This window comes from Triturus cristatus, chromosome 1_1, assembly GCF_964204655.1.
Source record: "Triturus cristatus chromosome 1_1, aTriCri1.1, whole genome shotgun sequence".
NCBI classification, from domain to species: Eukaryota; Metazoa; Chordata; class Amphibia; order Caudata; family Salamandridae; genus Triturus; species Triturus cristatus.
The window spans coordinates 40,796,712-40,940,890 of record NC_140579.1 but is presented as its reverse complement, the minus strand read 5'-3'; the positions used below and the strand labels follow the sequence as shown (position 1 = coordinate 40,940,890).

Below are 144,179 nucleotides of genomic sequence, written 5' to 3'. Positions count from 1 at the left end.
TACCGAGACCTGGTGAACATGCTGTGTTTTCTTTGTGACCTCTGTAACTCTTGGCTTACGAACTGTGCTATCATTGTTGAGTGTTGTGTAAATTAGAGAAAAAGAGAGAGACCCCTTAAAGCTCTCAAGGGAGATGAGGTACTTATAACCAAAATAAAAGAAATTCCCTTGACCCAACAATTCCAATGTCCCTATACAATAGCTAACAATACAATGAAATATTGAATACTATATCCAATACATATATTACAAAATCATTTTATTGAAAGAAATGTGTCCGTATTATTCCAAAACGGTTAAAATCACATATAATATCACAATAATCCACAATAAAAAAGTATTTATTTAAAAAAAAAATTTTTTTTAAAACATACAGTGCATGTCAATCAGGAGGGAATTGATTAACAACAATTCACAATTATGACCAGCATAATAGAGACACACACATGTAAGACACAGCTTTTGTTCTTTACAGATGCACATCACATTGGACTCAAAAACACAGCTCGTAATACATTGATTTAATCAGTATTTGACCAGTCTATGTTATTCCTTAGATTGTGCCTTCAACAGCATCGACGTGTTTCGATGGTTTCAAATTAATCCTACCATCTTTGTCAAGACACAATGATTCTGTCTCTCTCTGTCAATCCGATTTCCTCTCTCCTAAATTTATGATGAATTCAATGCGTGCTCATGGCTCTGATTTATTACTTTAAAGCGAAATCTCTCTAACAGTTTGTGGGTTCGATGTCCTTTCTTTTATATATATAAGGTGCTCCGCCCCTCATGGATCTTGTTTCCGTTTTTGATGGTACTTCCCGTATTTGATTTCTGGGAGTTGTTTATGGATATCGCAGCACCGCAAGGCTTATATTCCTCTTCTTTAGCATGCAGCTATAGTTCAACTTTGAACCCGACACTCGTGTTTGAGGAAACACCGTTGAACTATAGCAGCATAACAAAAATCAAATCTAACCAGTTTAATCAGACTATGGCCCTTTGGTTTGTGAATGAAGGTGTAAATATTTCACAATGACTTTTTAAACAATAACAAATACAGCAGGCAGCAGCATACACAAATCAAACCAGTTTAGTCAACCAATGCCCCTTTGGTTTGTGCATGGAGGTGCAGATATTTTAAAGTCACTGTTAAAACAATAATAAGTACAGCAGGCAGCAGCATATAAAAATCCCTGTACTGTACCCTTCCCAGGCGCGCACACACATCTTGCGCAGAGTCACTGGTCCTGCGCAGCACTGCACATCTTCCTGAACTTGGCCACAGATGAATCGAGCACACAGCAGCTGAACTTTTAAAAAAGTGAGTGAGCCTGTAGGCCTCACTCCCGTGACAGGGTAAAAAGGACCTGTTCACTACTACTGATCACTACACAGTATGCTGCCCCCACCGCCCTTGTGCTGCTTAACATCTGGCGAAGGCTGTAGCCTTCCACCACTATAAGGATAGCACTTTGGGTGCCCCTCCTGGTCCAACAAGACAGCATACTGTGAGACAGACCTGTGTCATGGCGCACCCACATGATCTGTGCTCACCTGTGAGAAAAAAAACAGCATTAGAGATAGATAGATAGATAGATAGATAGATAGATAGATAGATAGATAGATAGATAGATAGATAGATAGATAGATAGATAGATAGATAGATAGATAGATAGATAGATAGTTCTTTAAGGGAGGAAAAGTTATTTGTATGCAATTATGAAGGCATTTCAAGCCAGGATCAAAATCATGATTGTAGGTTTCGAAAACCTCTCTCTGAAACCATAATAGTGTAGGCAAATAGCTTATTACTCTTCTCTTCAAGCCTGAAAGGGGGTATGGTACCATAAATTGAGATAACACTTCATCCCCTCTTACTTTATTGTCCATTTTGAGTTCCTGCTAAAAAAAAGAGCCACAGCAGAGAGCACTAATGTTTCTTTTCAAGATTAAAATATTTAGCAATCTCTTCTGAAAGCTAAAGTGGTATTTCTCACTATGGTTATAAAAGCAGAACATGCAGCAGTCATGGGTCGTCGGGTAGGCACTCAGGGTAAGCCAATTCAAGGTGTCCCCAAAACTGGTGCAGAGAAAATGAACAGGGTTAAAAGAAAGGAAACATTAAGCCCCCAATTACAGGTGGTCTGGATTGAGATGTCAGGATACTATCTAGCCAGAAAGAGCGATTCAATATGGTGTATCCAGACCTGAGTCCTGCTGTTCTGAGTACTGGTCTCTAGAATGTGAATTAACACGTGAACTGGGAATTACCAGGTCCAAAACAACATCTTGAGCCTTCCTTCTGTGGACAAATCTGCCTAGATTCACCACCAGCTATTAGGAGGTGATAAATGGGTGCAGGATCAGGTCAGCCTTTGTAGGGTGGGCGGGGCTTCAGGGCGTATTAGAGGCAATGGGTTCTGATGGCTTAGGAGGGCGCCAGAAATGGGTGTATTCTTGGGACTGAATGCCAGAAGTAAGCCAGGAGTTTTCCTGGTTTATTAATGAAATTTGGAAGTAAGCCCGGAGTACTGCAAGAATACGTCATACCTACTCTTAACAAAACCTTTTGTGAATCAGGCCATGTGTGAATTGAGCTCCATTGCCAATTCACAAAAAATTTGCTGGAAATGGGTCAGACTTACACATTAGGGGGCATATCAACAACAACCGGCGATAATTATCTCTAAGCGCACTTAGCGCTAGGATAATTATTGCCGGCTAGCGTGAATTTTTATCGCTGAGATAGCGTGCTATTAGCAACGCTTATCTCAATAGCGATAAAAATCCTCACGTTAACAGGCTAACGTGAGATTATCGCTGGAAACCCAGCGATAATCTCACGTTACCTTGTTGATAGGGACAGGCAAACTTAGCCATGATATCCTCCTTCCATAGGATATCATGGCTAAGTCAGAAAAATACCAGACGTAAAAAAGCAGCGTTAACCGCGGTTAGCGCTGCTTTTTTTGTCTCTAACAGGGTTAGCGATATTCTTGATAATAGGAGAAATGTCGCTTAGCGACATTTCTCCTATTATTTTACTCTGGTACGCCCCCTTTGCATCTCATTAGAGATGCAAGGGGAAGCGTAGAGTAAAAGGGTGCTAACATGCAAATTTGCATGTTAGCACCCTGTTGTTGATAGGGCGCTAGTTTTATCTCTCCTTTTTTGGCTTTTAAAGCCAAAAAAGCAGAGATAAAGCCCTTGTTGATATGCCCCATAGTACTCATATCTTACTCATGAATTGTAGACATAAGGTAGACAGTTCCTAACTTACTCCTGCCTTCCTCACAGAATTCAAACGTAAGCCAGGCGTACCACAAAATTAAGTCATAGCAAAAAGCTTTGGAGATTGTGGCCTGTATCTTTTCCTCTGCAATGTCATTACACATAGAAAATCTCTGCAAAAGGTAAACTCGCAGACACATTTTTCATCCTGGCTAGCTTTGTTGAAAGTGAAAAAATAAATTGCTATGCAGTAAAAACTATCACACTATGCAGAGACAAACTTTGTGGAATTGCAATGGGAAGCTTTGCAAGCTTCGCAAATGGAAAGAGTTGGACATTTTATCAATCTTTACAAGTTAAAAATAGCACCCTTCTGCACTCTAACCCTTAAACCTGTTGTGCATCAAATGTCATCTTTTGGCTAACACTATTGCCCTACTCATTCCTTTTTTGTATGTTGTGTAAAATCAAAATTAATGCACTCAGAAATGAGACAAATCAATGGCATGAGTGTCCCAAACGTACTTTCGATGCACATTAAGTAATTTAACTTAAATAAAGGGTCAGTACATACAAAAATAAAGTATAATGCAACTAAAAGCTCTTCCAGCAACCTGGTGCATAGCCTGTTGGAAACCCCTGTCTAGACGTAAGCGCTGGGACGCCTTCGGGTAGCTACGCGCTATATAAAAGTTAATAATAATAAAGCTACAACTGACCACAAAAAAACTAAACACTGCATGGTCAAGCATTACCTAAAGAGCGCACTCTCTCGATATTCAGAATTTGTATGCATCAAATCTTTAAGGCCTTTAGCACGCCTAATATAATTCAGCCGATTGGAAGACGTTTACATAATTTTCCAAGCAAAGGTTACCATTTCACGCTGTTCACAGTGTGGCCGAAATGACCCCGATAAATGGACGATTAACCAGACACTAAGGCAAACAACAGCGCGTAATAAACATCTGGAAATTTCCATAGCACTGTCCATCTTTGCCTTTGGTGACACCTAGATCAAGCCTGGATTTCCAGGCAACATTTCCCAAGGCAGTTGATAGGTCTTAAAGGAAAATCTTTGTGTGTAGGGTCAGTTAAAAGTTCAAATTGTTTTTTATTCAACATGTAAATAGGGGGTTGCTTTCAGTGTGCACAAGGTGCCACGCCGAGCTGCATGCAGGACTGACATGATGCTTGCATTATGAATGAAGCACTAACGAGCATAGCTCTATATTCCGGCATTTAAAAAAAATACATATTGTGTCAAATTGTGTAATACTACAAAAAGCGATCACTATATTATTATGCTGTGAAGAAATATATACATTAACTTCTTTAATTTGTGGTGTTTTTTGTCAGTGCATTTTTTTAAAATATGCAATTCTATTCCGTCACAATTTACAAAGTATAGGATTAGTACGTTTACTTGCAAGGCAGTAATATGTGCATTAGCACCAAATTTGAATTTCTGAGTATGTGGCCCCGGTGTAATGGAAACATTTTAATGACTAGAGAAAGGATTTTTACCTGAGGAAATGGAAGGAGACGTGACCTAACAGTTGCTTGCAGGCTGCTTCGATAGTGTCCACGGGAGCAGGCGCAGATGACTGGTGCTGACCAAGCAGTTTACTCTGCGCACATGACCCACCCTGCAGAGCAATGCGGGATTGCGTGCGGGCGGCGCACTAAATGTGAACATGCGGCACTGCAGCCGCGGGAGCCCAGCCTCTGACTCTGAGGCCGAGGGCCTGTTTTAATAATGGCCTGCTGCCCGTGCACAGAGCCAGCCTTTGCGGTGCATGGGAGGCAGGTCATTATCATTATTAAAATGCTCCTCTTGTTAGGGTTTACAGAACTCCTCAGGATCCGGGTGATGCAATACAGGTCCACCTCCTGATATGCCCGGACTCCAACCAAAGGTTACGGAGCCCAAAGGTGATCAGGCGAGGGAAAGAAGGGAGAAAAGGGAAGGGACAGCTGGGACAAGGATCTGAAAGACAAAATGACAATCAGTCAACCACACTTCTCATTGCAAAGTCTGCACTCTTTTAGGTCTCACTAGATAATAGAATTACCATTTGCTCCTGAGTTATTCATCCATTCCACTAGTCCCAAAGATTCCGCTCCCTGGTTAAAGAAATGAAGACCAACGTAAACAGGCACTCCCTGTGTGGACAAGAAGAACTATTCCCTTGTTGTTAGTAAGAAACAAATATAGGAGGAGTGACAGTCTTCCCTCAGACCATAACTCCACTCCGTGATTAAAACAGCCTCAAACGTAACCAAAATAACAAAGGGTGGCTTCCACGGTGAGTACACCGCCGCCTAAGACCTAAAACGGCGTAGCGCTCCTTCCCTCCTGTGAGTATCAACACGCTAAGGTACTAGAAAGAGTGCTCCACTTAAGCAGTCTGTCTATGTCTTTTCCACCACAATTCCCAGGAGCTCGTGCCTCTCAGCAAGCCCAGGCCTGCTGCTCATCCGAGCCTATACCCCTCCTAGAGTGCTTCACCCAACACGGGAATAAAAATAGGCACCTTTGTTCGTGCCGGGTTCGGGCTTGATATGCGAGCTCCGCCAAGCACTGGGTCCAAAAGGGCACTGTTGGTTGTGCCGGGTTCGGGTCACCGCTCCTCCGAGCAGTGCATTTGGTTTTGTGCTTCACCGAGCACGGGGTTAAACATAGGCACCTTGGTTAGTGCCGGTTCCAGGTCACCGCTCCTCCGAGCAGTGGTTGTTTCGTGCTCTGCCACGCAATGGGTTAAAGATACGGCACCTATGCGGGTGCCGGGTTCAGGTCACAGCTCCTCCGAGCCGTGCGAGGTTTCGTGCTCCGCCGAGCACGGGGTCAAAGATACGGCACCTATGCGGGTGCCGGGTTCAGGTCACAGCTCCTCCGAGCCGTGCGAGGTGTCATGCTCAGCCGAGCACGGAGGGGAAATCCTCACCTTCTTCGTCTGGTGCTCTTTCTCTGAGTAGTCGCTCTAAACTGCAAACCGCCTTGCACGGCGTCTGGATACTCCGATCTTCCGCCTCCGTTCGAATGGAAAGAATAACGCACACCTCCTGCCATGCGCGTCGTCGTTAAGTAGACGCCTACTTCCTGGTTCCATGGCTGCTGGGAACTGTAGTTCTAAGTGCTGGGTAGGCCCTTCGGGTCCAGATTCATTACACCTCTGCCTCGGTCAGACCAAAAACCTCACAAGTGGCTCCCTCCAGACAACCGTATCCACTATGGTATTATTGCGGAGGAGGAAACGCATAGCTGCCAAGGTTTGACATTGCTTATGTGTGACGTTTTCATAGTTTCAGTGTACTTATGAGTGACATTCAACAACCAATGTGTGACACTTACGAATGACACTTACTCCCTGTAAAATCGTGGGCCTTAGGGGGGGCCTAGGTGCATTAACAAACACACGGGACGCTCAGTATGGTTCTAGGGTGATCCTGGAGTGAATCCCCGCCCAGAGCCCTGGGCACTTTATTCGGTACATCACGTGGTCTCCGCAGGGGCGAGACCATTCAGCCTGTCCCCCGTGACGGGGGTCTCAGTTACTAGCACTCCCCTGCTTACAGCGATAGGTGTGGGCTGGCCCACGTCCTATCGCGACATTACATTCCTCCCCAACCCAATAACAACAAAACACAACTGAATAACTTTTCCCCAACAGTCACTTCTAGTCCTCCGTGACCAGCCCTCTCGGCAGTCTCTCATGGCCCGGGTCACTAGCTCCAACCCCATGTTCAATAAACTGAAACAGTCTTACTTGTTCTGCGGCTCCCGGTCACCCGTCCGGGCTGCGACTCGACCTCCAGTCGCCGACTAGCCACTGGTGACGTAGTCTCTGTACTTCTGGGATGGCTGAGGGCAGGGGCGGAGATGGTACCTGCTCTGGCTGTCCCTTGGCTCTCGGGTCGACGGCAGTGGCTCCTGCAGGCAGGGTGACAGGAGGCCGGGGCCTGGTGACTCTTGGCCTGTCGCGCTGGTTCCGGGGTCTGCTGGCAGGCTGCCGGGTGTAGCTCTCTGGACTGGCGCGCTGGAAGGCGTGGCCTGTTCCGTGGGGAGAACCTTCTTGAACAACGACACATTCCTGGTGACGATCTCCGAACCCTTCCGGGCAGTGACCATGGTACCTTTGACCGCCGTGACAGTCCATGAGTCCTTTTCAAAAGGTGTCCGGAACTTGCTTGAGGGGTGTCGGTCTTGAACCAGGACTTGGTCACCCACTGCGATGGTCGGTTCTAGGGCACCTCTTCTCTGAGATGCTGCAGCATTGGTCTGGGTTCGCCTCAGATCTGACGAGTTCGCTGTGTTTTCCTCCCGTTCCCACAGGGAGTGGTGGGGAATGGTGTCTGTCACAGTCCGACCGAAACATAGGCGGCTCGGTGATACCCCTGTAGTGCAGTGAGGGGTGAGCCGGTACTCTCGCAAGAACTGATAGATCGACTGCTCTACGCTACGTGATTCTGACACTGCAATTTGAATAGTCTTCTTGAGGGTCCGCATTATGCGTTCTACTTCGCCGTTGGCTTGCGGCCAGCGCGGGGTAATCTTGCGGTGCTTGGTCCCATGGGACACGAGATAGGCGGCGAACTCTGAGCTGGTGAATGGGGACCCATTGTCCGTCCGTAGCTCTCCGAACAGCCCGTGGGTGGCTATCATCTTCTCGAGCTTCGGGATGACTTCCACCGCTGATGTAGACTGGACAAACTCCACCTCCGGATACCTGGAGTAGTCGTCGACTACTACTAGCATGTAGCGTCCGTCTGGGAGGCTGCCAAAATCCGCACTTACTCTCTTCCACGGCCGCCGAGGTCCTTCTTCCGTAATCACCGGCGCCGGTCTGCTCGGAAGACTGGTGGCTAGGCACGCGGGACACCGTTGTACTAGTGTTTCTATCAGGTTGTCTAGACCAGGGAACCACACTTTGCTTCGAAGGCGACTTTTAGACTTGACGATCCCTTGGTGGGCTCCGTGGGCGAGAATCGCGGCCTGTTGGGTGAGGGCGGCTGGCAGGACTAGGCGTGGGCCTCGCAGGAGACAGCCTTCTTCCGACACCGACAGTTCATGTCGCACTTGGTAGAGTGCTTTTAGTGTGGTCTGGGCAGTTGTCGTCCGCAGGGGTGAAGGGCACTGAAGAGGCTGCCAGTCTCCTGACCGGACAGCTTGTATCGCCAGCTGTAGGCAGTCGTCGTCTCGTGTGGCTGCGACCACTTCCTGTAGCGACATTGGGAGTGGGCGGGAACGCTCGACCACCATTCTGACATAGTCTTCCGTTGCCGCGGCTTCTGCTGCTTCCGGCGGCGTGACTGGTCTGGCATGCCGTGAGAGGAAGTCTGCGGGGTTTTTCGAGCCCGGTCGGTACTCCACGGTCAGTTGGAATTCTTGCAACTGCAAAATCCATTTTTCGATCCTTGGAGGGGGCTGAGACGAGGACCCTTGAAAGAGTGGCACCAGCGGCTTGTGGACCGTGATGACCGTGAATGGGTGCCCATACAGGTAGATATGGAAATGGCGGCACCCCCACAGAATAGCGATCGCCTCCCGCTCTATTTGTGAGTATCTTTGTTCGGTGGGCGTCAGGGTCCTGCTGGCATACGCTACTGGCGCCCACTCTCCGCAGCTCTGCCGTTGTGACAACACCGCTCCTAGGCCCGTGGGGCTAGCATCGACGACCAACTGGGACTCCTGGCGCGGGTCGAAGTACACCAACGTGGTGTCTGCTGACAGAGCGGCTTTGGTTTGCTGGAATGACTGCTCTTGCGGCGGGCCCCAGGTCCACATAGCCGTCGACTTGGTGAGGTCTCTTAGTGGCCCCGTCAGGTCTGCTAGGTTTTGGATGAATCGGCCACAGTAGGTGACCATCCCCAGAAAACTCCATACACCGGTCACTGACGTTGGGGCAGGTGCTTCCTGGATGTCCTTGACCTTGGCGGGATCCGGTCCCATTCCCTTGTCAGAGAATCGGTATCCAAAGAAACTTATATCCTTCCGCAGGAACTCGCACTTTTCACGGTGTAGCGTTAGCCCGCGGGCTTGCAGGCGGGCGAACACAGCGTGGAGGCGGGTGATGTGCTCTTCTAGAGAGGGGGCGTGGACGAGAATATCGTCACTCACATTGAGCACCCCTTCCAGTCCTTGGAGTACCGTCTTGATGATGTTCTGGAACACCTCCGCCGCACTGGAGATTCCAAAGTTGAGGCGCTTATACCGCCACAGGCCAGCATGTGTGGAGAATGTTGTTATCGGGCGCGAATCAGGGTGGAGCGGGATTTGGTGGTACCCGGAGCGAAGGTCCATCTTGGAGAACCACCTGGAGCCGGCCAGTTCGCCTATGATGTCGTCCACCGTGGGCGTCAGGTGGCGCTCTCGTTTGATCGCCAGGTTCGGGATGCGCATATCGATGCATATGCGAACGGCGTCCGGCTGTTTTGGCTTCTTAGCGACCACGATGGGGGATACCCACGGCGTGGGTCCTGTTACCCGCTCGATGATCCCTGCCGCCTCCAACATGCGGAGCTCCGCCTCCACCTTCGGCCTGAGGTGGAACGCAATCCTTCTGTGCCTGAGGGCCACTGGGGTTATTGTCCTGTCAATGTGCAGTCGCACTGCTGGGCCTTGAAGGCATCCGATGCCATTGATAAGGGGTGCGAAATCAGCTACCAGTTGGTCGAGGCCTGGTGATTGGAGGGCGCACGCGAACTGAATGAGGCGCAGGTCTACTGCTGTGCGGCAGCCAAGCAGGAATCCGGACCCTTCCCTGGACACATACACTTTGGCTGTTAGGCAGGCTTCGCCATGGGACAGCTCCGGTTGAAATACTCCGCATATCCGGAGAGGGGTACGGGTCCCAAAAGCGTACACCTGGACATTGGTGTGGTGGAGGGCCGGCTGATCGGGCAGCTGTCTGTACGCGCTGAGCGCCATGAGATTGATCGTGGCTCCGGTGTCGATTAGCGCTGCCACTGGGTGTCCTTTCACTTTTACTGTGCACATGGGTGCGGATTGTGGATCGTCCGACAGGGCATGCAACATGTGCACCACGTGTACCGTTGCGGCTTCATCGTCATCCATGTCGCTGTTCGACGACTCCTCGACGGGTCCTGCTTCTAGAGTGCGTACTGGTCTTGCTGGGCCGTGCCCTCGCCGGGCTGGTTTCGAGCGGCACACCTTGGAGAAATGGTTGACCTTGCCGCAGGCACTGCACGTCTTCCCTTGCGCTGGACACGCTCCGTCATGTGGGAGTGGACCTCCGCACCACCCACAGAGGCGAGGTTTCGGACTCTGCCCGGACTCCTGAGCTGATGCTTTCCTGTGCTTTGGCCGTTGGCTGCGGGCGTTGGACTGTATGGCGCACACTGGCTCTTCCTTGACCGTCGTCGGGGCTTTCAGTTCCATGTGAGCGGCTCTCGCTTTTGAAAGCTCCTTCGAGCGTCCCAGGGTCAATATATCTCGCATCGGCATGTTGTGTTCTTCTAGCACACGCTCACGCAGCTTGGACGAGGCGCACCCTTGGATGAACTGCGCGCGCACTTCATCCTCTTCGTCGGGAAGGGTGCACGTGCTGGCTAATTCCCTCAGCCTGGCGTAGAACACGTCAACAGATTCTTCTGGGAGTTGCTTTGCTTGCCGAAGGAGGAAGCGTTCGTAATCCGGGTTCGCATAAGGCTCAAAGTGCGCCGTGATTGCATCCCGCAGCGTAGCGTAGGTCTTCTGGGGTCCAACTTCGTGGACCGTCTTCGCGATCTTGTGGATACCTTTACCGCCCAAATGAAGCAGCATGGACCGTTGGCGCCGTTCTTTGATCTCCGCGGCGTCGAAGAAGGTTTCCAGGCGCTCAATCCACTCTTTCCACCTCACCGACTGAGACGGCGGCGGGCCTGACACTTCAAAAGGCTCCACGGGCGGGACAGTGGTCATCGTGGCTCCGGAGCGCAGCAACTACCTTGCAGGATGGCGGCAGAGCAGAGCCAGCAGCGGCGAGTCCTTGCGGGAAGCGGGCGTGGTGGCGACTGGGGCCACCGCGGTGCACCGTGGCAGGGTAGGGGCACCCACGACAGTCACAGGGGGCTCTCCACGACGAGCGTGCGTGTGGGCACGGAAAGGCCGCAGCGGGCAGGTGCCGAAAGTCCACAGGCGAGGCTGGACCTCTAGCAGTCGTGCTGTGGCGCGTGAGCAGGGGCGCGAGGTGCGCAGACGCTGCACGTGGTGCAGGTGCCAGGTCCTAGGCAGGCGAGGCAGGCGAGGCAGGCAGAGAGGGCGGGTGCGGTACCGCAGGCGGCCACCAGGGGGCAGCAGAGGGCACGCGCACACTCACCGCGACTCCCGGGACACCACAGGACAACGAAGCTCAGTCCCGGTCCGGGCGGCAGCAGAGAAGGCCTGGCAGGTGAAGAGGGCGTAGCGAGGCCGCCACGCGACGCTCCGGCAGCAGGTGCGGAGCGGGGAGCACCCAGAACAGCAGGCGAGGTCCCGGGCGATGGCCGGCACTGCGATGGAGGCAGCGCACGGACAGAGGGTGCACGGCAGGTGAGAGTCACCACCGTCGTCGCCAATGTAAAATCGTGGGCCTTAGGGGGGGCCTAGGTGCATTAACAAACACACCGGACGCTCAGTATGGTTCTAGGGTGATCCTGGAGTGAATCCCCGCCCAGAGCCCTGGGCACTTTATTCGGTACATCACGTGGTCTCCGCAGGGGCGAGACCATTCAGCCTGTCCCCCGTGACGGGGGTCTCAGTTACTAGCACTCCCCTGCTTACAGCGATAGGTGTGGGCTGGCCCACGTCCTATCGCGACATTACACTCCCGAGTAAAATCAAGCAATGACATCCATGGAAACAGATAAATACCAAAAGTTACACCCATATGAGCAATGAGAAACCAAAAGAGGACCTTGAAACTTCTACAAAGCACCATTACTAGTGTAGGGTGTCAGAGCACTTTACATCATACCCACATTATAGAGAGACAATAATTCATACATTTGTAATCAGTGTAAAGGAAATGTTACATAAAATAGTGAGGTTTACAAGTTGTAGAATCACGTCATCCATACTAGTAGGCAGTATATTTTAAGAGTGTTGGTCTGGATTTAAAACGTACCACAGTGGTTGGTTTTACTAAAACAAAGTATTTTTACCCAAACTAAACCTTTTAGCAAAATTAGGATAATGAGAGTCTTGGGGGGTGGGAGGTATAATGTTCTAACCTTACCACGCAGTTTGAATACAACTCTTCATTGCAGTTCATACATAATTGTGTTCTATCACGATTGTAATTTATGAACTGTAAGTAACTAAATAATTTCTGTGACAAAAGCAGGAACCCACTGAGCTACTCACATAAAATGCACTTTAGTGATCTGCATGTACACGTTCTTTGCAGCAGGCACATTAACCCTCTGTGCTACATCAGGATGGGTGAAAACTGCCACGGACAGAATGCTGATGTTGCTCCAGCAGGAACATTATTCACAAGAGTTATCTTGGCATGATTTTAATCGTTGCCAGAAAACTCCTGGAGACACAAGGGATTCGGCAGAAGGTGTTTTTTAATTGTGAAAACATCGTCGTGGTTAAAAGGGCCAATCCCCTGACTCCTCCTCACTCACAGGTGGAACAGTCCAGTATTAAAACAAAAGTAAGCGAGTTCAGCACTGGCTGCAGCCAATACACAGCACACACGAGCCTCTGCACTGCAAGAAATAAAAGTGAAACCAAATTGAAGACGCTCCATCAGGAGAGGGAAGCCTGATGTGCTGAACATGCGGGGCCCTGCACCACAACAGCTGAAACAAACGCTACTCGATTATTAAAAGAAAAATGCATCCTACCTTACAACTCAAACATAGCTGCCAAGGTTTCAGATTGCTATGAGTGACATTTTCATAATTTCAGTGTAATTATGAGTGACATTTCAACGGCTATGAGTGACACTTTTTCGCAAGCAAATCAAGCAATGAAGACGAGGGAAACCTATAAATATCAGAAATGACACCTATTTGAGCGTAGCTGCTAATGTTTTAGATTGCTTATGTGTGACATTTTCATAGATTCAGTGGATTTATGAGAGACATTCAGCGACTAACTGAGTGACACTTAAAGTGACACTTTCTTGCAACCAAAATCATACAATGAAGTCCATGGAAACAGACAAATATCAGAAATCACACTAATTTGTGCAACAAGAAAGTCGAACTCTGCTTTTAAAGCTATTATTTAATTTCTAAATAATTAGCACCCTCTACCCCAATCTCAGCTCCAGGTGCGGCTGAACTACAAGTAAAAAAGGGATTTCTGTGACAAAAGCAGCAACCCACTGAGCTATCCGCATACAATACAGTTCTGTAATATGCTGGTAGACTTTCTTTATAGGAGGCATATAAACCCTCTGAACTACTTTATGGTGAGAGTGAAAACTGCCAGTAGAGAAAACTGTGACCTCTCTCCAGTGGGAACATTAATCACCCGACTAATCTGGGATTTAGCAAGTCTCATAGGGCTGGGAAAATAAAGCCTGCTGCTTCATACTGTCAAGAAAGGGTATTTTAACCATTTGCAAAAATAAATCAGCAAAACTGCTAGTTCAATTAGACCAAATTAGACGGGGGCCTTGCAATTTACAGGACAGACAGGCAACTTTAGTGTGCACATTTGCAAGGCGCTATGCTGTGCTGGAGCCCCTTCGCATTTCTCGTAAAATAAACATTTTAAATGTCAGCAGCAGTAAATTATTATATCAATATGTGACTTACTAAGTCTGTTAATAGAATGCTCCACGTAGAGGAGCTGCTGGCGTGGCATCATCGTTAGCCTGTCTCTTCTTCAGAGACAGATCGCGCCGTGCCGCACTGCCACAGCCTGTGCCACCTGCTCCCTTAGAGACTCATGCTGGCGTGATGAGTCCGGTGCTCAAGTTAGGCTCTGCCTGGGCAGGTTAAAGAGGAAGATTCCCTTTGGATAGGAGACAAATTCAACCATTCACAATTCTATCACTGATCATCCACACTTATAAATCAATTCAGTAAAAATATTCCTCTAGTTTATTTAATAAAAACTTTTCACAAATCCATCTTATACATCCATTACACAAAATTACTTAATACCATTAAAAACTATTTGAAAACAAAAAACAATTCAAAAAAACAATTCTTAAGGGAGAAGCTACAAAGACAGTACACTGTGTATTTCCTGTGTTATTTAGGCTAAATCTGTAGACAGCATAGAGCACGGGTCTAAATTTCCTGTCTATAGCTTGATGCTGACTCTTGCCCAATTTAACACCACTTGATCATTAGGCGTCGACGCGTTTCGGTGGCACATTCATTTAAAGCCGCATTAATTTGGTTCTCCTTATATGATTACACAGGGGAGGACACAGCAACAGCACAAGGCGAGGTCAGGAGGAAATGAGCAGGTGATCGGTTCTTAAACACCGGCTTTCTCCTTTAAATCTGCACCATGCAGCAGGGGGCGCAGCAGGACAGCAATGAATTCCTGGATGCCTTGGGACACGACTGGCGCCGTAGGCAGGAAATTGAACATCCTGCCACAGCCTGGGCCCACCGAACATGGCTCCTTTTTAGGTCTCGCATAGGGCAGCGCATGCGCTGCCTCTCCGAGGCATTAAGTAATTTGTAAATGTGTTGAATCTCCGCCTACTGCAGCTCTTTGTCAGTAATTGGTTCCTGAGCTTGTCTGTTTTAGTGTGTTGGTTTCTGACAGGCTAATGCCCTTTGTCGATCAGCCTTTACTTTTTTAAGAACGCCCACGCAGCACCGCCTAACTACAGTAAACATGCTTTATGTGGCATGAAGTGTTTCAGTTGGAACTCTTTTGTTTCTTTTCGTGGCTATTGCTGAAAGAGTTTAGCTGTGTTTAGTTTGAGGCATTGGAATGAAGTGAATTGGGTCAGTAGCGTGTTTTATTATTATAGCTGTGTTTACTTTGAATTGGGTCCATAGCGTGTTTTATTAGCTGTGTTTTCTTTGAGGCATTGGAATGGAGTGAATTGGTTCCGTACTTTTAGTGTACGATGGTCCGTTTCTGCTATTTATTTTGTTTTCATTTTTTTTTTCAGAACAATTACACTGTTATTTAGCGCGTTTTACTTATGTAACTAGAAGGGTTTAGCTGTGTTATTTTGCTGCATTGGAATGGAGTGATTTGGCTCGTAATTTTAGTGTACGATGTTCCTTTTTCTGCTTTTTTGCTTATGTTTATTTATTTTCCCGGGAGAGTTGCATTGCTATTTAGCGCGTTTTGATTTATTTTCCCGGGAGTTTGGCTGTCTTTACTTTGTGGCATTTGAATGGAAAAGACCTTTCGCATCACTCTGTGTCTTCATTTGCATCTCTTTGAGGCTGGGAACGAAGAGATTACAATCTATACTGCCCATTTTAATGTACTTCATTATCTTGGCCTGGTTTCGGTTCTCAGCTGTCACAAACAAGTTGACGCTTCACACCATACCAGACTTTCTGTCTTCCGATTTTTTTACCCTTTTCACACATTATTCCCAATTGAAGGGCACTGCGAAGTGGCTGTGTGCGCGTAGCGTGGATGCGGGTAGGAAACCCTTGAATAATAGTGTACATGGGCGCAATGCTTCAGGCTCTTTTATAATTGTCCCTTGTGCCTTTATGAATATATAGCAAATGGCACACCATGTACTGACTTCGTAAGGATAGCAGGATGATTTGATGTGTGAATGAAGTCCCGTAAATATACGATCATACTTGATATCAGCAGCGAGCGTGAAGCGTGTTGATGTGTAAAATGGTATACATTTGCCCAAAACAAACGTTTCTTATTTACAACTGTGCTCGTGTTATAAGGAACATCAGTTTAGCCTTTGGTGCTATTTTGTTGTTGTAACCACATGGGCTCACTGTTTTCGGGTGTTTTATACTTGCAAGCTCTAACTTTATTAATCCCTCTCGAATCTCATCCCATGTTCTAAGTGTGTAAAGACGGCAGGATGATTTCATGTTACAATTTCGTGCTGTAACTATACTATCGCAGCTGATGTTAGCAGTGAGCGTGAAAATTCATCATTTTGTAGACAAGCACGCCGTCGTGCATAAAACTAAACATTTGTATTTGAAACTATGCTTGTTTTATAGTGTATATGGGCTCAGTGCTGCAGGCATTTTTTTTAGTTGTAACTTCTGCCCTTATTAATTCACAATAAATGTCACATTATATTCCGAGTGTGTAAGGATAGCAGGATGAGCTGAGATAACAATTACGTGCTGACATTATACTATCACACCTGCTGTAATCTGCCAGTTTTGCGAGCATTGGAATGGAGTGATTTGGCTCGTAATTACTATCGCAGCTGATGTTAGCAGCGAGCGTGAAAATTCCTGATTTTGTAGACAAGCACGCCGTTGTGCTTAAAACTCAGCATTTGTATTTGAAAATATGCTCGTCTTATTGTGTATATGTGCTCACTGCTGCAGGCAGTTTTTTTAGTTGTAACTTGTGCCCTTATTAATTCTCAATAAATGTCACATTATATTCCAAGTGTGTAAGGATAGCAGGATGAGCTGAGATAACAATTACGTGCTGACATTATACTATCACACCTGATGTAATCTGCGAGTTTTGCGAGCATTGGAATGGAGTGATTTGGGTCGTAATTACTATCGCAGCTGATGTTAGCAGCGAGCGTGAAAATTCCTGATTTTGTAGACAAGCACGGCGTCGTGCTTAAAACTCAGCATTTGTATTTGCAAATATGCTCGTCTTATAGTGTATATGGGCTCAGTGCTGCAGGCAGTTTTTTTAGTTGTAACTTCTGCCCTTATTAATTCTCAATAAATGTCACATTATATTCCAAGTGTGTAAGGATAGCAGGATGAGCTGAGATAACAATTACGTGCTGACATTATACTATCACACCTGATGTAATCTGCGAGTTTTGCGTGCATTGGAATGGAGTGATTTGGGTCAGAATTACTATCGCAGCTGATGTTAGCAGCGAGCGTGAAAATTCCTGATTTTGTAGACAAGCACGGCGTCGTGCTTAAAACTCAGCATTTGTATTTGGGAATATGCTCGTCTTATAGTGTATATGGGCTCAGTGCTGCAGGCAGTTTTTTTAGTTGTAACTTCTGCCCGTATTAATTCTGAATAAATGTCACATTATATTCCAAGTGTGTAAGTATAGCAGGATGAGCTAAGATAACAATTACGTGCTGACATTATACTATCACACCTGATGTAATCTGCGAGTTTTGCGAGCATTGGAATGGAGTGATTTGGGTCGTATTTACTATCGCAGCTGATGTTAGCAGCGAGCGTGAAAATTCCTGATTTTGTAGAGAAGCACGCCGTCGTGCTTAAAACTCAGCATTTGTATTTGAAAATATGCTCGTCTTATAGTGTATATGGGCTCACTGCTGCAGGCAGTTTTTTTAGTTGTAACTTGTGCCCTTATTAATTCTCAATAAATGTCACATTATATTCCAAGTGTGTAAGGATAGCAGGATGAGCTGAGATAACAATTATGTGCTGACATTATACTATCACACCTGATGTAATCTGGGAGTTTTGCGAGCATTGGAATGGAGTGATTTGGGTCGTAATTACTATTGCAGCTGATGTTAGCAGCGAGCGTGAAAATTCCTGATTTTGTAGACAAGCACGGCGTCGTGCTTAAAACTCAGCATTTGTATTTGGGAATATGCTCGTCTTATAGTGTATATGGGCTCAGTGCTGCAGGCAGTTTTTTTAGTTGTAACTTCTGCCCGTATTAATTCTGAATAAATGTCACATTATATTCCAAGTGTGTAAGTATAGCAGGATGAGCTAAGATAACAAGTACGTGCTGACATTACACTATCACACCTGATGTAATCTTGGAGTTTTGAGAGCATTGGAATGGAGTGATTTGGGTCCGTAGTTTTAGTGTACGATGGTCCATTTCTGCTATTTATTTTGTTTTAATTTATTTTTCCGGAAGAGTTGTACTGCTATTTAGGTCGTTGTATTTATTTTACTAGAAGGGTTTAGCTGTCTTCATTTTGCGGCATTGGAATGGAGTGATTTGGCTCGTAATTACTATCGCAGCTGATGTTAGCAGCGAGCGTGAAAATTCCTGATTTTGTAGAGAAGCACGCCGTCGTGCTTAAAACTCAGCATTTGTATTTGAAAATATGCTCGTCTTATAGTGTATATGGGCTCACTGCTGCAGGCAGTTTTTTTAGTTGTAACTTGTGCCCTTATTAATTCTCAATAAATGTCACATTATATTCCAAGTGTGTAAGGATAGCAGGATGAGCTGAGATAACAATTACGTGCTGACATTATACTATCACACCTGATGTAATCTGGGAGTTTTGCGAGCATTGGAATGGAGTGATTTGGGTCGTATTTACTATTGCAGCTGATGTTAGCAGCGAGCGTGAAATTTCCTGATTTTGTAGACAAGCACGCCGTCGTGCTTAAAACTCAGCATTTGTATTTGAAAATATGCTTGTCTTATAGTGTATATGGGCTCAGTGCTGCAGGCAGTTTTTTTTAGTTGTAACTTCTGCCCTTATTAATTATCAATAAATGTCACATTATATTCCAAGTGTGTAAGGATGGCAGGATGAGCTGAGATAACAATTACGTGCTGACATTATACTATCACACCTGATGTAATCTGCGAGTTTTGCGAGCATTGGGATGGAGTGATTTGGGTCAGAATTACTATCGCAGCTGATGTTAGCGGCGAGCGTGAAAATTCCTGATTTTGTAGACAAGCACGGCGTCGTGCTTAAAACTCAGCATTTGTATTTGGGAATATGCTCGTCTTATAGTGTATATGGGCTCAGTGCTGCAGGCAGTTTTTTTAGTTCTAACTTCTGCCCGTATTAATTCTGAATAAATGTCACATTATACTCCAAGTGTGTAAGCATAGCAGGATGAGCTAAGATAACAAATACGTGCTGACATTACACTATCACACCTGATGTAATCTTGGAGTTTTGCGAGCATTGGAATGGAGTGATTTGGGTCCGTAGTTTTAGTGTACGATGGTCCATTTCTGCTATTTATTTTGTTTTAATTTATTTTTTCGGAAGAGTTGTACTGCTATTTAGGTCGTTCTATTTATTTTACTAGAAGGGTTTAGCTGTCTTCATTTTGCGGCATTGGAATGGAGTGATTTGGCTCGTAATTACTATCGCAGCTGATGTTAGCAGCGAGCGTGAAAATTCCTGATTTTGTAGAGAAGCACGCCGTCGTGCTTAAAACTCAGCATTTGTATTTGAAAATATGCTCGTCTTATAGTGTATATGGGCTCACTGCTGCAGGCAGCTTTTTTAGTTGTAACTTGTGCCCTTATTAATTCTCAATAAATGTCACATTATATTCCAAGTGTGTAAGGATAGCAGGATGAGCTGAGATAACAATTACGTGCTGACATTATACTATCACACCTGATGTAATCTGGGAGTTTTGCGAGCATTGGAATGGAGTGATTTGGGTCGTAATTACTATTGCAGCTGATGTTAGCAGCGAGCGTGAAATTTCCTGATTTTGTAGACAAGCACGCCGTCATGCTTAAAACTCAGCATTTGTATTTGAAAATATGCTCATCTTATAGTGTATATGTGCTCAGTGCTGCAGGCAGTGTTTTTAGTTGTAACTTCTGCCCTTATTAAATGTCACATTATATTCCAAGTGTGTAAGGATAGCAGGATGAGCTAAGATAACAAATACGTGCTGACATTACATTATCACACCTGATGTAATCTTGGAGTCTTGCGAGCATTGGAATGGAGTGATTTGGGTCCGTAGTTTTAGTGTACGATGGTCCATTTCTGCTATTTATTTTGTTTTAATTTATTTTTCCGGAAGAGTTGTACTGCTATTTAGGTCGTTGTATTTATTTTACTAGAAGGGTTTAGCTGTCTTTATTTTGCGGCATTGGATTGGAGTGATTTGGCTCGTAATTACTATCGCAGCTGATGTTAGCAGCGAGCGTGAAAATTCCTGATTTTGTAGACAAGCACGCCGTCGTACTTAAAACTCAGCATTTGTATTTGAAAATATGCTCGTCTTATAGTGTATATGGGCTCAGTGCTGCAGGCAGTTTTTTTAGTTGTAACTTCTGCCCTTATTAATTTGAAATAAATGACACATTATATTCCAAGTGTGTAAGGATAGCAGGATGAGCTGAGATAACAATTACGTGCTGACATTATACTATCACATCTGATGTAATCTGCGAGTTTTGCGAGCATTGGAATGGAGTGATTTGGGTAGTAATTACTATCGCAGCTGATGTTAGCAGCGAGCGTGAAAATTCCTGATTTTGTAGACAAGCACGCCGTCGTGCTTAAAACTCAGCATTTGTATTTGAAAATATGCTCGTCTTATAGTGTATATGGGCTCAATGCTGCAGGCAGTTTCTTTAGTTGTAACTTGTGCTCTTATTAATTTGAAATAAATGACACATTATATTCCAAGCGTGTAAGGATAGCAGGATGAGCTGAGATCACAATTACGTGCTGACATTACACTATCACACCTGCTGTAATCTGCGAGTCTTGCGAGCATTGGAATGGAGTCATTTGGGTCCGTAGTTTTAGTGTGCGATGGTCCGTTTCTGCTATTTATTTTGTTTTAATTTATTTTTCCGGAAGAGTTGTACTGCTATTCAGGTCGTTGTATTTATTTTACTGGAAGGGTTTAGCTGTCTTTATTTTGCGGCATTGGAATGGAGTGATTTGGGTCGTAATTTTAGTGTACGATGGTCCGTTTCTGCTTTTGGGCTTATTTTTATTTATTTTCCCGGGAGTTTGGCTGTTTTTACTTTGCGGCATTAGAATGGAAAAGACCTTTCGCATCACTCTGTGTCTTCATTTGCATGTCTTTGAAGCTGGGAACGAAGAGATTATAATCTATACTGCCCATCTCAATGTACTTAATTATCTTGGCCTGGTTTCGGTTCTCAGCTGTCACAAACAAGCTGACACTTCACACCATACCAGACTTTCTGTCTTCCGATTTTTTTACCCTTTTCACACATTATTCCCAATTGAAGGGGACTGCGAAGTGGCTGTGTGCGCGTAGCGTGGATGCGGGTAGGAAACCCTTGAATAATAGTGTACATGGGCGCACTGCTTCAGGCTCTTTTATAGTTGTCCCTTGTGCCTTTATGAATATATAGCAAATGGCACACCATGTACTGACTTCGTAAGGATAGCAGGATGATTTGATGTGTGAATGAAGTCCCGTAAATATACGATCATACTTGATATCAGCAGCGAGCGTGAAGCGTGTTGATGTGTAAAATGGTATACATTTGCCCAAAACAAACGTTTCTTATTTACAACTGTGCTTGTGTTATAAGGAACATCACTTTAGCCTTTGGTGCTGTTTTGTTGTTGTAACCACATGGGCTCACTGTTTTCGGGTGTTTTATACTTGCAAGCTCTAACTTTATCAATCCCTCTCGAATCTCATCCCATGTTCTAAGTATGTAAAGACGGCAGGATGATTTCATGTTACAATTTCGTGCTGTAACTATACTATCGCAGCTGATGTTAGCAGTGAGCGTGAAAATTCATCATTTTGTAGACAAGCACGCCGTCGTGCATAAAACTAAACATTTGTATTTGAAACTATGCTTGTCTTATAGTGTATATGGGCTCAGTGCTGCAGGCATTTTTTTTTAGTTGTAACTTCTGCCCTTATTAATTCTCAATAAATTTCACATTATATTCCAAGTGTGTAAGGATAGCAGGATGAGCTGAGATAACAATTACGTGCTGACATTATACTATCACACCTGATGTAATCTGCGAGTTTTGCGAGCATTGGAATGGAGTGATTTGGGTCGTAATTACCATCGCAGCTGATGTTAGCAGCGAGCGTGAAAATTCGTGATTTTGTAGACAAGCACGCCGTCGTGCTTAAAACTCAGCATTTGTATTTGAAAATATGCTCGTCTTATAGTGTATATGTGCTCAGTGCTGCAGGCAGTTTTTTTAGTTGTAACTTCTGCCCTTATTAATTCTCAATAAATGTCACATTATATTCCAAGTGTGTAAGGATAGCAGGATGAGCTGAGATAACAATTACGTGCTGACATTATACTATCACACCTGATGTAATCTGGGAGTTTTGCGAGCATTGGAATGGAGTGATTTGGGTCGTAATTACTATCGCAGCTGATGTTAGCAGCGAGCGTGAAAATTCCTGATTTTGTAAGCAAGCACGCCGTCGTGCTTAAAACTCAGCATTTGTATTTGAAAATATGCTCGTCTTATAGTGTATATGGGCTCAGTGCTGCAGGCAGTTTTTTTAGTTGTAACTTGTGCTCTTATTAATTTGAAATAAATGTCACATTATATTCCAAGTGTGTAAGGATAGCAGGATGAGCTGAGATCACAATTACGTGCTGACATTACACTATCACACCTGCTGTAATCTGCGAGTCTTGCGAGCATTGGAATGGAGTGATTTGGGTCCGTAGTTTTAGTGTGCGATGGTCCGTTTCTGCTATTTATTTTGTTTTAATTTATTTTTCCGGAAGAGTTGTACTGCTATTCAGGTCGTTGTATTTATTTTACTGGAAGGGTTTAGCTGTCTTTATTTTGCGGCATTGGAATGGAGTGATTTGGGTCGTAATTTTAGTGTACGATGGTCCGTTTCTGCTTTTGGGCTTATTTTTATTTATTTTCCCGGGAGTTTGGCTGTCTTCACTTTGCGGCATTGGAATGGAAAAGACCTTTCACATCACTCTGTGTCTTCATTTGCATGTCTTTGAAGCTGGGAACGAAGAGATTACAATCTATACTGCCCATCTCAATGTACTTAATTATCTTGGCCTGGTTTCTTTCGTTTTTTAGCTGCCACAAACAAGCTGACACTTCACACCATACCAGACTTTCTGTCTTCCGATTTTTTTACCCTTTTCACACATTATTCCCAATTGAAGGGCACTGCGAAGTGGCTGTGTGCGCGTAGCGTGGATGCGGGTAGGAAACCCTTGAATAATAGTGTACATGGGCGCAATGCTTCAGGCTCTTTTATAATTGTCCCTTGTGCCTTTATGAATATATAACAAATGGCACACCATGTACTGACTTCGTAAGGATAGCAGGATGATTTGATGTGTGAATGAAGTCCCGTAAATATACGATCATACTTGATATCAGCAGCGAGCGTGAAGCGTGTTGATGTGTAAAATGGTATACATTTGCCCAAAACAAACGTTTCTTATTTACAACTGTGCTTGTGTTATAAGGAACATCACTTTAGCCTTTGGTGCTGTTTTGTTGTTGTAACCACATGGGCTCACTGTTTTCGGGTGTTTTATACTTGCAAGCTCTAACTTTATTAATCCCTCTCGAATCTCATCCCATGTTCTAAGTATGTAAAGACGGCAGGATGATTTCATGTTACAATTTCGTGCTGTAACTATACTATCGCAGCTGATGTTAGCAGTGAGCGTGAAAATTCATCATTTTGTAGACAAGCACGCCGTCGTGCATAAAACTAAACATTTGTATTTGAAACTATGCTTGTCTTATAGTGTATATGGGCTCAGTGCTGCAGGCATTTTTTTTAGTTGTAACTTCTGCCCTTATTAATTCTCAATAAATGTCACATTATATTCCAAGTGTGTAAGGATAGCAGGATGAGCTGAGATAACAATTACGTGCTGACATTATACTATCACACCTGATGTAATCTGCGAGTTTTGCGAGCATTGGAATGGAGTGATTTGGGTCGTAATTACTATCGCAGCTGATGTTAGCAGCGAGCGTGAAAATTCATGATTTTGTAGGCAAGCACGCCGTCGTGCTTAAAACTCAGCATTTGTATTTGAAAATATGCTCGTCTTATAGTGTATATGGGCTCAGTGCTGCAGGCAGTTTTTTTAGTTGTAACTTCTGCCCTTATTAATTCTCAATAAATGTCACATTATATTCCAAGTGTGTATGGATAGCAGGATGAGCTGAGATAACAATTACGTGCTGACATTATACTATCACACCTGATGTAATCTGCGAGTTTTGCGAGCATTGGAATATAGTTATTTGGGTCCGTAGTTTTAGTGTACGATGGTCCATTTCTGCTATTTATTTTGTTTTAATTTATTTTTCGGGAAGAGTTGTACTGCTATTTAGGTCGTTGTATTTATTTTACTAGAAGGGTTTAGCTGTCTTTATTTTGCGGCATTGGAATGGAGTGATTTGGCTCGTAATTACTATCGCAGCTGATGTTAGCAGCGAGCGTGAAAATTTCTGATTTTGTAGACAAGCACGCCGTCGTGCTTAAAACTCAGCATTTGTATTTGAAAATATGTTTGTCTTATAGTGTATATGGGCTCAGTGCTGCAGGCAGTTTTTTTAGTTGTAACTTGTGCCCTTATTAATTCTCAATAAATGTCACATTATATTCCAAGTGTGTAAGGATAGCAGGATGAGCTGAGATAACAATTACGTGCTGACATTATACTATCACACCTGATGTAATCTGCGAGTTTTGCGAGCATTGGAATGGAGTGATTTGGGTCGTAATTACTATTGCAGCTAATGTTAGCAGCGAGCGTGAAAATTCCTGATTTTGTAGACAAGCACGCCGTCGTGCTTAAAACTCAGCATTTGTATTTGAAAATATGCTCGTCTTATAGTGTATATGGGCTCAGTGCTGCAGGCAGTTTTTTTAGTTGTAACTTCTGCCCTTATTAATTCTGAATAAATGTCATAATATATTCCAAGTGTGTAAGGATAGCAGGATGAGCTAAGATAACAAATACGTGCTAACATTACATTATCACACCTGATGTAATCTTGGAGTCTTGCGAGCATTGGAATGGAGTGATTTGGGTCCGTAGTTTTAGTGTACGATAGCTCTAAAATTTACAAATGCGAGACCTGTTGCATTGTAAATGCTTGTTAACTTCAACGCCGTGGGACCTGGGCAACATCTACATGAAGCAGTTTTGGCGCTAGTTTAAAGAGCTTTATTTGACATAACAAAGAAAGCCGCATATAAAATCAGTCTCCGACCGGATAATTAATACATTCGTTAAGAAGGTAGCCGGTGCCTCCTCAGTCAGAACTCGACCCGAAGGGTTTTGGCAGGCATTACGTGAGAAGAAGGAATATTGGAGACTCTTCCCAGGCGAACCCTGCCGTGACACTGACTGCTGCGAGTTAATATTTAATTACGGTATTTGGTCCCATAGTAAAGCCAGTCTGCATAGTGCTGAGGGTGCCCCCTAGACTTCGGGCCCCCCCACACCGAGGGGGCTGCGGGGGCCTGTGTTACGCTCCTGCACATGAATTACAATTTGATTTTTACTGAAACATTGCTGTCCGCTGCTTTCGTAGCCTGGTTGCATCCGCCTTTAGCGTTCTTACTCTGTGTAGCGTATGGCATTAATTTGCGTACTGGAGCAGTACATTTTATTTGTCGTTGTTTCCTTCAGGTACAGGCCACCAACATGTAGACTTTCTAAGTCACTTTCTTTAGCTTCAAGTGTTTTATACAGGCTGGCATTGTGCTAAGACTCCACCGGTGCCAGGGTTGATTCTGTACTTCAACTGCAGTACACATGGCATGCACTAGTAGTTGGCTAGACTGCGGCAATCTCTCTGGAACAGCGCTTTCAGCATGCGGGCCTCGTATCCCCTATCGCGTCACCGGTTATAGCATCCTGCCAGCCCAGGTTCTCACCAGTAACCACGCCACATGGAGAGTAATTTTACACGTCTTTAGTCTGCAGCGTGTAAGTCAGAACTCAACATTCTAAGCCTGCCTTCAACTCATCTCTTCAACGCTTACATCACAGACCTACGGTGTAAAGTGGGAATCAAGAGTTCCAGAATTCTTTTATTCACAAGACACTACAAAGGGGGAACTGCTCAAAGAAAGAAACTGAAAAAAAGATAAACACAGAGGCTTGCTGTGAATGGCGGGGCTTTAGGACGGCCAGTAATACTTTGAATGGTCCTGGATAACTGGCTGGCATCCTCAGACCAGGCCATGGCACATGGCAGAGGGTGGTGGGGGGGCTGAAGCCCTTGAAGCCCATGGTTGTTGTGCATCTGTGCCTGCATTTTACGCTTGTCATCACACAGTGTGCCAGGGCAAGGAGAGAGCACATTGTTCCATATCTTTGTAAATGTGGAGCATTTCTGCTCTCTCACTTTCACGCAACTGAGTGCAGCAACTTTGCTTGCTCCCCCGTGGTACATCAAAATTGAGTAAATATGAACCCGGGGTTCAGTAGAACTAACCATAGTACATCAATCTTGCAAACAGCATCGGAGTACAGCACAGACAGTCACTGTGCTAGCTTTTCACTCATACACAGAATACAGCAGTAGCACCCACAGTGCAAGCTTCTTATTCACACAGAGTACAGTACAAGCAACCACAGTGCAATCTTCTTGTATATACAATCTGAGTACAGCACATGCCATCAGAGTGCAAGCTTCTCCCTCACATAAAAGTTAAGCGCAGAAGCAGTTCTCACACACTGAGCAGGCACAGTGCAGAATCAAACCGGTACAGGCATAACAAGCTTCCTTCACACACATGATGGGTACAGCAGCAATGCAGACTTCCTTATACATGGAACAGTCACAATCAGGACACGGTCATACATGCCACATCTGGGAATACTCAAGAGGCAGATTTCAAAACACAAGGCATAAAAATCCAGCCCCTGGCTTGAATTTGAGAACGTGATAGCTTTTACAGGAGAAAAAAGACCCAAAATACGAACATGTCGACCCAGAACATCTTTACAATCATAATAGGTACACAAGGCACACGCAACGATGATTTAGGTTTCCCTCATACACAGAACAGGTTCATGCTTCCTCTCCACAGGTGCGCTATAGGCAAATGAGGTGCATCACAGACAATATAATAGCAGAGCAAACTTTTCTCCCACAGAAGAGGGAACATAGACACCAGCAGTACAAGTCTACCTCACACAAAAGAGGTGCAGCACAGACAACAGCAGTGCAAGCTTCCTTCACACAGAAGAGGTCCATCACAAGCAACAACAGTGGAGGCTTCCTTCACACAGGTGCAGCACAGACAACAGCAGTGCAAGCTTCACTCCCACAGAAGGGGGAACACAGATGCCAGCAGTACAAGTCTACCTCACACAAAAGAGGTGCAGCACAGACACCAGCAGTGCAAGCTTCCCTCATACAGAAGAGATGCATCACAGACAACAGCAGTGCAAGCTTCCCTCACACAGAGAAGAGGTGCATCACAGACAACAGCAGTGCAAGCTTCCCTCACACACAGAAGAGGTGCAGCACAGACACCAGCAGTCCAAGCTTCCCTCACACAGAAGAGGTGCAACACAGACACCAGCAGTGCAAGCCTCCCTCACACAAAAGAGGTGCATCACAGACAACATCAGTGTAAGCTTCCTTCATACAGAAGAGGTGCAGCACAGACAACAGCAGTGGCATCTTCCCTCACACACAAAGTGCTGTACAAACAACCATAGTGCAAGTGTCCCTCACACACAGAAGAGGTGCAGCACAGACACCAGCAGTGCAAGCTTCCTTCACGCAGAAGACATGCAGCACAAACAACAGCAGTGCAAGCATCCCTCACACACAGAAGTGGAGCACAAGAAACAGCAGTGCTGGTTTCCCTCACACACAGAAGAGGTGCACCACAAGCAACAGCAGTGCAAGCTTCCCTCACACTCACAAGAAGTGCAGCAAAAGCAGCAGCAGTGCAATCTTCCCTCACACGCAGAATAGGTAATCACAGGCAGTGGTTACAATATCCTCTTAAACATTAAAACTTCTGCTGTAAAGGCATCAACAAGTGAACATGTACAAAGTACAGGTGGAGTTGCCATCTGGACGGTGATTTACTGGCCTGACTAGTATTTGAATGCATGGCTGGAACAGATTAAAAAACATGAATCAAAAGCAGGTATTTTGCAGGCTTTGAAACCTAAAGGTAAAATTGCAAATGCAGGAAGAAATTGCCTAAAAAGTATTTTTCAATATGTACAATTCTTAAACAATGATTCTAATCAACATATTTTTTTTAAAAATACAATGGATTTTACAGAACATCGTTTTTAAGTGCCATCTCTTGAGACTTGCAGAAAATGAGAACAAAACCAAGTGGCAGTTCCGTCCTGCTCTGACTGTAACATGAACCCGGAAGTCCCAGCGCAGCCAGAGAGGGGCAGACGCACAGACACACCCACTTCACACAGAGAGAAATGAAACTTAAGTTTACTTCCTGCATCTCTGAATCATGGCGGCAGCAGCTCAGCTCGGGAACCTAAAGGAAGAGGCCACTTGTTCCATCTGTTTGGAATATTTTAAGGATCCTGTGTCCATCGAGTGTGGACACAACTTCTGCCGCTCCTGCATCACTCAGAGCTGGGAGGGAAGAGATGGAAACTTCCCCTGTCCACAGTGCAGGGAAATATCTTCTGGGAAAAGCCTCCGACCCAACAGACAACTGGGGAACATCGTGGAAATGTTAAAACAGCTTCATCGCCCCCCCGTGAAGCCCCCGGAGGAGAATCTGTGTGAGAAACATCACGAGAAACTGAGGCTGTTCTGTGCAGAGGATCAAAGTATGATATGTGTGGTGTGCTGGGAGTCCAAGGAGCATAAAACACACTCAGCAAGTCCTCTAGAGAAGGCTGCAGAGGAGTACAAGGTATGTCTAGGCATTCAGGGATCAGTTTCACACTATAATCCCCATTGAGGGGCCTGCAGATGACTATAAGGGGAAGGGGGGGGGGGGGTCAATTGAAGATCACGGGGCATGTCTGTGGACATTCAGGGATCACAAAGTCACTCTGTGAGCCCCATGAAGGAGGCAGCCAGAAAGCACGAGCTATGTGTGCACGTACTTAGAGGCCACAAGTCACTCTGTGTACCTCATAGAGTCGACTGCAGAAGTGCACAGGGTATGTGTGTGCTCAGGATTCACTAGTGAATACCCTCCTGGAGGCTTTCAGAAGTTACAATGTCTCTGGGTCTTCAGAGATCAAAGGCGCCCTGTGAGTCCCATAAAGATAGTTGTCCAAGAGCACAAGTTATGTGAGTGGGTGCTCAGAGCTCACTAATGAAGACATGCAATGAGTCATACAAAGGAATACAAGGTAAATAAGTTTGATTTTAGGGCTAATAGGATGTTCAAGCCTCAAAGAAGGGGCTGGAAAAGAGGACAAGGCTCGTCTGTGGGCATTCGGGGATCACAGAGGCACACCGAGCCCCAATGAAAAACCTACTAACAAGCACAAGGTGCGTGTGGGTGTTTAGGAACGACAAGTGAAGAGCACAAGGTATGTCTGTGAATATTCAGGGAACACAAAGTCACTTGGTGAGCCACACCAAGGGGCAGCCGGAGAGCACAAGCTGTGTGTGAGTGTTCAGAGGTCAAAAGTCACCCATTGTATAGGGTGACCAGATGGCTGTGTCACTAGAACGCCATTTTTCTATTCTTGGACTTTGCTTTTATATATATTTTTTATCTGGTGTGTTGAAGCAATAGGATTCAGTAAAATGAACCAAGACCACAACTCCCAGAATGCCCTAATATGTTAAATCAAAAGCTCAGAAATGGAAAGTTTGAGTGCCTGTGGCATGGCGTCATCTAGTCACCCTACCTGTGTGCGCCATTGAGGAGACTGCTGAAGAGAACAGGGTATGTCTGTGGATGTTCAGGGAATCAAAAGTCACCGGAGAGTCCATAGAGGAAGCTACTACGAGCTCTTGGTATGTCTGTGATTGTTTATAGGTCGTAATGTGCCAGTGGGCCCCAAAGACAAATCTGTGCAAGGGGTGTATGTGGCTGTTCAGGATTTACAAGTGAAGACACTCTGTAAATTACCCAGAGGAAGAACCTGCAGAGGAGCACAAGGTAGGTGTGTTGGTGTTCAGGTACCACAAGTTAAGTCACTTGTTAAGTCTTTAAGAGGATACAAAGTATGTTTTCGGGTGTTAAGAGATCACAATTCACCCTGTGGATCCAATAGAGAAGTGTGCCCAAGAGCACATGGTATATATGTGGGAGGTCAGGATTCACAAGTAAAGACATCCTCCGAGTCTCACAGGGAATACAAGTTATGTATGTCTGCCTTTAGGGATCATTGGTGGAGCACTATGAGCCTCATAGAAGAGGCTGCAGAAGAGCACAAGATATGTCTGTGGGTATTCAGGGATCAAAGTGGACTCTGTGGATCCCCTGGAGAAGACTGTCCAAAACCACAAGGTATATTTGCGGGTGCTTATAGATCGTAAGCAAAGGCACTCTGTGAAACCTATATAAGAAACAGGAAACGAGCACAGTGCGGCTGTCGGAGCGCTGAAGCCACAGGTGTGTACCTTGAGCCCCAGAGGCGGCTGCAGGGGATCAGAAGGGATGTTTGTGAGTGTTTTTGGGTCTCACGTGGTACTCAAAGGGTTCAGTGTGGCAGTGACAGTTGTTGGTGTCAGAAGGCTTGATGTAGCAATGTATAGTGTAGCACACAGGCACACAAGGGTATCAGACACAGCGGAAGATGTGCAGCAATGCAATGTGTAGCACACAGGCTCCCAAGGGTATCAGACACAGCGGAAGATGTGCAGCAATGCAATGTGTAGCACACAGGCTCCCAAGGGTATCAGACACTGCGGAAGATGTGCAGCAATGCAATGTGTAGCACACAGGCTCCCAAGGGCATCAAACACAGCAGAATATGTGCAGCAATGCAATGTGTAGTACACAGGTTCCAAAAGCATCTGTGCAGATGACTCCCCGCAATGCAATGTGTAGTGCAGAGGCTCCCAAGAGCATCTATGCAGATGACTCCCAGCTATGCAGGGTTCATCAGGCAGAGGTTCAGCTGGGATGGTTGCTCGTCACAGACCACGTAGGAGCCTGTTGCCTCTTTTCTGTTGCAAACTCTGTAAGGGGCTGGAGTCTGAATTGTATTTCAGATGCTGGAAAGGGTTGGAACCTGCCCTGATGTAAACTCTCAGGGCAACTCCCTGATTCCGGTCATAGGCCCCGAGAGCGGCTGATGTCTGCTCCCTATCTCTTGCTGTCTATTTCTTGCCTTCTACTTTGTGTAGTGTCTGCTCTCTGTTCTCTCTCACAGACCCTGTATGAAGCTGGCACCTGCCCTCTTGATGTAAATGTGTGTCCTCTGTGTACATGGCGCTGGTGTCTGCTCTCTCACTTTGGCGATCTGTTTTCTCAGTCACAGGCATTTCTGAGGCAGGTTGCTCTCCTGCTGAGCCTGTCTGTTCTTCATCTGAGATCCTGTAGGAGTCGGGTACCCGCTCCCTCAATATGTCTATTCTCAGTCACAGACCCTTTATGAGGCTGGTTGCTCTCCTGCTGTGCCTGTCTGTTCTTCATCTGAGATCCTGTCGGAGTCGGGTACCCACTCCCTCAATATGTCTATTCTCAGTCACAGACCTTTTATGAGGCTGGTTGCTCTCCTGCTCTGCCTGTCTGTTCTCCATCTGAGATCCTGTAGGAGTCTGGTACCCGCTCCCTCAATATGTCTTGTCTTAGTCACAGACCCTTTATGAGGCTGGTTGCTCTCCTGCTGTGCCTGTCTGTTCTCCATCTGAGATCCTGTAGGAGTCTGGTATCCACTCCCTCAATATGTCTATTCTTAGTCACAGACCCTTTATGAGGCTGGTTGCTCTCCTGCTGTGCCTGTCTGTTCTCCATCTGAGATCCTGTAGGAGTCTGTTACTCGCTTCCTCAAATGTCTGTTCTCAGTCACAGACCCTTTATGAGGCTGGTTGCTCTCCTGCCGTGCCTGTCTGTTCTACATCAGAGATCCTATCGGAGTCTGGTACCCTCTCTCAAACAGACCCTGTAAGCTGCTGGCACTTGCTCACTTCCTGTGACTGTTCTGTGTCACAGACCGTGTAAAAGTTTGGTTCTCGCTCTCTCGTATGTGGTGTGTGTTTTCTGTTGCAGACCCTATATGGGGCTGGCACCTGGTCTCTTGCTGTATCTCTCTGTTCTCTGTCACAGGCCCTGCCTGGGGTTGCGGCCTGCACTCTTCCTGTGCCTGTCACAGACTGTGATCATTTCTTTGGTTGTCTGTTCTCTCTCACAGACCCTACATGGGGCTGGCACCTGCTCTCCCGCTGTGTTCCTCTATTCTCTGTCACAGGCCCTGCCTGGGGTTGCGGCCTGCACTCTTCCTGTGCCTGTCACAGACTGTGATCATTTCTTTGGTTGTCTGTTCTCTCTCACAGACCCTACATGGGGCTGGCACCTGCTCTCCCGCTGTGTTCCTCTATTCTCTGTCACAGGCCCTGCCTGGGGTTGCAGTCTGCACTCTTCCTGTGCCTGTCACAGACTGTGATCACTTCTTTGTTGTCTGTTCTCTCTCACAGACCCTGCATGGGGCTGGCACCTGCTCTCTCACTGTGTTCCTCTATTCTCTGTCACAGGCTCTGCCTGGGGTTGCGGCCTGCACTCTTCCTGTGCCTGTCACAGACTGTGATCACTTCTTTGTTGTCTGTTCTCTATCACAGACCCTGCATGGGGTTGGCACCTGCTCTCTCGCTGTGTTCCTCTATTCTCTGTCACAGGCCCTGCGTGGGGTTGGGGCCTGCACTCTTCCTGTGCCTGTCACAGACTGTGATCATTTCTTTGGTTGTCTGTTCTGTCTCACAGATCCTGCATGGGGCCAGCACCTACTCTCTCGCTGTGGCTCTCTTTTCTCTCTCACAGGCCCTGCATGGGGTTGGGGCCTGCACTCTTCCTGTGCCTGTCACAGACTGTGATCATTTCTTTGGTTGTCTATTCTCGCTCACAGACCCTGCATGGGGCCAGCACCTGCTCTCTCACTGTGTTCCTCTATTCTCTGTCAAAGACCCTGCCTGGGGTTGGGGCCTGTACTCTTCCTCTGCCTGTCACAGACTGTGATCACGTCTTTGGATGTCTGTTCTGTCTCACGGACCCTGCATGGGGCCGGCACCTGCTCTCTCGCTGTGGCTCTCTTTTCTCTGTCACAGACCCTGCCTGGGGTTGGGGCCTGCACTCTTCCTGTGCCTGTCATAGACTGTGATCATTTCTTTGTTGTCTGTTCTCTCTCACAGACCCTGCATGGGGCTGGCACCTGCTCTCTCACTGTGTTCCTCTATTGTCTGTCACAGGCCCTACGTGGGGTTGGGGCCTGCACTCTTCCTGTGCGTGTCACAGACTGTGATCATTTCTTTGTTGTCTGTTCTCTCTCACAGACCCTGCATGGGGCTGGCACCTGCTCTCTCACTGTGTTCCTCTATTCTCTGTCACAGGCCCTGCGTGGGGTTGGGGCCTGCACTCTTCCTGTGTCTGTCACAGACTGTGATCATGTCTTTGTTTGACTGTTCTGTCTCACAGACCCTGCATGGGGCCAGCACCTGCTCTCTCGCTGTGGCTCTCTTTTCTCTCTCACAGACCCTGCCTGGGGTTGGGGCCTGCACTCTTCCTGTGCCTGTCACAGACTGTGACCATTTCTTTGTTGTCTGTTCTCTCTCACAGACCCTGCATGGGGCTGGCACCTGCTCTCTCACTGTGTTCCTCTATTCTCTGTCACAGGCCCTGCGTGGGGTTGGGGCCTGCACTCTTCCTGTGCCTGTCACAGACTGTGATCATTTCTTTGTTGTCTGTTCTCTCTCACAGACCCTGCATGGGGCTGGCACCTTCTTTCTCGCTGTGGCTCTCTTTTCTCTGTCACAGACCCTGCGTGGGGTTGGGGCCTGCATTCTTCCTGTGCCTGTCACAGACTGTGATAATTTCTTTGGTTGTCTGTTCTGTCTCACAGACCCTGCATGGGGCTGGCACCTGCTCTCTCACTGTGTTCCTCTATTCTCTGTCACAGGCCCTGCTTGGGGTTGGGGCCTGCACTCTTCCTGTGCCTGTCACAGACTGTGATAATTTCTTTGGTTGTCTGTTCTGTCTCACAGACCCTGCATGGGGCCAGCACCTGCTCTCTCGCTGTGGCTCTCTTTTCTCTCTCACAGGCCCTGCATGGGGTTGGGGCCTGCACTCTTCATGTGCCTGTCACAGACTGTGATCACGTCTTTGTATGTCTGTTCTGTCTCACAGACCCTGCATGGGGCCAGCACCTGCTCTCTCGCTGTGGCTCTCTTTTCTCTCTCACAGGCCCTGCGTAGGGTTGGGGCCGGCACTCTTCCTGTCACAGACTGTGATCACGTCTTTGGTTGTCTGTTCTCTCTCACAGACCCTGCATGGGGCCGGCACCTGCTCTCTCACTGTGTTCCTCTATTCTCTGTCACAGGCCCTGCTTGGGGTTGGGGCCTGCACTCTTCCTGTGCCTGTCACAGACTGTGATAATTTCTTTGGTTGTCTGTTCTGTCTCACAGACCCTGCATGGGGCCAGCACCTGCTCTCTCGCTGTGGCTCTCTTTTCTCTCTCACAGGCCCTGCATGGGGTTGGGGCCTGCACTCTTCATGTGCCTGTCACAGACTGTGATCACGTCTTTGTATGTCTGTTCTGTCTCACAGACCCTCCATGGGGCCAGCACCTGCTCTCTCGCTGTGGCTCTCTTTTCTCTCTCACAGGCCCTGCGTAGGGTTGGGGCCGGCACTCTTCCTGTCACAGACTGTGATCACGTCTTTGGTTGTCTGTTCTCTCTCACAGACCCTGCATGGGGCCGGCACCTGCTCTCTCGCTGTGTTCCTCTACTCTCTGTCACAGACCCTGCCTGGGGTTGGGCCTTCACTCTTCCTGTGCCTGTCACAGACTGTGATCATTTCTTTGGTTGTCTGTTCTGTCTCACAGACCCTGCATGGGGCCAGCACCTGCTCTCTCGCTGTGGCTCTCTTTTCTCTCTCACAGGCCCTGCGTAGGGTTGGGGCCGGCACTCTTCCTGTCACAGACTGTGATCACGTCTTTGGTTGTCTGTTCTCTCTCACAGACCCTGCATGGGGCCGGCACCTGCTCTCTCGCTGTGTTCCTCTACTCTCTGTCACAGACCCTGCCTGGGGTTGGGCCTTCACTCTTCCTGTGCCTGTCACAGACTGTGATCATTTCTTTGGTTGTCTGTTCTGTCTCACAGACCCTGCATGGGGCTGGCACCTGCATGGGACAAGGTCAAGAGAAGGTTCATCAGTCGAGGGGGTGTATGTTATGTTACATTCATTTAATAAAGCTCAATGAATCACACCTGGAGCTGCATCTTGGCACTCGGCCTGCACATAACTTGCACCTAATAACTGAAACAGTCAGGTTTCCAACAATTTTTGTAATTTAGCAAAATCCGAGCAGCAGCAGCGATAGAGTGAAAGCTGATTCCATGCCCGCGTGCAGTGTAGGAGAACGCTCTGCCCCCATATCTTGAGGCACGATTGCGAAGAATGGTTGGATTGCCTTCTCGATGGTTCTGAGTGTGCGAGCAGGACAATGATAACGCTATTCGCCTTTCAGATACAGAGGAGATTTGCCCATCAAAGCTTTGTGGGTAAGGCAGCTTCTTTTAAAGACAATGTGCTTTCTGATCGGAAGCCAGTGGAGGGCTCTGAGGATGGAGACAGAAGGAGAGCCTGACGGGAGGCTACAAACCAAACAGGCAGCCGTACTGTGCACCACCTGTAGGTTGTTCATCTTGCAGTAGCTCTGTGGCTTTTCATAGCCAATTCCTGGTCTATTTTAATCAGGTTTCTGACAGATTGTCTTGGGCAGGGGACTGACCCCAGTTCAGGAGGCCACCGGTCAGGAGACCAGAGATGCTGGGCTTTGCCAAACAGCAGGACCTGCGTCTTCTCGCTGTTCAACTGAAGACAGTTCTTAGACATCCGCGCGGCCATAATTCTCATACAATGTCGAAATCGGCGTATGGCTCCGTCAATGTCGAGTCCCAGGGAGATGATCACCTGGGTATGGTGGGTATAAGAAATGTCTTCAAAAGCAGAGGCTTTAACGATCTGAGCCAAAGGAGCGACATAGATGTTAAACAGCGTCGGGCTCAGTGATGAGCCCCTCGGTCCTCCTTTGGGGATGGAACCAGACGAGATTTAAATGGACCCAGGGTGATTATTTGAGTCCGGCCATCTAAAAAGTCTAATAATTTAAGGGGAATTTTGGTTGCTGGAGGTAAATTTGGCACAAGATTATCTGTGTATGATGAATACACATTTGAATTCCATTTTAGAAAATGTTTTTCAATGATTGCCAATGGCTGTGAGATGTAGCCACTCATATTAATTTTGACATGGCATTGAAGCACGGGTTTCCACTACATGGTCACTTTCCATTTGGACATAAGAAAAATGCACATTATGTCACAGGGTGAGGATTATTAAGATTGTATGACAAATGTGTGGTATATGTATAATGGGGACTTTCTGTTTTATTTCGAGCCCTGACGAAGTAGTTGGGCGAGATGCTCAAAATGACGAAACACGAGTTGGCAGTGGGCAAGAAAAAATAAAGAGTAAACATGGAACAAAAATGAACTTCTTATTTGAAGACTAATTTCAGAAATTGCTTGTATAAATTCACGTGTGCATAAGACTGTATAATTATTTAAAAAGTCAGCCGACCACTGAAGGACAGCACCTCTCACACCGATCTCATGCAGTCTGCTAGGGGTCCAGCAGCACAAGCATAGCAGGGGCGCCCACATCCAAAGAACGGCGGATGGAAGCAGGGACTGCAGCCAGTGCAGTCTGTGTGCTGTGGGCCGCTGAGAGGTTCAGCAAAAGACACATAATTGATGGACGGAATGCCCCCCAGTCAAGAGATCTGGGTTAAATCCATCATTCTTTTGCTCACCATGCCACCACAGTTTAGACCTGGCTATATGCAAATCAGTTTTGATCCTGTGCTTCATGGGAACAGTCCATCCCGAACTGCCAAGCCAGGTCCTCCCTGGACCGGAAACACGCATCCTAGGACCGAGATCCCATGTATTTTATGTAGCATTGAGTATCATCTGCAGACTGATGGATCCTGATGCTGCTGTCTGTAAGGATGGATCCCAGAGATCCCATGTATTTTTTGTAGCGTTGAGTATCATCTGCAGACTGATGGATCCTGATGCTGCTGTCTGTAAGGATGGATCCCAGAGATCCCATGTATTTTATGTAGCGTTGAGTATCATCTGCAGACTGATGGATCCTGATGCTGCTGTCTGTAAGGATGGATCCCAGAGATCCCATGTATTTTATGTAGCGTTGAAGATCATCTGCAGACTGATGGATCTTGATGCTGCTGTCTGTAAGGATGGATCCCAGAGATCCCATGTATTTTATGTAGCGTTGAGTATCATCTGCAGACTGATGGATCCTGATGCTGCTGTCTGTAAGGATGGATCCCAGAGATCCCATGTATTTTATGTAGTGTTGAGTATCATCTGCAGACTGATGGATCCTGATGCTGCTGTCTGTAAGGATGGATCCCAGAGATCCCATGTATTTTATGTAGCGTTGAGTATCATCTGCAGACTGATGGATCCTGATGCTGCTGTCTGTAAGGATGGATCCCAGAGATCCCATTTATTTTATGTAGCGTTGAGTATCATCTGCAGACTGATGGATCCTGATGCTGCTGTCTGTAAGGATGGATCCCAGAGATCCCATGTATTTTTTGTAGCGTTGAGTATCATCTGCAGACTGATGGATCCTGATGCTGCTGTCTGTAAGGATGGATCCCAGAGATCCCATGTATTTTATGGAGCGTTGAGTATCATCTGCAGACTGATGGATCTTGATGCTGCTGTCTGTAAGGATGGATCCCAGAGATCCCATGTATTTTATGTAGCGTTGAGTATCATCTGCAGACTGATGGATCCTGATGCTGCTGTCTGTAAGGATGGATCCCAGAGATCCCATGTATTTTATGTAGCGTTGAGTATCATCTGCAGACTGATGGATCCTGATGCTGCTGTCTGTAAGGATGGATCCCAGAGATCCCATGTATTTTATGTAGTGTTGAGTATCATCTGCAGACTGATGGATCTTGACGCTGCTGTCTGTAAGGATGGATCCCAGAGATCCCATGTATTTTATGTAGCGTTGAGTATCATCTGCAGACTGATGGATCCTGATGCTGCTGTCTGTAAGGATGGATCCCAGAGATCCCATGTATTTTATGTAGCGTTGTGTATCATCTGCAGACTGATGGATATTGACGCTGCTGTCTGTAAGGATGGATCCCAGAGATCCCATGTAGAGGTTAAAGATGAAGAGAGAAAGGATGGGGCTCTGAGGTACTTTGCTGGAGACGGGGATTTTCTGTGATCTTGCTGAACCTATTTGCATGAACTGGTGCCAGCTGGTGAGGTTGGATTTGAACCATTTCAAGACCGGGTCTGAAAATCCTGCTTGTTGTTTCAGGGTGTCGATCAAAGCTGGATGATCGTCTGTGTCGAAGGCTGCAGAGAGATCCAGGAACAGGACCATGATGTCAGGAGTTTTTCTTGTTGTTGAGAAGGAGGGTGTTGTTGTCTGCTTGGAGTGTGGCTGTCTAAGTGCAGCTACATGATCTGAAGACAGATTGGTCGTCCTGTAGAGTATTAGCCTTGCGGAAGTGCTGCTGTAGAGTATGGCAACTGCTTTCTTGTTGATCTTCCCTATGAATGGAAGGTGCTTAAAGGGCCCAGAAGTTTGTGAAGTCGGCTGGGCCCAGGGATGGTTTCTTTGGCAGTAGAAAGATCTGAAGTCTCTGAACAGTGCTTGAAAGTGTCCTATGGCTAAGGGAGATGTTGACAGTGTAGTAGAAGGGCTTAAGGGCCTCTCCTTGAAGCAATTTGATGATGGATGAAGGAAGGGTCTCGTCTTCATCAGAGATTTCTTAGACTAGAGTTTAGGATATTGGGGAGATCCATGCGTGAGACTGGATTGAAGAAGATCCATTGGGTGGCGTGGCAATGGGGGATGGTTGGAAGCAGAGGGAGTGTGGAAGTGGTGATAATGTTGATCTGATTTGTTTGATGGCATTGCACTGTTTTCGTATGGCGTGATTGTTTTCGTTACGCTCTGACATCTGTGGTGGTCTGAAGTGTCTAGCAAGTAATTGAATGTATTACAGAAGGAAGTCTGATGGAGTGGAAGGTGATTATTCTTATTTTCGATTGTCCTTGATTCTCTGGTGTAGTATAAGCATTGGTGAAAGGGATGGGAAGGTGGTCTGTCCAGTTGAGGATGGAAAGGTGGTCTGTCCAGTTGAGGACGGAGAGGTGGTCGGTCCAGTTGAGGATAGAAAGGTGGTCAGTCCAGTCAAAGGCTATAGGTGTCTAGCCGCAGATATTGGGAGATGCTGATAGAATGAGGCCTGGTGTGTTGCCTTTGTGTTGGGTTATTGATGAGTTGTTTCATTTCCAGTGTCTTTAGAAGTGTGTAGAAGGCGTCCTTCATGTATCTTGTGTTGGCGGTGGAAGTCTTCGAAGAATGTGTGGTGGCTGCGTTGAATGGAGGCCGTTAGTGTATACTGAGGATGCTGTTTTGGAGATTGCTAGAGGTCAATAGCAGGAGAGGAGCTTGAAAGAGGTGGGTCTTGTAGAATTCCTAATATGGAGGGTCAGAGTGTCCGGTGTGTGACTGCAAACCTCCCGCGTCCTGGTTTGAGTGTGTGATCTATGTATGGAAGCATCTAATTTTAGGGATGAGGACGCCCAGGGTGTGCCTGAAGGAGGGTGTGAACCAGGCTGGAGGTTGAAACTAGGTTGTGTCACTGCACAGTGTGCATTAATGAACATCAATCAAGAAATGCACATATAATTTACCTTTTTCCATTCTTTTAGTCTCAAAATGCTTCCTGTTTATTCTTGGTATATGGGCTGCACACATGGTTATTGCATTTATAAAAATGTGTTAGATTAGATATTTTCACATGGTTGTGTGTTGTTCTAAAATATGTCATGATGTCTCTAGGACAAAGTTTGTTTTTTAAATTAGTGCCAAGTCTAAATCTTTCCATGCAGTTAGGCTCAAAGTGAGCACAGTGTCTTTCTAGGCAAGAACAGGACCAAAGAAGTGACGCCGTTGTCTGTGTCCTTGTCTGTGACACTGGCGCTGGTGCTCACAACCCTGATATGTGCGACTGGTACTTACAATCTGCATATGTGTGGCTGGTACTTACACTATTAAAGTAGGATTGGTATATACAGTCTGGGCAGGTGTGGCAGATACTGTGGTGACTCTTTTTTGTGAGTAAGAGCACACTCTACAAATATACACTTATTTCTTGCAATCTCATCCCTGCAGGTAAAACTTCAAGAGTGGCGGCGTCTTCTGAAGAAAGAGGAAAAAAATATTCAGGAGTCTAAAGTCAAGGAAGAGGAACAATATAAAACCATGAGGGTGAGTGGCTGCAGTGAGTGCTGTGTCTCTGTGTGTCTGTATATGTCTATGCCATGTCTTTGTAAGGACACACAGAGGCTGATGAGTCGCCCTACAGACTGGGTCATGATCCACACCAAATAAATATACTGACCGCAGTCACTGTGCTTGGATATTGGGACTGAAATCAGCCAAGGGCTTGTCCTAAAATAAATAAAAACAAGAATTACTCTTCTGACCTTAAGTTAGTACTTACATACTGGTGTGTGATAGTGTGTGTGTGCACAAATATCGCATTCGCTGGCTGTGAGTAAATACCAGTGTGTGTGTTTGTGCACACATGCGTATGTGTGTGCGTGCATATTCATGCTTAGGGGCATGTGTTTAATTATGTATTCATGTATGGATGGCCCTGGAGTTATTCATGGGAGTGTATGCATGTCTACTCATCTCTGTGTTTTTGTGGGCATCAACGAATGTTTCTGTGTGTCTTCGTATGCATGTATATATGTTGAGCCATAGAGTATCCAGATGCATGTGCTCATATCTGTACATGTGTGTTTGAGGGTTGACTATGCTTCAGTCTGGATTTATTGGCTGTGGGTTTGTACTTGCATATGTGAATACTGGTCTAGGGGTTTGCTTATCGCATAATCTGGTGGTATTTGTGAGTGGGCAAAAAAATGGCATCTGTATGTGTGTGCGTCTGTGAGCTTGTGTGTGCATAGGTCTGGAGTTATACATCAGTCTGTATGTATGTGTGTGTGTCTGTGAGCTTGTGTGTGCATAGGTCTGGAGTCATACATCAGTCTGTATGTGTGTGCGTCTGTGAGCTTGTGTGCATAGGACTGGAGTTATACATCAGTCCGTATGTGTGTGCGTCTGTGAGCTTGTGTGTGTGCATAGGTCTGGAGTTATACATCAGCCTGTCTGTGTGTGCGTCTGTGAGCTTGTGTGTGCATAGGTCTGGAGTCATACATCAGTCTGTATGTGTGTGCGTCTGTGAGCTTGTGTGCATAGGACTGGAGTTATACATCAGTCCGTATGTGTGTGCGTCTGTGAGCTTGTGTGTGTGTGTATAGGTCTGGAGTTATACATCAGTCTGTATGTGTGTGCGTCTGTGAGCTTGTGTGTGTGCATAGGTCTGGAGTTATACATCAGTCTGTATGTGTGTGCATCTGTGAGCTTGTGTGTGCATAGGATTGGAGTTATACATCAGTCTGTATGTGTGTGCGTCTGAGCTTGTGTGTGTGTATAGGTCTGGAGTTATACATCAGTCTGTTAGTGTGTGAGCTTGTGTTTGCTTTAGGTCTGGAGTTATACATCAGTCTGTATATGTGTGCGTCTGTGAGCTTGTGTGTGCATAGGTCTGGAGTTATACATCAGTCTGTATGTGTGTGCATCTGTGAGCTTGTGTGTGCATAGGTCTGGAGTTATACATCAGTCTGTATGTGTGTGCGTCTGTGAGCTGTGTGTGCACAGGTCTGGAGTTATACATCAGTCTGTAAGAGTGTGCATCTGTGAGCTTGTGTGTGCATAGGTCTGGAGTTATACATCAGTCTCTATGTGTGTACGTCTGTGAGCTTGTGTGTGCACAGGTCTGGAGTTTTACACCAATGAGATTACCTAGGCATCTCTTTGTGAATATGTGGATGTATGGGTGTGCCTATGCGAGAGTGAATCTGCTGGGTTTGTTTATACACAGTCTGGAGATATTCATCTGTAAATGTGTACTACTGAGGTCATTTGCCTCTGGTGTCCTGAAGTCTGTCCTACTATGGCTCGACACTGGGTCAGGGACATCCCTCTCTGCCCTTGACTCCCAGGATAGCGAGGTCGAGCAGTCAAAGGCTTCTCACGGAGGCAGAGGGCAGGACAGGCATTCAGAACTCAACAGTCAAACAACAGACACAATAATGTTATGTCTAGCCCTGTTCTTAAGAACTAAAGTCCTTTAAGCACAAATAAAGGGAAACACCACACAGTTCAATAAAGGTACAGTTGCAGGGTTGCAATGTACAATCCCCCAAAAAGCACTGTACCCCCTCTGGTGCCCTTCTCCCTCTGCAAAATTTTTAATGTCTGTGGTCTCCTGTATGTTCTCAGTGCCCGGATACACTCGTAGGTGATTAGCCGCGCTCTATAAATCCTGTTTGATTGGTTGATGTCATATGGGCATAGGCTTTATTCAAGCACAGACTCAGTTCGCTCTGGGTCACTCCACTGGCTGCTGCGTAGATCAGTTCAATGGCTTTTGCCTCAAAGAGTTCACACGGGCAAAAATTATATTGCTCCGCTGCAGATTTCTCTGCCCTGCTATACCTACTCTGCGGGGGCGTGCTCATAGTGCCCATTTCTGTATAAGCGGAGTCAGCTATGCGGATCGTTAGGGAAGCCTCATTTGGGACAAGGACTGCTGGCGATAATCAGTTCAGCAGACCTACACGACGACACTCGTCTTTGTCGCTGTGGCCTCTTAGGCCCGTTGCACACAGATACTCGCTCATAGCAGTTGCAGCCTCAGGGTCTAGTATTCAGCGGATGGTCATCATTGGCAGTTGCAGCTTCCCAGGCCGGATCAGTTCTTTCCATCAATGTTGCTGGTGGTTCTTCTTAGGCAGGTGTGATATCAGGCAGCAGCAGGCACTTATCAGGGCATCGTACGACCCAGTGGTGATTCTCACTTGAATGACTCTGCTTTCTGTGGATGTTTCTCATGCCAAGGATATGCTGGGCTTCTCTCCTTGACAGGCAGTACTCTTTCAGCACGTCACGCCCTCCTTACCTTTCTCACCAGGCAGGCTCCTAGGTGCTAGGCAGGTCCTCAGCTCTCCCTGAAAGTGATGCAGGCTCCTAGGTGCTAGGCAGGTCCTCAGCTCTCCCTGAAAGTGATGCAGGCTCCTAGGTGCTAGGTAGGTCCTCAGCTCTTCCTGAAAGTGATGCAGGCTCCTAGGTGCTAGGCAGGTCCTCAGCTCTTCCTGAAAGTGATGCAGGCTCCTAGGTGCTAGGCAGGTCCACAGCACTTTCTGAAAGTGATGCAGGCTCCTGGGTGCTAGGCAGGTCCTCAGCTCTCCCTGAAAGTGATGCAGGCTCCTAGGTGCTAGGTAGGTCCTCAGCTCTTCCTGAAAGTGATGCAGGCTCCTAGGTGCTAGGCAGGTCCCCAGCTCTTCCTGAAAGTGATGCAGGCTCCTAGGTGCTAGGCAGGTCCTCAGCTCTCCTGAAAGTGATGCAGACTCCTGGTTGCTAGGCAGGTCCTCAGCTCTTCCTGAAAGTGATGCAGGCTCCTAGGTGCTAGGCAGGTCCTCAGCACTTTCTGAAAGTGATGCAGGCTCCTAGGTGCTAGGCAGGTCCTCAGCTCTTTCTGAAAGTGATGCAGGCTCCTAGGTGCTAGGTAGGTCCTCAGCTCTCCTGAAAGTAATGCAGTCTCCTAGCTGCTAGGTAGGTCCTCAGCTCTCCTGAAAGTGATGCAGGCTCCTAGGTGCTAGGCAGGTCCTCAGCTCTTCCTGAAAGTGATGCAGGCTCCTAGGTGCTAGGTAGGTCTTCAGCTCTTCCTGAAAGTGATGCAGGCTCCTAGGTGCTAGGTAGGTCTTCAGCTCTCCTGAAAGTAATGCAGTCTCCTAGCTGCTAGGCAGGTCCTCAGCTCTCCTGAAAGTGATGCAGGCTCCTAGGTGTTAGGCAGGTCCTCAGCTCTTCCTGAAAGTGATGCAGGCTCCTAGGTGCTAGGTAGGTCTTCAGCTCTCCTGAAAGTAATGCAGTCTCCTAGCTGCTAGGCAGGTCCTCAGCTCTTCCTGAAAGTGATGCAGGCACCTAGGTGCTAGGTAGGTCTTCAGCTCTTCCTGAAAGTGATGCAGGCTCCTGGGTGCTAGGCAGGTCCTCAGCTCTTCCTGAAAGTGATGCAGGCTCCTAGGTGCTAGGTAGGTCTTCAGCTCTCCTGAAAGTAATGCAGTCTCCTAGGTGCTAGGCAGGTCCTCAGCTCTTCCTGAAAGTGATGCAGGCTCCTAGGTGCTAGGTAGGTCTTCAGCTCTTCCTGAACGTGATGCAGGCTCCTGGGTGCTAGGCAGGTCCTCAGCTCTTTCTGAAAGTGATGCAGGCTCCTAAGTGCTAGGCAGGTCCTCAGCTCTCCTGAAAGTGATGCAGACTCCTGGGTGCTAGGTAGGTCTTCAGCTCTTCCTGAAAGTGATGCAGGCTCCTAGGTGCTAGGTAGGTCTTCAGCTCTTCCTGAAAGTGATGCAGGCTCCTGGGTGCTAGGCAGGTCCTCAGCTCTTTCTGAAAGTGATGCAGGCTCCTAGGTGCTAGGCAGGTCCCCAGCTCTACCTGAAAGTGATGCAGGCTCCTAGGTGCTAGACATATCCTCAGCGTTTCCTGAAAGTGATGCAGGCTCCTAGGTGCTAGGCAGATCATCAGCTCTCCTGAAAGTGATGCAGGCTCCTAGGTGCTAGGCAGGTCCTCAGCGCTTCCTGAAAGTGATGCAGGCTCCTAGGTGCTAGGCAGGTCCTCAGCTGTTCCTGAAAGTGATGCAGGCTCCTAGGTGCTAGGCAGGTCCTCAGCTCTTTCTGAAAGTGATGCAGGCTCCTAGGTGCTAGGTAGGTCCTCAGCTCTCCTGAAAGTAATGCAGTCTCCTAGCTGCTAGGCATGTCCTCAGCTCTTCCTGAAAGTGATGCAGGCTCCTAGGTGCTAGGCTGGTCCTCAGCTCTTCCTGAAAGTAATGCAGTCTCCTAGCTGCTAGGCAGCTCCTCAGCTCTTCCTGAAAGTGATGCAGGCTCCTAGGTGCTAGGCAGGCCCTCAGCCCTTCCTGAAAGTGATGCAGGCTCCTGGGTGCTAGGCAGGTCCTCAGCTCTTCCTGAAAGTGATACAGGATCCTGGGTGCTAGGCAGGTCCTCAGCTCTTCCTGAAAGTGATGCCGACTTCAGGTGCTTTTCCCTCAGCTCCGGGAGACGGTCTGTTATGCAGACACCAGCTCTGGTCACACAGCGATCCGAGTACCATACAAAGCACTCCTGTCCTTGGTCAAGATGATCTCAAAAGCGGGTGATTTGGGTCCTTCTTTACTGTACTCATCTTGCAGACACCAGCCCTGGTCACACAGCCATCCGTGTAGTGTACAAAGCACTCCCGTCCTTGGTCAACATGATCTTGAAAGCGGGTGATTTGGGTCCTTCTTTACTGCACTCATCTTGCAGACACCAGCCCTGGTCACACAGCAATCCGAGTACCGTACAGAGCACTCCTGTCCTTGGTCAAGATGATCTCGAAAGTGGGTGATTTGGGTCCTTCTTTACTGTACTCATCTTGCAGACTCCAGCCCTGGTCACACAGCGATCCGAGTACCGTACTGAGCACTCCCGTCCTTGGTCAAGATGATCACAAAAGCGGGTGATTTGAGTCCTTCTTTACTGTACTCATCTAGCAGACACCAGCCCTGGTCACACAGCGATCCAAGTACCGTACAAAGCACTCCTGTCCTTGGTCAAGATGATCTCGAAAGCGGGTGATTTGGGTCCTTCTTTACTGTACTCATCTAGCAGACACCAGCCTTGGTCACACAGCGATCCGAGTACCGTAAAGAGCACTCCGGTCCTTGGTCAAGAAGATCTCGAAAGCGGGTGATTTGGGTCCTTCTTTACTGTACTCATCTTGCAGACACCAGCCCTGGTCACAAAGTGATCCGAGTACCGTACAGAGCACTCCCGTCCTTGGTTAAGATGATCTCGAAAGCGGGTGATTTGGGTCCTTCTTTATTGTACTTGTCTGGCAGACAACAGCCCTGGTCACACAGCGATCCGAGTGCCGTACAAAGCACTCCCATCTTTGGTCAAGATGATCTCAAAAGCGTGGTGCTTTGGGTCCTACTTTATTGTACTCGTCTGGCAGACAACAGCCCTGGTCACACAGTGATCCAAGTACCGTACAGAGCACTCCCGTCCTTGGTCAAGATGATATCGAAAGCGGGTGATTTGGGTCCTTCTTTATTGTACTCGTCTTGCAGACACCAGCCCTGGTCACACAGCGATCCGAGTACTGTACAAAGCACTCCCGTCCTTGGTCAAGATGATCTCAAAAGCGGGTGATTTGGGTCCTTATTTACTATATTCATTTTGCAGACACCGGCCCTGGTCACACAGCGATCCGAGTACCGTACAGAACACTTCCGTCCTTGGTCAAGATGATCTCGAAAGCGGGTGATTTGGGTCCTTCTTTACTGTACTCATCTAGCAGACACCAGCCCTGGTCACACAGCGTTCCGAGTACCGTACAAAGCACTCTGGTCCTTGGTCAAGATGATCCCGAAAGCATGGTAATTTGAGTCCTACTTTATTGTACTCATTGAGGAGACAGGGAAAGCAGATCCGTCATCTAAGGCTTTGGAACTGTTTTTGTTGAGGACTCTGAATTCAAAATTGACTATGAAAGTTGATTCCTTTAAATCAACAGTGAAGCATATAATTGATATGCCCCCCGCCGATGTCACAAAATACCTTTCATTCGTCTTGAGCGGGCTAAAGGTGCCTGCATTACATCAAACTCACAAAATGTTAATAAATCATGGTGGTGATGAGGTATAAGTCTCTCAATTTAACAACATACATTTTTACCATTACAAATCTGTATGCAACATATATGCCAATAATATGAAAAACTTAGCAAAATAGGCTGCATATTAGATTTGTCATGGTGCACACCTTTAAATATCTCTAAAACAATTAATGCAAACGTGTTGTTTCCTTAGAGACTATGACTGATCTGTGTTTCTTCCGAAATTTAATTAAGACTACTTCATTGACACTACCTGTATACTAGTGCACAGCACAGGAGCAGAACCCTCTACCTGTATACAAGTGACACATCATAGAAGCACAACACTCTACCTGTATACCAGTGACAGAGCATAGGAGGAGCACAAGAGCACAACCATCTACATGTATACTAGTGACACATGACAGGAGCAAATCCTCCACCTGTATACTAGTGGCATAGCACAAGAACACAACCCTCCACCTGTATACTAGTGACACATACAGGAGCACAACCCTCTACCTTTATATTAGTGGCACAGCACACAAGCACAACCCTCACTATATTAGCGACATAGCACAGGAGCACAAACCTCTACCCTTATAGTAGCAATACTAATGAGACATCATAGAAGAACAGCTTTCTAACTGTAAACTAGGGACAGCACAGAAGCACAATCCTCTACCTGTATACTAGTGACACATACAGGAGCACAACCCTCCACCTCTATACTAGTGAGACATCACATTAGCACAACCCTCTACCTGAATGGTAGTGAGACATCACAGGAGCACAATCCTCTACCTGAATAGTAGTGACACATAAGAGGAACACAACCCTCTAACTCTATTACTATTGGCACAGCAAAGCAACACAACCCTCCACCTGTATAATAGTGACACACCACAGGAGTGCAATCTTCCACCCATATACTTGTGACCCATTACAGCGGCGCAACCCTCTGCCTTTTCTTTTTAATTATTCAAATTCCATAGTGCGTGTCATCTTTGGCTTCAAGCCTTGAACTGCAGAATAAAGGATCGTGCAATTGTCTATGCAATGCAGAGAAAAATCCTGCTTCCCTTATTAAGCAGCTGGCTCTCCTTGGAGCCCCCGAATAATACTAAGCTTGCTTCTGGGAATATTTTGTGTAAAGTCTGACATACCTCAAATAATTACTACCAAACATCTTCTAATTTCGAGCACTTGAAAAATGTGTGGAGCCAATTTCTTGTCCCTTGCTGATGACAGCGGAAACAGTTATCATGGACTAATGGGTCTATTTTATGAAGGGTTACTGGAGTATAATATGCCATCCAACGAGATAAGAACGAATTTCTTTAAAAATGTGCTGCTCGTAAAGATGTACGCCCTGTCTCTGTATACCTTGGCTGTCCCCCCAAATATTTGCTACCACGAAGTTGACTATCCGTCCAAAACTTGAAAAGAACCGGTTACACTGTCCCCCACATCTGGAAAGAATCTCCTCCCAAGAGATACATTTACCCCATACAGGAAAATCTCCACATTCTTTAAAACCTATTGAATTCCAAAACTTCATCTCCTGATCTGATAGCGAAAACCCTAAAAACCTGCTCTGACGGAGGTGCCAAAATGAAGTATCAAAAATGGCCTGATAAAATTTACTAAGAGCGTACAATGGTCCTCTGAACCCCTGAAGAAGCTTGTATCTAGACTTTTTGGGTAGTTTCACTGTTTTAATAAAAGCTGGTAGACTTATTTCAGATTCCTGCACCATTCTGGTTAAAAAACAATCATCAAATCTCCCTGCTCCCATCCAAAACCCTTGCCAATGTGTTAATTAAGCGGTACAAAAGGGGGTGGTGATGGACGGAGCATCAGAACCAATCAAACACTCACACCCAGTCAACAGATCTGGGTTTGATCCATCACCGTTCTTTAGCCCACTCTGCATCCCAGTTCAGACATGGCCATATGCAAATCAGTCTGACCCTGTGCCTCATGGGAACAGTCCAGCCCGAACTGCCAAGCCATGCCTTCCCTGGACCGGAAACAAGCTTCCTAGGACCGGTTTCTGGCATTTCAGCCGTCTTCAGCCAGGCTTGCTTGAATCCAGTGGCAATGTGAGCAAGGGACTAACGTCTGAGCATACCCTGCCAACCTATGGCGAACAAAGCGGTACAAAAGGGGGTGGTGATGGACGGAGCATCAGAACCAATCAAACACTCACACCCAGTCAACAGATCTGGGTTTGATCCATCACCGTTCTTTAGCCCACTCTGCCACCCCAGTTCAGACCTGGCCATATGCAAATCAGTCTGACCCTGTGCCTCATGGGAACAGTCCAGCCCGAACTGCCAAGCCATGCCTTCCCTGGACCGGAAACAAGCTTCCTAGGACCGGTTTCTGGCATTTCAGCCGTCTTCAGCCAGGCTTGCTTGAATCCAGTGGCAAAGTGAGCAAGGGACTCACGTCCGAGCATACCCTGCCAACCTATGGCGAACAAAGCGGTACAAAAGGGGGTGGTGATGGACGGAGCATCAGAACCAATCAAACACTCACACCCAGTCAACAGATCTGGGTTTGATCCATCACCGTTCTTTAGCCCACTCTGCCACCCCAGTTCAGACATGGCCATATGCAAATCAGTCTGACCCTGTGCCTCATGGGAACAGTCCAGCCCGAACTGCCAAGCCATGCCTTCCCTGGACCGGAAACAAGCTTCCTAGGACCGGTTTCTGGCATTTCAGCCGTCTTCAGCCAGGCTTGCTTGAATCCAGTGGCAAAGTGAGCAAGGGACTCACGTCTGAGCATACCCTGCCAACCTATGGCGAACAAAGCGGTACAAAAGGGGGTGGTGATGGACGGAGCATCAGAACCAATCAAACACTCACACCCAGTCAACAGATCTGGGTTTGATCCATCACCGTTCTTTAGCCCACTCTGCCACCCCAGTTCAGACATGGCCATATGCAAATCAGTCTGACCCTGTGCCTCATGGGAACAGTCCAGCCCGAACTGCCAAGCCATGCCTTCCCTGGACCGGAAACAAGCTTCCTAGGACCGGTTTCTGGCATTTCAGCCGTCTTCAGCCAGGCTTGCTTGAATCCAGTGGCAAAGTGAGCAAGGGACTCACGTCTGAGCATACCCTGCCAACCTATGGCGAACAAAGCGGTACAAAAGGGGGTGGTGATGGACGGAGCATCAGAACCAATCAAACACTCACACCCAGTCAACAGATCTGGGTTTGATCCATCACCGTTCTTTAGCCCACTCTGCCACCCCAGTTCAGACATGGCCATATGCAAATCAGTCTGACCCTGTGCCTCACCACCCCCTTTTGTACCGCTTTGTTCGCCATAAGTTGGCAGGGTATGCTCAGACGTGAGTCCCTTGCTCACTTTGCCACTGGATTCAAGCAAGCCTGGCTGAAGACGGCTGACATGCCAGAAACCGGTCCTAGGAAGCTTGTTTCCGGTCCAGGGAAGGCATGGCTTGGCAGTTCGGGCTGGACTGTTCCCATGTTCCCATGGTAGTTTTCTATTCAATAACAGAATACACATCAGTTTTTTATGATTCTGAATGTGAAATAACCACACCAGGGATTCCTCCTCACTCTGTATGAGAGCCTTAGTAGGGCACACCCTCTGTGTCTCCTTCTGAGTGAACACATCCAGAGCCCTGGCAGGACAGGGGCAGCCTGCACACCACCTACATCCTCTCTTTCATCCCAGGGGCTCAAACTTCCCGCCCCTCCCATTTACATTCTATTGTGCCGATAATATCCACTCACACTTGACTTCAGCCAGTCTCCACTCAGCCTGTGTCTGGGTCTTTGACTGTTTCTGCCTGTGGCGGGTTCGCTTCCTTGCACTTTCATCATGGATCTAGCTTCTCTGCAGCTGCACAAATTCTGACCTCCCCACAGTTTGTGATGTGTCTGAGGAAAGGGGGAGGGCACGCTAGGGTTCTGAATTTTGAAAGTAGCTATTAACCCCTCAACCCTCCCCCTGAACTCCTTCTCTAGGGACGGCTTGTAGGAAGCTTTTTAATATCTAACCAGCTTTTGTGTCTTTGCTTACGACAGGACATGTTAACAACTGAGAAGAATAACATTGAATCTGGGTTTGAAAAACTGCGGCAACTCCTGAAAGAACATGAGCAAACACTTTGTGAAAAACTGGAGGAGATGGAGAAGAAAATGACCATGGTAGAAAATGCAAATATCACCAAACTGTCCAATCAAATCACCTCTCTCAACGCCCTGATAACAGTAATAGAAAAGAAGTGTGAGGAGCCAGCATGGGAACTCCTGAAGGTGAGATATCAATCAATCAATCAATCAATCTACTTGGATTTGTAGAGCACGGCTAATCACCCGTGAGGGTATCCAGGCGCTGGGCTCTTGCTGGCATCAGTTGAAAAGCCAGGTCTCGATTCCTTTTCTGAATTCAGGGAGAGAGGATGATGTTCGGAGGTGCAGGGGGAGGTCGTTCCAGGACTTTGCAGTGAGGTAGGAGAAGGAACGTCCTCCACTGTTGCTTCGGCGGATGTGGAAAGTGTGAGCGAGGGAGGTGAAGGGCAGGTGTCTGGAGGGTTGGTGGAGGTTCAGGCGTTCGTTGATGTATGCTGGCCCTTGGTTGTGGATGTCCTTATAGGCGTATGTCAACATCTTGAATTGGCATCTTTTCTGGATGGGGAGCCAGTGAAGGTTCCTGAGGTGGGTGGGGGGGTGTGGTTCCTCCCGGGAAGGTCCAGGATGAGTCTGGCATGTAAGTTCTGTATCGTCTGGAGTCTCAGGAGTTGGATGATGAGTCCTGCATAGTACGTGTTGTCGTAGCCCAGCCAGCTGGTGACTTGAACTTGAGTGACAGCTTACCTGGTGTTGATGGGGAGCCATCTGAAGATCTTTTGGAGCAGGTGGAGGGTGAGGAATCAGACGGAGGAGACTGCATTGATCTGGTCTTTCATGGTGAGTTTGCTGTCCAGAGTGATGCTGAGGATTCGTGTGTGGTCTGTCGGTGTGGGTGTGCATCTAAGAGGGTCATTAGGATGGCGGGCGGACTTTGTCAGCCCGCCATCCTCTTGGAGAATGGGACCACCCGCCATCGGTGCGGGGGTCCCGTTGCACACATTAGGATGCACCCGCCACACTGGCGGGCGCATCCTGCATACTTGACATTGCGGCGGGTGGTGCTCTCAGCACCGCCCGCCACAATGCCAAGAAGGCATGTTGTGCATGGAACTGCAGGGGGGTACCATAGGTACCCCCCATGTGCACCCCCACCCCCCAGGATCCCTGGGGGCCCGCTATGGGCACCCAATGGCAAAAACCACCCACCTATCCGTGGTGGCAACGGGTTCCCGCCTGCATAATAATATGGATGGCGGTGTCTACCAGACACCGCCACCATATAAAATGCTTTTCCGCCCGGTAGGCAATCGGGCGGATTGCCTACTGGCGGACGGTCTTCCCGTCCGCCAGGGTCCCGCCGCCATGGTAATGTGGCAGGGGTAAATTTGTAGCGGGCGGAGGTTTTTGGCGGGCGGATCGCCACCACCATACCGGCGGTGGCGATCCGCCCGTTATCCTGTATTTACAACACTAAGTTAGCATAAACGAGATAGTTGTTAGCAAGCCAGCTTGTCGTTTCTGCTGCGCTGCACACGACACTGTTGTTATGTGTTGTTCATTTTAGAAATGCTGACTCGACTTTGCCTTACAGGATAACAAACTGTTGTTTCACATTCTTAACCGTGAAATGTGCCCTTGGTCTGTACATCATGTAAAGAACGAGTCTGGGTCACTAGAAGGTACAGAGTGTTGTGATTAGATTGATCGTACCACTTCTTAGACATATCATACATGCAGCTGCCAATATCTGAAGGACAAGCGTCTTTAATATTGCAGAACAGTTTGGGTTTGCACACATTCGAACAGAAGAGCTGATGCATGAGAGAGCTAGCTGATCCTTTGATGTGATTCTACTAAGCTGATCTATACGGTATGGGGTCCCCCCTGTTAACCTAAGAGACCTTCTAATAGTCTAATAATAATGTATTAGATTTTAGGGAAAGGAGTGTGGCTATATACCACTGTCATTATTAGTATGATTGCTCCTTTCATTTTGTATGGTATTGTAACAATGCTTATGGTTCTGATCTGTACTTTTAGTCTGCTAGTGTTAGCCAAAGTACTGCATCTAAGGACGCGAGGTTTATAAAATAAACTCTTTAAACTTTACCGTGTCTGTATTATTCTGTTGTGGACTAACAAATTGATACGAACAGGTATTTCGGATTCCCACCACTCCTGAGAAATATCTAAGTCGCTTGTTCTGGTTTGTCTATACATTGGGACCGCCTAGCTAGATCTAGGCTAACGAATGGGACACTAAGCTAGTCGGATAAGGGGTTCTGGGTTCTGAGGGGAGTTTTCTGGTACACCACAATTCTCTGAGGTCCTGGTCTCCTGCGCATAGTTCTGTGCATAAGCAGAATCCCTGCAACAATCCTAATGGACCCCTAAGTTAGGAGGGCCATCAGGTGTCGTTCCACAGGGAGGTGTTATTCCCAGAAAATTGGCACTTCCGTCTTATCCATGTTGAGCTTCAGGCAGATGGTCTTCATCCAGTCGGTGACGCTTGTCATGCAGTTGTGGGAGTTCGTCCTGGTGGTGGAAAGGTTTTCTGTGAGCGAGAGGATGAGCTGGGCATCATTTGTGTAGGATATGAAGTTGAGGCCGTGGGTTCTGACGATGTCGGCCAAAGGCGTCATGTACGTGTTGAACAGGGTGGGTCTGATTGAGCAGCCTTGAAGGACGCCGCAAATGATGCTCTTGAGTTCCGTAGCAGAGGGTGGTTGGCAGATCTTTTGGGTGCATCCTGTGAGGAAGGATGTGATCCATTTGAGGGCGTCTCCCTGGATCCGGATGTGGTGGATTCTTTTGATGAGGGTGTGGTGAGATACGGTGTCGAACGCTGCTGAGAGGTCGAGAGGATCATGGCCGCTGTCTCCCCACGGTTGAGGAGGGACCTACTGTCATCGGTGGTGGTGATCAGGACAGTCTTGGTGCTGTGGTTGGTGTGGAAGCCAGTTTGGGAGGTGTCCAGCAGATTGTTGCTCTCCAGTTGCTCGGTGAGTTGATGATTGATCCCCTTCTCAGGGACTTTGGCTGGGAAGGGGAGCAGAGAGATGGGGTGGTAGTTCTTGAGTTCTCTAGGGTCGGCGGAGGGTATCTTGAGGAGGGGGTCTGACCTCTGCATGTTTCCATTGATCAGTAAAGGTGGCTGTGTTGGGGCGTGGCCGGCAGCCAAGCATGGCGGCCGCATCGTAACCGAGCTCCGGACCTGGGCCGCCGATATCCTGCATAATACCCGCCAGTGGACGCAGGGCAGCCTCCTGTGAGACCGGGAAAGGTTGCGGTAGCGGGCGGGAGGACCCGGTGCGACCAACGCCGCAAGAGAGCCGTGAACGACGGTGAATTGGTCCCCGAAGGCCGGGCGGAGGAAAAGGCAGCCGCACCCGGAGAGCTGCATCGTGGTGACGGCCTACGCACGAAGAAGCCAATACGCTACGGGAAACCTGGCGAGCGGCCGTGCAGCCTAAAGCGCATGAGCACACGAGTGGAGCCCGGAGGGAACGGAGGTGGCGGCTGCCATGACTGGTGAATTGCACGACACCAGACGGGCGGGACCAGCAACTAATTGAGACCGAGGCTGCGTGCGGCCTACCGCCTCACAGGCCTGATGCGAAACGCAGTGGTGCCCTGCTGAGAAGCGGAGAGGCGGGACGCTGCGCCGGCCGGGTGAGTTTGTGAAGCGCCGGCCTGACGGAGGTGGACTGTGGGAGAAGCGGTGTAGCAGGGAATAACTGGGCGATAATTTGGAAATGGCGGCGCAGGAGGCGACAGAAGGAAGGGGGAGATCATGAGATGCCTGTGGCGGCGAGGTGGAAAGCACACAAAAGCGCCTGGAGAGATCTCTGTTCGTAACATGCAAGCACCACAACCAAGGTGACGTGAATGGATTGTGAGAGGGCGATGTGTCACAAACTGGGAGAGGTTGCAAGACGTGAGGCCCACCGCATGCTCTGGGCGTCCGCTCCCTTCCCAGCAACCGCGGTGTAAGCAGGGTGACGCTGTCGTGCCGGTGCTCTGGGCGGGCCGCTGTGGAGAAGACGGCGTCAACCACCACCATTGACTGCATTAGGGCACAGTTCGGATGAGGGGACACCGTACCCATGCGACAGTGGGAAACACTAGCAGACACGCCGGATAGTGTGACCTGAGGACGCGCGCCACAAAGCGGGAAGCGGTTATCCACGTCACTTATTGCTGCACTGGCCTGCAGGATGGGGCGCAAGGGAGTACGACAACCTGACCAGGGCGGACAAGATTGCGTCCCGGACACGGCGGACCCTACCGGGGGCAAGTCCGGACCAGGGTGTGCGGCGTCGTCAGCGACGTCCGGCCCAGTGGATAAACTGGATCTCATTTTTCAAGAAGTGCGCGACTCCAGGAAGGCACTAGAGCTACAAATAGGGACACTGTCTGCTGGCCTTGGGTTGCTCCGAGCGGACCACACTAAGTTGGCGGATAAGGTGAAGATGCACACTACGACGCTGGAAGATGTCGTACCACGGCAGGCTCAGAATGAAACCAAGGTTCTACGACTGCAGGAACAAGTAACCACCCTGTTGGATCGTGTGGAGGATGCGGAGGGAAGAGCCCGAAGGAACAACATACGAGTCATTGGACTGCCGGAAAAAAGTGAAGGGAGCTACGCGTCAATATATATGGAACAATGGTTCCAGGACCATGTCGCCAACGAAGGACTTTCTACGCAATATTGCATAGAGCGCGCGCACAGGATACCCATGGGGCGCCCAAAACCGGCCGCTCCACCTCAACCGCTAATAGTAAAATTGCTGAATTATCGGGACAGAGACCTCCTGCTTCAGAAAGCCCGCGAATTAACTCCGATAACTTTTGAAAACACGAAGATCTCACTATATCCGGACTATACGATGCTGGTACAGAGGCAGCGCTCCTTCTTGGCAGTCAAGAAACAGCTCAGAGAACTGGGCCTGAAGTATGCACTGCTTTTCCCGACGCGACTAAAGATCATACAAGAACAAAAATCCTACTTTTTTGAAAGCCCAGGCGATGTGGAAGACTGGTTGGAAGTAATGGAACTGAAGAGTACTGCACCGACTGACTCAAAGGCATCGGCAAAGAGCGGGAACAGCAAGGTGACCTCACCGGGGAAAAGACGGCGAAGAACGGACAGAACGCCTGCGAGGCAGTACATCACGAAGCAGCAGATGGAGCAGACCAAGGCCGGGGCGCTGGTGGCGGCGGCCGCCCTCACGAACAGTCTGGAGGTGACGACTCGGCCCTCCTCGTCGGAAGAGGCCACGCACGAATCGGACTCTTAAGAGCAGTGTCGCGCTGTTCCTCTCTGCGACCCCGCAAGTCATCAAAGACTTATATGGCTGACTGTATTCGCAAGTATAATTTTTTCTTGATATCTGTAAATGTAGGGCGATCTTCTGTAACGTGCCCGCGAAACTGGCGGGTCTACACACACTAGCCTACATTCAAACGGCACAGGTACCGTAGTAAGCTTGATCATATTACTGCACGAGAATACGCCACATGTGGAGCGCTAGCAATGTCCCCCCAATGACAAAGGCGCTATACATGACCAATGAGGTTTCTTTTTTGTTTCAATTCAGTTTTATGGTCCGGTATAGTTGGATGACCAGACCGAGTATTGGGTTGTTGGGGGGAGGGGACGGTCTCACGGTACCGGGAACATTGGATGGCTATTGCATCCGGAAGATGCATTGTTCCTCCAGCAGACACAAAAATATAGGAATGACGTCGCAAGGTAAATACACCATAATAACATGGAACATACGGGGCATGGGGAAAGTAGAGAAAAGACATAGGATGCACGCCCAGCTTCAACGCCGAAAAGCACAGATAGTGTATCTCCAAGAATCCCACATGACGGACAGCGAAGCGGTAGAGCTGCGCAAAAAATGGAGGGGGCAAATCTTCTCCACCTCCTACTCCAGCTACGCCAGGGGTGCCACAATATGGGTGAGGCATGGAGTACCATTCCAGGCAACGGAGCAAAGAGTAGATAAGCTTGGTAGGTACATATTTGTGAAAGGCATGTTAGACGGTCAGCCTATGGTGCTTGGCACGGTATATGCCCCGAATACGGAACAAGACAAATACTGGGATGTGGTGAGCGGGGCGCTGGTGGGTTGGGAATCGCACCCCTGGATACTGGGAGGGGACTGCAATGCGGTGATGGACGTAACACTGGATAGATCACACCCGCCGCTACATGGGCGGGCGTGTTCAGGCAAGCCGAAGCACTGGGCAGGTGGGTAAAGGGCTGGGAACTGTGTGATGTATGGAGAATGAGACACCCCACGCACAGGGAATACTCCTATTATTCCGCAGTGCACGACCTACACACAAGAATTGACAGGGTGTACTGCTCCACCAGAATAGCAATGCAGACGCTCAACGCCACATACTTACCAAAAACTTTCTCAGATCATAATCCACTTGAGATAACCATGGCATGGGGGAGGGTACCCACACCAGTTCCCACATGGAGGCTATGGCCGCAGATGCTGGAGGACCAAGTGCTCCGCAACGACCTTTCTGGGATCATAGAACACTACTTTGCAATCAACAGCAACACGGCGTCAAGCAAATTGATAGAATGGGATGCTTTTGAATGAGTGATAAGGGGGAAAGCAATCAGTACGACAGTGGGTGTCAGGCAGGAAATACACAAGAAACTAAAAGAGGTAGAGGACGAAATGGGTACACTAGAGCAGGCAGCAGTTACACGTGTCGACTGTAAGGGCCCACTGCAGGAAGCAAGGATAAAACACGCAGAAACACTAGAGACGCTACGGGTCATTGACTACCAGGCATACACGAGGAGAGCCCATGCGGAAGCGGACAGGTCTGGTGCACTGCTTGCCAAGTTGATACGGGATGCTCCCCCTACAGCGGTTATACTCAAGATAGAGACACTAGATGGAGGAAAGGTATGCACGCAAGCAGACATAACAGCCTTCCGCCATTACTATGTCACATTGTATAGCACCACAGACCATGACCTAGAGCCCCAAACAGCAGACTTCCTTTCTGCTCTCACGTACCCAAGGCTCACAGCGGAGGCGCAGAAAGGCCTCACCGGGCCCATTACGCAAGCTGAGATTCGGACAGCCATAAAGAACCTCCCGCGAAATAAAACCCCTGGCATGGACGGGCTCCCAATAGAATTTTACAGCACATATGCGGATCTCATAGTCCCTCAATTGGAAATGTTGTACAAAACTGTATGGAAGGAGGGGGCCCTGCCGCCCACAACAGCGCAAGCATTGGTTATATCACTTCCGAAGGCGGGAAGGGACCTTGCGGATATGGCAAACTACCGGCCGCTGTCCCTACTAAACTCGGAATATAAAATATTAAGCAAGGTACTGGCTACTAGGTTACTGCCCGCCCTGCCTAAGCTCATACACATAGACCAAACTGGGTTCTTGCCATCACGTAGCACGTCCTTGAACATTAGAAAATTTCACCATTTGATGTCGGAAGCCCCAAGCCAATATCCACACGTGGGCTGCCTTTCGCTGGACCTAAAACAAGCTTTCGACTCCATAAACTGGGAATACATGTTTCAAGCTCTGGGGAAATTTGGGATACCGGAGGGTTATATTGCGTGGATACGTTTGCTATATAAAAACCCTGTTACCAGAGCCCGCACTGGAAACCACATCTCTAGTGCATACACGATACATAAAGGGACTAGGCAGGGCTGCCCTCTGTCACCTCTAATATTTATATTGGCTCTGGAACCACTGGCCATAACGCTGCGGAAAGAATCCTGCCACGAGGCATATTACTGGGACACATGCAACACCTTTTTTCGGCATACGCAGATGACATTCTGTAGTAGGGGATCTCTGTGTATAGTCATAATCTATGAATAGTCCCGCCCATGTGCGGGTACCCCGGAGCAATCAAAATATATCTCTTAAGCTGTCCTGCATTTGCAAACCTGCAAAGACACTTAAGAGACAGACAAAATAATACAGCCTAATAACAACATGGCTGCACTGGCCAACACTTCCTCTGAAGTGAACACAACAGCCAAAATAAATTTTAAATGTCATTTTTATTCACATCTGACTTGTTCCTTTATTGTATCACACTCCCTTCACCAAAATCCCTTTAAACAATAGAGAGGAAAGGGTGGACAGACAAGCCCTATAGGCTGTCATTATGTGTCTGCTAAAGGGATACCGTGCCTTTAAGGAACTCTCCAGAGACCCCCGGTATCCCAGGATGCACAGCCAAAGCAAGTTACTTTCAGTTCTTTTTTCCGGCTCCTGCTAGAAGGACCCTGGAGCTTGAGATCGACCCTTTTGGGTGGATATTTGGACTAAATTTTGGATTTTGGGATTTTTGGATAAATAGTGTGTTCATTCGACGTCTAGAGCCTTTCTTTACTGCATCCTCCATTTTGGTGCAATTTGCCCACTCTTAGCATGGCTTTATTTGATAAATGCCCTGAGTGTGGGAGGAAAAAGGCCAAGACGGACCCACATGATGTCTGTATCCTCTGCTTGTCATCCTCACATGTCCCTGCTGCGTGTGCCATCTGCAAGACCTTCTCCAAGAGGACCCTGAGGGACAGGGAGAAGATTCGCCTCCAGGGACAGGAGAAACAGAGGACAGGTGGGACTTCGGGGCATGGAGGATCTCATTCCCCTTCCTCTGCCCATGCTTCAGCCACTGGAGGGACCTCCGGGCAGAAACAGCAGCAGAAACGACGCCTACCGGCTGGTAGATCGCGTTCGACGTCGAAGGCGACGACGTCGACGGCGAGAGGTAAAGCACCGGTGTGTTCGCCGTCGATCCCGGGCTCTGGATCGCGGCGTTCTCGACGTTCGACGTCGAGAGAGGGGCCGGCGACACCTAGGACTAGGTCGCCGTCGAGGATTCCACGGTCGACGTCGACACACCATCGACGTCGTACCGAGCCCCGCGATGGATCGACGCCGACGACTTCAACGCCGAGACACTGGCGGCTGCCGTCGAGGCACAGATCGCCGTCGAGGCACAGATTGCCGTCGAGGCGAAGGATATCGACGTCGAGGCGCAGAAGATCGGCGTCGAGGAGACGTCGTTCACCGTCGACGTCGAGAGACTCTCCGTCGACCCGACGTTCGACGTCGAGGGGCCACCGGTCGACGTCGAGGGGACGCCGGACGGCGAGGAGACGCCGGACGAGGTCGACGATCACTTCGACGTCGGTGACATCGGGGAACACGTCTTCAGTGATTACAATCTCCAGTCGTGGATCTAGGAGGCGACGGCGCTCACCCTCGTTTACTTCAGCACGGGATAGACCTGCCAAGAAGAGAAGGGTGGACGGGAGTCCGGACAGTGCTGGTCCTGGTTCCCCTGCAAGGAGTGATGGAGCTCCGCAGCCTCTCCCTCAGCCGTTGCCTCAGAAGCCTCCTACGCCTCCTCCGCCTCCGCCTCCTCCTCCTCCTCCTCCTCCTCCTCCTCCTCCTCCTCCGAAGCGGCCTACGCCACCTCCACCACCGCCTGTGCCTCAGCTTCCGCCGTCTCCTCGGCTACCGGCGGTTCCTAAGGCACCACGCAGACAGAGGTCGCGTTCTCGATCTCGTCGGAGGTCACGGAGTAGACGCAGGTCATCCACGCACACGAGGCATGGACGACGGAGGTATAGATCTCGTTCCAGAGGCACGTGGTATACGGACTCTTCTGGCAATGGACGGCTCTCCCCCTCGCTGTCGGAAACTCCGCCTACCCGCATCTCGCCGGTGGATGATATTGCCACTTTCCAGGATGTGCTGATGAGGGGGGCGGCGAAATTGGGAATCTCCGTAGCCGTCCCGGTTCCCACTACCTCGGTGATCTTTGAGACATTGCACAAGGCTCACCTCTCACGCCCCCTCCTTCCTTTGGTTCCGGGTTTGGAGGAACCAGCCATGGAGGTTTTCTTGACACCTGCGGTGGTGAAGTCTGCTCCCTCACGGTTGCAGAAGAAATACAGGGCCCCAGATTCGGACCCGGCCTTCCTCAGGGTGGACCCTCCCCCGGACTCTGTCATTGTGGTGGCGGCTCGTAAACAACACTCCACGACGCCCTCTTCCACGGCTCCTCCGGATAAGGAGAGCCGCAAGATGGACTCCTTGGGGAGGAGAATGTGCTCTACATCGGCCACGACTATGAAGGCCGCTAGCGCCTCTGCCCTGCTGGGTCGCTATGACCGATCGCTTTGGGACTCTCTGCAACAGTTTGCTGCCTCCCTGCCTAGGGACAAAAGGGAGGACTTCCAGGAGGTGCTGAACGAGGGCATGATGGTCTCCAACCAGATCATCAGTGCGGCGGGGGATGTCTCGTTGCTGGCGGCCCATGGGTACTGTCATGGAGTGCACATGAGGAGACATTCCTGGCTGAGGCTTACCTCTCTCAAGCCGGAAGCGCAGCAAAAGATTGCGAACTTGCCTTTCTCTGGCGCGACGTTGTTCGGGTCTCATGCGGATGACGAGATGGCCCGCATGAAGGCCGAAGCGGAAACCCTGAAGGCCGTGGGGTTGGAAAGGCCCAAGGAGCAGAAGAAGTCATTCCGTTCCTATGGCAGGCGTTATTCTAAGCAACGCGGTCAAGGGCGCCAGTCTGGTCACCAACAACAGCACCAGCAACAACAACAGTTCCTGAGGCAGTCCTTTCAGAAGCGCCAGAGGGGCAGAGGCCAGCATCAATCCTCATCGGGGAACAAAGGCCCGGCCGGGTCGAAGCCCTGAAAGGTCACTTCCCCCTCGTCCGTTACCCGCTCCGGTGGGGGGAAGTATTCAATTCTACCTGGCAGAGTGGAGGACAATAACTCAGGAGAAGTGGGTGCTGAATATTGTTTGCAATGGATACAGTCTTCGTTTCACCAGCCCGCCTCCTCAGATTCCACCAGTGCGCTCTCCCTACATGGTGCGGGAGCTCCAGGGGGAGGCGGACGTTCTGTTAAGGAAGAAGGCGATAGAAACTGTTCCTTTGAGGCAAAGAGGAAAAGGCCTTTACTCCAGGTTCTTTCTCGTCAGAAAAAAGGACAAGAACGAGTTCAGGCCTATTCTAGATCTGCGTCAAGCAAACAAGTGGATCCGCAGAGAAAAGTTCCGTATGTTGTCCCTGCATCAGATTTACCCTCAGTTGCATCGAGGAGACTGGCTGTGCGCCATAGATCTGCAGGACGCTTACTTTCATGTGCCGATCGCACCAAAGCATCGCAAGTTCCTGAGGGTTCTGGTAGGCAACAACCATTACCAGTATACAGTACTCCCGTTTGGTCTGAAGTCTGCCCCACGGACGTTCTCCAAGTGCATGGCAGTGGTGGCAGCACACTTGCGGAAGAACAAAGTGTTTGTGTATCCATACCTGGACGATTGGCTGATCAAAGCTTCCACGTACCAGGCAGCCCAGTGTCACTTCAACAGGACAGCTGCCTTGCTTCATCGCCTGGGGCTACACATCAACATGTCAAAGTCAGTGCCGATCCCTGTGCAGTGTCTCCAGTACTTGGGGGCCTCAGTCAATACCTTTAACGCAAGCGTGTGTCCTGCGGAGGAGAGACGCTTATCGATCCGTGGGAAGGCCCTGCACCTCCTCTCAGCCCACTCGCCTACAGTGAGGACGGTGTCCTCCTTACTGGGGTCGATGGCTTCCTGCATCTTTCTCACCCCCAATGCACGTCTGCATATGCGGCCCCTGCAGGAGTGTCTGGAGGATCAATGGGACCAGAGGCGGGGGCGTTGGGAGGACACGATTCATCTGTCCCAACACGCTCTCCAATCTCTGAAATGGTGGTGCTCCTCAGAGAATGTTTGCCAGGGGACTCCCTTTCACAAGGATATTCCGGTCCAGACCATAGTGACCGATGCGTCTCTCCAGGGCTGGGGAGCGCATTCGGGCCCTCTTCAGATTCAGGGGATATGGTCACAGACGGAGATGACTTACCACATCAACTTTTTGGAACTCAGAGCAGTGCACTTGGCCCTGAAGGCGTTCCATCCCTCCTTCACGACGAACTCCCTGCTAGTTCAGACGGACAATACTACTACCATGTATTACCTCAACAAGCAGGGGGGCTCCCATTCACGCACGCTGTCTCGGGAGGCACAGACGATCTGGAATTGGCTGGTGGCCAGGAACCTCACGAGCACGGCGACCCATCTGCCGGGAGTGCAGAATGCCCAAGCCGATGCGCTCAGCAGGCTCGTTCAAGAAAATCACGAGTGGGTGCTAAACGACGACGTGCTCAGAGACGTCTTCGCAGAGTGGGGCACTCCGGACATCGATCTGTTCGCCACGGCAGAAAACAGCAAATGCCGCGACTTCGCGTCCAGGTACTACCAACCAGGGACACTGGGGAATGCCCTATGGATCAGCTGGTCCAACAGCTTTCTCTACGCCTTTCCACCCATTCCCCTGATTCCGGTGGTGCTGATCAAGCTGTCGCAATCCAGAGCCAGGATGATCCTGATTGCTCCAGAGTGGCCGAGGCAATGGTGGTTCACCGACCTTCTTCACCGGTCTGTTCTGCCACACCGGCGCCTGCCGTGTCGGCCAGACCTTCTCACGAAGTTCGGAGGACAGATGGTTCACCCCAATCTCTCGTCCTTGAGTTTGGCAGCATGGCTCCTGAGCTAGTACAGTATGGACACTTGAACCTACCTCAGGACTGTATGGAGATCTTGAAAGAGGCAAAGAGACCGTCTACGAGGACTTCTTATGCCTATAAGTGGAAGAGATTCTGCTTATGGTGCAAGGCAAAGGACATTGACCCTACCCCCTGTAAAGAAGATGTTATTTTGCCTTATCTGCTGCAGTTAGCTCAATCTGGGCTTAATTTTCAGTCTATTAAAGTTCATCTCGCAGCTTTGACTGCGTATAGAAAGGGCCCTTCCCCAACCTCATTTTTTCAACTCCCTGTGATTAAAGATTTTTTGGAGGGTTTGCGTAAGGTGTTTCCCCCTGTTAGACGACCTTCTCCACCATGGGAATTGAACGTGGTGTTGTCCAGATTGATGAGGGAGCCTTTTGAGCCTATTCATAAGGCTTCTCTGCAGCATTTGTCCTGGAAGGCCGCCTTCCTTGTGGCCATTACATCGGCCAGGAGAGTAAGTGAGATTCAGGCTCTGTGTTGTCAAGAGCCGTATACTGTATTCCATGCTTCTAAAGTGGTGATGCGTACTCATCCTAAGTTTTTGCCTAAAGTGATATCTGATTTTCATGTAAATCAAATGATAACTTTGCCTACATTTTTTCAGCATCCCTCCTCTCCGGCGGAGAGGTCTCTGCATTCACTAGATGTGCGTAGGGTGTTGAAATTCTATCTAGATAAGACAAAAGACATCCGCAGGTCGGATCAACTGTTTGTAAATTATGGTTCAGTAAGAACTGGTCTAGCTACCTCGAAACAGTCCATCTCCAGATGGATTGTGTCCTGTATTCAGCTTTGTTATCAGAAAGCTAATAAGACGTTAGGGGGTAAGCCTACGGCACATTCGACTAGGGGCAAAGCAGCGACTACGGCTTTGGTTAGGAATGTTCCAATTGCTGACATTTGTAAGGCTGCCACCTGGAAGTCGGTCCATACGTTTACAAAGCATTACTGCCTGGACTCTGATGCTAGGGCAGATGCGCAGGTTGGACGGGCTTCGCTGAGGAATTTGTTTGCACAGTAATTTGTTGGTGTTTGGTTTTTTACTCCACCGCTGTTTGTTGGTTGGGATGGGCTTGCCATTCTATTCATAGATTATGACTATACACAGAGATCCCCTACTACAGAAGGAGTAGTTTCTTACCTGTAACTCCAGTTCTGTAGTAGGGGTATCTCTGTTATAGTCATAAGCGACCCTCCCTCCTCCCCGGTGGAGTAACCTGACGGTATCAGGCCTGTTGTTATACACCTTCAAAAAGAACTGAAAGTAACTTGCTTTGGCTGTGCATCCTGGGATACCGGGGGTCTCTGGAGAGTTCCTTAAAGGCACGGTATCCCTTTAGCAGACACATAATGACAGCCTATAGGGCTTGTCTGTCCACCCCTTCCTCTCTATTGTTTAAAGGGATTTTGGTGAAGGGAGTGTGATACAATAAAGGAACATGTCAGATGTGAATAGAAATGACATTTAAACTTTATTTTGGCAGTTGTGTTCACTTCAGAGGAAGTGTTGGCCAGTGCAGCCATGTTGTTATTAGGCTGTATTATTTTGTCTGTCTCTTAAGTGTCTTTGCAGGTTTGCAAATGCAGGACAGCTTAAGAGATATTTTGATTGCTCCGGGGTCCCCGCACATGGGCGGGACTATTCATAGATTATGACTATAACAGAGATACCCCTACTACAGAACTGGAGTTACAGGTAAGAAACTACTCCTTCTCTTATACCTGCATGACCTAAGAATGCCTCTAACCGCAGTACACGACACGTTCTGTCGCTTTGCCAAGGTTTCAGGATTAGCCATTAATATAAGAAAGTCACACGCCTTCTTTTTTACAGAACACACAGGTATTGAGTATATGGCCTTTGGAGACACGCGTATAGAAGTAGCCACGGACACTTTTAAATACCTAGGTATACAAATATACAGGACACATGCGGATATGCTAGACGGTACACAAAGCAATCCACACCCTGCGATCCAGCATAGGGTTCTGGACAGCACTGCCATTGTCAATGATGGGAAGAGTGGCCCTTGCAAAAATGGTGGTCCTACCGAGACTTTTATACTATTTATCCAACACAATGCTCATTGAACTAATTTGGGGTAATGGCAGACGCCGCATCAGCCTTAAAAAGCTACAAGTGGGTACACGTATGCGAGCATATTACTACGCCTGTCAATTGCAGTGGCTGTCTTACTGGACGGCGGGCCGCAACTTACAGGAAATAGGGTACACAGAGGCAGACATAGATAATGGTAAATTACATGCATTGCTGCTGCCGGAAGGTGGACCCCTAAGGAGCCCCCCCCCCCGTTATTAGACACGGCGCTTCGATGCTGGAAGGCGGCGCTGCAATATACACAACCGTCCAGGGCATACGCAGGGAATATTCCCTTAATGGGGATCCCCCTGTCGAGTGGTAAGCTTACGAAGCGCAAATTAACACCGTGAACGCGGGGATCGCCACGACGTCGGATTTGTTCGGAGATGGGACACTATTAGATCACAACGCATTTGTTAACGAAACTGGGGCCCCGGAACAGTTGTACCTCATACATGCAGCACTGACACAATACGTTAAAAGGCACTGGGCCCCGAACAGGCAGGAACCTCCCACTAACGACCTGGTTAAAATGGTACACTATATAGGAAGGGGTCGACATCTTATCAGATGGCTCTACACCGGCATCAGCACGCATACCGCGGCCGCTCTGGACGCCCTGAAGGCTGTGTGGGAAGGTGACATCGACAGGCCCCTCACAGACAAGGATTGGGCAAGGGTATTAGAGCACCCGAGGAAGGTATCGCGGAACACGAAATTTAAATTTATACAGACCATGGTAGTGCATAGGGCCTACCTTACTCCACATAGGCTGGACAGAATGTTCCCCCAGACACAACACCAATGTCCGAGGTGTTCGTTAGAAGGACCTGACCTAATTCACATGTTTTGGATCTGTCCAAGAATACGAGGGTGCTGGGACACCATAAGGCATAGAATAGGGGAAGCGACGGAGCGGGAGGTGAAGAACACGGTGGAGGAGTGCATTCTAGGATCGCATACACAAGTGCACAAATACAAAGTACAATACCGACTTATGGATCTTGCATTTATATTAGCCATACGTAACATTACAATGAGATGGAAATCACGGAGACCTCCAGACGTATTGGCATGGCACTCAGAACTAATACGCTGGGGCACTGCAGAGAGCGCAACACTTCACAGGGAAGAGCTTAAAGGGTTGCGGAAAGTACCAATAGCATTAGAGTGGGATGCTCTATTGGAAGCTCTAAAGTCCATAGCGGCAGCTGAAACCCAGCCATAGGTATTACAACCTAACACATACAAAAATAACCAAGCCCCAAAACCAATGTATATGCAGGAGGTATTAAGGCACATGCACACGACCAGGCAACAAGCATAGGCTGAAGTTTACACTTACAAGACCGGAAGGAGAGGTACGCGTCAGACCGGGGAGGGAGGGAAGAGGGGAGTTTTGGGTAGTTAGTATCAATATTGTAGTAATACGCTTGTCACAAATGTCCACCTTCTTTTTAGTTCATTGCTAGACAATGCAACAGCCGCATTAAGATGTTTTATATACCTGGATTGTGGCGGAGAGCTGCAAAGGACTACTGTATACAGGACTGGATGTATAAAATGTTACAAGCTGCGCACATTGTAATGATGCAAATGAAAATAAGAAATGCAATAAAATATGTTTAAAAAAAAAAAGGTGGCTGTGTTGATGAATGCGTTGAGAATAGAGGTGGTGGAGGCAGGGGTCCGTGGGTGCTCCAGAGTGGATGGAGTTCATGGTGGCTGTGGTGCTCTGTGTGGTGGACAGATGGTTGGGTGTGGCATCAGTTGACATGAGGAGGCTGTAGAGGTCGTTGTTAACGCAACACACCATGCAATTCCAGTGACCGTAATTAACATGGAAATGAAAGAGCAAATTGTGAAAAAAGCTGAGGCAGCATCTTAGAGAATTGAAAAACAAATCCTCCTTTTCTAAGAAGTTTGAAAATGTTTCTGTTCTAAAGCTGTTACTTTTTTCCTGAAACAGATGGCAACTAGCGTTTGTGTTCACCGATCCTTTGTTTGGGTGAACAGCTATATAACTAGGCATTTGGAATAGATAATGACAAGCTCACTGTTTTTTTTCCGCCCCAGATAAAGATTGCCACAGAAAACTCTTTAGATTGAAGAAGAGTGACAATTTTATATCACAGGTAACCCTTGGTCATATTACAGAGTGCGTGACATTAAAATCCGCAAATTTCTGCCCGGCAATTTGATTTATAACTGGATTATCATGAAACCATGAACAGCAATCAAATTCCTCACCAATTTGGCTTAGGGTGGGATTAGAGGTATAAACCTCCTTGTGGTCATACGCTGTCACTATTGACAGTGATGCTCTGCTCTGATAGGTTGATTCGTTTACAACCCAGAAGCTTCCTGAGAAATAGCTCCATGGAAAGGGCACTAGATGAGGGTGACAGAGAGCATCCAGGACATCCCTCCGAGGGTTAAGGAGAGCATCCCTCCGAGGGTGAAGGAGAGCATCCCTCCCAGGGTGAAGGAGAGCATCCCTTCGAGGGTGACAGAGAGCATCACTCGGAGATTGACAGAGCGCATCGAGAACATCCTACAAGGGAGGCTGGGAGCATCGCCCCCGAGAGCGATAGGGAGCATCCCCCTGAGGGCCATAGGGAGCATCCCTCCGAAGGCGAAAGGGAGCATCCCTCCGAGGGCGACAGGGAGCATTCCTCTGAGGGGGACAGGGTACATCCCCTCCGAGGGTGGCAGAGAGCATCCTTCTCTGGTTCCACAGCCAGTTCTGGAACAGTGTAAGTTGAAGTAGATTATCATGACCATGACCTGTCAATGTTGCTATAAACATGTAATTTACCAGTTAATCCAAACTCATGTTGAAATGCCATTTCTGCTTCTAGGCAAATAATAGATAGCAAAGCTATGTTTCCCTGGGTGACCAATTTGGGAATCAAGCCAACCATCACCAGTGTAGCTAAAGGTTTGGCGTATAGTTTTGTGTCAGTGATGAGAAATGAAATGGGTCCAGTAAGACCTACAGTCCAAGGGAGGCTCATCCGTCTCACAAGAGAGGACCACTCCCGCCTCCTGCTAGAATGATGGACCTGGACCCGTTGATATGACCTCGCAATTCAGTCTAGGATGCCGTCCCGTGACCTCTTGATGTAGCCTCTCTTACAGATACAGGAAGATGACTCCTGACCTGGTGATGAACCTCTTGTGTCAGTTGAGGACGATGGCCCATGACCTGTTGGTGAACTCAAACGGTCCTATATGTTTGGGTTATCTGGTGATAGTGGTCCTGCGCTTGCCACTTCCCTCTAAGTCAGTAATTCGGCTATCTTAGATTTTCAATAGACCATACACAGATGTGGGGAGAAGTGCCCTACAACAGAAGGCTCCTCTATTCTATAGGCAGCTGACAGCTCCTCTATTCTATAGGCAGCCTACAGCTCCTCTATTCTATAGGCAGCCTACAGCTCCTCTATTCTATAGGCAGCCTACAGCTCTGCTTGCAGGGGTTCTTTCCAGGTTGCCCTCACCTGTAAGGAAGCGGCAGTCAGGCATCCTAGCTCTGGACCTGGTTCAGTGTTTACAACTGTGAACCCCGTGTGCACTGTGTTTGCTATATTGATTCACAACAAATGAATACACCTTGATGACCGCTCTCAGAGAACCAGCATTTGTGATATAATACTCTGTGACATCACAGCTTTTGGGAAGAGCTGAACATAAGACTATCATAGTAATTCATGACCATCAAAGATGTAAATGGTGTTTTAGGTTCGATATGATTCAGAATGTGTGAAAGAAAAATATCTTTCTAGTAAACATTGACTTTTTTATACCAAAAAAACATATTGTTTCTTATTTACATGTTTATCTAAAATTCGACGCAATTTATCTGCATCAGTGCTTTGTGGGTCTTGACACTGGTGAAAGAGACTCCTGGCAAAGTGACCTGGGTTTCTTACCAGTATTTGTCCTAGTTTTTTAGATGTAGATGAAAATTCAAGAGCTCTATCTCTGGAGCTGGCTTCAGGCAGTTCTGACATTTTATTTATTAGCACGGACTGGTCGGGTTAAAGTCTTTGTCACTCTATCTTGGCAGGAAGAGAGAGTGGAGCTGGGTGTGCCGTGACAGAGGAATCTGAGACAAATGCTCAGAAGAGAGGCCTTCCCTCCCGGCTGAGACACAGAACTGCATTAACTCTTCTGGGGATGAAGGATGCAGGAAGTGGGCAGCGAATTCCCTCCAAGCCTCAGTTGTCTCCCTCATTCCTTTCCATTCACAAAAGTCTGGTCCACTTCAATGACCTGAAGAAGGTTTCCACAATCTACCTCCCTACCTGTCAGGCTTCCTCCATCCTCCATCATATGTACTATTCACACACAGGGGATCCAAAATGGACTCATGTCCCCATACATTAAACACAATAGACACACTCTGAGCTCACCCTAACCTCCACATGCAGCACGCATGTATCTCCGTTGGTGTCTAAGCGCTATAGATTACAGCTAGTAGCTAAATTATGACAAAGATTTTAGTGTATGAGACTCCATTAGGATAACTCACATCACTGCAGAGATCCAAATACCTGTATTCAAAGTGTGACATACAGAGTGTTCATGGGAAGGAACCAACTTCCATTTGCCGCTCTAGCTGTGCTCTCAGTGTGTGTGATATCACCTGTAGGTCTTGTAAAATGTCTCCTCTGTGCGTGGAAATCATTCATGATTTATAATATTATTTGAAGTTCTCCATGTGCTGGGTCATGTGATACAGATTAGAATATAACAGACAATGCAGTGTCATGTGACCCCATTCAAAATATCACAGACTATGTCATGCGGCCTCATTCAGTAAATCCTACACTGCACTGCTTCATGTGATAACATTCAGAATATCACAGATTGTGTCATGTGCCTTGTTTTAGACTAGCAGACTGTGTCATGTGAACTCGTTCATATCACCCCCTGCTGTGTCATGTGACCAGGGACGTTGATTCTAGGAGTGGACGGCAAAATCGGCTTCTTTGGCACAGTTTGCCACATTCTGTGCTCTGATTGGAGCACGGAGTTTGGCAAAAACTCTGCCTGCCGCCGGCACTGCAGAGTTTGACGTCCACCCTACAAATACTGCTCAAAAATCAATCTGTCCCAAGTATGCGAGTGGGAAAACGAGCTGCTTACATGGGCATTGTGGGCTTTGTGCATCTCTGAAAAGCCCGAAAGCTGTAAAATGCCTGCACACATCCGTGCCCACACTTTCCAGCTAGGGTCCGAAAACTATGCCCTTCAACGCCCTTCAACGTCCCCTTTCATTCTGGCAACAAAGCTGAATTCAGAATATAAAACTTCTGCTTCCACCAGTAACGCTGAAGACGGTGCGGAAGTACGGCAGGATTTGCTGTTGCTGTTGTTAGAGTGTTACAGAGTTGTTACAGAGTGCCATAGCTGTTGGCCCGAGACAGGTTCACCTTCTCTTAATAAATAGGTAAGTGGTCCCCGCTTCCTCCCGATGCAATGCCCCTATAGGCCAATACTTGCTCACATTGGATACTTCGTATTTGTTGTTATTATCTGCTGGTAAACAATATGTGCAGTTTACACAGCATGTCGCAACTTGGACAATAACATCAGAACATTGGAATTCTCTATAGGAGGGTGACACAGGCAGCAGGCGTGTGCGGAATAGGCGCACGGCTTTCCCTCTTGCAAATCCGGCTCGTTCTACAGTTGTAACTTTTTACTGCATGAAACCGTTGGTGCTGCCAGTAATCCGTGTATACCAGGGGTCTCCAACCTTTTCTGTAGAGAACTACTTCTGATCAGTAAAATCATTGTGAGCTACTAAAGGCCGAGCAACTGGTGCATTGTTCCCAGAGTCCCCCCTAGTACCCACTAATAAAGTACTGCTTGCAAGTTGTCCCTCAGCACAAACCGGAGCCAGGAACCGATTTTGCATCTCTCATTATTTTATTACAATTTATAATGCTTCCAGTGAGGGTCTTTAGGCGCTGTCCATAGGCCGCAGTCGATAGGAGATTTAAGTCATTTGCCCAAAATCAGAGGATGTGGAGTCTACGCCAAAACTCAAACCTGGATCCCCAGCTTCAAAGTCAGCAGTTCTGGCCCTTACGCCACACCCTCTCAGTCATTCAATTTCAATGAAAAGAAATGTAAAATAATGTTCCTGGCTCCAGTTTGTGGTCAGGAATGACTCAGATTACTTTATGTATTTAAAAATAAAAGATCCCTGTGAAACGCTGCTTTAATTTACATGATCAGGCCTCGAAAAATTCAAAAAATGCAGGTCTAGTGACCTGAATACTCTACTGAGAGTCTAGAGAGCATCTAATAATTTAACAACACACACACGCCGCAGCTGGCGCGTGGGGGTTTCTGGGATGGGATTCTGTGAGAGGGGTGGAATACGAACACCCGAAACAACACTCTATACTCACGTTTCCAGTGATCTCCGGACACGGAGTTGTGAACATGCACCACCCGCTTCCCACCAGTCAGCCTGCACTGTCAAAAGAACAGTATTTAAGTGGCCTTTCCTGAGATAACAGTATAATTTTTCTTTTAGTTTTATATAGCGCAAACTTGACCAGAAGGTCTCAGAGCTCTTTTCATGAGCACCAGTTGCGTTACAGACGGACACATTCATTTTGTTAGGCATTGAGAGATTAACTGATTTGCCCAGAATCACAGGATGTTGAGCATCCCTGTTGATACACAAACCCGGTTCCCCAGCTTCGAAGTCGACCACTCTAGCTGTTAGGCCACATCCCATCCCCTAATTATATCACACACCGGAATTGTGAACCTGCCTCTGTTGTTTAAGATGTGGGAGCTGGAGCGGACTCCAGAGTTGAGCAAGTGCCATCTAATATAAAAGCTATTAGCTAACGGGTGCTGTTGTTGGTTATTCATTTTGGATAGCACCCAGAAGGTCATGGTGCAGGGGGCTGAAGGGGAACCCCCCATCATGTCACTTGACTCTGAAGAGAACGACACACTACACTGACGGAAACTCACCAGCACAAGCAGTCACACAAAAGGGCATTTTTAAGTGTAATAATGTTTACATTAGACTTTTAGTTACCTGAATTCAACAATGAGCAACACACAGAGGGGCTGCAAGTGTGTCAAGCTATACCATTTCCATAGAATGGCTTGGTGGAGCAGGGGCTCAGCCAGCTTCTGAAGCAGCTGATGAACTTCTGTTTCTAGAGAAAGCTTCACATCCACAGGTGCTGAACTAGCAAAGCAGCTGATGCACTTCTGTTTCCTGAGAAAGCTTCTCATCCACAGGCGCCGCACTAGCAAAGCAGCTGATGCACTTCTGTTTCTAGAGAAAGCTTCACATCCACAGGTGCTGAACTAGCAAAGCAGCTGATGCACTTCTGTTTCCTGAGAAAGCTTCTCATCCACAGGTGCCGCACTAGCAAAGCAGCTGATGCACTTCTGTTTCTAGAGAAAGCTTCACATCCACAGGCGCCGCACTAGCAAAGCAGCTGATGCACTTCTGTTTCTAGAGAAAGCTTCACATCCACAGGCACTGCACTAGCAAAGCAGATGATGCACTTCTGTTTCCTGAGAAAGCTTCTCATCCACAGGTGCCGCACTTGCAAAGCAGCTGATGCACTTCTGTTTCTAGAGAAAGCTTCACATCCACAGGCGCCGCACTAGCAAAGCAGCTGATGCACTTCTGTTTCTAGAGAAAGCTTCACATCCACAGGCACTGCACTAGCAAAGCAGATGATGCACTTCTGTTTCTAGAGAAAGCTTCACATCCACAGGCGCCGCACTAGCAAAGCAGCTGATGCACTTCTGTTTCTAGCGAAAGCTTCACATCCACAGGCGCCGCACTAGCAGAGCAGCTGATGCACTTCTGTTTCTAGAGAAAGCTTCACATCCACAGGCGCCGCACTAGCAAACCAACATTATTCATGTGCTGCAGACTGAGTCTCTGCACGCCGGGGCTGGCAGAGGCAGTGCACGCACATCCCGCCTAGTATATCAACCAATGAGAAGAGGTCAACATGGACTGGAAGGGCACCAGTCACTGATGGTGGTCAGTCTAACACTGCTCATGTAGGACTGACGTCACTCGCTTTGCCCCACCATTCCCCAGTGAAGCTTAATAGCCAATGGGAGCAGTTGGTGTGTGCGAAAGCGGGCAGGAATGGATAAGAGGCCAAAAAGGCCTGAAAATAAACAAGATTGCTATGACAGGATACAAAAGTGGGGGTCAGGCTGTGAGGTACTGAAAGGTTGTCGGCGAGCTATCAGTAGCTCGTAATTGACTGGTTGCAGACCCCTGCTTCAAATGTTTCTGGATTTTCTTCCCATAATTCTAGACCGTAATTTCATTAAAAATTAGCCAACGTACGACCACAGGACGCTTGCTCATTATTATTAAACATTCATCATCCTGAAGTCCTACTGTAATGAACCAACATACGGCCACGGGACGCTTGCTTATTATCCTGAAATTTTATCATCCTGAAGTCGTACTGTATTACCGTTTTAGTGCCGCTTGGCCTTCTAAGATCGTCTCCGAGGTAGCATGGTAACACTTAAGTGATGAAGTCTACATTTTACCAATCAGAAAATGTATATTTTTGTGCCTCACTCATCTGGCTTCCCGTTGTGATTTTATTTTTCACTCATCTGTTGTTTAGCTCTCTACACCCTTCAATTTCATGGCCCGTTTTCATGGTCTTTTTTTACCATATTCTGAACATCTTCTCAGGTATCTCTTATGTCTGTTTACCAGGTTAATTTTCAGTAAAACATCTTAAGAAAACATTAATCCTGTAAAATAGTTTATTACCATAACTGTTACTTATTTGCAGCGCTTCTCGCCCTCGTCTTTGCTACTCCCTGGGCTGGGCACGATGATGAGGCGGTAACAGTAGAGGGACTGAAGGAAAGGCAGCAAGGGATAGAAAATGACCCATCACTGCGTGGCTCCATAATAAAGGCATACTGTGATTGGCCATGTCCTTCTGTAAAGCCAAACCTGCTGCCTCCAGGACTAGGCCTACTCTTCGCCTCTTGAGCCAATCCAGAAGCTGCTTCACAGCATAAGAGCAGCGTCGGGATTGGCTGGAGCAGGCAAAGTCAGCTCTCCTTTGGAGACCAGGGTGGCTGCGGATGTGATCCCTGGCTCACTAACATTGTGCGGGTAGGAGAGGCCTTATGTGCGCATGCCGGGTTGGTCATAGGAAGAAATCCATCCATCCTGACATGCGCACTTACACATCTTTAGACCCACACAATCTTCTGGTGCTGTCTATAATAATGCCACGCCCCCAAGTCTGCTGCTGGCAATGTGCAGCCGGCTCACCGCTATAATATAAGCACCGCGACCGGGAATATAAACTGTCTAAATGCATATTAGGGTCAAGGGGGGCAGCAAAAACAGAGGGGCAACGCACCCATAGAGAGACTGCCTCTGGGTGAAATTACATCCAGTACATCAGGACTAGAAGTTTGTGATTGTCGCCCCCGTATGTCATGGTTTTCCTCCCTTATGCCAAGAAGCATCTCCAATGAGCTAGTGCCAGTATCTTGCCACAGTTACCCCCATGCCAACAGTTGCCTCCAGTGTGCCAGTAGCAGTCGTTTTCACAGGTGCCTGTCCATGCCAACGGTTGCCTCCAGTGTGCTTCACAGGTGCCTGTCCATGCCAGCAATTGCCTCCAGTGTGCCAGTAGCAGTAGTTTTCACAGGTGCCTGTCCATGCCAACAATTGCCTCCAGTGTGCCAGCAGTAGAATTTTTCCATAGGTCCCTTTTTAAGCCACAAATTACCTTCAGTGTGTAAGGGTCAATGGCAGACTAGCAAGCATTACATCATATTCTCACTCACATTTACTCAGCCACACTCGTTCATTCTTACTCAGTCTACCTCACTCTCACTCATTCCTACTCTGACTCCAACATACTTACTTGCTCTAACTCTGTCATTCTCACACACACTGTATCACTCATTCTCTCTCCTTCATTCACACTCACACTCACACTCACTCCAACTCTTACTCACTCATACATTTTCACTCGTGCACTCTGACTCACTCATACTCACTGACACTCATCTTCACTTATTCTCACTCCCTTTTAGTGGCTCTCACACACTACCTGTCACTGACACTCGCTGTTACTTACACACACTCATGCTCACACGTACAAACACACAACCACACTCCGATCCCCAAGCTTGTACCCTACGTACATTTAAAAGCATTTTTTATTTGTCATCTGCCACAGAAGTTCTCATTCTAGATCCTCGTGCCCCATTTTTTTTTTCACTAACAGTGAATAATAATCTATCATTCACTATTAGTGTAATATAAAATTGGCTGAAAACGAAGGTGGAGCACGGCTCCCTTCAGAATAAGGTGCCTCTGTGTTCTTGGTACTCATTTGGTACCTCTGAAGCCAGAGGTCGCACAAGCAGTGTCAGGGGTCACAAGGGGCAAGCCTGGAGTCACAGCTGCGACCCCTGCCAATCCCTAAATGATGCCCATGCTTGTGAGCCTGTTGAGAACATCATACAATGTGTCAAGTGACCTCATTCAGAATATCAGAATGTGCTGTGTTTTGTGACTCCATTCAGAATGACACTGTGCTGTGTCATCACCATTCGGAATATCAGTTTCTGTTATATCTTGTGACCTCATTCTGAATATCACATTTTGTGCTTAGTCATGCAATACCCCAGAATGTGCTGTGTCATGTGACCCCAGTCACTGTTTTCTAACCATAGATAGTAAAGTGTTTCACTCCTAAAAATACTGCCATAACTTTAACATCTCCTGTGGCAACGGATTTCACTGTGTTTGTTTCTCTCTTTTGCAGGATGTCAGAAGCACCCTACGCAGGTACGGCTGGTTTATTATCCTCCTGTCAGTGTGTTAGGAGCAGGTCTCACTGCTGCAGTGTGAATGTCACTGCTGAGCTCACACAAAGTGTTAGGAAACTTTCAGATCCTCATAAAATCACTTTGCATTCTCAAAAAACATCTGAAGTCCTCAGAAACCTCCCTTGCGTCATCAGGTAACTCTCTTAAATTTTCATAAATCCCTGCAAGTTTTCAGCAAACTCTTTTGAGTCTTGAAATAATTGCCACAGAAATGAGCTGCTGTCCTCACAAAACATATTTGTATCTTTAAAGCCTAACTGAAGTCGTACGAAAAGTACCCTGAACATACAGAAAAAGCAAGCCCATTCTGGAAAAGTCCCCCCGGCTTTTCCTCAATTCAGAGTTGGGCAAAACCTAAGTCAAAATTTCCTAACTATACAAACACAAATGGTGGCTCTGTTCACAACAACTGCAGATCCAATTTTCAGCACTATTGTCAGGGATGTTGGATCATACACATATATCTTCATGTGGGGTAGAGGTGCCACCATGGTACGGCAGACACCCTGCCACCTAGGGTGTTCACCTGCTTAGGACAATGTCCTTGGCAACAGTTATACAAAATAATAGGTACTAGAGCACACCTAGAAAGTCCACTCAATAAAAAAAAGGAGTCCTAATATGAATTCCCTCAACTTTTTTACCCTTTTTTGTGAAGTTATCTTATTCCATTTGTAGTTTCCACAATGTTCGGTTTATATATAAGCAGGAACGGCCAATATCTGGTCTATATGAGCACAAGCAGCTGACACGTGTTTCGTCCGTTGGGCTTTGTCAAGGCTGCAGAAAAAATACATACATTGGTATAGAACATCATCTCTCATGAAATCTTTTACGTAAAATTCTTACGTGTCAACTTCATGTAGCAGTGATGAGGCGAAGGAAAATAGTGACATGAAATTCTATATGCCGGTCACAATGCACTGGGGATATTGTGTAAAAATGCATTGTAGCGTCAGCTCACCCAAAGCCATAAAAAGCGGTACCCATGAAAGGCGATGTTGAACGAAAGATGAGAACCCATGGAAGGAGGCCACAGGGAGTGCCAGTATATATTATAATACAAGCGAAAAACTAGACTTTGCATGCATTGTGCTCTCTAAGATACAAAGAAATATGTGCATTTGGTGTTCCTTTTTGCGTGCAAGGAAAGAATATATATTAGTTGTGATATATTTTTTTTTTTTTTTTTTTAAAACCTTTATTCGTATATTTCAGATACACAGCTATTCAGCCGACAACCCGGAGGTTCGGCAGCTCGTCAATCAACATGTGCAGTCATCTATAGCTTTCATGCAGGAGAAGAACAAAGGTTTCAATTTTAAAGTAAACACAACAAGCAAGGCAATATACATCATGCGTTCGCGTCAGTTCCCAACGAGGGGGCGGCCCCATTTCCAACATCAGATCAAGCCATCGAGTGAGAAGAGGAGGGAGAAGCAGAGGCACTAACATTCTAACGGAGTTCATCAGCAAAACTCAAGTCGGAAGTGGGGCTAGGGGGAAAGGTGCTCCTCTGGTGGTTCAGTGGCAGGAGGCAAGCATATGTACCCCCTATACTGGTTCCAACCTCCCCACACCTTATGCCATTTCTTGGGCCTCCCCCGTGCACAATACACCGTTTTCTCCCGAAACATGCACCAGTCCATGTTGTCCTTCCACGCATCCAGGGCGGGCGGGTTAGGGGATCCCCACAATCTTGCAATATCTCGCTTAGCCACCATATTACCAAGGGTCACCCATTGAGTCTGCGCAGCGTCGTAGTCTGTAGGGCCCCACACGTTCAAAAGACAGCGCCGCGCCTCTGAGTGCAATACAATACCCGTGACCTCCTGCATCACAACGTGAATCCGCTTCCACAGTTCTGCAATCACACCGCACTCCCATATAATGTGCAGAAAGGTGCCCACCATCCCGCAGTCCCTCTTACACAGCCCATCCTCGGAGAAACCCATATGGACCAACCGGGGGCCAGTGACATAGACTCTGTGGAGTATCTTAAGCTGGACCAGCCGCAACCTGGCGGGGATTGCAACCTCTTTCGGAGAGGAGACAGCGTACTGCCAGTCCTCATCGTCCAGCTCAAGCCCGTCTCTAGTCCACTAGTCCCGCACCCCCAGGAGGAGATCGGTACGAACGTTCACCAGCTTTTTGTAAATTAGAGAGATTGTGCTCTCCGGCACATGGCCGTCCAGGATCCGGTCCTCCAATGGAGAGGACTCAGGCACCTTTTCCCCCTCAACGAGGACCGACTGCAGCGCATGGCGTACCTGCGCATACCGGAAGTATTCCGTGCCCTCAAGCACATATTCCGTCCGCAGCTCTTCAAACGACTTAATCCGCCCCTTGGTCAGCATGTCCCCCACCCTAGAGATAGCAATCAGGTCCCATTTGTCGAATCCCTTAGAATGCCAGAGTTTCCCCAGCAGGTCCGAGTCGAACAACGGAGTGGCCAGTGTGAGCCTATCCTTCCACCCCAGGGAGTTCGTGACTGTCTTCCACACGTGCACCGGCACCCCGGTCGGCCCCGTGAGGGACCCAGCCAGGGGCCTCGAATAAAGTGCTCTATAGTAGCCACCACCCCGCAGCAACCACCGGTCCATAGCAAAGCCAGGGCTAAGTGCAGGACCGTAGACTCCATGATTGATCGCGCTCAGTTGGGAGGCCCAATAGTATCTCCGGATGTCGGGAAGCGCGATACCCCCGTCGTACCAAGGGAGAGTTAATTTTGCTATCGCTATACGCGGGCGGCCGTCCCACAGCAGCGAACGCTGTAGACTCTCAACCTCCCGAAAAAAGCTGGCCGGAACCAGTTCCTGGGTGTTCTGCAGGGCATAGAGAAAACGGGGAAGAGACATCATTTTGAATAGCACCGCACGGCCAAGGAGGGAGAGCGGCAGCCGCCGCCAGCCTGCCACGTCCCGCCGCAGGCGCGCCAACGGAGGGAGCAGGTTTCTCTCGTACCGTACCGTTGGGTCGGCAGAGATATAAATCCCAAGATACAGGAAACCCTCCCGGGCGATCTGGATCGGGCAATTCCGCGGGGGAACCGGAACGTCTCCACACAGGGCGTACAGATATGACTTACCCCAGTTGATGGTTAGCCCCGAATTCCTCCCGAAGGAAGTCAATATGTCGCAGACAACTATAAGGGACTTCCGGGGTGAGGTGAGATAGAGCAGAATGTCGTCGGCATAGAGGGAAATGCGGTCTTCGTGGTCGGGGGACCAGCGAATCCCCCTCACATATGGGTGCCACCGTATCCATGCCGCCAGCGGCTCAAGGGCGAGAGCGAACAACAGCGGCGAGAGGGGACAACCCTGCCTGGTACCCCTCCCCAGGTCGAAGGGACTGGAAGCCCTACCGTTAACTGCAACTTTGGCGAGAGGTCCTTCGTATAAGAGCCTCACCCAGCCCACAAATCCGGGCCCGAAACCGAATTTCGCAAGCGCAGCCCACAGGTATGCCCACTCCACCGTTTCGAATGCCATCGTTGCGTCGAGCGCAGCCACCATGGCCGGTTCCCGCATCGTCCCGACCCTTGCGATCACACCATGAATGCGCCTAAGATTCAACGCAGTATTACGATGTGGGATGAAGCCAGATTGGTCGGGGTGGATCAGGTCGCCGACCACCCTGACCAGCCGGTTTGCGAGGATTTTGGCAAGGATCTTCGGCTCAGCATTAAGGAGCGAGATCGGCCTGTATGAGCTGCACCTGTTCCTGGGCTTGCCGTCTTTATGGATAACCACGATCGTTGCCAGGCGCTGGTCGAGCGGGAGGCAACCCGTCTCCCGCGCTTCCACAAACATAGCTCGTAAATGCGGAGCGATCTTGTCCGGTCGAAGTTTGTAAAGCTCAATTGGCAGGCCATTCGGACCCGAGGCCTTGCCCGGACGCAAAGAACGGATCGCCCCCGCAATCTCATCGACTGTGATGTCGCCATCAAGATCGTCTCTGTCCACGTCGGAGAGGCAAGGCAGGGCAAGATCGCGCAGGAGTGCACATGAATCCTCCACTGGCCTGTCCGACACGGAGGTATAGACCGTGTGGAAGTAATCCGCAAAGCACTGGATTATGCCATCCGGCTCCGTGACCATGACGCCATCCTCCGTCACAAGGTCCGGCACAACACGATTGACCCTCTCCTTCTTATCCAGCCACGCGATCAACTTCCCGGCCTTGTCCCCGACGTCGTACAGACGGCCCCGCTGTTCCCTACTCAGGGCCTTGGCCGCGTCCGTCACGAGGGCCCTGTACTCCGATTGTTTAAGGCTCAATTTGTGCAGCGCCTCCGCCGTGACCTCCCCCTCCAGGGCCAACTCTAGGTCTGCGATCTCCGCCTCAAGCTGGGCGACCTCCGCGTCTCTCCGACGCTTGGCCGCTGTTATCAAGGAGAGGGCCTCACCCCTAATCACTGTTTTGAATGCTTCCCACAAGGACACCGCCGACGTGACCGAGCCGAGGTTTTCTTGAAAATAACGGTCGACCGCCTTAAGTACCGCACTACGAGTCGCAGGGTCCCTAAGATACCACGGGTTAATTGGGGCCACCCTACCACCCACTCCTCTGCCAACATCCATACAGATCCACACCGGAGAATGGTCAGAAATACCTCGTGCCATGTGCCTGGCCTCAGAGACAAAGGAAGCGTGCGCAGCCAGGGTAAGGACATAATCAATTCTGGAGAGACTGCCATGCGCCCCTGAGTGGAAAGTGTACTGTCGTTGTGTGGGATGCAACAGTCTCCAACAATCAACCAGCCCAAGGGTATCTATAAAATCAGGAAGCCACTTCTGAGCCCCCCCCGAAATCCTCTGCGGGTGTCTGTCGAGCAGGCCAGAGCCAACCGCATTGAAGTCACCACCCACCACCAACATTCCCTCTGGGAGATCCAGTAATGTCCTCTCTAAGTCTGCTAGTGTAGTGGGCTGCAGTGCAGGGGGGACATAAACAGACACCAGGACCAGCGTCCTGCCCTCCCACCGTCCCGCTACTGCCGCGAAGCGCCCCCTATCGTCTACAGTAGTGGAGTCAACCTCAAATGGCAGAGAGGACCTGACTAGTATTCCCGCCCCTCTGGAACCCGAGGAAAACCCGGAATGTGCAACAAATTTATAGCCTTTACGATTGAGTGCATAGCACGTGTTACCAATCAAGTGCGTCTCTTGCAAAAGGACAATATCAGGGGTACATCTCTTCAGAAATTGCAGGACAATCCCACGCTTAATACGATCCCCCAAGCCATTTACATTCCAACTGAGTATTTTGAGGCCCCTACCCCCCATCCCAACATGTAAGGAGACCACCACCCCCCGCGTGGAACCAGACCCGAGTCACAGAAGCTTGCATCTTTACGCCTTGCAAAACCAAAAACAACAACAACCCCAACAACAACCCCCATCCACCCCCCACCCTGCACCCCTGCGTAAGCTCTAAAGTGCCCCCCAACTTGCAGTGTGCCTGTCGCCCCTTATAAAAACTAATCTACGAAAAGAACCCCAGAGGAGGAAAAAGCTCCCCTACTGCCCCCGCTACCCCCCGGACTATCAACCTGCCGGGGGACCCGGAGTCCTGGTACTTAAGTCCTGGCTCAGTGTTCATCTCCACCACCATCTGCGCCACCGGAGCGTTCCACACCAGGCCGTCCTTGGGGCAGAGTGTCCAGCCAGTCTCCGACCATGTCAGGTGACTCAAAAAAGAAAGTCCGCTCTTCGAACACCACCCGCAACCTGGCCGGAAAGAGCATGGCATATTTGAGTCCCATCTCACGTAGTCTTCTCTTGACCGCCAGGAAGCCTTGCCGCTGCTTCTGCACCATCTGGGTAAAGTCCGGATAGAAGCTTACAGTAGTGTTCTGGAATGGCAGCGGGCCGGCCATCCGCGATGCTTGCAGAATGGCATCTCGATCCCTGAAGTTAAAAATCCTGGCGACAATCGGCCTCGGAGGGGCCCCCACCTTGGGCCTCCCGCCAGGAACTCTATGGGCCCGTTCGACGGTAAAGAACTTACTGAGGCCTTTGGGCGCCAGATGGTTCACCACCAGGTCCTCCACGAACAGGTCCACCGACTGCTTCTTCGAATTTTCCGGGACCCCAATGATGCGCACGTTGTTGCGCCTTGCACGGCCTTCGAATTCTTCCAACCGTCGGGCGAAGTGATCATTTGCCGTCCGGAGAGTACGGACTTCCTGCTGAAGGCCGGAGACATCGCCCAGGAGGCCGGCAGTCTTGAGGTCCAAGGACTGAACCCGCTCATTAGTTTTCCCAAGGTCAGCCCGAACCAGATTGACGTCAATCGATATGGCATCCACTTTTTGTGCCAGGGTCTCAAATTGTTGCCCAATCGAGGACTTCATCCCTTCGATGGCCCCCATGATATCTTGCAGGGTTAGTTCTGTGGAGGGGGATGTCGCGTCCTTCGAGGCTTCCGGTGTCGGGCCCGATCCGCACGGGGACCCCTTCTGATGGGCATAACGGTCCATGTTGTTAGTCTGGGTGTAGATGCCCCGCCTGGTGCTCTTGGGCTTCTGTTTTTCGGCGTCCGATTTGGTCGACATCGCAATCTGCCGTGTAGACAATCTCCTTGCCCATACAGGGTAAACAACCATGCAACCAGTGGCTGGCACTACGCACGCCCCGTCCCGGGCGCTATGGAGACTGGAAGGCGAAAGTGAAAGTGAAAGTGAAAACACCTCCCCTCCGCCGACTCTTCCCCAGCCAGGCCGCTGTTGTTCAATTAGTGCACGGGCACTGTGCCAACGCAAGTCCCGGGCACCGTGCGGGGAGTAGGCCACAAACTTCCAGGCGGTATAACTTCGGTCTCCGGTGGGCGATTTCGATCCGGACAGCAGCTCTCGCCTCAGCAGCAGCTCCCCTCCAATATTCCGGGCATCAAGTACAGGATAATAGACAGGATAAATGTCGGAGGGAGCGAGGGTCTCGGGAGCTCTAGGCTCACGCGGCCATCTTGATCACGCGCTAAGCTCCTCCCCCCTTAGTTGTGATATTTAATAAGAATATAGAATAGCGGAGCGCCCTGTAGTAAGGACAATGTCCAAAAGTAGTCCGATAGATACAGAGAAGATCTTGTCGGAATCTATTTCAAATATATATAAAACTGCATGTATATGCAGCCATGCTGAGGAAAATATAGGATTGTGCAGAAAAGTAAAAATCAGTACACTCTAAGGAGAGCAAAGTCTCCTGAGCAGTAAAAAGGGAAGTGCACATAACAACATATAAAAGTAGAGCAGTTTAGAATGAAAACTGGTCACCCAGGTGAAACGAGGGAAGTGATTCCATGTGTAGCGGAATACAATGAAAAGGGCCAATGTACAAATAGTTGTCCCGTGAATTTCCGGATGGAGTATATAATTCCATTTCTAAGGCCTTGAAAAAGTCACTCTTGTCACTACTTTAAGCAAGCAGATATTCCGGCCATTCAATAGGTTGTGTATGAGTATGTAGCATCCTGTCACGTCCGCAACCCGGCCACTCAGCTGAAACAAGAGCCGTGAGCCACCCATATGGAAACCTCTCTGGAATAGGATGAATAAGTGGATGAGTAAAGCGGTCCCCTCCATTTTTTGTGGAGTTTCTGGGCTTCTGTCTCCAACATATGTATCTCCGGAGGAGAGCTAAATGAACTCTAATCCCTCTAAGATAGATGTGTGTTCTATACTGTTTCATGAAGGAGTTTAGACCCTTCACATTCCATGTGGCAAATTTAAAATTTCACCCATCTCGTAACATCCCACCCTCCCCTCGCTCTCTTCCTCCGCAGACACACCTCCCCACACCATTCCCAAACCCCCGCCACCCTCAGACACACAACTGATGCTTCAACAACGATAAATACCCCAAACCATATGCGACTCCCATTATACCACCCGGGTAAACACCTTTCAACTTAGCTAGTGTCCTCCCACACATAATGCTACTCCCACCCACCCAAAAACTGTCTCAATTGAACTACAGTGTGTGTACACTCCCTCTATTGGGTATAAACTGGTATTATATCTTAGGGGCAGAAAACAGTCAGATCTCACCCCAGGGGGCGGCTCAAGCAGCAGTTCCGCTCCCTAATACCCTGAGGTACTCACACTGGTAGTCGGGTAATCAGTCACACCACAGAAAAGTACAAACGGGAGAAGGTATGGGAGAAAAACAAGAAGTAAAGTATAATAGAGCAAGGGAAAAGGGCGGGTTGGCAGCTGGTGGGTGAAAGACTCGGGACCTCTATCGGTGCCACCACCTCATCATATCACACCTCACTTAAAGTCCGTACAATAATGACTGAGTGTCTCAGGGGGAGCCTCAACAAACAGACTAATCAGTCCCCCACCAGCCCTCCTCATACCTGTCACACCAGGGGCAAGTGCAACATCATTCTACAGCACCTTCAGTGTGGTCGATAAATATGTGTCCATATTCGACCATCTGCTCGCTCGGGTGTTCGTGAGTCCCCAACAGATCCGATTCTGTGCTTGGGGAAGCAGCAGAAGTAACTGCCTCAACTAAGGCCCTGGCTGCTTCTCACTCCTGTCATTGTTTTGCTAGGTCCAGAGTACCATCAGATTGCACCACCGTTCTCGCAGCAGATCTGGAACGGCGTCTACGTTGGCTTTGTCTCCTCAAAGTAGCCGAGGGGCCTTCTTTCTGCCATAGTGAATCCCGAGCCCGTCCCGTAGATGTCGAAGGCTGACATTCAGCACTATGGACCTCCAGCCAGTCCCAAGTGTTCTCTGGCATTATGATAAAATGAGAACGTACATCCCGCAGCACCTGCAGGATAAGGCAACATATACTTCAAGACAATAATTCTTAGCTTTTGTTTGACACTACTAAAGGACTGCGAATGCAATTGGGCAGCTCTTGTATAGTCTGGGAATATTCGTATACTGCTATTTACAAATATCGGGTCTCCATTGCTCGAACCCCTCATAGTAGTTTATGCCGTTCTCTGTAGTTGAGAAATTTCCCTATTATGCTTTGGGGTCGAGCTCCTGGTTGCGGCGGTGGGACCAATGACTTGTGGGCCCTTTCCACCACAAGAAATAGTGTCACGTTTGTGAGTGCCATCTTGATCCAGTCTTCCATGAAGGTCTCTGGGACGTTACCCTCGGCACCCTCGGGGAATCCCACAAATCGTAGGTTACATCTGCGGGACCAGCCCTCCACATATTCCATCCGTGCCTCCAATCGACTCAAGCAGACCGCCTGGGCGGCCACCGTCACCTTCAATGTGGAGATCTCCCCCCACACTTCCGTGACCTGTGTCTCAGTTTCCACTAATCGCTCCGCTACCGTGCGAAGGTCGGTGCGGAGGAGGTTCACGTCTATGGCCATGGCTTCGGTTTTGGCCTGAGGCTTCAATTGCTGCCAGAATCTGGGCCCCTGAGGGCTCCATTGCAGGTTGTATTACCTCTTCAAGAGACTGTGATGTGGTGGTACCCGCTCCCTGTACCGTGAACTGGTCAATCTTTGTCTGCTTGCTGCCCCTGCGCAATTTGTCCTTACCCATGCCACCTTGAGGACCTGCAACTATCTCTCCCTCAATATCTCCCGGATTTCTGGCGGAAGCGCTGTAGTTGTGGTCGCTCCCCACACCTTGTGTGTCTAGAATGAATCCCACCAGTGGTGCCAGTCCAATTCTGCACAGGTAAGCTGTGTGAGGGACTCCAGGATTAGCAGCGGGGTGCAGCAGCACAGAGGATACAGAGTTCCCACCTCCTGGTGTCACCTACAGTTCTGATTCAAATCCAGGGTCCGGTGTTCAGATGCCTGTGCAGGGATCACACCAGGCAGTCATGTGACTGTGGACGCCATGTTCCTAGTTCAGAGCTAGTTACCAGCGAAAATCCTGTAGGAGGAGAATGTCAGGGTCAATGGCAGGTTGCAAGTCACACAGCCCACTCACCAGTCAATGGGACCGGCCACCAAGAGTGTGGGTTCACGTCCAGTCCAGTCCACGCTGCCAAGGCTGACTGCTAGTCTCCTCTCGCTCCTCTGCACGACCCTCAATCCCGGGGTGGGGCGAATAAACAACTGCTGGCAGCCTCTCGCTTGTGTGTACAGCCACATTTATTATACCCTCCAGGCATACCCCTGCACAGCATCTGGAGTGGGGGGGGGGGAGTCCACAGAAAAGCTCCTCCTCAAGCACCATGGGTCCACCAGGGCCACCACTGGATCCGTCCCCAGCATCCTACCGAGGGCCCCTTGCATCAACCAGTGCGCACCGTTGTCGCGGCTCATCTCCGCCACAGCGTGTAGAAGTGCCTGCAGTGTCTCGGGGATCAGCGGTCACAGTCTCTCTCACACTCGGCCTCAGGAGGGGGGTAAATCAATGCAGCCACCATATTGGGGGGTCTCTCTGTGGCAAGGCAGTCAGCAAGAGCGGAGGCGTACAGGGGCTCCGTTACAGGCTGCAGGTTCTGTCAGCAGGCCGGCCGGCTATCGTGGTATCAGCCATCCCACTTTACCACCCACACTCCGTTCACCTCCTTGTGGCAGCTTCCCAGGTCCGCCCACAGCTTTGGCAGGCAGGCTGGTCTCCGGCAGAGCGGTAGTAACTCGTAGGCTTCTCCTCGGGTTGTGCATCAGCGCGTTGTAGACAGCTCCAGGGGTTTCTCTATTTCCATGGCGCCACCCTATCCGGAGATCAGTTTCGAGATTTTCAGAGTCGAGGGGTCAGCAGGAGGATGGAGTATGTCTGTGTCTGGGCTGGAGCTCTATTTTAGTGCTGCCACCCGGCCATCTTGTTGGCCACGCCCCCCAATCTTATCTATCATTAATAAAAATGAATGGCCATGCTGATCCTATGGATCCACCATAGGCTAAATGAACAGCTAGATCCTATGGATGCCGGAGCCAAAGATGAAAAGAAGAATCCTAAGAAGTAACAGTGCCTAGAGGTTGCAGCGTATAGTGACATGACTTCTCTCTGCAGAGGTAGTATGGGGCACTAATCATCTACTGAGGCTGACTTGCGGTCCAAGTCCAGTCTACTGACATCTCTTACAGATCTGAGCCATTCTGATACCTTTGGTGGGTCTGGAGTAATCGATTTCTTACAGATTTCCGTTCTTGCTAGCGATATCAGAAAAAATATCAGTGAGGCCTGATCCAAGTTTAACTCGTCCCAGTACGGGCACAAGTCCATCCCAAATCGGATCAGGCAGGGGCTTACCTTAACTTCGCAGCCAATAATTTCTTGAAACACCTGACTTACCTACCCCTAGAAGAAGACAAATAACGGGCAGTCCACGAACATGCGTATATCATCCGCCTCTGTGTCAACGCACTTCTAATATTTTGATGGTTCTTGTGTTATCTTTGCCAACTTCGTTGGTGACCAATAAGGTCTATGGAGAGTAAAGACATGATTCTTTTTAAGTAGTGCTTGTTTGATCAGAGTGTATAACAGATTTGAAGATACTCGCTATAATTGCTCTTTAGCCAGCGCCAGAAGATCCTTTTCCTAGTGCAGGTATGGGACTCCCGTTTTCTCATCTGAATACCCAATACCACTGGGAAACCCCTTTTTAGGTCTCGCTTGACCCAGCGCATGCGCTGGGTCAAGCGAGACCTAAAAAGGGGTTTCTGGCGAGACTTATTGAGAGGGCTCCAAAAAGTGCTACCAGGCCAGCCTAGAGCTACAGGGCATGTGCGCGGGCGCGCGCGCCGCGCTTTACCGCGATTACTTTCACTTTCACGGCCGCTTTGCATAGCCAATAGGTCTCGCTTTTGGGACCTTATAAGTATTTAGTTATGCAACTGTTGCATGGCTAAACACTTATAAGGTCCCAAAGGCGAGACCTATTGGCTATACCAATGCTTGTTCTCATTGGCATTGACGTGCCCTATAATTTTGTTCGCGTTTGTATATTTTTTTATACACGGTCTTTTTACTCGTACATCTTTGGTGCTACCAATCTAATTGAAGAAATGGGCTTCGCTCATTGGTTGTTATTGTGTGCTGCACATCAAAGTGGCAAATGCATCAAATTTGTCTACACACGCCCCCAGGGATATCCAGGGGTGGGAACTAGAGGCTACAGGGTCTCAAGGGTGAGCTGGCCTCCAACCTACTGTTTGCACACAAATTAAGCTACCTAAGCTAATTATATTCAGTTATGTTACAGTGTCACTCTTAGCGCTACTTCCTAGAAGTGCGAGACCTGCAAAAACATGTAACGGGTTGTCCTCGCACACCACCGGGTGTCATGCTTCATTATTGGACAACCCTAGCTCCCCAGAAACCTGGTTTGATGGAGAGTGGGCCTACACCTGGCGACAGGGAGGCACTTCTAAGTAAGAATAGGCCAGCGTAAACAGTGAATTTTAAAAAAACAATGTGAAATCCTAAATTTCATTTATTCATTTGACAAAACACTTTGTATTAAGAGGTGAAAATGTGGGGATAAGTGGAACTATTACCCCATCACCACTATTACATAACTGAATATAATTCTCGGTAGCTTAATTTGTGTGCATAAAATTACAACTGAAGTCAATATATTATACTGTTGTATGTATCTTAAAAGCTCATTATAGAGAGTGGGGGAAGGAGCTAGTCCCATTCTCCAGAAAAGCGTGAAGCTCTGGAGCAGAGTGGTATTTGAGTGAGAACCTGTCAGTAGCCCAGGATAGTGAAGGGGGCCATTAGCAAGGGAGTTACTCCTGCGGGACAGTGGCACAGCCGAGTGTGGCATTAGCTGTGTGTCTGGGTCTTTACCTGCAAGGTGTTTGAGGCTGAGGCTTTGCATGATGAGCATTGGTGTTGTAGACCTCCCAGTTCATGCCCTTTTCATATCCATCATCCCTTCCTTTGGAGATTAAATCAGGAACTTACCTTGTGAGTGCACGTTTTGTCCTCTGCCACTATTTTTCTTATCACTATACCTTCAAAAAGTGTTTAATTTCTAATAATTGTATTTGTATGGCTGATACTTCTTTCCACACACTCCTCAGCTTGTGAATACCTCCAAGGTTCCAGACTGGATCCTGACATTTTTCGCGAGTGTGTTTCATTGTGAGCCTCGACATCAACTTTAGTCTGCTCTGGGAGTGGCGGAACTGCATATAAGCACCGCCCCTGCTTGCGGAACTGCATATAAGCACCGCCCCTGCTTGCGGAACTGCATATAAGCACCGCCCCTGCTTGCGGAACTGCATATAAGCACCGCCCCTGCTTGTGGAACTGCATATAAGCACCGCCCCTGCTTGCTGATGTCTGTTCTTTTTTCTGTATTCATCACAAAAGAGCTGCTCCTAGTGTGATAACCCAAACGAGTTACAGGAACGTCGTAAGTGTGGGCATCTCACAAAAAGATACGGACTGGTCTCACACACCACCTGGTGTCATGCTTCATCATTGACCAGTCCTCGCCCTCCAAAACCTTAGTTTGATGGAGGGCGGGCATACACTTTTGTGATGAATATTTAGTATTGGAGGCTGCTGCTCCTAGAACCCCATGCCTCTTGTTCCCTCCTCCACACATCCAGTGGAGTTCTCTTGTGGTTGGATTGTTCTTTTTTCTGTGCCTTTGGGTGCAGATGTGGAGCTCGCTTCCAAACTTTTTTTCTCATTTTTAATGAGCTTTTTTGCATAAAATTCCTAGGGTGTGCAAGAAAACCTGTCCCCACCATAACCCACAGGGTTTAAGTTTGTAGAAACTGTGGCAAACCAATGTGTTTGACAGAGCTCCTGGAGGTATGTCTTTGGTGTTTAGAGTTGTCTCACGACTACGTTTTGTGAGGACTGCACCCAGATGATCTCCAAGACAATCCAGGACTGCAAAACCAAACCCTACGTCGCTGAACACTGACAGAAAGCACATAAGTCCTGCCCTTGGTCGAAGTTAAATGCATAGACTTACCCCTGCTTTGAACACCACTTCCCAAAATGTCTTCATTAGCATTCTCAGGTAAGTTGAAGAAAAAGAAAAGCAAGAAAAACTAAGCACGGTTCTTCCACATGCTGGCACTCTCAACCAGAGAAAGTTGTGCAGATGTCAAGGTGATTCTTGGTCTCTGTCCCAGTTTCCTACCATGGAACTGAATTCCCCTAACTTACCCCAATGCACCCCAAATCCCCAGGTTCAATGGTGACATCGCAGCACATAAATGCTTTCAAAGAGGCCATGTTGGGAATATTTGGGACTCTTCCGGATCCCTCTGGTGCACCTTCTGGCCCCACGGAAACAAGGAAGCCTCTAGTTGGCTTACAGTCAACAGATCCATCCTCAACGCTGTCTGTGCCTATTGACCCTCCTACATCGACGCCAGAAAAATGCTGGAGGAGGACCAGATTATTATGTCCAACTCAAAAACAAATCTAATACGACCTCGACCAAAGTCGATCACAACATGACCATATGCAACCTGATTCAGACTGGACCTTGGCATTACCTAGGAGTAGCCCACAAGCACTCTCCAATTTATTTGGATTGAATTCTGACCGTAGTCAACAAGGCCTGGGTGATGAAAATGGAGATGACTTGGATGATTCATCCCATTATAAGGATGACAACAAGTTCCTCATGGATTTACAAGAGTCCAGCAGTTTGGACCCTTCCCCTGACAGTGGGTTGTTGTTGGACCCGGCCTCATAGAATGGCCCTCCGTGCACCCGCACCACCGAAACCTGGTACCTGCAGCCCAAACACCCGGCCTAGCCGGTCCTTCCTACCAGAACACCCGCACCCGACCCGGACATCCTCGTCCATGGCCTCTCTCCTTTCGGCCACCCCGGGCCCGCGTGCCCACTTCATGCGTCAAGATGGCCGCCCGGCCCCAGCGCGACCCTGACCTAGAGGCGCCACTCCGGCTGGAGGACATCACACTTCCAGGGGATGAGAGAGGGAGGAGCAGTTTCTATCGCACCTCTGAACTCCCCGGGGACGATGGGTTTCGATCGGCCCTCCGGCCTCCCTGCGGGCTGGCTCCGTGCCTGCTGGGTGTCTGGGACTCCTCCCGACCCGGCCCTGAAAGAGATCAAAAGACAATAGCAGGAAACCCCGACAAGCGACCCCCAGGTGACAAGACCCCTGCCTACACCGACTCCGGACATCAAAGAGGGGTCGACCTATAACAAGGGGTGCTCTGGGTCGGTCCGGCAGATTCGACGCTGGAACAACGAGAGCCTGCTGAGTGACTCGCGGCTCCTCGAAGATCGTAACACCTCCGAACTTGTGCCTAAGCCTGCTGAGTGACTCACGGCTCCTGGAAGATCGTAACACCTCCGAACTTGTGCCTGAGCCTGCTGAGTGACTCGCGGCTCCTTGAAGATCGTACACCTCCGAACTTGTGCCTAAGCCTGCTGAGTGACTCGCGGCTCCCTGAAGATCGTAAGACCTCCGAACTTGTACCTGAGCCCGCTGAGTGACTCGCGGCTCCCCCAGACTCTCACGGTCCCGCCGGACCCCGACTACGTCCACGTACCCCCCAGCTCGAGGATTGTGAGCTGTGCGCCGGATACGTCCCTGCTTGAACTTTTGCCAAAGACTGTCCCGCTACCCCCTACCTTTCCGAGACTCTTGAGCCCGTGCTCACCTTGTACATATTTGCCGTGATAACCTACTTGATAAAGATTGTTTTCTGAGAATACCCAGTGTGGTTACTCTGTGTCGTGTGGTGCCAGAAGTACGATCCTAGCTGCGAGATTCCTCCCCCGGAGGAGTCTCCCGCCAGTGCCCGGCTACGATACTACGAGGGTGGGTCTCAGGGTAGTCAGGACCCCCTTCCGGGCTCCTCTGAGGTCGCCGTCTAACATTGGTGGCAAGCGACGGGATTCGGGCCCATCACCTAGAGATCGTACCGTGAACAACGGACGCACTACCGACAAAGATGGCAGAAGGAAGCGCCATGAGCCCCGCAGAAACCAACGCCAACAGGGTGTTCCAGGTGGAGCATCTAGAAGAATATACACACAAGGAGCTGAAGCAATTTTGCAAAGAACTTAAAATCGCTACCACTGGTCTCAACACTAAGGAAGATTTGCAGAAAGCACTGAAAACTTGGGTGGAGACCGGGGCCTCCTGCCCGGAAGGCACGGGGGAGTGCCCCGACGAAACCGAACCTCCCCAAAGTGAAAGCGGCAGCAATCAGGTGCGAGGCATCGTACCAGACGGGGGCTTATCCCCAGAAGAACTCGCGGACAGAGAGAGAAGCCGCAATCATGAACTAGAGCTAGCCAAACTCAAAATTGAGGGCGAATTGAAGTTAGCGGAAAAAAAGCTAGCAGTAGAACAAATGCGTGTACAAGGCGAACTGGAGGAGAAAAAGCTCCAACGGGAGCACGAAGGAAGGAAGCTCCAACTGGAGCACGAACGCAGCTTAAAGGAACTCGAGCTCAAGGCCCGAAACGAGGAAGGGAGGCCCCCAGGAAACCGGGAGACGGCCTCCCCGGCGGAACAGAAGGTCCACATCCCGAAGGATGTGGTCAAGGAATATTATAAAAACGATGACATTCAGCAATGGTTTCGGGCCTACGAGGTCGCCATGACCTCCCATCGGATCCCGCAGAAGGACTGGGGGGCGGGGTTGTGGGGGCGGTTTCTGAGCGAAGGAAGGGACACCCTGCTCGACCTACCCCTCTCCCTGCAGACCTCCTACAGCCACATGAAAGAGGCTCTACTCACAAGATACGGCCTCACCCCAGAAATGTACCGTCAACGGTTCCGGGACTGCAGGAAGATCCCGGGCACCACATGGGTGGAATATGTAAACTTTTTCAGTCGGGCCTTCGATGGGTGGATCAAGGGCAGCAAAGTCACCACCCTTGCCGAACTCACTGATCTCATGTTGTGGGAACATCTAGCTGCGAACTGCTTCGTAGAACTACGTCAGCATCTGCTGGACAGCAAGCTCACAGATCCCCGGAAGCTGGCTGTGGAGGCCGACCGCTGGACCAACACCTGGGTCTCCCTGGGCATGGTAGGAGAGTACCCCCGAACCAGTCAGGGACCACCCCGCCAGAGAGGAGGAGGGAACCAGGGAGGGCCGAGAGAGTCCCAGCCTAGCCCCCCGAAGACACCACCTCCACCTTTCCCGGCGCCCCCTCCACCAGTGACCGGGCCCCCTGGGAAACGGGGACACCGGGTGACCGTCACATGTTTCCGCTGCCAGAAACCCGGGCACTACGCCAATGACCCAGAGTGCCCCATGGCCACCCAAGTCCCCCCGACGAGACAGATAGCCAACGTAGCCCTGGGGGAGGAGGTTGAGGAAGCCGAAGAGTGGGAACCCGCAGCGATGGCCCTAGTATCCCTGGGAGATAGGGAGATGATCCCTGGTAGCCTCCTCCCCTCCAACACCCAGAAATATGGGCAGCTTGTCAAAATCAATGGCCACCAGGTAGAAGCCCTGCGAGACACCGGGGCCAGTATCACCGGTGTCCTCAGGCACCTAGTCCCCGAAGAGCAGATCCTCCCCAACGTCTTTTGCCCCGTAATATCCGCAGACAATAGAGAGAGTATGTGCCAGGTAGCCCTGGTGCCATTTGAGTGGGGAGGGGTGATAGGCAAACTCAAGGTGGCCGTAAGAACCTCCCAGCCGGTCGACTGCCTTTTAGGGAATGACCTAGAGAGTTCCCCATGGAAGCACGTAGAGCGTAAGGCCCACCTGGGAATTGTGGGACTCCCCGAGTGGGTGTGCGCCACCACCCGATCTATGTCCGCCCGACTCACTCCCCAGAGGGAAGTCGAGAGCACCCCGATCGAAGAGACCAGAACAGTCCCCGCCGAGGGTCCTTCCGTCCCCCCATCAGAAGGGTCCGTCGCTAGCGATGAACCCGCACCATCCGACCCCGCCCCGGTCCCTGAGTTAGGAGATCTACCCGAGTTGGCCCAATGGCGCCACGAGGGCGGACCCACCCGGGAAGAGTTTTGCAGGGAGCAAGCCACTTGTCCTTCCCTGGTCGGGCTGCGGCGCCAAGCCGAGAGCCAAGCCGCAGGTGACCAGACCGGGACGCACCGAATCTATTGGGAGAATAGCATCCTGTACAGTGAGCAGAAGTCGGTGGAGCTGGGATCCGGACGGGTACTGGTGGTACCCCTCCGCTTCCGAGATTTCCTCCTGGGTTTAGCCCACGACGTCCCCCTCGCCGGCCACCTGGGACAGGACAAGACCTACAACCGTCTTGTGACCCATTTTTATTGGCCTAAAATGAGAGCAGCGGTAGAGGCCCATTGCAAGTCCTGCCCCACGTGCCAGGCTAGTGGGAAGAGTGGGGGGAAGCTCAAGGCTCCCCTCCAACCCTTCCCGGTCGTCAGTACCCCCTTCGAACGAGTCGGGATCGACATCGTGGGACCACTGGACCCCCCCACCTCCCAAGGCCACCGTTTTATCTTGGTCCTAGTGGACCACGCCACCCGCTATCTGGAGGCTGTCCCCCTGCGCACCATTACGGCCCCTGTGGTGGGCCGGGCCCTGATGGGGATCTTTTCCAGGGTGGGGTTTCCCCGCGAGGTCGTGAGCGATCGCGGCACTAATTTTATCTCAAGGTATATGACGTCCCTGTGGCAACAATGTGGGGTGTCCTATAAGTTCACCACCCCGTACCATCCCCAAGGAAACGGCCTAGTAGAAAGGTTTAATAGGACTTTGAAAGGGATGATCGCTGGCCTAGAAGAACCCCTCCGGCGTAAGTGGGACGTCCTGCTCCCTTGCCTATTGTTCGCGTATCGAGAGGTCCCCCAGAAGTCCCTAGGATTCAGCCCGTTTGAGTTACTCTATGGGCACCCCGTCCGAGGTCCCCTCAGTTTGGTTAAGGAAGAGTGGGAGGCGGCACCCCAGACCACCCCCCGAGATGTGTTCCAATACGTCCTGGCCCTCCGGAACCAGACCAGGAAGTTCCGAGAACTGGCCGAGGCCAACCTGGAGGCGAGTCAAGAAGAGATGAAACGCTGGTACGACCAGAATGCCACTCTGGTTGAGTTCCAGCCGGGCCAGCAGGTGTGGGTCATGGCCCCCGTGAAGCCTGGCGCCCTCCAGGACCGATGGACTGGGCCTTACAAAGTGGTTGAGCGGAAGAGTCCAGTTACATACTTGGTGGACGTCCAGTCGCCTCGGGACCCCCTCCGGGTCCTGCATGTGAACCGCCTCAAGCCTCACTTTGTGCGGACAGAACTGAGCCTCCTGCTAGCCACCGATGACGGGGCCGAAGATGAGTCGGATCCCCTCCCAGACCTCCTGTGTGTCAAGGAGCAGGATGGCTCCGTGGAGGGAGTGAACCTCTCCCCAGCCCTCACTGCCCAGCAACAAGCGGACTGCCACCAGCTCCTAAGACAATTTGCCGACCTCTTCTCTCTGACCCCCCGGGTCACCAACTGGTGTGTTCATGACGTGGACACCGGGGACAGCCCGCCGGTGAGACACCGAGCCTACCGGGTTCCTGACCGTGTCCGGTCCTGCATTCAAGATGAAGTCTCGAAGATGCTGACCCTGGGGGTGATTGAGCCCTCTGACAGTCCCTGGGCCAGCCCCGTGGTCCTGGTCCCGAAGGCAGCGGCCCCCGGTGTCGCCCCCGAGCTCCGATTCTGCGTGGATTACCGGGGGCTCAATGACGTTACCCGAGCCGATGCCCACCCCATTCCACGAGCCGACGAACTCATTGACCGACTAGGGGCAGCCCGGTTCCTCAGCACATTCGACCTCACCTGCGGATACTGGCAGATTGCGCTCACCGAAGGGGCCAAGGAGCGGTCCGCTTTCTCCACCCCCGACGGGCACTACCGCTTCCGCGTAATGCCCTTCGGGATGAAAAATGCCCCGGCCACTTTCCAGCGACTGGTGAATAGGGTCCTGGCCGGGTTGGAACAGTTCAGCGCGGCATATCTAGACGATATCGCTGTCTTCAGTTCAGAGTGGAGTGAGCACCTCCAGCACCTCCGGAGGGTACTAACCGCCCTGCGCCAGGCAGGCCTCACAGTAAAAGCCAGCAAGTGCCAGATCGGGCAAGGCTCCGTAGTCTACCTGGGGCACCAGGTCGGGAGCGGCCAGGTCGCCCCTCTACAGCCAAAGATCGACGCCATCCTGGCCTGGGAACCACCCATCACTCAGACGGAGGTCCGAGCCTTCCTGGGACTCACAGGCTACTACCGACGATTCATTCGGGGGTATGGCAGCCTTGTCGGCCCTCTCACCGAACTCACATCTAAAAAACAGCCAAAGAAGGTGCAGTGGACGGCTGCCTGCCAGGAGGCTTTCGATGCTCTAAAAAAGGCCATGTGCACTGCTCCCGTCCTCCAGGCTCCCGACTATGCCAAGGAGTTCATAGTCCAGACCGATGCCTCCGAGCATGGCATTGGGGCCGTCCTGTCCCAAGTGAATGACCAAGGCCTAGACCAGCCCGTCGCCTTCCTCAGTCGGCGGCTGTTGCCCCGAGAGCAGAGGTGGAGCACCATAGAGCGCGAAGCCTTTGCCGTGGTCTGGGCACTCAAAAAGCTACGACCCTACCTGTTCGGCACGCATTTCAGAGTCCAAACTGACCATCGGCCCTTGCGATGGCTCATGCAGATGCGAGGAGAAAACCCCAAGCTACTGCGGTGGTCAATCTCCCTCCAGGGGATGGATTTCACCGTAGAACACCGCCCTGGTACGGACCACGCCAACGCTGACGGCCTCTCCCGGTTCTTCCACCTCAGCGAAGAGAACCCCCCAAGATGATGGGCAGTTCTCTCCGGCTTTCAGCTGGGGGGGACGCGTGTTGGACCCGGCCTCATAGAATGGCCCTCCGTGCACCCGCACCACCGAAACCTGGTACCTGCAGCCCAAACACCCGGCCTAGCCGGTCCTTCCTACCAGAACACCCGCACCCGACCCGGACATCCTCGTCCATGGCCTCTCTCCTTTCGGCCACCCCGGGCCCGCGTGCCCACTTCATGCGTCAAGATGGCCGCCCGGCCCCAGCGCGACCCTGACCTAGAGGCGCCACTCCGGCTGGAGGACATCACACTTCCAGGGGATGAGAGAGGGAGGAGCAGTTTCTATCGCACCTCTGAACTCCCCGGGGACGATGGGTTTCGATCGGCCCTCCGGCCTCCCTGCGGGCTGGCTCCGTGCCTGCTGGGTGTCTGGGACTCCTCCCGACCCGGCCCTGAAAGAGATCAAAAGACAATAGCAGGAAACCCCGACAAGCGACCCCCAGGTGACAAGACCCCTGCCTACACCGACTCCGGACATCAAAGAGGGGTCGACCTATAACAAGGGGTGCTCTGGGTCGGTCCGGCAGATTCGACGCTGGAACAACGAGAGCCTGCTGAGTGACTCGCGGCTCCTCGAAGATCGTAACACCTCCGAACTTGTGCCTAAGCCTGCTGAGTGACTCGCGGCTCCTGGAAGATCGTAACACCTCCGAACTTGTGCCTGAGCCTGCTGAGTGACTCGCGGCTCCTTGAAGATCGTACACCTCCGAACTTGTGCCTAAGCCTGCTGAGTGACTCGCGGCTCCCTGAAGATCGTAAGACCTCCGAACTTGTACCTGAGCCCGCTGAGTGACTCGCGGCTCCCCCAGACTCTCACGGTCCCGCCGGACCCCGACTACGTCCACGTACCCCCCAGCTCGAGGATTGTGAGCTGTGCGCCGGATACGTCCCTGCTTGAACTTTTGCCAAAGACTGTCCCGCTACCCCCTACCTTTCCGAGACTCTTGAGCCCGTGCTCACCTTGTACATATTTGCCGTGATAACCTACTTGATAAAGATTGTTTTCTGAGAATACCCAGTGTGGTTACTCTGTGTCGTGTGGTGCCAGAAGTACGATCCTAGCTGCGAGATTCCTCCCCCGGGGGAGTCTCCCGCCAGTGCCCGGCTACGATACTACGAGGGTGGGTCTCAGGCTAGTCAGGACCCCCTTCCGGGCTCCTCTGAGGTCGCCGTCTAACAGTTGTGATTCCTCTACCCCCCTGCTCCTCCCCCCCGGTTCCCCAGGCCTAAGACAGAAGAATCAGCTCCATTTGCTGTAGTGATGAGGTGTGTGGCCGAAGTCTTAGAATTGCAGGTACCATCTTCAGAAGTCAAAACTAATGTCTTGTCAGAGGTTCTGCAGTCTGAACGGTCTTTAACAGAGCCACTTTTACCTTTTATTGAGGCCCCCACGGACATGTTAATGGGTACTTAAGTCAAGTCTTGCTCTTGCCTGTCAGTAGATAGGCAAGTGGCCATACGCCACAGACCGGCCCCAGGAGACTCTGACACTCACTGTCCTTTGCCTGAGAGTCTAGTGGTCCATGCATCTGCATGTAGGGTGAATCAAAACGTTTTTGCTCTACAACTCTTCCTGATAGGGATATAAATATACAGAGGCATTTGGCAAAATAATGATTTCCTCAGCTAGTCTTGCTCTTCTCTCTGTCCAAGGAAGCCGCTAGAATTGACCATGTTCACATGCATTGTGGGACACGGTCACTGAAATCTTGCCATTAGTCACCAGTGAATTTTTCGCCAATGTAGCATAAATCAGTAAGGATGGTCAAGATGTGGCAGAGCATGTCCTAACATTACTGAATGTTTAGGCAGCGTGGTGCTGGGATGCCATGCGTGGATGGGAGCAACGTGTTTTTTGGATTACGTCCCGGTGTCATTGATGAATATGCCATTTGGCATTACCTGTCTCATTGGAGATAAAACAGAATCTACACTGGAGTGCTTTAAAGAAATCCAGAACACAAAGCTCTTTATGTGCCCGTGCAACAGTATCCCCAACACATCTTCCCTTTTTGAGGCTTCAGAGAAGTATGGCTTACAGTCAACATGAATGTCCCCCAAGTCAGCAGTTCACCCCCCCGCCCACCAGATCTGTATAGCATCGTCCAGGCCGTCAGGGTTAACCCCTTCAGTGCCACGCCCTTTCCCCGCCCTGTGCCGGCCGTTGCATTAGCGGGTGGGGTTCATGACGAGATAGTCTCGTCATGGGCACAACGCAACCGCGGCCCATGACGAGACCATCTCGTCATGGGCACTGAAGAGGTTAACGTACTACCCAATCTCCCTGACCCGGCCACTTTGCTTCCAAGCTGCCTTAGTTTGTCTTCAGCGGCGCATGGCCATCCTTTGAGTCATGATAAAGTATTACTTCCAAGGGTGGAAAAGCATTATCTCCCAAAAGTGGGTCCTACAAATAGTCCAACAGGGTTACACCCTGCCCTTCCTGTCCCATCCATTGCATATTCCAACTACATCAGTTGGCTTTCAGGGGACCATTTGTCTATTCTGTAGGATGAAGTCCTGGCTCTTTTGGAGACGGACTCCTCTACATTATTTGTGCTTTAACTTATTTAGATATTTAAGAAAGACTAACAATGATTAATCATGTGACAATAAATACGTGATGGCTGCTATGCCATATGTTTCAACCCATTTTTCTCTCTACAGTTTTCAACTGGAAGTGAACTATGCCACTAAGTAGTTCATTCCCATTTGATGGTCGCACACTGAAGTGATAAGAGTTCATGTTGTACTCACTTTCAAAGGCAACATACAAATGAAGCATTCTAGTCCATCAAAAACCTGTCTGACATATACACTGAAGCAAGCCAGTGAAAACAAATCCCTCATAATGTTTTTGACACCACCATGAGTTATTGAATGCTATGAGTTCCATGTGTCTTCTATCCCTTCCTTCCTTTCTTTCTTCCTTCCAGGAACTTTGCCAGTTGATTTATTTTCATCAATGCAAAGGAGTTCCTGAACTACTGTTTGACTAAAAGTCAATTGATTAGATTGGAAGCGTTTTCTCTCTCCCTGGGTTCCTGGTAAATATAAAAGAGGAACAAACACACAATTGATGGACGGAATGCCGAACAAATCAAAACATTCACCCCCAGTCAAGAGATCTGGGTTAAATCCATCATTCTTTTGCTCATCATGCCACCCCAGTTTAGACCTGGCCATATGCAAATCAGTCTTGACCCTGTGCCTCATGGGAACAGTCCAGCCTGAACTGCCAATCATATACTAACTGCGATGAAGCATTAACGCGGTGCAGCAAACACCTCCCTGTTTGAGGTTCTATATACAGGAAGATCACCGAGAAGCGTTGTCTGTGCCCGTCCTTAGTAAATAGACTTATAAAATGTGTCATACTTGCAGCCAGTTGTAGTGTTTAGACACGGAGGAGGGGCAGTGATTGCTCGGGTTCTCCTGTGTTTGGGGACTTGGTGCCAGAAACTTACTCAAGAAGTTCTGATAGGAACCTTGTCAACGCTGTTACTAGGAGAATTTAGTTGAAGGTCTCCGGAGCACAGTCTATGGTTGGGTGGGTTGTTGCTTGGCAACTATTATAGAACAAATCTGTTGAAGTAAGTACATATCAAGTAACAAAGGATTTCAACATCTAGTTAAGCATATCATATACTTAACAATCAAGTTCTGCAGCTGTGTGCAAGTAACCTTTGTAATGTGTATCATAAAAATACATGGCATGTTCCCTTCCAAATGTAATGGGAAAGGTCGTTGTTACCACAAGGTATTGAGATTTACATTTCTTAGGTTGCAATGATCACTCTTTTTTCAAGACTTTTCACTTATTAGATAACTCTCCCAATGTAAATGCAGCTTGTGTGGACCTAATAGAAAGACTATTTGGAAGAAGAGCAAAATGGTTATGTCGAAGAATACTAGACTTGGGTTAGCTGCAGCCTGTGAGTTGCCGGCCATGTAGCTATGAACCTCGCATGTTCCCCGTTAATCTGACAAACAGAATAGTTTTGGTGCCATTTAATGAAACAAACACTCAAATGTATATATAGCATGATTCTGTTGCTCAGCTGTATGTATATGCTGAAAGTGTTTGTGTCATTATATATCCTTGAGTTGGAAATTGTAATGTCTGATGCATGCCCTTTTATAACACTTGATTGGGAGTTTCAGATCTTGTATTTGGGGGAAGGGGGGAGGGTGTATGAGAGCTTTTCTTAATAAGGCGATGGTTGAGCCGAATCCTATCTGAAGTTTAAAGCTCGACCTAAGTATTAGGAGGGTGGGTGTTTGTGGGGGTGGGACATACTTATTTATGTGTATCAGGCATTTTTCCATGAGTCCTAGTATTTTGGATGGGGCGTTGATTTTCTTCTGAAGCCTGTTGAATGTTTTTTATACCAGGACCACCGAATGTGTGCAGCCTAGCTTTTGGGCCCACCCTCTGGTTTCTTCACTTGTTTGTTGACTCTTTAATTCATCATTTGAGAGGCAGAGATACACATAGTCGGTTTACTCCAGTTTAGCATTAATTGTGGTATAGCTGCATGTACTCCGGGCAGCAGCATAGGAGTCTTGTGCCTGATAGTTGCCTTATTTTTTTGTTTGATCTTTTTTATTATTTTTTGTAACATGTCAGCATACATTTGGAAATATCATTTGTATCAGAAGTAGTCGAGTAGTGGGTTGCCGAATAGACATCTTGCAGTCTACAACAATAAAAGGTTACGTAATAATATCGTCACATATCAATATAAATTTAAGACCGCTTTGTGTATCAGTATATGTTCGCTGTTATCAAATCACAGTTTGTAATAGATCAAGCAAACCGTAATTCTTAAAACTGGGAACAAATAAACCTCAGGTTGCCCCACCCCATCATCCTCTTCCCATCAGTAAGAACCATTTGCAATGCAATAGGTCTCGCCTTTGTAAGAGTTTGAGCTATTGTCATTGTAAATGACAATGCCTTTCATTTATGTGTTTTGAAAACCTGTAAGTGGTCCGTAAACTTTTCTCCAATGTCAGTCAAGAGTACTTTCAGGATTTCACCAGTATCTTCCTCAACCACTTTTCTCAAGACCACTTCCGGATTATCTCGAGTCACTGTTTCTTCTTTTCCTTCTTCAGACAGTGTCACATAAGACCATTCCGGTGATCTGTACTTTTGGTTGGGTCTTCTTACTCTTTTTATTTCTACTGGTTCTTTTGATTTCTTTGATTCTCCAGCTTTTGAAGTTTGACTTGATACTTCATTCACTTGTTCAGCTTTCGATGTATTTGCTCTTATTATCCTGTATCTCAGTCTTTTAACTCCATTATTAGGCCATCGATCTCCTTTCACAACCTTTCTCGGCCTTACTTCTTTCTTATTCTTTTCTTCAATCCAAGTTCTCTTTCTCAGAACTCGACCTTCTGTTTGTTCATTTTCATCATCCAATTCTGTCTCAAGTGCCTTCTGCTTTCGTTTCACAGCAGTTTTCTTTTTTTCCACAGATTTTTCCACCACTATTTGAGACTTCCCTACTTCTCTCCCTCCTCGGGTCTCCGACACGCAATCTTCTTGCTGTCTACTTGTCCCTTCACCTAGCTCCTCATGAATGTTCCCTACACCTCCTCGGGGGTCTTCCGCAATCTGTCCCTCTCTATCTTCTTCTGACCCTGCTTCTTCAAGTACAATCTCAAGTGGTTCTTCAATCTCCTCCTCTTCTGATTCAGGAGTAATCTCTGTGTGATTTCTCTTTTCTTTTCTTTTTCCTCCACTGCTACTTGAAACTTCAGGCTCTTTTACAGAATCCGATCTTCTCTCTGATACTCGCAGTGAATCTCTTGAAGCTCTCTCTGCTTCTTTTCTCACTGATTCTGTATCTTCAGTATCTTCACCATCACTGGAATCTGACTCTTCAAAATACTCTTCACCAGTCCCTTCTTTTGGATTTGGAACTCTCAGAGTATGACTTGCATGTACCCAGTGCTTCACTCCAGCACACTTTACTGCAGTCGTCGTAGTCAGAATAACTTGTCTTGGCCTTCCCCACCTTGGAATCAAGCAATTTCTTCTTCTGTGCACCTTAATCCTCACCCAATCTTCTGGACTCAGATCATGGGCTTGCTTCTTCTCAAGTGTGGTAGCTTCTTCTCCAACCTGGTGAAACACAGAATGGACTGCGTCAGCCAGGCCTTTACAGTAATCCAAAATCATGTCATCAGTTATTGTCACCAACTTATTCACAGACACGAATGCATGGCGCATTGCACGTCCCATGATTATCTCATGCGGGCTTAAACCTGTAGTTCTATCTGGAGTAGATCTCATAGTCATCAGAACTAGAGGCAAAACATCTGGCCATTTCATGCCAGTGGCTAAACACATCTTTCCAATTCTATTCTTGATTGTGCCATTGATCTGCTCAACCACACCAGAAGCCTCTGGTCGGTATGCACAATGTAGCTTCTGCTGTATTTTCAATGCTTCACAAATCAAACCTATAAGCTCATTTTGAAAGTGCCTACCTCTGTCAGACTCAACTGTAACTGGAAACCCATACCTAGGAATCAATTCCCTCAACAGTAACTTTGCCACTGTTAATCCATCATTTCTTCTAGTCGGGTAAGCTTCCACCCACCTTGAAAACAAACAGACTACCACTAGAACATACCTCAGTCTGTTTACTTGGGGCATTTCAATGAAATCAATCTGCATTCTTGTAAAAGGACCTCCTTCTCTGCCAATTGTCCCTAGACTCACCACTGTCTTTTTCCCAGTGTTAAATTGCTGACAAATTAAACACCTTTGACAAATGCTCTCTGCAATTGTCCTGAACTTTGCATTGTACCAGGTTTGTTTAAAGGACCTTACCATCGCATCCCTCCCCAGATGTCCCTGGCCATGATACATCCTTGCCATTGACAAGATAGAGTTTGGCATTACTGGTCTGCCATCTCTGTAGACCCAAACATGGTCTGTTTCTCTTGGAGCACTCCCTGCTTTAATCCAATTTTCTTTCTCTTCCTTTCCTGCCTCATCTTGTAACTGTTTCACTTCATCCCACGTTTCTAAGACATTAGTAAACATCACAGAAAGAAAAGACATTTCCTCCATTCTATCCCGATTAATGGATTGATTTGTCTTAGCACAATACTGCGCCACATCGTTGGCGTAACGGTTTCCAACCGTGATAAAATCATCTCCTGGACCATGTGCAGCACATTTTACAACTGCCAATTCCTTAGGCAGCTGTATCGCCTCAAGCAATTTGCCAATCATTTCAGCATTCTTTATTGGAGTTCCACCCGACGTCAAGAAACCTCTTTGTAGCCAAAGTTGGCCAAAGTCATGCACAACTCCAAATCCATACTGACTATCAGTCATCACAGTTGTCCTCAAATCTTTCCCAATCTCACAAGCTTTTGTCAATGCCACTAATTCAGCAACTTGCGCAGATTTCACTCCTTTCAATGGTGATGCTTCCATGACCTCTGAAACTTTGCACACTGCATATGCTGCACATAACACACCATTATCATTTCTCAGGCATGATCCATCTACAAACAACACATGGTCATTTTCAGGTAAGGGAATATCCCTTATGTCTGGTCTTGGTTTTGTACAGTACTCCAGTACATCCAAACAATCATGATCATCCTCCATTTTCACACCTACGTTTCCAATATCCGGCAAAAGTGTTGCTGGATTCACATTCACACATCTCTAAAGAGTCGCATTTGATGCTCCCAGAATCACTTTCTCATACTTTGTCAAACGACTATGTGACATGTACTGAGTTCTGCTTCTTGTCAAAAGAATTGCCACATTGTGAGGTACGAATACCCTTACAGGATATCCCATTATGATTCCCTCACTTTGTTCTAGGCTTCTGCATGTTGCAGCCACAGCTTTCAGACAACCTGGTAAACCCACAGCTACAGGGTCAAGTGTCGATGAGAAGTACGCAATAGGCCTTCTCATTAATCCATGCTTCTGAATTAACACTGAAAGTGCACATCCATTCCTCTCACTGCAGTACAATTCAAACTCTTTCTCATAATCTGGCATACCCAAAGCTGGAGCCTCACACATTCTATTTTTGAGCTCTTCAAATGCTGCCAATTGTTCTGCATCCAGATTCAATGGATCTGTCATTTCACTTTTTGTCAATTTAATCAATGGCTTCGCAATCAGTGAAAAATTAACTATCCACTGACGACAATATCCCACCATACCCAGGAACATTCTCACTTCCCTCTGGGTTTTTGGAGCTTTCATTTCTCTGATTATTCTGATCCTGTCAATGGTCACTTTTCTCAGACCTTTTTCAATATTGTGTCCAAGATAATGCACTTCTTTCTTGCAAAATTGCAATTTGGCTGGAGATACCTTTAACCCTCCATCTGCCAGATGATTCAGTAAAGCTATGGTATCCACTTCACAAGCTTCACGTGTCTTTGATGCCACCAATAGGTCATCAATATATTGAACTAGCACTGAATTCTCGGGCATGATCAAACTTTCCAACGATTTTTTCAATAACTGATTGAATATCGAAGGACTCTCCGTATATCCCTGTGGGATACGACACCATGCTAAAATACGCTGGCCAAACCTAAATGCAAAAATCGTCTGGCTATCATGATGCAATGGAATTGAAAAGAACGCATGACACAAATCAATCACTGTATACCACTCAGCATCATGTGGAATTTGATACAGAATCACTGATGGATTTGGCACAATAGGACAACATGCCACCACAATATGATTAATTTTCCTCAAATCCTGCACAATTCTAAACTTCCCATTGGGCTTTTTCAGTCCCATTATCGGTGAATTACATGGACTACTCAGTAGTTCTCTCAGGACTCCTTGCTGAATCATTTTCTCAATTATAGGAGTTATCCCTTCAATTATTTCTGGGGTCATTTTGTACTGAGGAATGTTAGGATATGTGATTCCCTCTTTCACTGCAATTTTCACTGGATCTACATTATTCATCAATCCCACATCCTCTCCTGTGAAATCCCACACTGCCCTTTTTACTGTGTCTCTTAGTTCTTGAGGCAAATCCTCCGGATCAAATACAGCAAATGCACCAATTAACTCACTTTCTCTATTCTCTAGAGTCATTCGGTACAAAACATCATCATCTGGTGTCTCAAAAGCTATTCCATCCGGTGTACAAAAAATTGTGCAGTTCATCTTGCACAACAAGTCCCTACCTAACAGGTTCACTGGACTCGTGTCACAGACAATAAATCTGTGCATGTCTGAAAATTTCCCTATCTGTACTCTTACTGGTTCAGTAAGACGTGTTCTGATTTGTGTATTGGCTACACCAACTACTTGGATTGCTTCATCCGAGAGAGGAAGATTTCTAACATCTGTTGACCTGACAGTTGATCTTGTCGCACCTGTGTCTACCAAAAAAGTAACACTCTCCTCATTTATTTTCCCATCCACAAATGGTCCTGCCTGGTCTATTTCTAGAGTTGCACCAAGTATGCACTCTTCCTCCTCTCTTCGGCACCGTCAATAATCACCCTCAGACTCACTTCCTTCACTCTTTAACAGGTACTGTTGTACTTTGTTAGTACGTTTTGGTTTGTTTACCTGCTCATCATTGTAGAATCCTGAGTCCTGATTATATTTTTGTACCCCTCTATTCTGCGGCAAGGGCGGTTTTGGCTCCTGATTCTGCTGCCTCACAACTTTCTGTTGTTGCTGTTGATTATTCCCTTCATCCTGCACCTGTTGATTTAAAGATTTATCATTATTCACTAATGGTGGATTAGGACATTCAGACCTCCAATGTCCCAGTTGGCCACAGTTGTGACATGGGAACTTCTTTTTGGCTTCCTCCAGACTCCCCTTTCCTTTTCCTGCAAATCTAGGTCTATTCCCCACATTATTTCCTGGATTATTCGCTTGTTCTACTAACTGTGCTTCTTGTCTCTCCGCAACTTTCACTTGTGCCCACATTGCTTTCTCTTTCAGCTTTCTTTGTTTTGCTTCAATTTCATCACTGAAGTATTTTGCATGTCTCAAAATCTCATCTACTTTTTACTCTGCCAATCCACTGTGTGTTCACGAATTCTCTCACTAATTTCAGGTCTGAGACCATATACAAACCTGTATACAAAATGACTCAAATCTTTGTCACTCAGGTGTTCATCTCCACTGAATTGTTTAAATGCCAGTATCAGCCTTTCGTAAAAAGCATGAACTGATTCTTTTGCCTCCTGTTGTGTTCGATCTATTTTAACCCAGTCTGTCTCTTTCGGAGGTACTTTACTCTTCAGGTATACCATCACCTGATCGTACTTTCTCATTACTTCTGGATCTGGTGCCCCTGTTCTCGGATCTCTTGGGTATTCCTCAGTAGGCCAACTCACAACTATTTTACACTCAGTCCACAAGTCTGCTGGAACAATTATATCAAACAGACTATTCAGGTCAACCCACAGCACTTTTGGCAATTTCACAAACCTGTCTACCTGCCTATACCACTCGACGGGCTTTTCTCTCAATCGAGGGAAATCATTCGTAAATGATAAAATATCCTGTCTGGTCCATGGAACATGTACATATCCTCCTCCAGGTATTTCTCTCATGGGATAATTACTCACTGGTTTCTCCTTCTCTCTTACTGGAAATGCTGAATAAGTCGTTCTATCCTCAGATTCCTCTCTCTTCTTATACCACCTATCCTTCCACTTTTCTACATCACCCCATCTTCGCAATAAAGCCACCATTTCTTTAATCTGTCCTGTTCTACCAGAAGCATTCAAATTTTCTATGTCCTTTTCTGTAAAATCCATCCTGTAGGTTTTTTGTAAAGCTTTCACTTTATCAATGTCAACTCCTAACTCATTTGCTATTGTTCTTAACCTGTCATGTGTATGTCTTGCTCTCCATGTTATGCTTTTGCACATAAACATCAGCTCACCATCATGATGACTCTTCAGGATTTCTGTTGGAACTGTTCCTGTAACAAGCTCTTCTAATTCTACACGCAATTTAGCCATATCAATAGCTTGTGAGTCTTTATCCTTTTTCTGAAGAACTTTCATCCAATCATTCAAATCATCAACTGTTATTTCAGCAGTTTTTCTCACTGGAACCACTCTCTTTTGCGGTTCTAGAATCGGCATCCCTGAACAACTAGGTTCACTAGCATCCAGTATTTCACTACATATGTCATGTCTAGATCGTCTCAGATCACTTCTTTCTGTTCTTTTACCCGAGTCTCCTGAAGGACCAACTGAACTTGTCAAATTATTCCCAACATATGGAACCACCAGTCCATTTTCACTTGTCCTCTGTTTATCAAACACAGGAATAACCGGACCTATAGTTACAGGGACCGTAACAGCTTCCAGATTTTTCGTTAACTCCCTAATTTTGTTGTAGTTTTGGCTAATTGTCTGGCATTTTCATCACTACCTCGATTACTACCTCTAGCTTCAGGTGTCACTTTTTCTGTCCCAATAGAACAAACTGTATCTCTTATCGGAGAAAGAACTGGTGTACTCTCATCTGGTTCTGGTCTATATGGAGGTGGTCTCTTGTAAATCATGTCATTCAAGATCTCATCCTCATATTCTCCATATCTTCTCATATCTGACTCAGGAACTTTTTCTGCAGAAGGAGCAGAAACTTCAACTGTTCTCATTGGATATAATCCCTCTGACATACTAACATCTCGCCACCTTTTCATTCGATCATGATGAGTCTCACGATCATATCTTCTCCCAAACATGTGTCTGTACTGACCTCCAGATCTTTGTCTTTCTCGATTATGTACTTCTTCTTCCCATTCCACTAAAGCCTCAAACTGTGTAGGTCTTGGCTTAGGGTCAAGACATAACATCTTTTCCCGTAGATTTCTCAACACGGCCAAATTAAATGAACCATGTTCTGGAAATGCTAAAACACCATCTTCTTTAGTATACCTAACCCAATTCTCCAACCATATACAAGTATGTAACCCATATCTTGCAGCCATGAAGGATGCAGGTGTTTTCGCTGGAGGTAACAACTCACCCTCTCTTGTTTTAACCTCTTTATCCTTGGTAAACCACTTTTTAACTTTTCCAAAAAACGTTTTTTTCTTTTTTTCTTCTTGGTAATACATTTTAGCGCTTACCAAAACTCTCTACTCTTTCTCCGTATTATAAATATACAATATGAACTTTCAACCAATAGCAGCGCGACTCACACTAACGCACCAATCCTGGAGTGTCTACGTCACTAAACAGCTCTTCCAATACCTGCGCAACTCACACTAACGCACCAATCCTAGCGCGAACCCTATTCTGATCCACTATCCAATCAGAGCGCGGTCTTTCTGACGTCAACAGTCGCTGCAGTCGCTTGTCTCCTGTCTCCTGTCACTCGTCTACCCCTCCTTTACAAAATCTCTCAGTAGACTTCGTGTCAAGATTTCTACAAAATCTATTAGTTACAACATAAAAACATCTCCATTGTCTGCTTCGCTAACCACAGAATAGAAAAAAGAGAGTCTATTTCTCAAGAGTCAACAAACTTTCATACATCTCATAACTGTTTCCTCCAGGACTTATCCAAAGAGTCTTACAGTCAATAAATGTATATGCATCCACGCACTTTCATACAAGAAAAATATAGTACGAACACACAGAATCCTGCTTCCCGAGAACAATCTGTCCTACTACAGAATTTTAACATACATCAACTAAGCAGCTTACCTCTGCCCAGTTCCTCAAACAAGCTCAGAGAATACCTATTACTCCTCCCGCGATAAGCTTTAACGGAAATCTTTACAGATCCCTGGGACTTAAGACCAAAGTTTCACAGATAACCTTCACTATCATATACACTCCTTATTTACCAGAAATATATTCTAATAGTAACATACAATAATGTCACTGATCCCGAACCCAGACAATGTGACGCGCAACTTCAATTGTCACACGTTATTCCTTACAATTCCGTCTTTCCCGAGAGCAGCATATACTTCCCTCTGCTCTACTACGAAACTGTTACCAGCTTCCAAATTCCAGAAGCACTACATATAACTCAACATTACGAGTCCAACATATAGTATTAGTACATATACCAACATCAACCAATAATCAATAATCAATAAGCAAATGTACAAGCAATCTTATCAGATCAAGATAGCCATCTAAACCATCCTCTGCTACCAGGAAATTGATAGAGATCTGGGTATCTAAAATGTTCCCACTACCACGGATAGAGTAATCTCACAGTTACACGCACATACATTCATCATACGCTAGGGCCCATTTCACTAACATACATTCAAAAACTCTACCAGCAATAAACCTGTGGGAAGAAAACCTCCTGATCACCCAGCATCTATATCGAGGTCGATAAGACCTGGTTTAGTGACTATCCTAGTACAATCTATACAACATATACAATAATGATCAAATATATAAACCCAATAATTGACAAGAAAGAATATACAACACCATGTTTAAAATTATATTGCTTTATCTAAAATTAGTCAAAAGTAAATCAATCAGAGTAAATCATTTCTCATAGTTACCTATTCTAACTAAGTGTCAGAACGGGTCAGGACAAGTCTCTCGGCAAAGTCTCTCAAGACAAAGTCCTCAGCATCGATCCTCAGCAACGTAGATTCACGCAGCAAGGCAAAATGGCAAGTGGCAAATAACCCTCCCTAGGCTAACATTCTTATAGTAAAAACTACAATGGAAATACACATAACAGTTTGTAGCATCATCGAATCACTAAGCAAAGCGAGAAGGAAGGAATGTATCATTGCTACATCTGAAAATCTTCGCTCAGGAAAGTTCACAAAATATAAAACTACGGAACAGGAACCAAAAACTACAATGTATTTAATAAGTTCCGTCTCTCCTCGGCAATCGAGCTACAGTTCACAAACTTTCTCCAAGGCTCCTTTGTTTTACTGAGATCACCAAGGACGTTCCATTTCTTTTGGAGATCCTCCAAACTGCTGATGTCCTCATGGAAAATTACATAGCAAGGTCCATGGTTAGCTGACTTCCATCAGAGGTCTCTCTTGTCACATCACAGAATATGCCACAGCCACCAGGTTTCAAAAATTCTGCTACCTCTTGTACAGGCCTCCATAGGCCACAATAGACCATCTTAATTAAAGAGACAAAATAAACGTTACTACAGCATAGTGATTAAACAGTGTTAACCCCTCTAATACCCTTATGTGTATGTATTTATCTAGCTTTGCGACATAAAGAGCATTAATTCGACAAGCGTTTTTGTGCTAAAAAATAAACAGCACACAGCAACGTTTAAACATGAAAACTTGCATGTTATTATTAAACAGAAACAGCACACACATGCTAACCCTCGTGTAACTTTCTCTTATGTTGAGACAAACAGATTGATTAGTAGAAACACACTTGCACAAGACAAATAATTAATTGTTAATCATTAATAAATTAATAAAACGCATAGACATGCCAGAGCTTCAAAAGCCCCTGAATTTTCTAAATGAAAACTCTGCTCCAGCAATCCCACTAAGGCTTTTCAATATCTTAGTTGTAGAGAATGGTGACGAGGTTTACACTGGCAGAGATTGGATGTGACAATGTTGTGTTGTGGGCGCTGTCAGGAATTCACGTGGACCTCAGGTAGGAAGGTATTTATTAAGTGTATACACGAGACTCCACCAGGAGCAGATGTAACCTGTTAGTCAGCCGCCCCCCCTCTCACTCAGCCAACGGCCGCTCCTAGAAAACGCACAACGAGGCACTCCATAGCATCATATAAAACACACTTGTCTCACTGAGCCATCTGCCATAGAACACCCACATCCTGTCATAAGATATTAAAGGTACGTTTGGATATCATCAGAGCTTTGACTGTTGTGTATGAACAGTAACTCACACTGAGCTCTAGTCCGCAGGCGCTGCTCCTAATACTGAATCTTATTTCAAATACAGCTCTTGTGTGATGTTCATGCTTTATTCCTGTAGCTGTCATTGCTCTTTAATACAAAGATGATGTGTGTGTTATTACAGGTGTAATAATGTGAAGATTCAGAGCCCAGAGGTGATGGAGAGTTATAAAGGTAAATACCATTGTGATGATTAGCTCTGAATATTACTGTTCATGAAAATGATATGGTGTGCTATGGTGTGGTGTGGTGTGCTATGGTATGGTGTGGTATGCTATGGTAAGGTGTGGTATGCTATGGTATGGTGTGGTATGCTATGATATGGTATGGTGTGGTGTGCTATGGTATGGTGTGGTGTGGTGTGCTATGATGTGGTGTGGTGTGCTATGGTATGGTGTGGTGTGGTGTGCTATGATAGCGTGTGGTGTAGTGTGGTATGGTATGGTAAGGTGTGGTGTGGAATACTATGGTATAGTGTTGTGTGGTGTGCTACAGAATGGTATGGTATGTATGGTATGTTATGGGATGTTATGGTGGGATGGGATTGGATGTGATGGTGTGGACTGGTATGGTATGGAATGTTATAATGTTATGGTGGGTGTACTATAGGGTGAGATAATGGTATAATATGTTATAATGGTATGGGATGGTTTGTTATGGTGGTAATAGATGGAACGGGATAGCGATATTTTATGGTGTGGTATGGTATCGTATGGCATTTAGTGGTAACGTGCACTCACGTCAGGGTACAGTTACTTGATTTGTGTCTCTAAATTTGTCTCTTCCAGATTTTTCTAGATTTCTACTCATCTCCATTCTGTATACGCGCTGCCGCATTTCCTTTGTTTAAATCATTCTTCTCCTTGGATATTCATGCTAAGTTTATTGTAAATTCAGATGCGGTAATTTCACACCTCACATTAATGATACTGCTAGGCTGGATAACTGCGAGCAACTCAGTTACTGCAGTATTCTGGGACTAGTGAATGGGAAATTACCTCAGAATTCACTATTACCACGTAACACACTCTATTTTCCAGAGTTTTAGCACCAACAGGGACCCAACGCATGCATCTACACGGACCCAACGCATGCATCTACCTAGCGCATGCATCTACACTGACCCAACGCATGCATCTACACTGAGCCAACGCTTGCATTTACTTAGCGCATGCATCTACACTGACCCAACGCATGCATCTACTTAGCGCATGCATCTACACTGACCCAACGCATGCATCTACCTAGCGCATGCATCTACACTGACCAAACGCATGCATCTACTTAGCGCATGCATCTACACTGACCCAACGCATGCATCTACACTGACCTAGCACATGAATCTAAACTGACCTAGCACATGCATCTACACTCACCTAGCACATGCATCTACACTCACCTAGCACATGCACCTACACTTACCAAGTGCAATCATCTACACAGACCCAGCTCATGTTACTACACTGACCTAGCACATGCATCTACACTAACCTAGCACATGCATCTACACTCACCTAGCACATGCACCTACACTGACCTAGCGCATGCATCTACACTGACCTAGCACATGCACCTACACTGACCTAGCGCATGCACCTACACTGACCTAGCACATGCACCTACACTGACCTAGCACATGCACCTACACTGACCTAGCGCATGCACCTACACTGACGTTGTGTATGCAGCTACACTGACCTAGCGCATGCATCTACACTGACCTAGCACATGCACCTACACTGACCTAGCGCATGCACCTGCACTGACCTAGCACATGCATCTACACTGACCTAGCGCATGCATCTACACTGACCTAGCGCATGCACATTTACTGACCTAGCACATGCACCTACACTGACTTAGCGCATGCATCTACACTGACCTAGCACATGCACCTACACTGACCTAGCACATGCACCTACACTGACCTAGCACATGCACCTACACTGACCTAGCGCATGCACCTACACTGACGTTGTGTATGCAGCTACACTGACCTAGCGCATGCATCTACACTGACCTAGCACATGCACCTACACTGACCTAGCGCATGTACCTACACTGACCTAGCACATGCATCTACACTGACCTAGCGCATGCATCTACACTGACCTAGCGCATGCACATTTACTGACCTAGCACATGCACCTACACTGACCTAGCGCTTGCATCTACACTGACCTAGCACATGCACCTACACTGACCTAGCGCTTGCATCTACACTGACCTAGCACATGCACCTACACTGACCTAGCGCATGCACCTACACTGACGTTGTGTATGCAGCTACACTGACCTAGCGCATGCATCTACACTGACCTAGCGCATGCATCTACACTGACCTAGCACATGCACCTACACTGACCTAGCGCATGCACCTACACTGATGTGTATGCAGCTTCACTGACCTAGTGCATGCATCTACACTGACCTAGTGCATGCACCTACACTGACCTAGCACATGCATCTACACTGACCTAGCACATGCATCTACACTGACCTAGCGCATGCATCTACACTGACCTAGCGCATGCACATTTACTGACCTAGCGCATGCATCTACACTGACCTAGCACATGCACCTACACTGACCTAGCACATGCACCTACACTGACCTAGCACATGCACCTACACTGACCTAGCACATGCACCTACACTGACCTAGCGCATGCACCTACACTGATGTTGTGTATGCAGCTACACTGACCTAGCGCATGCATCTACACTGACCTAGCACATGCACCTACACTGACCTAGCGCATGTACCTACACTGACCTAGCACATGCATCTACACTGACCTAGCGCATGCATCTACACTGACCTAGCGCATGCACATTTACTGACCTAGCACATGAACCTACACTGACCTAGCGCTTGCATCTACACTGACCTAGCACATGCACCTACACTGACCTAGCGCATGCACCTAGACTGACGTTGTGTATGCAGCTACACTGACCTAGCGCATGCATCTACACTGACCTAACGCATGCATCTACACTGACCTAGCACATGCACCTACACTGACCTAGCGCATGCACCTACACTGATGTCGTGTATGCAGCTTCACTGACCTAGCGCATGCATCTACACTGACCTAGCGCATGCACCTACACTGACCTAGCGCATGCACCTACACTGACCTAGCACATGCATCTACACTGACCTAGTGCATGCATCTACACTGACCTAACACATGCACCTACACTGACCTAGCACATGCATCTACACTGACCTAGTGCATGCATCTACACTGACTTAGCACATGCATCTACACTGACCTAGCGCATGCACCTACACTGACCTAGAGCATGCATCTACACTGACCTAGAATGTAGGCAGCTTCACTGACCTGGCACATGCACCTAGACTGACCTAGCACATGTACCTACACTGTCCTAGCACATGCACCTACACTGACCTAGCGCATGCACCTACACTGAACTAGTGCATGCATCTACACTGACCTAGCACATGTATCTACACTGACCTAGTGCATGCACCAGCACTTACCTAGCACATGCACCTACACTGACCTAGCACATGCACCTACCCTGACCTAGCGCATGCACCTACACTGACCTAGCACATGCACCTACACTGACCTAGCGCATGCACCTACACTGAACTAGTGCATGCATCTACACTAACCTAGCACATGCATCTACACTAACCTAGTGCATGCACCAGCAGTTACCTAGCACATGCACCTACACTGACCTAGCACATGCATCTACACTGACCTAGCACATGCACCTACACTGACCTAGCGCGTGCATCTACACTGACCTAGCACATGCATCTACACTGACCTAGCACATGCAATTACACTGACCTAGCGCATGCACCTACACTGACCTAGCACATGCATCTACACTGACCTAGCACATGCAATTACACTGACCTAGCGCATGCACCTACACTGACCTAGCGCATGCACCTACACTGACCGAGCACATGCAATTACACTGACCTAGCGCATGCACCTACACTGACCTAGCACATGCATCTACACTGACCTAGCGCATGCATCTACACTGACCTAGCGCATGCATCTACACTGACCTACCACATGCACCTACACTGACCTAGCGCATGCATCTACACTGACCTAGCGCATGCATCTACACTGACCTAGCGCATGCATCTACACTGACCTAGCGCATGCATCTACACTGACCTAGCACATGCACCTACACTGACCTAGCCCATGCACCTACACTGACGTCGTGTATGCATCTACACTGACCTAGCGCATGCATCTACACTGACCTAGCGCATGCATCTACACTGACCTAGCGCATGCATCTACACTGACCTAGCACATGCACCTACACTGACCTAGCCCATGCACCTACACTGACGTCGTGTATGCAGCTACACTGACCTAACGCATGCACCTACGCTGACCTAGCACATGCATCTACACTGACCCAGCGCATACACCTACACTGAGCTAGCACATGCATCTACACTCACCTAGCACATGCATCTACACTGACCTAGCGCATGCATCTACACTGACTGAGCGCATGTACCTACACTGACCTAGCACATGCACCTACACTGACCTAGCAAATGCACCCACACTGACCTAGCACATGTACCTACGCTGACCTAGCACATGCACCTACGCTGACCTAGCACATGCAGCTACACTGAGCTAGCACATGCATCTACACTCACCTGATCCACAATGACCTAGCGCATGCATCTACATTGACCGAACACGTGTACCTACACTGACCTAGTGCATAAACCTACACTAACCTAGTGCCTACACCTGCACTTACCTAGCACATGCACCCACACTAACCTAGCTCATGCCACTACATTAACCTAGCGCATGCATCTAAGCTGAGCTAGTGCCTGCACCTGTACTTAATGCATCCACTCACACTAATCTAGCGCAATCATCTACTCTGACCTAGTGCATACACCTACAGTGACCGAGCTCATGCACCTACACTGACCTTACGCATGCATCTACACTGACCTAGCACATGCATCTACCCTGGCCTTGCACATGCATCTACACTGACCTAACACATGTATCTACACTGACCCAGCTCATGCACCTACACTGACCTAGCGCATGCACCTACAATGACCTAACACATGTATCTACACTGACCCAGCTCATGCACCTACACTGACCTAGCGCATAAACCTACACTGACCTAGCACATGCCTCTACACTGACATAACACTTATGTCTACACGAATCTAGCGCATGCACCTACAATGACCTAACACATGTATCTACACTGACCTAGCACATGCACCTACACTTACCTAGCTCATGTGCCTACACTGACCTAGCACATGCACCTTCACTGACACAGCTCATGCAACTACCCTGACCTAGCACATGCATCTAAATTGAACTAGCACATGCACCTACAATGACCTAACACATGTATCTACACTGACCTAGCGCATGCACCTACACTGACCTAGCATATGCACCTACACTGACCTAGTGCACACACCTAGACTGACCTAGCACATGCCTCTACACTAACCTAACACATATGTCTAGCCTAATCTAGCGCATGCACCTACAATGACCTAACACATGCACCTACACTGACCTAGCCCATGCGCCTACACTGATTTAACGCATGCACCTGCACTGACCTACCACATGCACCTACAATGACCTAGCGCATGCACCTACTCTGAACTAGCACATGCACCCACACTGACCTAGTGCATGCACCTACAATTATCTAACACATGTATCTACACTGATGCAGCTCATACACCTACATTGACCTAGCCCCTGCACCTACACTGATCTAGTGCATGCACCTAGAATGACCTAACACATGTATCTACACTAACCCACCGCATGCACCTACACTGACCAAATGTATCACCTACTCTGCCCTGTTGCATGTACCTATACTGACCTACCACACGCACTTACAGTGACCTAACTCATGCTTCTCCTGTATTGGGGTGTCTTTCATAGATTCACATACTTGAATCATTCCCCGCCGTCGAAGTGGGAGTCCCACGGTACATAAAATAGCAATATGTATATACATATATACATAGTATAACAGTAGCATAGCTAAACAATACTACCACAGAGCCACCGCCACCATCGCTCCAGAACTACGATGCACCATCAATGCCACCTTCAAAACCGGCATCTTCCCCGACGACTGGAAATGCGCAGAAGTCAGACCCCTGCTCAAGAAGCCCTCAGCAGACCCCACGGACCTCAAGAACTACTGACCCATCTCCCTCCTCCCCTTCGCGGCCAAAGTCACGAAAAGACCGTCAATGCACAACTAATGAGATTCATCGGAGAAAACTCCATCCTCGACCCCTCCCAATCAGGATTCCATAGCACCGAGACCGCTCTACTTGCCACAACAGATGACATCCGCACCCCCCTCGACCAAGGACACACCACAGCCCTGAACCTACTCGACCTCTCTGCAGCGTTCCACACCGTCTCCCACTGCACACTCACCGCCAGACTCCACGACCCCGGCATACAAGGAACCGCCCTTGACTAGATCTGCTCGTTCCTCACCGGCAGAATCCAAAGAATCAGTCGGCCACCCTTCCTCTCCAAACCCACGGAAATCAACTGCGGAGTACCCCAAGGATCATCGCTCAGCCTCACGCTCTTCAACATCTACATGGCCCCCTCGCCGCCATCGTCCGACAGCACGGACTCAGCATAGTATCCTACCCCAACGACACCCAGCTCATCCTCTCCCTCACCAAGGACCCCTTCACCACCAGACTCAACTTCAAGGAAGGAATGAAGGATGTTGAATCCTGGATGAGCAGCAGCTGCCTAAAGCTCAACTCGGAGAAGACAGAGGTCCTCTTCCTCGGACCCTCCCCTTCTACATGGGACAACACCTGGTGGCCCACCGCCCTTGGCAGCCCTACCACCCCCACGGACTACGTCCAAATCTTTGCCATCGTACTTGACTCCTCCCTCTCCATGAACCCTCAGGTCAACGCCGTCGCTTCCAGCGGCTTCAACACCCTTCGCATTCTCCGAAAGACCTTCAAATGGATCCCCCCGAATCAAGAAAGGCCATCACCCACGCACTCATAACCAGCAGACTGGACTACGGAAACACCCTCTACGCCGGGATCAACAAGTCTTTGCTCCGCAAGCTCCAGACTATGCAGAACACCGCAGCCAGACTCGTCCTCGGCATCCCTCGACATGAACACATCACCTAACACCTGTGGAACCTCCACTGACTCCCTGTTGAGAAGAAAGTTACTTTCAAGATACTCACCCATGCCTACAAATGCCTCCACAACATCGGACCCCAATATCTCAACAAGAGAATCTCCTTCCACGTACCCAAGAGAAACCTCCAATCTGCCGACCTCACCCTTGCCAAAACCCCGCACATCCGCAGAGCCAGAACATGTGGAAGAGCATTCTCCTACACCGCGGCCAAGACCTGGAACGAGCTCCCGATCGGCATCAGATGCGCCCCCAACATGAACAGCTTCAAGGAAGACACTTAAGACCGGGCTCTTCGACTGAACGGAGCTGCTCACCTGCCCCCCCGTGCCTTGAGACCCTCAGCGCACTTACAGTTCCCCTGATTGATTGATTGATTCACCAGTACAGTATGCCTCGGAGTGACTCTGTTACTTTGTACTATCTAATTCTGTGTACTGACAAGTAAAGTATGAATTGGAGTGGCCCTGTTACTCTGTAACATCCAATATAGTGTACTGACTAGTACAGTATTCCTTCTAGTAGCTCTCTTACTCTGTACCATCCAGTGTACTGCCTAGCACCGTTTACCTTGTAGTAGCTCTGTGCCTCTGTGCCATCTAATGCAGTGTACTGGGTAGTACTGTATACCTTGGAGTAGGTCTGTCACTCTGTGCCATCTAATGCAGTATACAGACTAGTACATTATACCTTCTAGTAGCTCTCTTACTCTGTACTATCTAATATAGAGTACTAACCGGTAATCTTCATTGCTCCGAGTATAGTCTTCCTCGCCACATGATTAACGAAGTGAGCTTCAGCTCCACATCAGAACCCTCCAAAGCAAAAGTTAGCCTCCCATGCCTCCCATCCCTTCCCAACATGGCCGACCCCTATCACCCCTGACCTCTATAAGAGGAGGGCCGGCCCAACCCTCAGCCTGTTTTTTGGGTAAGTGGTTCCTGCTGTAGCTGGAACTGGGGTCCCTGGTTGGTGGCCCTAGGACTCTGGGACCATCTTCCTTCCTTCCCCCGAAGACTTACGAGGAGGTAATGGCTAATACAGTATACCTTGGAGTACCCACCTTACAATTTACTATCTAATGCAGTCTACTGACTAGTACAGTATACCTTCTAGTAGCTCTGTTACTCTGTCCTATCTAATGCAGTGTACTAACTAGTACATATACCTTGGTGTAGTTCTGTCACTCTGTGCAATCTAATGCAGTGTGCTGACTAGTACAGTTTATCTTTTAGTAGCTCTGGTACTCTGTACTATCTAATGCAGTGTACTGACTAGTACAGTACACCTTCTAGGAGTTCTATCGCTCTCTACCATCTAATGCAGTGTACTGACTAGTACAGTACACCTTCTAGGAGTTCTATCGCTCTCTACCATCTAATGCAGTGTACTGACTAGTACAGTACACCTTCTCGCAGTTCTATCGCTCTCTACCATCTAATGCACTGTACTGACTAGTACAGTATACCTTCTACTCTGTCATTCTGTACCATCTAATGCAGTGTACTGTCTAGTACTGTTTACCTTCTAGTAGCTCTCTTGCTCTGTTATTCTGTACTATTCAATGCAGTGTACGGACTAGTACAGTAGGCCTTGAAGCAGCGCTGTCGCTCTGTGCCATCTAATACAGTCTACTAATTAGTAATGTATACCTTCCAGTAGCTCTGGTAATCTGTACCATCTAATGTAGAGTATTGACTTGTACAGTATGCTTTGGACTAACTCTGTTACTCTGTACTATGTTTTGCAGTGTACTGAGTAGTACTGAATACCGTGGAGTCGCTCTTTTACTCTGTTCCATCTACTGCAGTTTTCTGACTCGTACAGTTTGCCTTGGAGTGGCTCTCTTTCTCTGTAACGTTTAATTCAGTTTACTGACCAGTACAGTACACCTTCTGGTCGTTCTGCACCAGCTAATGCAGTGTGCGGACTACTACAGTATACCTTCTATTATCTCTCTGACTCTGTATTTTCCAGTGCTGTATACTGGCTAGTACTGTGTATCTTCTAGTAGTGCTCCTACTCTGTGTCATCTAATGCAGGGTACTGACCAGCACATCACACTTCTAGTAGCTCTGTTACTCCCTACCTTGTAGTGCAGTGTACTGACTAGTACAGTGTGGCTTGGAGGGTCTCTGTTGCGCTGTAACATCGAATAAAGTGCACTGACTAGTAAAGTACACGTTCTTGTTCTTGTAGCTCTCTTACTGTGTACCATCTAATGCAATGTACTGACTAGTACTGTATACCTTGGAGTAGCTCTGTCGCTCTGTGCCAGTGTACTGAAAAGTACTCTATATTTTCGATTAGTTCTCTTGGTCTGTATTTTATATATAGTACCTTGCAGTAGCTCTGTTACTCTGTGCAAACCAATGCAGTGTACTGACTAGTACAGTATAACTTCTAGGTTCGAGGCATGTGGGCTGCTGAATTCATATCTGTGCATAGATCGCCGCCTAGTGTTGGGTCCGGATGTTTGCACGTTGTTGTCCTGGAAGAGTCTTCGAAGTATCCTGGGATAGGTGACTCCTCCCCTGGACTACAGTGCGCATGGGCATCATCTCCATCCTCAGATTGTTTTTTTCCGCCATTGGGTTCGGATGTGCTTATCTTGACTCAAGTTAGGAAAAACTCTTTACAGGCCAAAAGGCCTTTAGTTCGCGTCGGTATTGTGCCCGATCGGTATCTATAGTTATTGGTTCGTTTACTAACTTCAAGAACAACTTTTTTGCATCATACCCGACCATCGACACGACATCGACGATGGAATCGAGGACACCATTCAAGCGGTGTCCTGTATGCAATGCGAAATATCCCCATGTCGACGTCCACCCGGTGTGCAACAAATGCCTTTCACCGGATCACGACGAGTCTACATGTATGGCCTGTGCTCGATTCCGATCCAAGAAGACACTACGGAATCGACGAGCAGCGAGACTTGAAACGCAGCAAGCGGCACCGACCCCGACCAACATCTTCAGCGCCGAGGACGAAGAGGTCGAAGACGTGGAGACCCTTCCCTCCAGCCCCGCTTCCGAACACGACTCCGGATCGGAGGACGCCGAAGAACAACTCTTTCACAGAGACGAAGCCAACACCGAGGTAGGAGACTACGATGAAGCCTTAGGGGCCGAAGAGAGTAGCTCCGGTGATGAGCAAGGCCTACCCGTACAGACTGGAGATATCCCAGAGCGTCAGTCTATGGCTCCGGTCGAGGGATCGCCTTCGGGCCTTACCCAAGACCTATCCCGCAGTTCTTCGGCCCCGCCCCCTGGCCCGGCCTCGGACATTCAGCGGCAGCCATTACTACCGAAAACGACTGGTTTCCCTTCCACGAAACCGAAACCGAAAGCCGTATCGGTTCATCAGAAACCGAAACTGAAAGGCACACTGGTCGGATCGACGCCAGCTAAACCCGTCGGCACCGACCGCACCAAACGGGACTTCGGGGCCGAACTAGCCGCAGCCGACGTCGGCGCCGACACCCGGAAAAAGACCATCGGTACCGCCAAGCCGCCTCGGCTCCCGGCACCGAAACAATCGGCTCCGACCACAAAGGTCAAAATGGCTGCTGCGTCTCACACTGCTTCGAAAGCAGCACCGAAGGCACAATCATCGACGCCATCGACAGCTACTACCTCTCCTCGGCTCGATGTCACAGTGGCGCCGAAAAAGTCCACGCCCACCTCTACAGACCCGGTCGCCGCCAAAGAACCGTCGGCGCACCAGGTGCGGGAAGTTGCAGCGTCCTTGCAACGCATCAAACACAAGGCAGCCCTCCAGGACACGTCAGGCGCCGAGCCGAAAAAAGCTCAAACAGCTTCTCCGGCACCGGCCAACATCACTTTTGGCCTGCCACCATCCACGGCCCCAAAACTGTTCGAAATCAGAACACGTGTCACCCACACCAGGATCACGCCTGCCGAACGCTCTCCCGCGGAGACGTCGCCATCACACATCATCGATGCCGACACCGGCAGGATAATGCTCCACAAGAGGAAAATAGCTTCCGAGCCAGCTTTGGACTCCTACCGGATACCGCTAAAGAAAAAGCTGCCAGCAGAGTCGGAACCAGTTCTTTACGAACCTCTCCATGCCTCTTACCAACATCCACGGTCCTTCTCTCCGACACACTCCGAAACCGACGTTTTGGAGGACTATATAGGTGACACTGTCCCCTACCCCGGAGACATGGACCCTGACAGCCAACAGGACCCTGATCAGGCTTGGGATGACCCTGCAGACCCGGGTGCACATATGGATACACAGGACACACAGCTATATGGTGCAAAAACGTCTCCCACAGAGGACACTGCCGCATTCAACGCCCTCATTGAACGTGCTGTGGCCAATCATGGTGTGCAACTGCACTCTGACACCATCGAGGACGACTTTCTCATGGATACTTTCGCATCCTCAGAGGAATATCAAAACTCTACCCATGTTGAAAGGTATCCTCAAACCAGCAAAGGACATTTTCAAAGAGCCTACCAGGGCAAGAGTAATAAACCCCAGGATCGACAAAAAATACAGGTCGGCGCCTGGTGACCCTACCTACATTAGAGGCCAGTTGCCTCTAGATTCCATAGTAGTGCCAAATGCTCGCAAACGGGCGCACTCGCAGACAACAGGGGATGCTCCTCCCCCGGACAAAGAGTCCAAAGTGCTAGAGACCTCCGGTAAACGGGTTGCAGCCCAGGCAGCTAATATATGGCGTATTGCCAATACTCAGACGCTCCTAGCTCGCTACGATCGCGCACATTATGACACGCTAGAAACATTACTCCAACATCTCCCTGACCAATACAAAGAGGGAGCAGAAATCCTCATCAGGGAGGGCCAACTCCTCACGAACGCATCCATTAAGTGTGCACTGGATGCCGCAGATACAGCTGCCAGAGCCATAAACACTAGCGTCATGTTACGACGACATGCCTGGTTACGAATCTCCGGATTCAAACCTGAGGTACAAAATAACATCCTCAACCAGCCGGTCAACCCTGACTACTTATTCGGGCCAGAGGTTGACACCACCCTAGAAAAAATAAAAAAGGACACAGGCACTGCAAAGTCCATGGGGGCTCTCCAAACGCAGACCTTTCGGAGCGGCTCCTTTCGTCGCCCCGGAACTAGAGGAGCAGGTAGAGGACAGGGGTCACAGCAAACCTACAACAAAGGCAACACACAAAGTTCCTACGATAAAAACACTCGGGGTGGATATCGTGGCTCAAGCACAAAGGGCAGAGGACGCAGATATGGCAACACCAGGTCCTCCCCCAAGAACAAGCAGTGACGCCCTCTCCCTTCCTCCCGACCACATAACACCTGTCGGGGGAAGGCTACAAAGGTTCCTGTCCACGTGGAACTCCATCACCACGGACAGGTGGGTCAAAGATATTGTCAAACACGGTTACTGCCTAGAACTAACCTCAACTCCACCCACAATACCGCCAAGACACCGTCCTATGTCCTCAGAGCACTTAACGCTATTACAGCAGGAAGTGCTAAGTATGCTACAAAAAGGCGCAATAGAGGTCGTACCCGTCCACGAGCAAGGTACGGGGGTGTACTCCCTGTACTTTTTAATACCGAAAAAGGACGGGTCACTCAGACCTATACTAGACCTGAGACCCCTCAACCGCTACATTCTCTCGGAACATTTCCACATGCTCACCCTGCAACAAGTCCTACCACTGCTCAAACAGGGAGACTTCCTAGCCACACTAGACCTCAAAGATGCGTATTTCCACATACCCATTCACCCATCACACAGGAAATATCTCAGGTTCACTATTCAAGGGCAGCACTACCAATTCAAGGTTCTTCCCTTCGGCGTAACAACAGCCCCCAGAGTTTTCACAAAGTGCCTGGCTTCTGTGGCCGCACATTTACGGAGGCAACACATTCATGTCTACCCCTACCTGGACGACTGACTTGTTCAAGCAAAGTCAGCCCAGCAATGTGCCAGCCACATGTCCCGCACCATTCACCTTCTTCACAGCCTCGGGTTCTCACTAAATTACCCAAAATCCCATCTCCAACCCGCACACGTACAACAGTACCTAGGTGCGACCATAAACACTCTGGCGGCCACTGCTCAGCCGAATTTAGTGAGAATCAACAGCATGCAATTGCTGATTTCCAAGTTCAAACCCCAACACTCCCTTCCCGCGCGAGTGTTCATGCAGTTGATAGGCATGATGGCCTCCTGCATTTTCATAGTCCCGCACGCGAGACTACATATGCGCCCGCTTCAGGAGTGCTTAGCACGTCAATGGAATCAGGCTCATGGGCAACTAAAAGACCTAGTGTTGGTGAGCGGTCGGGCATACGACTCTCTGCATTGGTGGAATCCACAAAACCTTTGCAAGGGCCGACCGTTCCAAGAGCCCGTTCCACAAATAATACTGACAGCGGACGCGTCTCTCCAGGGATGGGGAGCTCATGTACTCAATTACACAGTGCAGGGACTATGGACAACACAACAAAAGAAGATGCACATCAACCTTCTAGAACTGATGGCAATCTTCCTGGCTATGAAAGCATTCAAAGTACACTTGTGCAACAAGGTCGTGTTGATCCGGACAGACAACATGACCGCCATGTACTACATACAGAAGCAGGGAGGAACACACTCTCCACAGCTGTCTCATCTGGCTCAGAGCATGTGGAAGTGGGCCATTCAGAGGAACATATTCCTCATGGCAGAACACCTCCCCGGCAAGGACAACCAGATGGCGGATCTGCTCAGCAGACACAGCCACCAGATGCACGAGTGGGAGCTACACCCATCAGTTCTCCAACCGTACTTCCAGCAGTGGGGTCATCCAGACATAGACCTATTCGCCACAAGCGAAAACGCAAAATGCCAAAGCTTTGCCGCCAGGTTCCCACATCCGCAGTCGCAGGGCAATGCGATATGGATGAACTGGTCCGGCAGATTTGCGTACGCTTTTCCCCCAGCACCATTAATACCGCTGGTGGCGCGCAAACTCAGACAACACTCACTAACACTCGTCCTGGTTGCTCCAACGTGGGCACGCCAACCATGGTACACCACCTTTCTCGAACTTTCCGTGGTGCCGCATCAAAGGCTGCGGATCAAACCCGCGCATTTGACGCAGAACCATGGCGAGATTCAGCACCCAGATCCGCAACAGCTGAACCTGGCAATCTGGCTCCTGAAGTCCTAGAGTTTGGCTACCTCAATCTGCCACCAGACTGTATGGACATCATTAAGGAAGCTAGAAGACCCACTACCAGAGCTTGCTATGCAGCCAAATGGAAAAGGTTCGTAATTTACTGCAATAACAACGACATTAACCCGCTGGATGCATCCATCCAAAACATAATTTGTTACCTCTTACACCTATACCGATGCAATCTGGCATACACCTCAATACGTGTCCATTTGACCGCAATATCAGCCTATCTCCAGACCAGGCAGCACCTCTCTCTATTCAGAGTGCCTGCCATCAAAGCATTCTTGGAAGGACTCAAACGAGTAATTCCTCCAAGACACCCACCAGCTCCAATGTGGAACCTCAACTTGGTCCTCACACGCCTGATGGGTCCACCCTTCGAACCTCTACACTCATGCGAGATTCAATTCCTCACCTGGAAAGTAGCTTTCCTAGTTGCGATCACTTCTTTGAGGAGAGTTAGTGAACTCCAGGCACTAACCGTTCAAGAGCCATTTATACAGGTTCACGCCAACAGGGTCGTACTACGTACCAACCCCAAATTCATGCCCAAGGTGATATCGCAGTTCCACATGAATCAAAGTATGGAACTGCCCGTTTTCTTTCAAAACCCGCAAACTGTCGCAGAAAGAGCACTACATACACTAGATGTGAAGAGAGCCCTCATGTACTATATCGACAGGACTAAAGTCTTTAGGAAGACTAAACAACTTTTCGTTGCCTTCGCCCCACACCACAAAGGGAACGCTATCTCCAAAGCAGGTATAGCCAGATGGATCGTTAAATGTATTCAAATTTGCTACCAAAAGGCTAAACGCACATTAACGATTCCCCCACAAGCCCACTCAACACGTAAGTTAGGGGCCTCCATGGCTTTCCTAGGAAACATTCCTTTGCATGATATATGTAGAGCAGCCACCTGGTCCACTACACACACATTTACAAAACACTATTGTGTTGATGTGCAATCAAAACAGCAGGCAGCTGTAGGACAGGCTGTTCTCAAGACTCTTTTTCAGACCGCTGCAGCTGGCACTGGTAGCCGCCGCTAATAGGAGGTACTGCTATGTATTCTATGCACAGATATGAATTCAGCAGCCCACATGCCTCGAACTGAATATGCTACTTACCAGTATGCATCTGTTCTTGGCATGTAGGGCTGCTGACATTCATATCGCCCTCCCTCCTCCCCGGCGCCTGTAGCAGCTGCAGCTCTCAAAATTACTGTAAGCATGGTCATCACTTTCTGTATCTACTCCATCACTGCCACAATGGCGAAAAACAATCTGAGGATGGAGATGATGCCCATGCGCACTGTAGTCCAGGGGAGGAGTCACCTATCTCAGGATACTTCGAAGACTCTTCCAGGACAACAACGTGCAAACATCCGGACCCAACACTAGGCGGCGATCTATGCACAGATATGAATGTCAGCAGCCCTACATGCCAAGAACAGATGCATACTGGTAAGTAGCATATTCATTACTCTGTCACTCAGTACCATCTAATGCAGTGTACTGACTAGTACTGTATATTGTCTTGCAGCTCTCTTACTCTGTACCATTGAATGCAGTGCTTTATACCTTAGAGTAGCTCTGTTAGTCTGTGCCATCTAACACAGTGTACTGACTAGTACTGTATACCTTGGAGCAGCTCTGTCACTCTGTACCATCTAATTCGGTGTACAGTCTAGTACAATATACCTTGGACTAGGTCTGTCACTCTATACCATCTAACGGAGTGTACTGACTAGTACTGTACACTTCTAGTACCTCTGTCACTCAGTGACATGTATTGCAGTGTACTGACTAGTACTATATACCTCCTAGTAGCTCTGTCACTCCGTACCATCTATTGAAGTGTATTTAGACTAGTACAGTACACTTCAGTAGTACTGACAAGTACTGTATGCCTTGGAGTAGCTCAGCCGCTCTGTGCCATCTGATGCAGTGTACTGACTAGTACATTATACCTTCCAGTAGCTCTGTCACTCAGTACCATGTAATGCAGTGTACTGACTACTACTGTATACCTTCTAGTAGCTCTCCTACTCTACACCATCCAATGCAGTGTCCTGGCTAGTACGATATACCTTCGGGTAGCTCTGTCACTCTGTGACTTCTATTGCAGTGTACTGACTAGTACAATATAGCTTCTAATAGCTCTTTCACTTTGTACCTTCTAATGTAGTGTACTGAATAGTACAGTACACAACAGTACCTCTGTTAATCTCTGTCATCTATTGCAGTGTACTGACTAGTACTGTACACCTTCTAGTAGCTCTCCTACTCTGCACCATCCAATGCAGAGTAGTGCCCAGTACTGTATACATTGGAGTAGCTATGTTACTCTCTATCATATAACACAGTGTACTGACTAGTACAGTATACCTTGGAGTAACTCTGTACCAACTAATGTGGTGTACTGTCTAGTACAATATACCTTGGAGTAGCTCCGTCACTCTGTACCATCTAATGGAGTGTACAGACTAGTACTGTACACTTTGAGTACCTCTGTCGCTCTGTGACATATATACAGTGTAATGACTAGTACTGTATACCTTTTAGTAGCTCTGTCACTCTGGACCATTTAATGGAGTGTATTGACTTGTACTGTATACCTTCTAGTGCTTTAGTGTAGTGAGCAGTCTAGTGCCGCTCGCTTTAGTGTAGTGATCAGTCTAGTGCCGCGTGCTTTAGTGTAGTGAGCAGTCTAGTGCCGCACGCTCTCTAGCGCCGCGTGCTCCTTCCAGGTGTGGTGTACATTAATCATATGTAAAACAGAAGCAGTAATTACAGCCTTTCTTTGTGTCGTTAAATCTCTAATTGTGAATCTCTTCTCTGCAGTGATGGTGACTCTGGATCCTGACACGGCTCATCCTCGGCTCCTCCTGTCTGAGGGGGGGAGACGTGTGAGAGACACGGGCACAGTACAGCCCCTGCCGGACACCCCCAAGAGATTCACCTTCTACTTCCCCTGTGTGCTGGGGAGCGAGGGGTTCACCTCCGGCAGACATTACTGGGAGGTGCAGCTGCTGCAGGAGGAGATGCTGTGGAGTGTGGGGGTCGCAGCAGAGTCTGTGGACAGGAAGGGAGGGATCACATGGTCACCTGAGGGGGGAGTCTGGGCTGTGCTGGGGTCCGAGGGTCAGTACACGGCTCTCACCTCCCCTCGGACCCCTCTGTCCCCTCGTGAGAAGCCCCTGAAGCTGGGGGTGTATCTGGACTACGAGGGGGGGCGGCTGTCCCTGTACAATGCTGACTCCATGGAGCTTCTCTACTCCTTCCCGCAGGCGCCCTTCACACAGAGGCTCTTACCCTACTTCTATCTTTGGGGAGGAGCGGAGCTGAGGCTGGTGTGAGCCCCCCCCCCGCCCCCCCAACTGTCATTCACGGTTTAACTCCAACATACCAAAGAACCTTCTTAACACTGACCCTCTCACCTGTTGCCATGACAACCAGAAGCCTCACGTGAAACTATGTATCTCTTTTCCTTGTACATTTTTAAAACAAGGGCATACAATGTTTGCCATGTGAATCAAAAATTAGCTAGCATTCGCGCCAAGAATTTTCAATTCTATTAAGGACACGGAGGCGAGGATTATGCTTCTCTTTCTATTTATTGCTACTCACAGCAGCCAATGAAAACTTTTCTTATGCAAACAAAACTACGTTTCCCATGATGCATACAGCACATCACTTCCTGCAGAGCCCCATAAGAGCCAGTAACACCGGAATCAGTCCTCTTTCTTTGCTCCGAACAAAAGTCCAATACGTATTAAAGTTCAACAACAACAGCTTCCAACGTGGAAGAACACCAGACCAGCTGGGAAGAACGTCAATCTGCACACCGGATCAATCCATCTTCTTGTCAGATCCTGAAAGAACAGAGACAAAACAACCCGTAACTTCTGTAAAATCAGAGTGTATACAACACGGGTGGGCAAAAATTACATTACAGTAATTTAACAGGGTGGGATAATCCTCGCCTCCGTGTCCTTAATAGAAGCTAATTTTTGATTCTATTACAGGACCGGAGGCTTCGTATTATGCTAGTTTAACGCTGATTAAAGACAACAGAGGATATATCACCCACTGGTTTAATATAAAACTGCTTAAACGTTGATTCAGACGACCAGTCTGCAGAATGCATAATATCTTGCACTGTAGAACCCAGCATGAACGTTTTTGAGGCCATGGCGCCTCGAACAGAATGTGCACCAAACACTTGGGTATCCACCCCTGCTTCATGCATAACATTTTTTAGCCATCGGGCTATGGCAGCCGCAGTCACAGGTTTATACGGTTTTTGCAGAGCTATTAACAACTGCACCACACCATCAGGCCTGAGAGACCTGGTACATTCTTCATAAGCCTTGCGGCATTGAACCACACAAAGTTTAGTATTATCGGGAAAAGCATGATAATCCACACTACGTGACATAGTTTTTGTCCTAGCCGTAATAGAGAATGAGACTCCCTCCGGAGTAAATACTCTACCTGTAATATCCAGTGCTTTCACATCTGAGGAACGTCTGCAAGCCGCTAAACAAAGCTGCATGGCCAACTTTTCCGACAATTGTTTCCTGGACAACCTGTTGTTGTCCGGCCAGGTATTAAACAGAGACAGAACCAGCGAGACATCCCACAATGAAGTGTACTTAGGTTTAGGGGGATTAGCTACTCTGATACCCTTTAGAAGTATACATATTAAGGGACGCATTCCGACAGGCTTGCCCTCAATCTGAGAATGACCCGCCGAGATGGCGGAGCGGAAGTTATTAACCGATCGATACGCCAAACCCCCCGCCGCCTTTTCCGACAGAAAATTCACAATATGGGATAATCCTGCCCCCACGGGATCCACATGCTGTTCCATGCACCAACGAACCCAGCCTCCCCAGGCTGAAGCATACCGCTTCTTGGTAGAGGGGGCCCACGCTTGATTGATAAAGCTTGCAGCCTGGTCCGAAAATCCTGGCAGCTGCCAACGTTGCCTGAAAGTCTCCAGGCCATCAGGGACAGGTGCCCCGATAGGACCATCGGGTGTCTCTCCCCCTGAGGGCCCTGGAGCATCGTCGAGGACCATGGGATCCTCCTGGGGAAGTCGCAGCTCGCCTCCAACAACAACGGGAACCAAGGCTGCGACTTCCACAAGGGAGTCACTAAAATCACTTCTGCTTTCTGGCGCATCACGTGAGTGAATACGCGGGGAATGAGGATGAATGGTGGGAACGCGTAATTCAATTTCTGAGTCCACTCCTGCGCAAAAGCATCCGTCGCCAACGCTAAAGGGTCCGGCCTCCAGCTGAAGAACTTCGTCATCTGACGGTTCAGTCTGGAGGCAAACAGGTCTATCTCGCAAGTCCCCTAAATCTCCTGTAGCCACAGGACCACTCGTGGGAGAAGTTGCCAATCGCTGTAGTCCTTGAGGTGGCGAGAATTCCAATCCGCCACCACATTGGACTGCCCCGGAATATATTCCGCTATCACCGAGATCTATTGGTTCAGGCAATAATGCCAAAAGGCCTTCGCTATCTCCACCAGCATTGAGGACCTCGTGCCCCCCAGTTTGTTGATGTACCGAACCGCCGATATGTTGTCCATCCGAAGAAGGATGCAACATGAGAGCCGTTTGGGAGCCAGAGTCCGTATTGCAAACGAACCTGCTAGGAGCTCTAGACAATTTATGTGAAGATCTAACTCTCCTAGGGACCAACGTCCCCCTGTGGAAATATTTCCGCAGCGCGCTCCCCAACGGCTGGCGTCGGATTCTATGACCACCTCCGGGAGAGAGCCAAAAATTGCTCTGCCGTTCCATGCCTCGACGTGGGCTAACCACCATTGCATCTCCTCCCTCACTTTTTGAGAAAGAGGGACTACGTCCGTGTAGGAAAGGCCCTTTTGTAAGTGCTGGATTTTGAGTCTTTGAAGGGCCCTGTAGTGCAAGGGACCCGGAAATATCGCCTGAATGGACGACGCAAGCAGTCCCACTATCCGGGCAATCCCCCTGAGCGAGACCATCTGTTTGGACAGGAACGAGCGAAGCTCCTTTTTTATATCCCGAAGCTTGGAAGTTGGGAGACTGAGTTGGGCCGTCTGCGAGTCTATGACGAACCCGAGAAATTCTATCTTCTGTGTGGGAGACGAGACCGATTTCCGCTCGTTGACCACAAACCCCAGGTTCTGAAGAATATGAATGGTCATGCGCAAATGGAGCGCAACCAACTCCTGAGAATGTGCCATGATGAGCATGTCATCCAAATAGACAATCATGCGAACCCCTTGCTCTCTGAGGTAAGCAACGACCGGTTTCAGAACCTTGGTGAAGCACCATGGTGCTGAGGAAAGTCCAAAAGGAAGGACCAAATATTCGTACCATCGGTTCCGCCATTGAAATTGAAGGAAGCGGCGATGAGGGCGATATATGGGCACGGACAGATAGGCGTCCTTCAGGTCCAGCCGGACTAACCAGTCCCCCTGCTTTAGCAAGTCTGCCAGCAGATGAATGCCCTCCATCTTGAAGTGTGTGTAGGTCAGAAAGTGGTTGAAGTCCTTCAATTTGAGTACCAACCTGTAACCACCGCCCTTCTTCTGCACCAGAAAAATATTGCTGCAGAAACCGCGAGGGCCCCCGTTGCAAGGAGCTATCGCGCGTTTCCGCAGCAACTCGTCGATTTCTGAATCTATAAAATCGCACTCGAGTTGGGAAAAAGAAAGCTGTCTGGGACGATGTACCTGACATGGAGTCTGAAAAAACTCTAGGTGGAACCCCTGAACTGTCTGTAACACCCATGCGTCTTGTGAGATCTGAACCCAATTGTGATAGAAATGTCGAATACGCCCCCCCAAGGGAAGAGGAAGTAAATCTGGAGCGCTCACCTGAAGATTCGGCGGCTTGGAATCCTCCACGATAGGATCCTTTATTAAAGCGCCGCTTGTTGAAGCGCTGCCTGGTGGGATAGAAGGTGCCCCCGCGGGTGGAGTCCCAGTCACCTCTGCCGCGTCCGAAATCTTCTCGTTGGGGACCTTGGGAATGCTGACGGCCAAACGAGCGTCCCCGACCTCGTCCGGCCCTGTTGAAAACACCGGCGTGGAAAACGCGTTTAATCCCAGCTTGAGCCTTGTCCAGGGTCGTGAACGTGCCCACATATTTTGCAACGTCCTTGACAAAGCGGTCACCAAAGAGGTTGCCGTCCGCCAACGGCCCAGGCTCTGCCGCAGCTAACTCTGTCAGATTGGAGTCCATGCGCATCAATATTGACTTCCTGCGCTCCGTTGAAATCGCGCAGTTGGCATTCCCGAGCAGACAGATAGCCCGTTGGGTCCAGCCTGCCAGCACATGGGAATCAATCGTGCTCCCCGACTCCTGTGCCTCCAGAGCCATCTCCAATATTTTTGCTAGGGGTCCGACCACGTCCAGGAGCTTATCTTGGCACCCTCGCCAAGCACGATCTATCCCCTTCTTGGGGTCTTTGGCGAATTTTTTCAGGAATGTGAGCATACTAGGATCAATGTCCGGCGTCTCCGCCACCTTGTCCGAGAGGTCCGGTCTGGGACATTCGGACCGCAGCCTGTTGCGCACCTCTTTATCAAAACCCTTGCGCAAATTCTCGTGCAAGTACGCAGCCACCTCAGGGGCAGGTAACCAGTCCGAGGATCTGGGGTGCACAATATCCGAGGGGTTGAACGTAAAGGGCGTAGGGGCCGGCGGAGAAGGCTCCGCATGTTTGGCCTTCCGCGACTTCTTCCTAGGAGGGGAGTCATCAGGGGAGTCAGAAGAGGTGGAAGTAGACTCTGAGTCAGTATCTTGTACCCTCTCCCGCTCTCTGACCAGGCGTGGAAGTGCCTCATAAGAATCTGAATGCGGCCAAGACTTAGCCCGGGAGTCTCCTGACGTCCCTTCAGGCTGTTTAGGGAAGCCATGCTTCTTCGCAAATTTCTCCAGCTGTTTAGTAATAGGCTTTAAAGCCGTCGCCAATGCTTGCTGTACAGTTCCCGGAACTGCCTTTTCCAGGGCCTTGCTGACCGACCCCTGGACAGAAGCGTTCAGGGCCTCAACAATATTATCCTCAATGGCAGGTCCTCCTACCTCCTCTTCATACAAGGTATCATCCTCCTCATAATGCACCCACGTATCCATAGTGGAACCACACTTGTAACGGTATTTGCTCATAAGGCAATAGCAAGGAGGAATAATCCAAGGGGGGAGCCAACCCACCGCACAACAGCACCGGTACCTAGCTCCTCAGCAACAGCTGTAGATCAATTATTACAGCCCTCAGGGCGTAGTGGAGCCAAAGAGCAAGAATCAGATCCAAGGAGGTGTGCTCCCACCAGGCCCAGGTCGTTTTTGCAGCCAGCCAGGCGTCAGCAGTGCTCTCCGAAGGAAAAACAGCCTACATGCCTAAAAGTGAAACTAACCGGGTTGTTTCGACGTGCGTAGCCCAAATCCTACCAAAAACAACCAAATTGGGCTACGCACGTGGGAACGCGATCAAAAGCAAAACTAACAGGCTCCCGGCGTCATCGGCATATCAGGGGAGCCTCAGCGCCACATAAAGCATAAATTTGGACCCACCGAAGGCGGGGCGGTACCGTGTGCTGATCCAGAACAAAAGAAGCGCATACGCGCTGATCGGGTAATCGGAGCGGCCGAGCGCCGCGTTGAAAGTGCCCAAATTTCAAATATGCGCATTCGCGCCACAACCACAATCGTCCGCAATGCCCCCAAAGTATTCCGCCCACAGCGGGAATTACCAAGCGCCACCGCGCGCTAATCGGACCATGCAACCCGAGGGTTAGAGAAGCCCAGGGCGCTCTCGCCAATGCTACCGCTGCACCACGAAACTGTTATCACAATAACATTGCATCAGAGAACACAGAACCCATAATACAATCAATGATCACAAAAACCATAGTACAATCAATGTACAATCGGAGCTTTCAACTTAACTGTCTGCGTGAGCAGCAAAGAAAGAGGACTGGTTCCAGTGTTACTGGCTCTTATGGGGCTCTGCAGGAAGTGATGTGGTATATGCATCATGGGAAACGTAGTTTTGTTTGCATAAGAAAAGTTTTCATTGGCTGCTGTGAGTGGCAATAAATAGAAAGAGAAGCATAATACGAAGCCTCCGGTCCTGTAATAGAATCATTCACCAAACAACATGTAACATATGATAAAGTCTCTGCAGAATTAAACAAGCATTGGCATAGCCAATAGGTCTCGCCTTTAGGAGCTTGTAAGTGTTTGGGTATGTTGTAGAACAGTGTGGCTGCTGTGCTCCGTACTGCAAACTTGGTGTCTAGTGCAGTGACGTGGGGCAGTTGCATGGTGTGGTGTGTTGTTATATTGGTAGCGTGCTGGGGTGCATGTGGGTGGCATATGCATCTTTACAACAAAACTCCTCAATTGTAATTAGATTAATAATGCTTGTCTGCAAACTATTGAAGTGCAATAAGGGTAAATGTAATATGCATGGCCCCATGGACCAATCTAACATGTTTATAATAGTAAAATATCGATTGAAAACAACAAAACTACCGGCCTCTCGTTAACTCTTACTTTACTGTTTGTGTTTCCAAATTGTTAAATCCCTAACCACATCGATTGGCGGCAATTTCCCAGAACACACAGTCACTCATTGCAATGATCTAGCAACTTTTTTTTTTAAATCTCCGAAATTTACTGTTCCCCATAAAGTACAATAAATACAACAAATTCTACCCCAAAGTGAAAGACTCTGGACTCAACTACCGTTTGCCTCACAAACGTCCCCACCCCATTACCAGATAAATTCTTCCAACACTTTTTAGTAAAGTGAAATCTAGTTCCACTGTAGACCTCACACATCCCCACATACTCCTTCAAGGATACAGCCACTAGCTGCAACTTCCTTCTCACTCCCGCAGGAACCTTAATCGCCAAAGTTACATTTACATTTTTATTGTCACCTGACAACCTCTGAACACACAAGGAAATGTTCTTTGCAGCAGACATCTTAACCCTCTGCGAAACTTTAGTATAAGTGTAAACAGTCATTAGATAAAACTCCGATCTGTCTCCTGCAGGAACATTAATTTCCAAAGTTAACTTTACATTTTTATTGTTGCCTCAAAATCTCAGGACACACAAGGACATGTTCTTTGCAGCAGGCATCTTACTCCTCTGTGCTACTTTAGCATGAGTGGAAACAGCCACAAGATTGAACTTCCTATCTCTTTCCCACAGAAACATTAATAGCCAAGGTTACCTTTACATTTTTACTGTTGCCTTAAAACCTCTGGACAAACAAGGACCTGTTCTTTGCAGCAGGGCTCTTAATCCTCTGCGTCACTTTAACATGAGTCAGAACAGCCACTAGATACAACTCTAATGGCTCTCTCCAGCAGGAACCTTAATTGCCAAAGTTACCTTTACATTTTTATTGTTGCCGAAAACCTCTGAACACACAAGGACATGTTCTTTGCAGCAGGCATGCATCTTAATCCTCTGCGCTACTTTAGCATCACTGGAAACAGCCACTAAATTAAACTACCATCTCTCTCCAGCAGGAACATTAATCGCCAAAGTTCCCTTTACATTTTTACTGTCGCCTGAAAACGTATAAACACACAAGGACATGTTCTTTGCAGCAGGCATCTTAATCATGTGCACTACTTTAGCATGAGTGGAAACAGCCACTAGAAAAAACTCTGATCTCTCTCCCGCAGACATATTATTTGCCAAGGTTAACTTTACATTTGTATTGTTGCCTAAAAACGTACAGACACACAAGGACATGTTCTTTGCAGCAGGCATCTTAATCCTCTGTGCTACTTTAGCATGCGTGGAAGCAGCCACTAGATACAACTTCCATCTCTTTCCCGTAGGAACTTTAATAACCAAAGTTACCTTTACATTTTAATTGTTGCCTGAAAACCTCAACACATCGAGACATGTTCTTTGCAGCAGGCATCTTAATCCTCTGCGCTACTTTAGCATTTGTGGAAACAGCCACTAGATAAAACTTCTATCTCTCTCCAGCAGGAACTTTAATCGCCAAATTTACCTTTACATTTTTATTGTTGCCTGAGAACGTCTGAACACACAAGGACGGATGTATGACGTTACAACGCATGCTTTTACACCGCATGCCGTTACAACGCATTTTTTACACCGCAAGATCTGTTACAACGCCAGCCTTTACAACGCATGCTTTTACAACGACGTACACTAGATGGAGTGCTGACATTAGAAATGTATAATTTACTATTCTAACTCCAGTCCACGTTGCAGTAGGGAAGGTGTTTGGATAGTAAAACTACACTATTTCTAATGTTAGCACGCCATCTAGTGCATTTCGTTGTAATAGCATGCGTTGTAATGGCATGCGTTGTAACAGATTTCGCGTTGTAATAGTTTCGTTGTAATGGTAGTGCGGTGTAAAAGTTGCGTTGTAAAGGTTGTTCACCCACAAGGACATATTCTTTGCAGCAGGTATGCATCTTAATCCTCTGCGCTACTTTAGCATCACTGGAAACAGCCACTAAATTAAGCTCCCATCTTTCTATAGCAGGAACATTAATCGCCAAAGTGCCCTTTACATTTTTATTGTCGCCTGAAAATGTATGAACATGTTCTTTGCAGCAGGCATCTTTATCCTTTGCACTACTTTAGCATGAGTGGAAACAGCCACTAGAAAAAACTCCGATCTCTCTCCCTCAGACACATTATTTGCCAGGGTTAACTTTACATTTTTATTGCTGCCTAAAAACTTACAGACACACAAGGACATGTTCTTTGCAGCAGACCTCTTAATCCTCTGCACTACTTTAGCATGAATGGAAACAACCACTAGATAAAACTTCCATCTCTTTCCCGCAGGAACTTTCATCGTCAAAGTTACCTTTACATCTTTATTGTTGCCTGAATACCTCTGAACACACAAGGATATGTTCTTTGCATCAGGCATGCATTTTAATCCTCTGCACGACTTTAGCATCACTGGAAACCGCCACTAAATTAAACTCCCATCTCTCTCCAGCAGGAACATTAATCGCCAAAGTTCCCTTTACATTTTTATTGTCGCCTGAAAACGTATGAACACACACGGAAATGTTCTTTGCAGCAGGCATCTTAATCCTCTGCGAAACTTTAGCTTGAGTGTAAACAGACACTGGATAAAACTCTGATCTGTCTCATGCAGGAACATTAATTTGCAAAGTTACCTTTACATTTTTATTATTGCCTGAAAACCTACAGACACACAAGGACATGTTCTTTTCAGCAGGCATCTTAATCTTCTGTGATCCTTTAGCATCAGTGGAAACAGCCACATGATAAAACTTCCATTTCCGTCTTGCAGGAACCTTAATCGCCAATGTTACCTTTACATTTTTACTGTTGCCTGAAAACCTCTGAACACACAACAGCATGTTCTTTGCAGCAGGCATCTTAATCCTCTGCGCTACTTTAACGTGGGTGGAAACAGCCACTAGATACAACTCCCATCTCTCTCCAGCAGGAACATTAATCGCCAAAGTTACCTTTACATTTTTATTGTTGCCTGAAAACCTCTAAACACACAAGGACTTTTTCTTTGCAGCAGGCATCTTAATCCTCTGCGCTACTTTAGCATGAGTGGAAACAACCACTAGATAAAACTTCCGATCTCTCTCCCTCAGAAACATTAATTGCAGAGGTTACCTTTACATTTTTATTGTCGCCTGAAAACCTCTTGATACACAAGGACATGTTCTTTGCAGCAGGCATCTTAACCTCTTCAGTGCCCATGACGAGCTGGTCTCGTCATGGGCCGCGGTTGCGCTCTGCCCATGACGAGACCAGCTCGTCATAAACCCCGCCCGCTAATGTAACGCCCGGCACAGGGCGGGGAAAGGGGCGGGCACTGAAGGGGTTAATTCTCTGCACTACTTCAGCATGAGTGGAAACAGGCTCTAGATAAAACTACCATCTCTCCCCAACAGGAACTTTAATCGCCAAAAATACCTTTACATTTTCATTATTGCCTGGAAACCTACAGTCACACAAGGACATGTCCTTTGCAGCAGGCATCTTCATCCTTTACGCAACTTTAACATGAGGCGAAACAGCCACTAGATACAACTCCCATCTCTCGCTCGCAGAAACATTTATTGCCAAGGTTACCTATACATTTTTATTGTTGCCTGAAAACCTCTGGACACACAAGGACATGTTCTTTGCAGCAGGCATCTTAATCCTCTGTGCTACTTTAGCATGAGTGGAAACAGCCACTAGATACAACTTCCGATATATCTCCCACAGAAACATTAATTGCCGAGGTTACCTTTACATTTTTATTGTCGCCTGAAAACCTCTGAACACACAAGAGCATGTTCTTTGCAGCAGGCATCTCAATCCTCTGCGCTACTTCAGCATGAGTGGAAACAGCCACTAGATAAAAATTCCATCTCTTTCCCGCAGGAACTTTAATCGCCAAAGTTACCTTTACATTTTTATTGTCGCCTGAAAACCTTTTGATACCCAAGGACATGTTCTTTGCAGCAGGCATCTTAATCCTCTGCACTACTTCAGCATGAGTTGAAACAGGCTCTAGATAAAGACTCCCATCTCTCTCCAACAGGAACATTAATCGCCAAAGTTTCCTCTACATTTTTATTTTCGCCTGAAAACCTCTGAACCCACAAGGAAATGTTCTTTGCAGCAGGTATTTTAATCCTCTGCCCTATTCTGCATGAATGGAAACAGCCACTAGGTAAAACTTCCATCTCTTTCCCGCAGGAACTTTAATCGTCAAAGATACCTTTATATTTTTATTGTTGCCTGAATACCTCTGAACACACAATTACATGTTCTTTGCATCAGGCATGCATTTTAATCCTCTGCACGACTTTAGCATCACTGGAAACAGCCACTAAATTAAACTCCCATCTCTCTCCAGCAGGAACATTAATCGCCAAAGTCCCCTTTACATTTTTATTGTCGCCTGAAAACCTCTGAACACACAAGGAAATGTTCTTTGCAGCAGGCATCTTAATCCTCTGTGCTACTTTAACATGAGTTTAAACAGCCACTAGATGAAATTCCCATCTCTCTCCAGCAGGAACATTAATCACCAAAGTTACCTTTACATTTTTATTGTTGCCTGAAAACCTCTGAACACACAAGGACATATTCTTTGCAGCAAGCATCTTAATCCTTGCGCTAATTTAACGTGAGTGGAAACAGCCACTAGATAAAACTCCCATCTCTCTCCAACAGGAACTTTTATCGCCAAAGTTACATTTACATATTTATTGTTGCCTGAAAACCTCTGGACACACAAGGACATTTTCTTTGCAGCAGGCATCTTAATCCTCTGAGCTACTTTAGCATCAGTGAAAGCAGCCACTGGATAAAACTCCCATCTCTCTCCAGCAGGAACATTGATAGCCAAAGCCTTTACATTGTTGTTGTTGCATAAAACTCCCATCTCTCTCCAGCATAAACATTAATCGCTAAAGTTACTGTCACATTTTTATTGTCGCCTGAAAACCTCTGAACACACAAGGAAATGTTCTTTGCAGCAGGCATCTTAATCCTCTGTGATACTTTAACATGAGTGGAAACAGCCACTAGATGAAACTCCCATCTCTCTCCAGCAGGAACATTAATCACCAAAGTTACCTTTACATTGTTATTGTTGCCTGAAAACCTCTGAACACACAAAGACATGTTCTTTGCAGCAGGCATCTTAATCCTCTGCGCTACTTTAGCATCATTGGAAACAGCCACTAAATTAAACTCCCATCTCTCTCCAGCAGGAACATTAATCGCCAAAGTTCCCTTTACATTTTATTGTCGCCTGAGAACCTCTGAACACACAAGGGCATATTCTTTGCAGCAGGCATGCATCTTAATCCTCTGCGCTACTTTAGCATCACTGGAAACAGCCACTAAATTAAGCTCCCATCTTTCTATAGCAGGAACATTAATCGGCAAAGTGCCCTTTACATTTTTATTGTCGCCTGAAAATGTATGAACATGTTCTTTGCAGCAGGCATCTTTATCCTTTGCACTACTTTAGCATGAGTGGAAACAGCCACTAGAAAAAACTCCGATCTCTCTCCCTCAGACACATTATTTGCCAGGGTTAACTTTACATTTTAATTGTTGCCTAAAAACTTACAGACACACAAGGACATGTTCTTTGCAGCAGACCTCTTAATCCTCTGCACTACTTTAGCATGAATGGAAACAACCACTAGATAAAACTTCCATCTCTTTCCCGGAAGGAACTTTCATCGTTAAAGTTACCTTTACATTTTTATTGTTGCCTGAATACCTCTGAACACACAAGGACATGTTCTTTGCATCAGGCATGCATTTTAATCCTCTGCAAGACTTTAGCATCACTGGAAACAGCCACTAAATTAAACTCCCATCTCTCTCCAGCAGGAACATTAATCGCCAAAGTCCCCTTTACATTTTTATTGTCGCCTGAAAACCTCTGAACACACAAGGAAATGTTCTTTGCAGCAGGCATCTTAATCCTCTGTGCTACTTTAACATGAGTTTAAACAGCCACTAGATGAAATTCCCATCTCTCTCCAGCAGGAACATTAATCACCAAAGTTACCTTTACATTTTTATTGTTGCCTGAAAACCTCTGAACACACAAGGACATATTCTTTGCAGCAAGCATCTTAATCCTTGCGCTAATTTAACGTGAGTGGAAACAGCCACTAGATAAAACTCCCATCTCTCTCCAACAGGAACTTTTATCGCCAAAGTTACATTTACATATTTATTGTTGCCTGAAAACCTCTGGACACACAAGGACATTTTCTTTGCAGCAGGCATCTTAATCCTCTGAGCTACTTTAGCATCAGTGAAAGCAGCCACTGGATAAAACTCCCATCTCTCTCCAGCAGGAACATTGATAGCCAAAGCCTTTACATTGTTGTTGTTGCATAAAACTCCCATCTCTCTCCAGCATAAACATTAATCGCTAAAGTTACTGTCACATTTTTATTGTCGCCTGAAAACCTCTGAACACACAAGGAAATGTTCTTTGCAGCAGGCATCTTAATCCTCTGTGATACTTTAACATGAGTGGAAACAGCCACTAGATGAAACTCCCATCTCTCTCCAGCAGGAACATTAATCACCAAAGTTACCTTTACATTGTTATTGTTGCCTGAAAACCTCTGAACACACAAAGACATGTTCTTTGCAGCAGGCATCTTAATCCTCTGCGCTACTTTAGCATCATTGGAAACAGCCACTAAATTAAACTCCCATCTCTCTCCAGCAGGAACATTAATCGCCAAAGTTCCCTTTACATTTTATTGTCGCCTGAGAACCTCTGAACACACAAGGACATATTCTTTGCAGCAGGCATGCATCTTAATCCTCTGCGCTACTTTAGCATCACTGGAAACAGCCACTAAATTAAGCTCCCATCTTTCTATAGCAGGAACATTAATCGGCAAAGTGCCCTTTACATTTTTATTGTCGCCTGAAAATGTATGAACATGTTCTTTGCAGCAGGCATCTTTATCCTTTGCACTACTTTAGCATGAGTGGAAACAGCCACTAGAAAAAACTCCGATCTCTCTCCCTCAGACACATTATTTGCCAGGGTTAACTTTACATTTTTATTGTTGCCTAAAAACTTACAGACACACAAGGACATGTTCTTTGCAGCAGACCTCTTAATCCTCTGCAATACTTTAGCATGAATGGAAACAACCACTAGATAAAACTTCCATCTCTTTCCCGGAAGGAACTTTCATCGTTAAAGTTACCTTTACATTTTTATTGTTGCCTGAATACCTCTGAACACACAAGGACATGTTCTTTGCATCAGGCATGCATTTTAATCCTCTGCACGACTTTAGCATCACTGGAAACAGCCACTAAATTAAACTCCCATCTCTCTCCAGCAGGAACATTAATAGCCAAAGTTCCCTTTACATTTTTATTGTCGCCTGAAAACGTATGAACACACAAGGAAATGTTCTTTGCAGCAGGCATCTTAATCCTCTGTGAAACTTTAGCTTGAGTGTAAACAGCCACTGGATAAAACTCCGATCTGTCTCATGCAGGAACATTAATTTACAAAGTTACCTTTACATTTTTATTATTGCCTGAAAACCTACAGACACAAAAGGACATGTTCTTTTCAGCAGGCATCTTAATCTTCTGTGATCCTTTAGCATCAGTGGAAACAGCCACATGATAAAACTTCCATTTCCGTCCTGCAGGAACCTTAATCGCCAATGTTACCTTTACATTTTTACTGTTGCCTGAAAACCTCTGAACACACAACAGCATGTTCTTTGCAGCAGGCATCTTAATCCTCTGCGCTATTTT

General features: G+C 48.1%; 1 protein-coding gene and 1 long non-coding RNA gene across 2 annotated transcripts; one reads left to right on the top strand and one right to left on the bottom strand.

Annotated features, from left to right (window-relative positions):
- Positions 1 to 325: 325 nt before the first annotated feature.
- Positions 326 to 6,145, bottom strand: LOC146869303 (uncharacterized). Its single transcript, XR_014981395.1, has 3 exons — positions 5,310 to 6,145; positions 4,762 to 5,224; positions 326 to 1,557 (listed from the first exon to the last, which is right to left on the bottom strand). It is a non-coding gene; the product is annotated as an uncharacterized LOC146869303 (long non-coding RNA).
- A 22,319-nt stretch (positions 6,146 to 28,464) lies between these two features.
- On the top strand, positions 28,465 to 130,471 carry LOC146869302 (E3 ubiquitin-protein ligase TRIM39-like). The gene is made up of 6 exons (XM_085647111.1): positions 28,465 to 28,912; positions 40,424 to 40,519; positions 51,081 to 51,311; positions 76,726 to 76,748; positions 112,527 to 112,576; positions 129,686 to 130,471. Exons 1-6 carry the CDS (start codon positions 28,499 to 28,501, stop codon positions 130,198 to 130,200), a joined length of 1,329 nt encoding a protein of 442 aa, XP_085503237.1. The 5' UTR covers positions 28,465 to 28,498; the 3' UTR covers positions 130,201 to 130,471.
- Positions 130,472 to 144,179: the final 13,708 nt, after the last annotated feature.

Excerpts from the sequence above, each read along its gene's own strand:
- LOC146869302 (XM_085647111.1), top strand. The coding sequence starts at position 28,499 with ATGGCGGCAGCAGCTCAGCTCGGGAACCTAAAGGAAGAGGCCACTTGT. Across the intron at positions 40,520-51,080 it reads AACAATATAAAACCATGAGG|GACATGTTAACAACTGAGAA; the intron begins GTGAGTGGCTGC and ends TGCTTACGACAG. Across the intron at positions 112,577-129,685 it reads GGTGATGGAGAGTTATAAAG|TGATGGTGACTCTGGATCCT; the intron begins GTAAATACCATT and ends TCTTCTCTGCAG.